We start from the raw sequence: 139,052 nt of genomic DNA on the forward strand, positions 1-139,052 counted from the left end.
CGCCCCCCGTTCTTACGGGGGTGCTGGGGACGTGTATTGACCTCGAGGAGAAGAGACGTGGGGAAAGCGGATCAGAAAAAGCCCAGGGCTCCACACAACCCCAGGCGCCATGCTTCCTCTGAGCCTTTGTTTATTTAAGTCCAAGGAAGCATCGATGGCCCATGAAGTTACCGAGTCCATGGGGTTGGGTTCTCTTCCCGGACACCGGGCTGACTGTCCTGGCTCGAAGCCAAGAGGCGATGGGACCAATGCAACCGACGAGGGGCTCGGGGCTGGGAGCAGAGGCCCTGCCCGCCCCGGGCTGCAGGCGAGGCGCAGAGCCGAGCAGGCAGGCCACGTCACGGCCAAGAAGCCGGACAACAGCAGCCCCGACACCTCCTGGAAGGAGCCGCCTGTGCTTTCTCGAGCTTTGGGTCCGAGTGCTCGGGCATCTCGTCCCGGCGTGTTCTGCGGGTGCTGCTGCTGCAAACCCACAAGGCCCTGAAGGGCCCCCCTGGCCTTGCCTCCTCGCCACACTGCCCACGGGACCACCCTGGCCCTGTCCGTGTTCTTTTCTGCGACCGGCCTGAATTGGTCCCACTCTCCCTTTCCTGGCTGTGTGGCTGGCCCGGCTTCTCCCACGGCTGCCCCATCCTCCCAAGGGTCCTTCAGGTGGTGGCTTGGATCACACCCCCCCTTCCTCGCCCTGCTCTACGGCCTCTGCGTTCCCAGACACGTGGCTGCACAGACCAGGCAAACCGGGGCAGAACAAGGTTCTAAGTTTACCTCCCAAATCACAGGTTGCTCTGCCCCCAGACTCAAACCACCACCGCGAACTCTCCGCCAGGTCCCGAGTGCCAGCTAGCTCGCTGCGGTCCCCGCCCACTCCTCCCCCATCCGGCTCCTGGCTCTGCCAGAGTCCCTGGGGATTGACCCGCCCCACCCCCAGGAGCCTCCAAGGTCACCTTCCCGCCTCAGGACTTCTGTCACCCTCTGAACCTCTCCAGTTATCACCGCTTTCCCGCTAGATGGCAATTCACGTGCGTGTCCACAGCTCTTCACTGGAGTGCAGGTCAAGGACGCTGCCTTATCTCATTACATAGCAAAGTGGGTACCGGGGCCAATACTCAGAGTGCTCAGCCCTCTACGGTAGTGTCCTGGCCGGAAAGAAGGTCTGGCTGTCGAATCACCATCTCCCCTGCCACAGTCGGCCCTTCATAAGTCCTTCATAAATATTAAGAAATATTTTATACAATTGAAATAAATTCCCAATTTTGTCTGAAGTCTTCCTTACACTTACTTATATAGTTGGCCAATTTAGTTCCCCTTCTAGCAAGTGCTCCTCAGCTCCCTGACCTCCAGGGAGAGTGGATTTTCCAAGCACGGTTCCTTCCCTTGTTCAAGAATTATCTGTGGGCACGGCTGTGCCCTGGCACCTGCTAGGCGGCAGGGACACACGAGGGGACTGGAAACCTGACATCTCCACTTTCGAGGAATTCGGGCTCAGACCGAAAAGAAGAAGAGCGACGAGCTGAGAAAAGTAGCCACAAAATTCACAGTGACCAGGAGGACACGTAGGGGCTGAGGAGGAGCCCGGGGCAGAGGGGGTGCAGTACGCAGGGGTCTGGGGCGACAGTGCAGCCAAAATCTAAAGCACACGGCTTGTCCCCGGCGGTGAGAACAGACCGCACTCCAGGCAGAGGGTAGACGATGTAGGAGGGAGGGTCCTCCAGTGGAAAAGAGTGGATCTGCATGGGGGGGGGGGTAAGGGAGGGCCCTCCGGGGAGGACCCGGGCAGCGATGGGATGAAACATCAGGTGGGGCAGGAAAGGCCGAGAGGTCCCCGGGCGCCCCAGAGCATCGCTGGCTGCGGGAAGACCCTGGGTGACAGAGGGTGTCTGGGAAGCCGCTGGAAGTCCAGCTGCCTTGAGACGGTTTTGAATGAGCCTCTGCCACCAGATGGACGACCTTCCTCATTCCTCGGCTTCCACGGAAGCCACAGACGACCATCCTTTCTCCTGGCCTGGGCCTGGGCCTCACGGAGAAGCTGCCCCAGGCCCTTGAGAACCTACCCAGGAACCCCAAGGAGGCCACGCAGACTGGAGGGCCCCCTGCTGCAGGGACCCGAGCTCCCAGTGCTCCCCTGGCTCGGGGTGCAGCAACCCTGGGCTTGGGAGCACAGGCCCGGCCCACTACCCAGTCCCTCCTCTTCCTCTGCATGGGGAGGGGAGCCCCGTGCCTTTTATCCTGGAGACCTGCCTCTGGGCTGCAGTGCCCTTCCGGCTCTCCTCCAACCGAGCTTGGAATCTGAGCTACTCCGGCCTGGGGCTCCTCCCAGCAGAGCCCGCCGCCAGGTCGCCCCCGCATCTCCTCCCGGGCTCTCTGGGCCTCAGCTCTTCGGTGGGTAATTGTCCCTCGGGCCCCCCAGTGGGTTCCTTGCCCTCCAGGCCTCACAGGGTTTCGCCCAAGCAGGGATGAGAGGAGACACGCTGATGACCTGTGGCGCCCCGGGAACTGTGGGCATGATCTTACACATTCATCTCACTGAAACGTAAAGGTCTTATGAGCGAGCCCCACTTTTCAGACGGGAAAGCAGACGAAGGGAGAGCCAGGTGTATGGAGCGTGCCCGGACCCCCGGGCCTGGCCCTGCCCGGGACTTCCCTGGGTTACCTGGGCAGCCACTGCTTTACCCGCTCTGTTTGCATTTCTGAGGCTCAGCCGTTTAGTTTGTCACATGTGTTGTGCACCGACAGTGCCCCAGGCCCTGTCCCGGGCCCTCCACACTCAGCGATGGCTGCCACCTGGCTGCGGCCGCGAGGGAAAAGCAAAAGAGAAAATGGATCAGCCCAGACCCGCTCCCGGCCTTGTGGTGCGGCATGGCGGCCGTGCGATTGAGCAAGTAACGAACCTTCTCCTTTCCCCAGTTTCATGGCCACAGCTGGGGCAGCAGTTGTACCCACTTCCCCTCTTTTTTTTAAAATATTTTATTTATTTATTTTTAGAATGAGAGGAAGGGAGGGAAGAAGAGAGGGAGAGAAACATTGATGATGTGTGAGAGATACACCAGTTGCCTCTCACACGCCCCCAGCTGGGGGACCAGCCCACAACCCAGGCAGGTGACCCGTCTGGGAAATGAACCAGCGAGGCTTTGGTTCACAGGCCGGTGCTCAATCCACTGAGCCACCCCAGCCAGGGCTACTTCCCCGCTTTTTGAAGACCTTATGGGGACTAGCTGAGATACTCAACAAGTGACTCCCCAGGACCTCCGCCTTAGAGGCCAGAGAGTGAGCCCAGACTTCCACCTTCACCTGGCAGCACAAGGCATCCCCCAGGGCTCACGGGAGTGACATCAGGGGAAAAAAAAGCAGAAGGTATAAACGAGATCCTGCATCTCCACAACATACTACCAAAGTGTGTCGGTTTCAGCTGAAAATCACATCATACCAAGAACCAGGCAATCCTTAGAGGGATCGAAAACAGATCGCCAGTGATGCCAACACCATGACGACGGAGGCGTTAGCATTATTGGGCAAAGGTTTTGGATCAGCAATCATAAAACTGCTTCAGTGAGTAATTATAAACATGCTTGAAAAATTAAAAAAGCAAGAAAGCAAGCAAGCAAGCAAGCCTCATCAAAGAACAGAAAGTCTCAGCAAAGAAATAGAAGACAGAAGAACACAATGGAACTTGGGAACTGAAAAATACCGTGAGTGAAATGAAAAGCCCAGCGGATTCTGGGCTCAGCAGCAGAATTAAGGCGTAGCCCTAAGTTTGGAAGGAACCTTCACCTCTTGCAATGCACCAAGGGCTCCTGCACACCGTGGGTCTAGGGTGGCCTCCTCTGCACCCCAAGGGCTCGGCCCTGGGCCGGGATCCGTGGAGGGGTGTGCTTACATGTTGGTGGGGTTTGGTTTTGGCTGTGAGCCCCAGGGGGGTAGATGAAGCCCCCAGGAGATTGGAATCTCCCCCCGGCTTGAGTTCTCCCAAACCCAAGGGCAGTGTGAACCCTGCGGTTTCCAGTTCCATCAAGCTGGCCCAGCACACCACCGGGAGGCCGCCAGATCCTGTCCTCCCTGCATTTCAGTGGCCTGTCTCCTGGGAGATCCCAGCTTGTAGGGGACAACCCGCAGGGTTGGGCGGGGGTTGGGGGGCGGGCACTGGAGAACATTAAAATGGGGCTCTTGCTTGTCATCCAGGAAAACCAAGTCACAAAAGGAAAAAGACTTAGCCAAGAACCACTCAAGTGATCGGCAAAGTCAGAGCAAAACCTAGACCTTCCAGGAAAACCTTCTCTCCACCCACTGGCGGGGGTCTCGACATTTCCAGTCAGGATCCCCGGGTCTGGAGGCCCAGCCTGAACCCGGCAGATGAGGCATAGCAGGGAAGGAAGCTGCTTTGCTCCTCTCCGCTCACTCAACAAATATTTACTGAGCTCCGCAACAAACCACTCCGCACTTGGTGGCTGGAACCAGTCAGCGTTTCTACTGTTGCTCACAGGCCGACGGGCGACGGTGGCTCTCTGGTCTGGCTGTGGCTGCTCCCGGCTGGGAGCACCGGCTGCAGGCTGGCTGGCTGGCATAAAAGGGCCTCACTCGTCTCCCCGGCAGTTGGCTTGCCGCGGGCTGAGGTGTCCCCCGTCTGCTGTCCCCCAGGAGGCTGCCCCAGGCTCATGGCGTGGGACTGTTGAGAAATGTTTTGCTTCTGTTTCCTTCGGAGCCTTCTTCTGAGCTGTGTGAGCCGCTCTGGTTGATGAAAGGAAGTGAATTGTGTCACTTCTGGACGAAACTTGAAATTCCAGGGTGATTCTTCACATTCTTCTGTAGGAAGCTAAAGGTCAGGACACGGCCTCCACTTGGTTCCCTGAGTCTGTGGGGGGTCAGTGGTGCGGCCCCAGCCCCCAGCCCCCAGCCCCCCCACAGTGTACACGTAGCCTGAGTGGGAGGGAAACCTTCATGGCGTTGAGCCGCTGAGATCCGGAGGAGACCTTGGTCCCTGCAGCAGGACCCATTTTAGCCTGGCCGGCACGCGCCTCTGCTACGTACCAGAAAGTATCCCCGGCCCATAAGCCGGTTCACAAGAGAGACACACTCCTTAGGCTTGGTGAGCTCACAGTGTTGCGCGGGCAAAAAGCAACGCACAAGTGGGCAAACCAACAAATGCACACGCATTCTCACGCTGCCATCCCGCGTGCCGTGAAGGGGAAGTGCGGGACCGAGGAGGGAGTGAGTAACGGGGTGGGAAGCCAGCTGGGACCATGTGGTTAAAGAGAAGCCGAGGCTTGGGGTGGGGGAGACCCTGGGTCGAGGGGGAGGGGGTGGCGACTCAGCACAGGAGCGGGCAGGGAGGAGGAGGCCTGAGCTGCTCAGAGGCAGTGAATGGGGCCAGGAAGTGGGTGAGGATTGAAACGGAGGGGCGGGGGCTAGACCCACAGGGCCTCAGCGCTGGTGGGGAGGGGTTGGGGTTCAGTCTGGGTACCTGGGAGCGCCCCCCAGCCCCGCTGCATCTGGGGAGACGGAGCTGAGCCATCTGGAAGCTGGCAGTGGGTAGCCTGGTTCTGAGCCCCGGTAGTGAGAGCATGCGTTCTGGAACCCCTGAGCTCAGCCCAGGCCTCAGCCGCCTGGGCGGAAGGGAAACGTCACTTCCCATGAAATATTTTTAACACGACACAGCGAGCAGGCTTCTCTTCCTGTCCAGCTGAGGCTCTGGGCCAGCGGGGGCCGCTTGACAGGGACTGGGCCAGGATGCCCACAGGTGCTCCGGCCGTGCCTGCCCAGCAGCTGGGCGGGACACAGATGTCCTCAGAGGGGACTCCAGGCCAGGCCAGACCTCTGGGAGCCACAGTGGTGTCCTCCCCTCAGGGCTGTGAGGGAGGCGGTGGGTGCCCACGGAGACAGGCCAGAGAGGCTCGGGGCCCATGACCGGGCTGGGGAGACTGAGTGTCCCCTGGCCCCCCACCCCAGGCTGTGCTTCTGCCCCGTGACAGCCGCTGACCTGAGCCAGCGCCAGGCCCTGGGGCTCCAGGGAGCGCTTGGTCCCCTGGGCAGGGCCTGCAGGAGCCCAGAAGGACAGCAGCTGGGCTCTCTCGGTGCCATACACACACCACACACCACACACGGATGTCACACGCTCCCCACACATCACACACATGCACACACAGGCCCTCCTCACACGTCACACACGTGCAGAGACACACACGCACACCACACATACAGTCCCCTCCTCTTTGACCTCAGGGCCGCAGCGGGGAAGGGGACTCGCCGGCGGCCTGCAGGCAGGGGTGGGAGATTTCTGGCGTTTGGTTTCCTGTATCACCCTAGGTATTGGAGAGCATGTTGTCAAATGCTTTGTTCTGATAAGAGGCCTGCATTCCGTTTCCTGTGTCTGCGGAACAAATCACCTGCGAACCGGGGGCTTAATGCAACAGTGCAGAGCCCTCTCCCAGCCCTGGGGCCGCCGGCAGTGAGCTCCCGGTGTGAGCAGGGCGGCTCGCTCTGGGGGCCTGGGGAGAGGGCCTGCCCCAACCTGCTGTTCCTGCGGAGGGGGGGAGGTACGCCCATGGCTCCAGCCTCTGCCTCATTCTCCGTGGGCTCTCCTCTGTGCCTCTGATCCCCCCTCTTTCTCTTATAAACACGCCTGACCTTGGATTTGGGGCGCTGCCTAACCCAGCACCATCTCATCGAGAGAGCCCTTGTTACACCTGCAGAGAACATTCCCAAACCGAGTAGCAGTCACAGGTCCCCAGTGGTTAAATATTTTGGAATGGGGGACATCATTCAACCCCCTGCAGGGTCACTGGGCTTCCCCAGTCCCCTAAGGGGGTCTCCCCTGTGACTTGGGCTCCGCTCCCTGCTCTCCCCACCTTCTCTCTGACATGAGGACGATGGTGGCTCTTTCTTGGGGCCCTGGGAGGCCCAAGCAGAAGGGGCGGTGACCCTTGGTGAACTCAGTGGGGTCATGAAGTTCTCCCCTTGGCCTCCTCGCCTTGGTAATGGGGGTCTTCCCACTTGAGAACGGAGGGGTCCTAGTGGCAGCAGCCCCAAGATCCCGGGGACAGGAGAGGAAGCCCCGTCTCACGGGGAGTCGCTGACCCAGCTGAGAGCCTGAGTCTTGTGTCGCCCGGGAGAGGCCCTGGGGTGGGAAGGGTCTCTGGTGGGAGAAACTGGAAGGAGGTCAGTGTGGCCCGGGCGCCGTGGGCGCTGGGTGAGGCCGACAGGCAGGCAGGGAAGAGCCCCGACGGGATGCACGGCTGTACCCGTCGGGAGGTGCTGGGTCAGGGGTCAAAAGATGCCCTGCTCCAGGAGCCTCGGTTGCCTTCCCCGTGGCCTGTCCTGACATGGGGAGCCCTGCCCGCCGCCTTCCCGGGTCAGAGCCTGCTTTCGAGGGAGGCGCCCCACCCCGGGCCTCGCCCCAGGGTCCTTGGGCAGATGCACCACAGGGCTGGGCAGGCTCTTGTTCGGCTCACGAGCTGCGACCGCCTGGCCCCTGGGGCTGAGGGTTCTGTGCAAGACGTTCCGGGTCGGAAGTCCAGGCCCCACCGGCCGGAGAGTGGAGGGCAATTCCCACCAGCCTCCCAAGAGCAGGACTTGGTTCAAGAGCCTCGACTCCAAGGTTACTTCGCTTTCAAGCTGTTTTGGGAGGATGGTCCCAGGGGCCCTGGGACCTGGCAGAGTCTGCTGGTACCCTGGCACCAGCCCTCCCTGCTGTGTGGCCTGAGGCGGGTAGCTTGACCTCTCTCTGCTCTGCGCCTCCCGCCGGCCCGGCTCGGGGATGCTGGGGAGTGAGGTCTGTCCTGCCCTCTGCCAGCGCTGGTACCTCCCTGCACTCTGACCTCCCTTTGCCAGGGGACAAACAGGAACTGAGCCGGCTGGACTGGCTGTTTAAAGAACTTTCCGGCCAAGAGGGTGTGTCTGCACAATTTGGTTCTCTGCCCCCAGGGCTCTGGGAAAACTTCCAGGCCTGAGAAAGTGTATCGGATTCCTTTCTGTACCCACCCAGCCTTGGATTTCATGGAAAACAAAACAAGAGAAGAGAAAAACAAAGCAGCCAAACCCTTGATTGGGTCAGTTACCGGGTGGGTTTTAAAGCCTTTTGAAGCCGGACTCCTGCATTCGACCACCTTAAACGGGTGCCCTTGGGCAAGGCATGTCCACCTCTCCGAGCCTCAGTTTCCTCCCTTCCTGCGGTTAGAATGGCAGCGAGTTCCAGGACAAGCCGTCAATCCCATCTGGTCCCAGGCGTGGCGCCCGTGGTCTCGGCGTGACCGAGATGGCAGGCGTGGTATGGCGCAGCGAGGTGCTGGGCAGCTGTTCTTCACGCTCAGCCATGCTGGGCCTTCTTGCAACAGTCCTTGACCCTTGTTCTAGTTCTTTGGTAATCTAGAAATTTCCCTTACTTCTCCCTGCGATCGCCCTGCCACCTCCTTGCCGGTGGTTTCAGACAGAAGGATGCTTTCTTCGGGCATTGGCGTTTTCCTCCCAACGAGGAGGAAGCTGGTGACCTCCGTCCAGCTGGGACAGGCTTGGCGTCGACACTCAGCGACAATGCCTTCCGTACAGGCTTGTCTCTTCGTCTCCGGCTTGAATGTTGCAAATGTGTGTGTGGCTGCCCAGCCGCCGAGTCCCGTTGAGTCTGATGAGGGTCCGTGAATTTCCATTTAAGTCTCACTCGTCCTCACCGTGGGCAGGCTGTGGGGTCACGGCAAGGTGGGCTGCACGGTCCTGGCTGAGCTGCGGGCTTGTGGCCAAAGCCAGGCCCCCTGGACCACCTCTCCCGACCGAGGTCCCCAGCAGAGCGGCCCGAGACAGAAGACAGACAGAGACCACCTGTCCCGGGACTTGGCCCAGCGGCCGGCCGAACACGGCCCCCTCACCCGACGATGTCCGAGCTCCTAATCCTGGAAGCCACGACTACGTCATTCTGCAGAAGGGACTTTGCAGACGTGAAGGTTAAGTGGAAGACCTTGAAATGCCTCGATGTGGGAATCATGAGCGCCCTCAGAGAGGGAGGCAGGAGGGTCAGAGTCGGAAACAGAAGGAGGTGCTAAGACCACAGGAAGTGGGGTGTGGGGGCCCCGAAGGTGATGTGTGATGGGCCCACTAGCCAAGGAGTGTGGGCGGCCCCCCGGACACCGGAAAAGGCAAAAGGCGGACTCTGCCCCGAAATCTCCAGAAGAAACACGGCGCAGCTGACGCGTTGGTGGTAGACTCCCGGCCCGCGCAGCCGTGAGCCTGCAGCTTAGACCCTGAGTCGCTCATAGGCTGTTACCGCGGCCACAGGGAACGAATGAGACACCGAAGCCGAGACCCCGGAGCCCCGGCTTCTGCCCCTCCAGGCTTCTCCTCGATTCCCAGGCCTCCTGACGGCCGCCCCGGCCTCCTTCCACCATGGGCCCGGCCCTCCGGGGCGCACCCAAGGTGCGTGCTCCCTGCCCGTGTCCTGTCCTTGACTCCACCGGGACGCTCTTCGGCTGCTTCTCTCCCCCGGGATCGGCGGTTCCGACTCACAACCGCTGACAAATGGTGCAGAGAGTGGTTTGTTTGGGCTTGTCGCAGATCCTCAAAGGAGGACCACTGTGCGGGACGTGACGGAAGCACGTGTTCAGGGTACTCGGGCTGCCTTTCGGGCTGCCTTTCAGGCGAACGCAAGAGAAGGATGAGCGGGTGATTCGGGTCTGGAATCTCCCTGCAGCCTGAGAGGGTGGCTCCCACTGGAAGATTCTGGTAGCCGGTGGGTCACAGGGGCCACCACGGTGGCGGTTTGGGGGCTTGAGGACAGCAAAGCAGACCACCCCCTCTAACGCGGATCTCGTTACTGCTCCGGTTTCCATAACGGTATTTCCGGTGCTAAGGGGCTGAGCCTCCCAGAGTCCCCAGGAGCTTCTCTAACTCTGCGTCGCTCTCACTGGTGGTCTGTGAGCCCCCGAGCTCAGGGCGGACCGAACTTCCTCTGCAGTCCCCCGCCCCTGGCACGCGGCACAGACCAGGCGGGAGGTGGGTCCCCACGGCACAGCTGCGGAAGGAAGCTCTCACTTCCCCGGCTTCCTCTCCTGAGCTAGACCACGGCAACCCTCCACATCGATGGCACTTCGCTTTTGCCAAAAGCTATCGGGGGGGCCCAGAGGAAAGAACACTGTGTCTGAGTTCAAGTTCCTGTGCTCCTCATGTTTTGACCTTGGGGAAGCCACTCCCACTTTGGCTCGCCCCCCACCGTGGAGTGGGGGTGGTGACGCCTTCATGGGGAGGTCATTTCTGTCCCCCCCAGGGCCAGCTCTCTGTGGGAGGGCCTCTCCGTGTCCACTCTGCCCTCGGCACCCAACACGGCCCCAGCACAGCTGAGGCATGAGTGTGCGCTGCTTGAACGAGGGAGGACTCTCTAGACGTCATGCTCCCTCTCTTTTCCCACCACCACCCCCACCTCTTACCTGCACCCAGTGTCCCCTCCCTGCTGAGGCAGCAGTGACCTGTCTGAAGGTGGACACTGAGCACTGACATCCTGCCCCCACCCCCACCCCCACCCCAGTGTGCGCCCTTGACGGCTCCCTGTCGATCTCGACCTAAAGGCCCAGCCCTCCAGCACAGCCGACAAGGCCCTCCTGTTCTGTCCCGCCCTCGCCCTCCACGGGCCCCTCGGCACCTCTCGCTCCTGCCACCTGGCGTGCCTTTAGCTCCCCGCCCACCTTGGGACATTCAGATACCTGTGCCTTTCCTCCCCGCCTCCCCTGATGGCATGCCGGACCCACACAGGTGGTGGACGGCGGTGGGCGAGCTCGGACAGGCCGTCAGTCCGGTTCTCCCACGCCCCAGCAGTGCGCCCTTGTGCACGGGACTTAACCTCTCTGGGCCTCCCTCTGAAGAGCATGCCTCCTTCCGAAACACCTGGAGCGATCTGATGCCATTTTGCAGGCAAAGCTTAGTACAGTGTCTCTATGACGAGAGACCCATTCGTTGACTGCTTAAGTGTTGATTCTGAGGGACAATCTAGAAGGATCCCAGTTCTTTCCCAATTTAGACCCCAGAGGCAGACACCTCTTCTTGCTCCTCTCTTTTACTTTTGATCTTCTCTTTCTCCGCTTGCCCAGGGGGCAGCCACAGCTCGGCCTCACCGGGAGCCACGTGAGCGGAGAGGCAGGTCTGGGAGGCAGCCAGGCCTCAGCCCTGCCTCTGCCCCATGCCCCATGCCCCGCCCCCCCCGCCCAGTCCTGCATCCCACTGAGAAGGGGGCACGTTAGGGTGCCAAGTAAGCCTCAGGCACCGACCAGGTGAGCTGTGGCTTTTCCCAGAAGACTTCGGGCTGTGCCAACCCTCCTGGAATCCGCACCGCCCCTGTGCCAGGGGAAGGGCTGGCTCTGCTTCTGTGACAGCCTCCATGACGGCAGGCAGCACCGGGCGGAGAGGAGAGCCGGCCGTGGGCCTGGGGGCTGGGGAGGCCACCGGGGCAGGGCCAGCGCCCCCTGCAGGGCCTGCACTAGAGGGCTGCGCTCCCAGCTCCCGCCCACACAGAGCAGGGCAGGAAGAAACGTGGCTGGCGCTCGACCACTGGAAATGCAGCGCTCCCCCCCTCGGGGCGCCCCACAAGCACACGTCGGTTATGTGGGGTCTGTGGAGGTGACAGTGCAAACGCACGTTGCTCCGGAAGGTCCTGGCACCCATTTTTAGGAACGTTAGCCTCATGCATGACTTTGAACCTCCTCCCTCCTGACCCACGAACCCCACTTGCAGGGACCCCGATGCAAAGGGGAAGCAGGAATAGAACAGACATCTGGACGAGGGTTTGTGTAGAAAAAGTCGCCAGCCCAGCGACACTGGTAAGAATAAAAAGCATAAATGTCCAAAATTGGGGATCAGTGAAATAAAATAAATTTCGGTAACTCTGCATGATAGTAGGCTAAGCAGACTATGAAACAACAATTTTTATAGGACTTCAACAGCATGTGAAATTGTTCTGATAAAGGATTTGGTAAAAATAACAAAATAGTGGAATATGAATGCATACGAACCATGTGATTTCGTAGGCACACACACAGACACACCTATTTTTAAAAAGAATACACCAGAATGATACACATGGCTTTCTCTGTGGCTGGGTTCTGGTTTTTATTTTCCTTCTTATAATTATCTGTGTTTTCCGAGATAACATCACACTAACTGTACGTCCCTTCCAAAGCAGAATAAACAGAGGCCACTTGTTGACCCCGCCCCGTGCTGACACACGCCTAATCCGCTCACACCACCTGCCAGGGGCCTCCTCAGCGGCAGACCTGATGGCGTGGGGATGCAGGCAGCCGACCGGGGCCTGTGGCAGCGCCGTGGTGGGGGGCTCTCAGCTCCACGGAGGAGCCGGCGGCGGGCCCAGTGACACAGAAGCCTCCAGGAACCACCTTTCCTACGAGAACCGACGGCCTACCTGCCGCTCCGCCGACAGCTGCACTCCCTGAAGCCGTCAGCCCCGAGGTGTGTCAGCTGACCGCACCTCCAATCGGCTGTAAACGTGCCCGGCCGGGAAGGACGCCAGGTCCCTCAGGTGGACGCTTATATTTTTGGAAACAAAACTGATCAACAACAGGCAGGAGCATTTTCTGCCTCCGCTTCTCGGGGGCCTGGTGTCCTGACTCTCAGAAACCCAGACGTGATCTCACAAACCCCTCCGCGCCTCAGTGGGCCCCTCCCCTCCTCTTCCCTGCAGTGGAGACCCCGGGGACCTGAGGCTGAATTCCAGCTTCCCCCCTACAAGCCGTCTGACCTTGAGCAAATGACAGAACTCAGCTAGCTCGGTTTCTCAGCTGAAAAATGGGCCTAGTGCGCACCTCTTTCACGGGCGGGGGAGATTTGTGTGTTCATCAGTTTGAGCCAGTGCTTACCCAGTTCTCATCGTGGGCGGGCCGGACACAGAGAGGAGGACGGGGTGCTGGTGGTTCTCACTCTGCTCCGGAAGGAAAAAGCCCTGGCCCGTGGCCTCTGCTGGTCTCTGTGGTATAAATGCTCCCACCACCATCGATTCTAAGCAACCAATCATTGGACTGGACGGCAACATTCCTGAGTATTTAAGACATGGTTTGAGCATCTGACCATCCGCCCACCATGTGTCCCAAGAGGCCAGACTGGGTCCTTGTCCCAAGAGGCCAGACTTGGGCTCACAGCATAATGAGAGGAAAGCAAGAGCTACTAAAACTCCTGCTTGCGCCCTGGCTGGTGTAGCTCAGTGGACTGAGCACGGGCTGCGAACCAAAGTGTTGCAGGTTCGATTCCCAGCCAGGGTACATGCCTGGGTTGCAGGCCATGACCCCCAGCAACCGCACATTGATGTTTCTCTCTCTCTGTCTCCCTCCCTTCCCTCTCTGAAAATAAATAAATAAAATCTTTAAAAAAAAAACTTTCGCTCGCCATGTTATCCTCAGTCCTGGCAGAGAGGAGGCACCTAATAATATATGTCAAATGGATAAATAAATGCCTTTAATAAAAAACAAAATGATGAAAAATTGAGCTCAGTGCTGAGCTGGAGAGTAATGGGGAATACCTCCTTCTGACAGGCGGCCTCTCTGAGCAACACGGGTTCGAGGATGAAATAAAACAGTATATTTAAAGGCTGCATCACGATGTCCACGGTATGGAAATCCCTTTCTTTATATTTATAGGGATCCCTTTGTTCTTCGAGGACAAACCTCCTGAATCCCCCAGCTCCAATGCTGTGTCACTTCCTGTCGCAGTGGCCTCCCACTTCCTGCTCTCCCCCATTGCCCGCTGTGGGAGCTTTGGGGGGGGGCCTGGGTCTTGCTCTGGGGCCTCTGCACACCCCCCGCCTGGGCTCTGGAACGACCTGGCTGTGGATGCCCAGCGTAGAGCGCTGGGTCTTCCTGCCGTCAGGCCCTGGAGCCTGGGGAACGTGGGGAGGGAACCCCGAAGGTTAGGACTGGCTCCTGCGAGGTCGAGGGTCTGTTCTGGGCACAGACACGGTTACGAAGATCTGTGTGGATTCCTGGCTGTCACCTTCATCAGGTCCCCCCTGGGGCCTCAGCTTCCTAAGCTATAGAATGAGGCATACCCCTTGCAGAGGCTCCGAGACGCTGGGTGGCCCACAGTGGGGTAAGAACTGGGTGCTGGACCGAAGACCAGCCACCCCCATCAGGGCCCAGCCCCCAGCCCCCCCAGGAGGAGGCCACAAGTTCTCAACCACGTGGGATGTGCCCCCCCCCCCCCACAAAGTCCCCGGGGAGGTCAGCTGTTTATCAAAGGCAGGTGTGGAGTCCTCAGGGCCCTGGTTACTCATTACACTTTATTAAACGCTGATATCGCAAACCCTCATAAGTAGGCCAAGGGGGTGCTAAGTCACCGAAAGGCCGACAAACAAGGGCCTACTGATTAACCGGCCCGGCTCCACAGGCCTGCCAGCTGCCCGGCAGCCTCAGGGAGGCCAAAACCGCCACCTCAGCCGCGGTGGCCAAGGGTCAAAGGCCGGGCTTGTTTTCCGGCCCAGCTGTCAGGGATCCTGAACGCTGGCGGTGGAAAGGGCCCTTGACTTTGGCGCCGACTCCCGGAGCCTCGGGGAAGCTCCACGACGACGGGTGTTTCTCAGGCAAGGCTGCCCCTTGAGTCCTGCCGAAGCCCACACTGTGGGGGAAAGGGGCCCCTCCAGCCCGCCCCGCCCCCCACACTCGGGGAGCTCGCTGCTGCCTCTTCCCCTGGACCCAGGGCCTCGGCTGCCGCCTCTCCTCCGGCCCGCAGGCTGGCCCGCAGTCAGGGACACGGGTCAACATCCTCTGGCAGCACCAAGACGAGCCCACAGGTCTTCGTGGCTTCAGCGCCGTCGTGAATAATACGTGTGGAGAGACAGAAAAGGGGAGGAAGGGGCCATCCAGAGAAGCAGCTAACAGCTAAAAAAAAAAGTTCTGGAACCTTCCGCGTCCCCATAGCGCTGTCTTGGGGCATGGTGTATGAGCGCCCTGTGGCTGCGGGGGCAAACGGCAGGGCTGACGGCTGCGTGGCTTTGGTGTCTGATCACTCTTGGGCGGGGGGGGGGGGGTGGCCAGAAGCCCCACATGGGTCTCCTGGGGCTACAGGCACGTGTGAGCAGGACTCGGTTCCTTTTGGGGGCACTGGGGAACTTGGTTTCCTCGCTCCTTCCAGGTTCTAGAAGCGGCTGCCATTGTTCCCCGGCGCAGGGCAGCGCACCACCCTGTCCTCACGCCTCCGTCCTGGACTCCGCGTTACGAGGGTCCCGTGACCACCTGGGGCCCGACCGGGCACTGAACACGGCCTTCCCACCTCAGGACCCTTCACGGAATCACACAGCCGCCAACTCCCCCTTGCCACGTAAGCAACGTACTCCGGGGGCACGTGGGTCGGGATGGGGGCATCATTGGAGAGGGGCCAGTATCTGGGGGCATCCAGTGGGTGTGAGCTTTCCTCAGACCCCCATGCACTGGCATTCGGAGTTTTCCTTCTTGTGAAACACACACACACGCGCACACACGCGCACACACGCACACACAGCCCCGGGCCTTTGTGCGGCCCTGGAGACACGTGACTAGAGTCTGGGGGAGGCACGGGAGGACACTCACACTGCAGCAGTGCGTGCGGCTCCCAAGCGAAGTGAGCCGCCCTCTGCCCGGGCACTTCTCACTGCCACTTCCCTCCCCAGAGTATCCTGACTGCGTTCCTTTGTCTTCTCCTTCCTTCTCCCTCTCCTCTCTCCGGGTCGGGGGATGGGGGGGGAATAGACTGTGCTTTTTTCCAGAGATGGTTGGAAACACGTCCCCCATCTCCAGTTCTCCGCCCATGTGATCGCACCACCCTCTGGTCAATAGGGGGCGCTGCTCTCCTCCCCCGTAGACGCTGGCAGGCCTGAGGCTCCTCCCAAACGCACGTGGAGGAAGGAACAGGTACAAGATTTCTGAGCCTGAGTCATAAAAGGCAACGAGGCTTCTGCTCCCTGTGCTGGGGTGCTTGCTTTCAGAAATCTGAGCGGACACGTCAGAACCACCGCTTCCCTGGGGCCTCCACACTGTGAGGAAGCGCAGACCACACAGAGGCCCTGCAGACGCTCTGGTCAGCGGCCTACACCCCCTGCAACCCCCCACCCCGGCCGAGGCGTCATCAGCCACCAGACTAGTGAATGCAGATGCCTTTATGGTGCCAGCCCCTGCGTTGACACGTTGACAAAAGCCACTCTGCGGAGGCCGAGGCCCAGGCCTCCTGAGGCCCACGTCAGACGCCCCGCCGCGTCCTGTCCCAGTTCCCCACCCAAGCGAGTCGTGAGCATAATAAACCTGCAGTGTCACGGCACGGCGTCTGGGGATGCTTTGCTATACAGTAAGGAGCAAGTGGAGCCCCCCTTCCCTGCTGTCTCAGAGGCTAAAAAGACCCCCCTCACTTTCTTTGGCCTGGCGGGCCGGCCAGTTCTTCCGTTGCCCTGGTCTCTGCCCCCGGGGCCTCCGCTCTCACCCCAGGGGGCTGGTTAAGGTATTTTCCTAAACCAGACTTCTCTCTGAGGGGTGTTTCGATGCCAGCAATTAAGACAGCAAACTGCTTTATCTCTGCCAAGTTTCTGAGAGCTTGGCCCGTGCAGATGCCCCGTTACTGTGCGTGCTGAATTCCACCTTTCTTCCCGGAACTCCCGGGGCTCTGGAGGGAGCACAGAAGGCAGGGGTGGAGGAGTAACTTCAGGATCCCAGGACTGTGCTGCTGGCTCCCGGCGCACCCAGCCCCGCAGCAGGCAGGACCCGGCTGCAGAAGGTCCCCGGGCAGGAAGTTCAATAGAGGACAGCTAATACAGAGAATTAGTACAACTGTGTCAGAAGGGTCGAGAAGCCTCACATGAGCAGGGTTGCCAGATAAAACACGGGACAGCCAGGGAAGTTTGTACTTCAGATAAACAACAAATATTTTTTTCACGTGTGTGCGTGCTGTGCAATATTTGGGAATACTTATACTGAAAAGCGATTTGCACCCTGGCTGGTATGGCTCAGTTGGTTGGAGCATGGTCCTGGACACGGAAAGGTCATGGGTTCAATCCCCGGTCAGGGCAGTGATGACACCCCAGGGGTCCTGCAAGCTGCTCTTGTCCCAGGCTGGACAGCTGGTGCGAAAGCACAGAAGGAGGCAACAGGTGACTGGCCTCAGCCAGGGGCACAGCAGAGCTGGAGGTCAGGGGCAGGGGCTGGAAGTTGGGGGTGGGGGGTGGGGGCTGGGGCTTGGTTTTTCATGGGGTGGGAGCCCTGGGAAGAATCTGAGGCATCTGCTGAAGCTCTGCTCCCGCTAACCCTCTGGCCCCCAGCCTGCGTGTGCCGGGGGGACAGGCTCCCCCTGCCTGCCCGCCAGTGACCCGGGGTGGTGGCACTGTGAATTTTCCACCTGTCCTCGGAAAGTTCAGCTGGTAAAGGGAAGCACGTGTATGTCACCGGAAGTCTGATTTCCAGGCCCCGCCACGCAGTCAGGGCTCTATTTCGGGAACAATTCCCTGGGCTGCGACTTCTTTAGAAAACGCGAGAGAGGCGCCCCTGCCGGCTGGCGGGCAGAGGGCGGGTCCAGCTCCTCTCCCTCCCTGTTCCCGGTCCTGATCCTGCCCCTCCCTTTCTCGAGTTCCCTCCCCCCTGTCCCCGGGGCCTGGCTGCCAGCAGGGACATGGAACCCGAGTCCCTTTGTCCAGGCTCCAGAAAGAATCCCTGCCTGCCGGACTCAGCACTCAGCCCCGAGGGGGTGCTCACGTCTCCCTCCCCGGCCACGGCCACGGCCACGGCCACAGGCCCAGCGAGGGAGGAAGCGGCTCTGCTCTCCCTCCTGCTCCGGACTCCCTGCGAGGCCCTGACCAAGCCCCTCACTGACTCAGCCCGCGTGTCCACGCCCCCCACACACACACATTCCGCCCACCTCCTGGGGCCCATCTCTTTCCATGAGAATACGTGTGAGCAACACGTCTTACTCATGACTATTTTAGAGTTATTTATTGTAACACTTTTTCAAATTCAGGTAAGATCCACTGACACATGACTCACCGTTCTCACGTGTACGAGTCGGTGTCACCTAGCGCTGTCATGATGGCGGGCAAACGCCGCCTCCCCCAGGTCCACGACGCCGGCAGCACCCCAGGGTGCAACCCCGCACCCGTTACTCCCCGCGCCCCTCCCAGCCTCCGCCAGTGCTGGGCCACCCATCCGCTCTCTGCCCGTGAGGACTCGCAGATTGCGGACAGGTCACATACACGGAATCGTGCAGTTCGGCTCCTTCGGGTCCGGCTCCGTTCACTCGGCAGGGTGTTTCGGGGGTTCGTGCACCCACCTTGCAGCGTGCACCAGTCCTCCGCTCCTTTAGACGGCGGAGTAATATTCCCCCGTCCCTCCTTCTGCGGCCGGACGCTCGGGGTGTCTCCGCCCCTGGCTGACGTGAGCAGCGTGGCAACGAGCATGCGCGTGTGTTTGAGCCCCTGCTCCCAGCCCTCCGGGCAGGCATGGGGGAGCAGGCTTGCTTGCTGACGCACACAGCGGTCCTCCGCCAGCCTTGGGGGGGACCTCCAGCCCGCCGGCCTCAGCGGCCGCACCACTCTCCCCTCCCCCACCAGCCCCGCCCGTTTCTCCGCATCCTCGCCGGCCTCCGCCGTTGCCATCTTTCTGATTGCAGCGTTCTCCTGGAGGCAATGAGCAAGCTCGTTGCGGGTCGCCGGGCGTCTCCCCGGGGGCCAGTGCTGCGGGGCCGGCTTCCGTGGGCGTGTCGTCCGTGCGTCTCTCTTCTCCGGGGAGATATCTGTTCAATCCTTTGCCCATTTTAAATCGGGTCGTTTGCCTTTTTGTTGAGGTGGGACAGTTCTTTAGGTATTCAGGAAACTGGACTCTTACCAGGTACATGATTCTGAAACATTTTCTCCTATTCCATAGATTTTTAAAAAGGATTTACTTTTAATACTGATTATAAATATTTTAATATTATATATTAGTAGCTTTAGCATTGCTTCTCCTTCCTTCCTTCCTTTCCTCCCTCCCTCCCTCTCTCTCTCCCTTTCTTCCTTCCTTCCTTTCTTTCTTTCTCTCTTCCCTCCCTTCTCTCCTTCTTTCCTTCCTCCCTCTCTCCCTCCTTCCCTCCCTCCTTCCCTCCCTCTTTCCTTCCTTCCTATCTCTTCCTTCCCCTCCCACCCCACCCGGCTTGCCTGTTCACTTGTGAGTTTTCCCCAACCAAAGACCCACAACCCCACACTCCTGCCCCGCCCCTGAGGAGGTGGCTCTCCTTTCCTGACGCCAGGCCCTGGGCCCAGTGGGTGCTCACTGAGGCATGTGGTCTCCGGGAGGGAGGTTCTTGCTGCTATGAAAATGGTGGTTAGGAAACAGCCTTTTGATGTGGAAAACACTGGTTACAAAATAACCATCCAATAAAATGTAAAAATAGGTCTCCCGGGGATGACGGCATCCCTTGAAACACACCTGGATAAACAAGGAGGGAAAGGGAGGGCACCCACTGGGTTCTTCTTTCTCCCTCCCTCCTGCCCCCCCTTGTCCCCTGCCCCTCGTTTCTCACGGGCTCCCTCCCTCTCGTCACGGGGAAAGGGGAATGACCTTCTGTTTCAGTAAGAGAGTCAGAACATCTCGACCCCTTCGGGGTGCCCGGGAGAGCAGAGCAGGCCTGATGAGCCCCTTGCCCTGAGAGAGCCCCCGCCTGCCCCGGTGCCTGGCCTTCCCCTGGGAATCCATCCCACTACCCTATCCAGTGCCTCACACGTGCGTTACGCCCCCAGGCAGGGCTCTCTGCTCGCCTCCAGGGGCCCGAGTGGTCCCAGTCACGGGGCACCCGCAGCCCAGCCAGGGCACCCGCCCCTCCCTGAACCCTGAGGCGGTAGACTGTCTGGAGAGCTGGCTGTGCGGGGCCTGGGTCCTGAGCCCTGGTGGCCCTGCTGTCACCACCCCGCTGGCTGCTCTGTCTCAGGCCGGAGACCCCATCCGAGTGCTCCCGTGCACAGAGCGGGGAGGAGGGGCTGCAGACGCCAGCGCGTGGGAACAGCTGCTGGAACAAGCTCTGTTGGATTCATGGGCAGGGCCCACCCCCTTCCCAAGGCATCTTCCCTGGCACCCAGAGTACTTACTCCCTAGCATCTCCCCAAAACAGCCCCCAGGACGAAGCTCACTCCCCCAGGCTGCCCCAGGAGGGTCTGCGCTGGGGGGACAGGCCCGCACAGAGGGGACAGGTGGTGGGGACGACAGCAGCCCCCTGTCCACACGCCGGCCCTTCGGGTAGCAGCAAGCATGCACAGGTAGGAGGTGGACCAGCCCCGATCCCAGCATACCCTGCCTCTGGGCCCTGCCCGGGGTCTGCCCTGGTCGGCCCGCAGCTCACGGAGCTGTGAACCCAAGCACTCTGCCCAAGGACCCTCTGAACTGACCGGCTGGGGCCAGGGGCCTCCCGCCCGCCAGCCCCGAGCCAGGGCCTGGGTCTGCAGCACCAAGAAAACACTTGAGAACAGGTGGTCAGTGCACCCGACTCTCCCAGCCCCCAGCCCCCTCTGTGGGTTTGTTCCGACCACGTGGGCCACTGTGGCCACGTGAGTGGACGAGATGCGTGGTGACTCCAAGTGGAGACAGTTCGGAGCTAGCGAGCCGTCCCCGCCCCACTTCCCCTAGCATGGTGACCTTGAAGCCCACGGGTTCAAGTTGAAGTCGGCCTTCTTGCGAGATGAAAGGAGCCAGGAAGCCCGAGTCGCCGCATGGAGGGACCACGTCAGAGACCCCACGAGACTCTGACGCGGCAGGAAACAGAGCTGGGCCGCCCGCTCTGAGTCACGGGTCGGGGGCTCCTCTGTTCCCGGGCATCAGCCGGTCCCGTCCGGCGGGTGGGACCAGGGCCGGGCTCCCGTCTCCCTGAGCCCTGGGGATAGTGCGGACACGCGCAAATGGCTTCCAGCGCCTGCGTCCGAGCGCCCCCTGGAGGAAGGACGCCGTCTTATCCGTCCCATTGCTGTAAGATGAAAATGAGATAATGCCTGGCCCAGACAGGACTCAGAAGAGGGGGCCTGTCCTGTCTGTTTCAAATGTACTCTGTCATCTAATACCCATCTTACAGATTAAGAAACCAAGGCTCCCAGGGGTCAGGCTTCCCCTTGAGGTTACAGAGCAAATGAGTCACGGAGAAGGGGTGGGAGTGAGAAGTCTCAGGTCTGGGGGTGCAGCCTGGGCCCGGGTCCAGCGGTGCTGGGTGACATTGCTTTCCAGAGGGTCTGCTTGCCTGGGGTTCTGACCTTTTCCGACTTGGTTGGGACTTTCCTCTTGACCCAGTTTTCTTGGCCCCGTGGCAGGTGTCTTCACCTCCTCATCTGGAGGGCGTGGGGCTTGATGATACCTAATGCCAAGGCTTTTTTAAGCTCTGACCTTATACACGGGCGTGTGTGTTTGCTCCGGGGGTTCGTTCCCAACCGAACCCCGTGTGGAAAGAAATCCACTGGCTGACCGTGGGTCCATTGCGCCCTCTGGTGGCCACCATCAGTAGTAAGCCCGCTCTCCACTCATGGCCAAGGTCAGAAGGAACGTTTTGGCAGTTCTGGGCATTCCCAGGGCAGGGCAGGCTCTGCAGCGACAGAACAGCCTGTGGGGGCTCCTCTCCAAAGTACTTGGTTTTGGAGCAAAGCTGAGAACCTAGTGTCCCCTGCTCCCGGGAGGAACAGAGGCTTATAATCCTCACCCAGCGCTCGGGAACTCCCCATCTTGCTTTTGAAGACTTGGCTGCACCTTCTCCTCCCTGGCAGTTGTTTCGCCTCCTCGAGGCTCAGCTTCTTCATCCTGCAGCAGGAACCATGCCTCTTGCCAGAGCTATTGCAGGACTGAGTGAGGTTAACGGAGGCAAGATGCTTAGTTCAAGTTCATGGCATGCAAAAGGGAGCCACGGCTGTTAATGGTCCCCTACAACTGTTCCTGGTGGTGCCACGGGCTGCCTGCCCCCCCCCCCACTAGTCTGTGACCCTCCGGCAGCAGAGATGTTGGCTCACCCATCTCCGCACCCTCAGCCCCCACTGCCCCCCTGGACGTACTTGTCCAAGGAAATGAAGGGATACATGACATAGATTAGTTTCCCCACAGTCCCGGGAGGCAGACATACCGGGACTCATCACTCCCACCTCACAGAGAATACCCGGATCTGGGCGTGTGACTCCCGGGACCTGTGGGCGCCCCGATCCAGCCGAGCCCCCTCCTTGGAGGACTTAGAAAGGGCAGGAGTCCTGCAGCAGTCCGCAAACCCATAACAATGATACCTCCCTGTTTCGGACAAAGTTTCAGGATGCCAGTCCAGCTGCTATAAAGCATGCAGGGGGGTGGGGGGAGTTCTCAGAATGTGTGGGGGCCACAGAAAGCTGAACCTGGACGTCTGTGGATCTGAAGGTGACTCGGGGCATCCAACCTTGGTGGCCAAAGTTACGCCTGAGCACTCCTGCCGGAAGGCTCCAGAAAGGAGACCCAGAGCTGACTGATAGCCATCGAGACCCTTTGCTTAAGGTCTTCTGTGCGCCGGGACCTACGCCAGGTGTGTGGCGTCCCAGGGGCAGCTGGCCCTGCAAAGAGGCAGGGTCCCCGCCCCGACTTCTGAGATGTACTAGGGGCGGGTTCTGGCCCAGCTCCCAGCCACGATGTTGGGGTGAGGACCGTGGCTCTGTGGGCACCCACTGATGCGTCTGGACCCCCCCCACCCCTAATTTTTCTTGGCTGTATCTGCCTACATAGTACTTAGCCTTTTCCTCCCAAGGGTACCCAGCACCTGGCTGCCTACTTTCCCTCCTTCCTGGCAGACGTTGTACATTAAGTGTGTTTACAGCCAACCAGCTTGTGCCCTTATCCTGGTGACCTGAGTGTCCTTGTGCAGCTCACACACAGGACCCGCCCTCCTGGGCCCCGGGAGTCTGCTCCCCGCCCTCCCTCCCCCCGCCTCCTCTCCATCACCTGGAACGACTCCGTCTTGAAGGCCACTCATTCAGACGCCTGTGCCCACAGCCTCCAGCTCTCACAGAGGCATCTGCAAGAGTCCCGAGCCCTGACACCTGCGGGTCCCCAGTCCCCTGCTCTGTGACCTGCCCCTCCCCCAGCTCCCACCTGCCTCTCCTCCTTCCCCAGTGGCTTCCATCACCTCGAGTTCCCCCACTGCAGCCGGTCCCATTCTATGCTCGTCCTCTCCGGCCTCCTGCTTCTTCCTCCCCCCAGACCTCACCTGCGTGGCAGCCAAGCAAGGCCATCCCACCCGGCTCCACAGTCGGGGAGGGGGGTCGGCCCCTCTAAGTTCGCCAGCTCCTCCCCTAGCCAGGCCCTCCGCAGAGCGGCTGGCACGAATCGGCCCTGAACGACGAGTTTCTTCTCGACCTCGCCCCCCTTCGGACAGCTGCTGCTGCTGCGGCTCCCCTGTCTCAGAGCAGACGGCGGGGGCGCTGAGAGGTCTGCCGGCGCCCCGCGGTCACACAGCAGGGAGAGGCGCAGGTCCCCCCGGGGACTTCACAGGGGCGGACGCTAGCTAACCCGGGAAGCCCAGGAGGTGAGGCCTCGGGTCCCCCCCTGGACTGAAAATCTCTCCCGAGGGGAAACCGGGAGGGGGAGGGGGGGCCTGAGGGCTCAGCCGTCCTAGAGAAATGACACCAACACCCGAACGATAAAATAGCTCTTTTTTTTAATCCACTTTGATTCAGATCATTGGAAATGCGTTCAACAATAAATAAAACACAGCAGAGGCCCAGGGAGGCGACTCTCGCGAACGCTCGGCTGCCCGAACACGAGGGCGAGGCCGGGGGGGGGGGGCGGGAAGGGGAGGGAAAAACCAAGGAACACCAACAACCAAGCAAACGAGATCGCCCAAAAGAAAAAGTGCTCGGGAGACTTTGGCTTTGACGTGAAATCGGGACATGCTAACGTGGTCGGGCACCGGGCTCACCCTGCGGGGCGGGGATTCCTGGCCCGGGGCGGGGTTTCAGCTGGCGTCCGGCTCGGGGCTGGGCCCCTGGGCCACAGACGGCAGATCCGTACTACTGTGGCCGACCCCAGACGCCACGAGGCCCGAGGGACGTCAGGAGGGCTGCCTGGAGGAAGCACAGCGGTCTTCGCCGAGAAAGAAAGTGCCAATGCCTGCTGCGGGGAAGACGGGCTCTGCCCCTCGCCGCTGCTCCCCGAGAGCCCCCTTCTTTTCCTCGCTCGGAGGTGTCACGCAGCACCCCTGGGTCACGAGCTGGTGTCCAGGACGAACGAGAGGAGGGAAGCTGACTCCACCTCAACGCTGGCCAGCCCGGGCGCCAGGGGAGGGGGACCAGCGGGCTGGCCACCTGTGGCCCGGTGGCTGCAGCCCAGATGTCCGAGGGAGAGGACAGCTGAGTCTGGATGGCACACGGCCAGCGTCCAGCCACCTTACACTAGACAGCGGCCACTCGGGCCTTGGGGTTCCTGGACAACCAGGCCAGGGACCATGCATGACGGGCGAGGCAGGGATGGCTCGGAGAGGGTAGGCGACTCTTTCCTGAGTTTCATTTTCTCTGGGTTTGGGCTGCCTGGAGGAGCACAGATAAAGCAAACAGCAGTCCCAATAGTCTGAATGGATTCCACCTTCGACCCAGAGGCCCAGTGCGTGTCGGGGCAGGGCCCGCCTCTCGCTGCCCCGTCGGCCGCAGCGGAGACCCAGACGCCACCGAGCCTCGGCACCCGCCCTCCCCACTGTGCCTGGCTTGCCTACTGCATATGTTTCCTTTCGACTGGTTTCTCCCGCCAACCCCAGTCCACGTGGCTTGCTGGGCAATAGCCAAGGGTGTCCACAGCATCAGTGTAAGCACTTTCTGCTCTGCCCCGGGTCACACTGGGAGCCAGAGGCTACACACCTGCCTCCTCTCGCCCTCAGCAGGTGGGAGAGGAGCGCACAGGTGTCTCCTGCTCCTGGCCCTCTGGGGGGTGGGAGGGAGGGGCGGGGGGCAGGGCTGAAGGCTGGGGTGCTGCTGGGCTCTCTCTGGTTCATGAGCCTCCCTCCTTACAGCTTCAGGCTCAGCGCTGCTTGCTGCAGGCAGGGGCACCTCTGCTCCCTGTCTGGGCCCTCGGCTGGTCTCCAAGGAGCTCTCTGCCCACCGCAGGGTGGATGATGGATGTGCCCTGGGCCCCAGGCAGCCCAACTGTGGGGAGGCGGTGGGCCTGCCAGAAAGCTCCCCAAGTGGCTGCACCGTGTGCTGCTGCCCACGGCGCCACCGAACACCTTGCGAGAAGCACTCGGGTCCGACCCTCAGCCGGTCCTACCCACAGTGTGGGTCCCACTGCTTTAAGCCGACCCATGCATTGACTTGTAATCCTGGCCACTGACTGGCGTTGGTTTCGTCAGTCCCCTTGGCTAAGGGAGTAGGACACAAGGCGGTGTCATGGCTGGGGCTACGGGAGCACACAGCTGTCCCCTCCCCGGGGCAGATGGCGTTGAGGAGGCAGGGACTACAGCCCCCCGGAGCCCCCCTGCAGCCCGAGGAGGCAGCCGGCGGCCAGAGGCTGGGCAGCCAGCAGCCTGCCCCCAGGGATGGTGCCTTGAGATGCGGGATGAACCTCGCAGGGGAAGCCCACCCCCGGATGTTTTAAACGTGGAGTCAGTGGTGCCCTGTTTTTTGCTCAAAATGTTCCTGTTGTGCTATTGGTCACCATCAGCTCACTTCTGCAAGTCGTGTCCCTCCCTGGGCCTTGCTGTTCTCATCTGTGAAATGGGAGAGCCAGATGCCTGGGGCTGGGAGAAACCCCAGGGCTGGAGCAGCCTGGCGGGAAGGAGGGAGACAGGGCAGGGAGCAGGCGGCAGACCCGAGCAGCTCGGCTGGGGGCACGTCCTCCCTTGGGGGGCCCGCTCTGGCTGCACAGCCCAAGGAAGCAGGCTCCTTGTCCTGGACGTGCCATGCTGGACAGGCTCGGCTTGCAGGAGAAGGGGAGAGGGGCTCAGGAGCCGGTCACACTGCCCCCCGTCCCCGTGGCCGTCTTCCCCAAGGTCTGTCCCTGGGACGGGTCGGCCAGCCACCCGCCGCTGGCCGAGTTCCTCACGTCTGGTGTCAAGTTCCGCCGTGGGCCTGCCCTGGGACAGCCATCCTCACAGCGATCTCTGAGCCCGTGTCCGTCCAGAGAGTCTTACGTGTAGGAGGACTTTACAGCTGGGAGAGGTTTTCTTGCTTGTTTGTTTCTAAAAAAACACTTTCTGGATTGTGAATCTTTAAGAATCTAATACAAGCTATAAAACCTTCCCCCAGGAAAATGCTCACACATACGGACTCAGAAAAAAAAATGTGGCACGCCATTTCTGGGGACTCCCTCGAGTTGCCTGGTGCCGGCGGTGGCCCCTGAGCTCCCACAGCTCCTCTCCCCTCACCGGCAGAGGAGACACCGAGGCCAGGAGAGCAGGGCTGGCCGGGGCGCCACGGGGAGCAGAGGTGGTAGGCCCTTTGGCTCCGAGACGGGCCTCCTGCGCACACCACTACGGAGGGCCCCGTCACACCTCCTCGGAGCAGCGGTGGCCTTTGGGGAAATGCCCTCAACGGGAGAAAAAATGGTTTTTCTATGAAATGTCAGTAACCGGAGCCCCCATCACTGCCCCCCCGTGCCTGGGAGGACTCCACTCCTCACCGGTCCCGAGGGTTCTGGAGGGCCCTGGCCCGAGGCTGGACCCGAGATCCCCAAGAGAAAAGAAAAGGCGGGGCCGGGAGAGAAGGAGGCACAGGGCACTCCACAAACCCACGGACCTGCCCCAAGGACCCCCCACTCCAGGCACCCCAATACACCCGAGTCTGAGGATCCCCACAGAGCACACAGTAAGCCCCCCACTGCCCGGCTGCTGCGTGGAGCAGGAGGAAGCGTCATTGAAACCCCAGGACCAGCGACAAAGTCAGAAAGTGCACGTGATGTCAGCTGAATACAACAACAACAACAAAATCAATAAATAATCAGGAAGGCTGACGAGGAAGAGAGTGAGAATGAGGTATGACTCCCCCCCCCACTCTGACGGTCGCATTCCTAGGGGCTCCCCCACCCCTGGGGGCACCACGCGGCGGGCCGGCAGGGACCCGGCCCAGAGCATGGGCCCTCGGGGGACACGCAGGTGGGGGAAGACCCTCTCCATGGGCTTCGAGGTGACGGCCCCTGGTCCAGCAGTCTGTGGAAAAGGGAAGGATGTCCCACGGCTTCTGAGCATTGGACCCATTCGGGGGCGGACTCAGGAAATGAGACGATGTCCCCAGCTAAGAGCCACGGGGGCGGTGGCCAGGGGTCCCCTTCCCCGAGTCGGGGCGCTTGCCTCGTTTCAGCCACCGCACGCACAGTCTCCCCAAAGACAAAGGCACATGGGGGCAGCCACATCTGCTCTCAGCCACAGCTTTAACGACAGACGGGTCGCCCGGGAGAGCACCGGCTTGGGGAGAGGGCGCCCGCTGGGGTCACAGGTGGCTCGCCACGACGCAGGCCTGCGGGGCGGGCACGCAGGGCCGTCCCCCCCAGGGAGGGGGAGGCCCGGCATCCGCCAGTAAGGTGTCATCCGGCCCCCAGTGGTGATGTGGCCCAGGCGGCCGTGTGCCGGAAGCCGTCCTCACTCACTCGGAAACATCCCAGCGAGAACCGGAGTCCGGGGGAGTCAGCCCAGGCCCCCCGGGCCGAGGAAGGTCTCTGCCCATGCCCCCTGGGAAACAGTCCTGCCCTTTCAAACACAGCAGTCTCCAGGAGACGGACTCGCCCACCTTCCGAAGCAGCGAGGGGTCTCCTCGCCCGGGCTGGCTGGGAGACGGGCTCGGCAGCCCCGGCAGTGCTCGGCGACCCTGCCGCGCAGGTGCTGAGCAGAACGGAACAGCTCCGGCCAGAAGCCGGGGCTGGCGAGGGAGGCGCGCTCTGGTGTGCCCGTCCGTGACCCTTCCCTGCCCGGGGTCATCTCCCCTTGAAGATCCGGATCTTGTCGATGGACGCCAAGGTGGCCGTGACGACGGACTCGAAGTCCCCGTCGTGCACCCCGGTCTTGCGGAAGGCCCCCGCCGACGGGTTGTTCTCCCAGTAGTGGTGCCAGTTGCCTTTGCTGTCTGCCCCGAAGCCGTACAAGTCCACCTGTGCGGGGCGGTGGCAAAGGTGAGGACCAGACGGGGGGGGCCAATGAAAGGACGCCCGCAGACCATCCCGAATCTGAGAACATCCACTCCGAGGACCACAGAAACCTTCTCTGGTTCCTAGCGCTCCCTGGGGTTCGGGGCCACAAAAGCGAGTTGGGTGAAATCAAGGTCAATGTGAGGGCCCATGAGGGACGGGGCTCTGGTGGCACGGAGCAGGTGTCACACTGGGGTTGGGTCGTGGAAAGTGCGTCGAAGAGGGTCAGGGAGGGACATGGGGGGGGCTCCCAGGGGGAGGAGCGCTTTCTGAGCTGCTGCAGTGTGGGTGACAGGTTTGAGGGGTGGGGACAGACGGGGCAGGGCAGGCAGGGGATGGCTCTGAGGCAAGGGTAGCTTTTTCAGTCAATGCCGGCGTGGGCCTGAGCCTGCCCCACAGCAGGACGGCAGAGACGGGAGTGGGGTTTCCGGGGCAGAGCCCCACGGGGTGTGTGACCCGCGGGCTGGAGGCGGGGCGGGAGATGGGAGCGACACCCAGTTGCTGGTTAAAGAGACTAGGACAGTGACAGACGGGTGAGGCAGGAACCGTGGGCGTGCCGGGCAGCCCCTCCACCCCTCCCTGGGGCTTCCAACCCTGAGCCAGGCAGGCTGGGGTGGGGACAGGCTACATGTGACAAGAAGGGACATCTCAGCGTCCTGCCTGAACCCAGGGCCAGGGAGAAAGTGGGGGCCGCTGTGTCCCCCTCCTGCTCCCCTGCCCCAGGTGGATGTCGAGGGAAGTCTGCGGTGGGGAACGCACTCTTCCCAGGACCTCTGGTTGTCAACCCCAGGGGACAGTAGGACCCCCGGGTGCCTGGTTCCCACCCTCAGAAGTTCCAGTGAATGTGGGCTTGGGGCGGCCCGGGTGCTGGGACTCGGCTCCGAGGCCAGAGGTGCAGACCGACAGATCTCTTACGGGGCAGCCTGCCCCCGTGGCCCCCGATCTGCCCTTCTGCCCGCTGGCCCTGGCTCTGCCTGGGGAAGCTCGGGCAGAACGAGCCAGAACTCACTCCGGAGAGCGTTCTCCCTCAAGCACCCCACGAGAGGCACCAGCAGGCCCCCTGGGGCCTGGGGTCAGGGAGCAGGCTCGAGGAGCCCCGGGCCCGCCCCCCCCCCCCCCGCCCCGCGTGCACAGCAGGCCCAGGGGAGGGTGGCGCACCTCGTCGCAGACGTGCAGGGAGAAGATGACGGAGAGGATGCCGGTGGACGGGTACCGCCCGTGGCCCTGCAGCCAGCTGTCGAAGACGTACTTGATGAAGGCCGGGTGGTATATCAGGATCTGCGGGAGGGGAGCACAGGCGTCAGCGGGGCGGCTGGGGAAGGGCGCCGCCACCTACAGGTGGGCCACACACTCTGGCGGCCGGGGGGGGTGGTGTGCACATGACAGGGACTGCTGCCGCCCCGGTGCTCGTGGGGTTTGCATGGTCCTAGTGGGAAGACACGGAAGGTGCTAGAGGAGAACCGTGGGAGCGGGGAGAGGGATAAAGCGGAGACAGGCGATGGAGCCCCACGGGGAGGCGGCTTGACCAGCTGGCGACATCGCACGACAATCCCACGAGGACAGAGACTGAGGGAGACAGTGGGGTGGGGGTGGGGGGGCGCAGGAGGAGGGCCCGGGGGACAACAGGAGGTGGGGAGGGACGAGGACACACCTGCCACGCCGCAGAAGAACTCGCGCACTGAGCTGCCCCGGCTACCTGGCCCGGGCCTGGATGAACGCTGGTCCCTAAAATGACCCCACGTGCGAGCTTCCCCTCTCCTCCTGTGACCGAGGGGGACGCCGAGACCCGGGAGGCTTCGAGACAAGCTCAGTGCCACACAGCCAGCGGTGACCCAGCAGGGGGTGTCCTGGCATCAGGTGTGGCCTTGGCCCCACCACCCAGGGCGGCCTTGAGGACAGTGAGGGGCACCCGTCGGGCAGCAGAGGGGGGAGCACGCACAAGCAGCCTCATGCAGCGCCCCCGGTGGGGGGAGGCCCGGAGCGGGCACTGGGCTCGAACCCGCTGACCTCTCGGCCTGGCCTCTCTGGGAGCCCCTGCCCCCGCTGTGCCCCACAGATTCACGCGTGGCTTCTCCGCCGCAGCACGGCAGCCCCACACGACAGGCACGTGCAAGAGGCATGTGCGGGAGGCCGGGGGGAGGGGCCTGAGGCTCCAGGTCACCACAGCCCCACCGCGCTCCCGGGCAAGCTGCCTGGCCTCCCTGACCTGACCTCCCCCCCAGATGAGAGCGCGTGGGCAAAGGGCCAGTGCGGTGGCTGCTCCCCTTCCTTCTGCCCTCTGCCCGGCCTTGGCCGACCCCACCCGGGGGAAGACGGAGACACAGGTACGGCCTGCAGACACAGGGGAGGCCTGGCTTGGAGAAGCTTGCACCATGGAGCGGTGGTTCTCAAACTGCAGCCTCCTGGGCACCCCCGGAGGCCTTCCAAAAACCCGGAGGGGCCTGGGGTGAGCCTGGGGATCGGCCTCAGGGACAGTCTCCCCGGTGAAACTGCTGGCCCTGGTCCCCCCACTTGGGGAAGCTTTCCCAGCGAGTCTCCCCAGCAGGGACCCCCGCCAGTGCACCCAGGGGCTCTGGCAGCCAGATGCTGGTGGGGGCAGGGGGCGGGGGTGGATGGTGCTGTCTCTCCCACGGGCAGAGCCGTGGGCTGATCTCAGGGCAGAAGAGCCCGAACCCCACTCACCTGGTCCTTCTTCACTTTGATCTTCGCGGGGACAGGCACGTAGGTGCTGTGCGGGGAGAGAGAGTATACGGTCAATGTGGGGAGCAGCCGGGCTGCCTGCGGGCAGCTCTGGGGGTGGCTGGGGAGGGAAGCCGGGCCAGGCTGCATCTCTGGGACAGCGCCTCCCCGCCGCAGCCCTGCAGTGGCCCGTGACAGACACCAGAGGGCGACCTTGGCTCACTCGAGGGCCTTCCGCAGCTTTCTGTGCCTTCTCCCAGGGAGGATGAAAAGGGGCACTTGCTCCAAGCCCCCCCTGCCCCGCACAGCCTGAGGGAGCACATGGAGGCCAGAGCACCTACCGCCCTGTTGGGGTGCTAGTCGGTGAGGCCTACGCCACCTCCCTCTCACCTGCGAAGGTCTGGGTGCCTCCAAGATGAAGGCCACTGGCTTCGCCCCAGACCTAACTCAGGTGCAACTTGGGCTCCGAGCCCCTGGGACCAGGAGCAACGACAGGGCCCTGACCCGAGGCCACCAGGCTTCTCCCCTGTCAGAACCCTTCTCCTGAAGGCACAGCCCCCTCCCGTGTCCTGCACCCCGGTCTTCACTGAGCCTCACGCCAGGAGGCTCTGGCCATCTGGACACTGAAGCCACTTTCCCCGGGCACGGCACAGCCTTAGGGAGCGGACCAGGTGCGGGCCATGCCCGGCCACCCCTCAGGGTCCTCCCTGGCAGAGGGAGGCGGATAACCACTAACCAAATAACCATTTGGCCAGACAGCACACAGCCATGCCTGGTGCGGAGTAGATGCCCGGAAGGCATGAGCTCCCCAGTCTCAAGGCAGCGCATGATGGGGGACTCACACCAGCGCCCACCCACTCACTCAGCACCCCATCTCCCCACCTGCTCCCCACCCCATCCAGGGCCACTTCTAGTTCGAGAAGCAGGTAGCACTGCAGAGATAGGGGCGGGAGTAAGGTGAGCTGAGCCCCTCCCGGCGGGCCCTTCCCCAGGAGTTGCTAGGGTTCCTGGGACGCACCCCAGGCTGGCCCACTCGCGGGTCAGGAGGAAGGAAAAGGATGAAATCCGGGGTGTGTTCAGAGTGATGGGAGGTGGGGGAGCAGGGAGCGTGGGGGGTCGGAGGCGCCCTGCGGGGCTGGTGCCGCCCAGGAGGACATGTGTGGAGGGACGCATTTCGGGGACAGGAGCAGCGTGAGCTGGGCTGTGGGGCAGGGAGCAGCGTGGTGGGGGGTGCTGGGGGCACCCACATGGTGAGGAGGGTCAGTGAGGGGCCAGGCAACGGACCCCCCCAACCCAGACAGCCCGAGGGAGCTTACTGGGAGATGGTGCCCGTGGTGGTGGCACTGACCACCCACTCCAGGTCGAGGATCTTGAAGGGGACCAGAACCATGCTGACGTTGTGGGCCAGCTCCCTGAAGCTCTCAGGGTACATGAGGTGGTGGGTGGTCTTGCTCCCCACGTCGACTTCAAACCCCGCGGTGGGGGCCTTGTTCATCCTGGGAGGAGAAGGGAGAGAAGACACCTGTCGTATCACACGGTCACCGACCCCAGGGGACAGCTGTGACCTCAGGCCAGGGCCCTCCTCCCACCAGTGTCCTCGCCTATCCAACGGAGACAGTTACCAAACAGCTCAAAAGATTTGTTGGTTCTTTTTCTCCTTTACGATCTCAAGTAAGCCTAACTGTCACCACCACTGATGACCTACTAAGCGCAAGCTCTGCCATGGCCAAGTGACACACTTCATTAAACTGTACGATGCCGTGCCCAGCAGGGGTTTCACCATCCAGGAGACCTGAGCACACAGAGTCTGTCCCAGGACACAGAGCTACCAGAGCTGTCAGCCTTGAACTTGCGTCTGTCTGACCCTGAACCTGACTCTGTCCCCCTCGCCGTGGACGTCCCCGTTGAGCTCCAGGTGTACGCCGAGGCTCCGAGAACAGCAATGACAAGAAACCAGAAGAGACGGGGGGCTCCTTCCTGGAATATCTGTTTCACTTGGTGGCAGGAAAATATATTTTACATTAAAAGCGTATAGTTATAGTGTTGGGAACTGTCCTGCCTGGTTTCAGAAGCTGTAACCCCCTGTAGCTAAGGCTGAATAAAGGACCTTGGGACCATAAGCCACTAAGGAGACAAAGTTTATCTTCCTTGTAGGGGCGCCACCTCTGCCCCCTTTCTCTTCACCCTCCTTGGCCCCAGGTGGATGACTGGTTAGCCAATGACGGGTAAGATTCCTCAAACGAGGGATGACCTAAGATAGGCACAGTCGCAAAGGGGCCCTCAGGGAAGGACTTGGGGGGCTATAGAAAAAGGGGGTGATGGACCTTTGCCCCTCAGCTTTGACACAGCCTGAGTCCTCATTCTGTCTGCAGGAAGTCTCCTAATCTCTTGGCTGCCTTACTTCCCCTGGCTGACTTAAGCCTGAAACAATGCTGGAGGTGGGTGTGGCCCTGTGCTGGAAAGGGCGGGTTCCCTAGGGCAATCAGGCCTAAGAAAGAACACATAAAATCCTATGAAACCTGCTTTGCCAATACACTCAATTAAAATGATGAGGGTCCAAACACGAAATGAGTTTGTTCCCCAAAGTTTTATGGCCCTTTCACTACCTGACCCTGACTCAGAATAAATGCTCAGCGTTCTGTGAATGTTATCTATTGTTGAATCGTCTCTGCCTGACAACGACTGATGAGCTTTACGTATACACCCTGTATTCCTGTGCAAATTGAACCTGACAAAAGCTTGTCAAGGCAAGGGTCAAGGCACTCTCCCCTTGAGAGAGGAGCCTTGCCGTCCCTTTCCCTCCACAGGACTCGGCAGTCCACGTGAATTCGTCTTGTCTCATCCCTAACGCCGAGGACCCCAGGAGCCGGGATCCGCGTCACTAGAGTATGGCCTACATTGCAAAATGGGAACCATTGTAAAGATCAAAGGAGAACCTTCACGCCAATCCTGCTGTCTCGCCAGAACTCTCGGGGCCAAGCCCCCGGCCCGCCGGTCCTCCCTGCCTCCAGAGGGGCCCCGTGAGTCCGCCTCCATCCTGCCGTGCACAGGGGATGGGGAGCCTGCGGCCCAGAGGGGGCCCCCGCGAGGGGCCGGGCGCTCACCTCAGCACGAAGTCGTGACCGTCTATCTGGGACCCGTACTCGGACCCCCGCAGGTTGCCCGAGTTGCCCACGACGGCGCAGCGCCGGCAGCCCTGCGACTTCTTCTCCAGCAGGGGGTCCACGTTCCCCGGCACCACTCGGAAAAGCATCTTGAGGGTGTCGTTCAAGTCACTGGGGCGCTTCTCCCGCTGGAGCTTCTGTGGGCGGAGGACCAAAGGACACGGGTCGGCCTGGCTGTGCTGCCCCTGGCCGGGGGGGGCGGGGGGAGGCAGGCGGGGGGGGCTCCACCACGTGTCCAGTGGCAGATGAGTAGATGGAACAATGCGGACTACACATACAGTGGAGTATCATTCCGTCCAAAAAAAAAAAAAGGAGGTTCTGATGCAAGCTACGGCATGAGTGGGCCTTGGAGACACGCTTAGTGCAGTAAGCCAGGCACCGAAGGACAGGGAGTGTGTGAGTCTACTCACAGGAGGTCCCTAGAGGAGTCAAGTTCATGGACAGGAAGTGGAACGGGGATTGCCGGGGGCTGGGGGAGGGGAGGAAGGGACAGGGCGTTGGGCGGTGAGGCCAGGTCTAGACAGTGGTGCTGCTTGCGTGGCCCTGTGAACGTACTCAAAGCCACTGACAAGTTCGCTGACAAACGGTGAAGGTGATAAATATGGTTGTATCACAACAGGAGAAAAGCGATAATCCGGGATTAAACACCTGCTTCTGATAAGACTTCCCGGGGCAGCTCCGAGCTCCGGAGTGGGTCACCGCCCAGGGTCGCCCCCCTGCCCGTGAGGATCCTGACCCAGCCAGGCTGGCCCGGGCCCCACAACCTGCCCGTCCAACAGGCTCCCAGGCCATGCGGCAGCCGCTGCTGGTGCGGGGACCACACTCCGAAAACCCCTGGGGTAGGGGCCCCAGCGGAGGTCCCCCCAGGAAGGGCCGCTGTGCACCCCAACATTGCAAAGTGCTCAGGCCATAAAGCCCTCACAGCGCCCTCTGCTCTGGCTTATCTATAGCGGATCCTCAGCGAGTAGTTTTGGAATGAACGAACGAGTGAAGGAATGATGGATATCGTGATTTTTGCAAAGAGCCCGGCAGGGCCCCGGGGGTGTGCCCAGGCGCCGGGGCCCCCGCTCACCCCCGGCCCCCGCGCTGCCCCAGCTCTCACCAGCCACCAGCTGTAGGTGCTGTCCTCCAAGAGCGCGTTCTGCGCCGTCAGCAGCGGCTGCACGGACCAGTTGAAGCGCTCGTCGAACCAGGGCGAGACCCCGCGCTGGCTGAGGCAGCGGGCGCAGGTGCAGGGCCTGTGCGAGTAGGTCATCAGCTTCTTGAAGTTCTCCGAGAGCTCGATGACGATCTGCTTGGGGAACCAGGTGGTGGTCACCGCGATGTGGGAGTAATTCAGGAGGAAGGAGGTGAGGAAGATGAAGAGGACCAGGAGGGTGAGCACTTTGAGGGTCCTTCTCCTTATGGCCGCCATGTCTGCTGTCCTGAGGAGGGCTCCCAGGGATGGGTGGGAGGAAATCGCGCCTAACTGAGGAGGGACCTAGAAGAAAAACCCCAGAGATGGGGGCTCGACCCCAAGGCCACGTGAGAACTCCCGGGGGGGGGGCCTCAAGCCCTGCTCCGGCCGACTTCCCTTCGTCTTGCTGACGGCCACCCCGGTGCACCGGACTTCACCCCGTGACACCCAAAGGCTACGTGGACCATTCAGGGTGGGATGACTCTTCTTGCACGAAACTGGTCTCTTCCGGAAACAAAGCCACCTGCTGGGCCAGCAAACCTCAGACCGCCGGTCCTGTCTCCTGATGCACCGTTCATCAAGCTCAACACCAGTGGTTCCCTTCCCCGTCCAAAGGGGTTGAGGAGTAAGTAATTAATCTTGGTGACGGTGTCGGGTCCCTCGGGGGCGAGGACCCGGAAGGGAGGTTCGCAGTGCAGGACGGAAGGAGGCTGTTTTTGTCACTGTCCCTCGGAAAGGATGGCGTGTGATGGTCCTTAATTAGAACTCCCTGCCCACGCTGGCTCCCAAGAGGTGGCGGTCAGGCAGTGGGCTGGAGGCAGGCACGGGGGGCTGTCTGTCATCTGCACAGAGAAGGAGGGAGAAAGCAGGATGAAATTCTATTCCCGTGCTATTAAAAAAAAAATTCTCTGTCCCCACCTCCTCCAGGATGAATTCTATTACCTTCTGCTCTGCGGTCAAGCCGGTGTGGCAGGTGACCACAAGGGATTTTTTTTATACACGGAGCCTTGGTGTGTGCACGTACACAACGAGATGTCAAGGCCCATTCTGCGAGGTCGGCGAGGGGCACCGGGGTGTCTCGCCCATCTTCCCTAGTGCAGTTCAGCGTTCAACCCGATTTCGGGACCTGAGTCAGTGCTGCAGTTGCAGGGGCTGCTGAGGACCCCCCCCAACCCCCCACTCTGTTTGGATCCCAGTGCCAACAGCATAAAAGGTGTGCTGAGGAGCTCGTCCTGGCTTCCGTGCACCTTGGCATTCAGGCTCCACCACGTATCCTTGGCCCCACAGAGTAGACTGTAGATGGCCCAAGTTCAAGTTCAAGTTCTGGTTCATAGCCCTTTCTGGCCCTCAGTTTCCTCTTCGGTAAAGTGGGGTAATGCCACATCCGCTTACAGAATGGTTAGGAAGATACGATAAAATGACAGCTGCTGAGCTTCTGGTATCTAATCAGGCAATTGATCGGCCTTAATTTTCCTTTTTCAATGAATGAATATTCTTGGATGACCCACTAAAAGCCAGACACGATGGCATATTCTTCACACAAATCTGTGCACTCAGATAATCCTAAGTCTACTGCCAGCTGTGAAGTGGGGGTTTCCCATGTTGTTGGGGGAAGGAGGAGCAGGTCTGAATCCAGACCCACAGTCCTCTGACTGCATGGACCTGGAGGGGCTGGGGGGCCAGGGTCAGGAGTGGGGCTCTGCTGACCCCGGTGCCCCGGGGAGGCACCCCTGTCTGTTAACCAGTCTCTGGAGGGCAGAGTGGGAGGGATATAAAGAAAGGGGAGCATCCGTAGTCAAAGGAAGCAACCACAGGCCCCCAGACCTCACTGGTGTTGTCCAGCTTCTGCAGAGAAAGCTGTGGCCACACCTTTGCCCTTGACCATGAAGGAGCCCTTTTGGCCTTTGCTTGGACTGTGCCCCCATCTCCACTTGTCTGATCAAGTCTCCCCCATGCTCAGCCTGTGGGTCATCAACAAGCGGGTACATGTCCTTCCAGGACAGCGACATTGGAAGGAACAGCGACCGCCTTCAGGGAGACAGAGAGGCCGCTCGGGAATGGTTACACACCCACAGTGCCCGCCTGGAGACACCCGGGGCCCCAGGTGCGCGGCGGCCCCTCCGGCTTCCTCGGCACCTCGGCTCGGCCGGCAGGGTCACCCTGATCTGCCTCCTGCTCCACTGTCACCGTCCTGACAATCTGGCTTGCATGTGGAACCTAAGGGTGACCACGGTCCTCCCTCCCCGGCCATCCCCCAGCCCCTCCACCCAGAAGCAGCCCTGGGGCGAGGTGAACCTTCCCAGGCCGGCGGCTCCTTCCGCTTCACCCCGGCTGGCAGAGGGCTCCCACCCCTCTTACCCTGGAAGTCGGTCCAGGCATGAGAATGCACCCTAACTCTGTCCAATCACAGTGAAACCCCTGACTTCTGTCCAACGGTCAGAATCTGTCCTTCGCTCTGGTCCGTCTGGTGTCTGGGTGTGGAAGTCGGGGCCGTGCCAGTCATTCTGCCTGCTCGTGGGCGGGGGGGTGGCCGGACGGGACCAGAGGGGCGCTGTTGAGTCCCTGCTCTAGCCGCCCCTGCAGCTGGCCCTCCATTTTGACCTCTCAGGGACATGAGATAATAAATCCCCTTTATTGTGTAAAGCAGGCTGCTTGCAACTGGAAGCAACACAACTGACCCACACAGGTCACAGTCGCTTTTGCCTCTGGGCTCCCGCCCAGGCTGACCCCGTGGGCGGAAAGGCCGTCCCGCCCGGCCGGGTGCTCGAGAGTCCTTCAGGGCCGAGCGGGCACTGACACCCCGAGAGAGGCCTGCCCACACCTGGCACGAGGAAGGGCCTCTCTGGATGTCCGCAGCACCCCGGCTCCCTCCTGCCTGCCCTGTTTACTTCTCTGTCTCCTTCCCCCTGGGCTGGGAGCTCCATGAGGATGGGCACTCAGTCTCACTCACCGTGTCCCTGTCACCGGGCACACGCACGGCATCAGGAAGGCAGGAGTGAGTGGGGGGAAAGGCAAGGGCTGACTCTTCGGACGCCCGAGCGAGAGCATAGACTCAGGGTCAGAGGACGCCGCGTCACCCATTCGCTGTGTGACTCTGAACAAGCTACCTAACCTCTCTGAGCCATTCCTTGAACTGCAAAATGGGACTGACGGTAGAGATTGGGCTCGCATCTGGGCGCTGCCCATCAAGCAAGATCTGTCCCTCCATCCGATTCACTCGCTGTTGTGTTTCTGCTGGGCCCTGGGCTGGGCCGGCACGGGGGTAGGGGGCTGAGATGCCTGATGAATGATTCCAAGGCGGCAGAAAGGAGGCTGGTGTGCCTGATCAGCGTGGAGGGGAGGAGCAGGCACGTGTGGGGAGGGGTGGCGGGTGAGAGCGTGCGCAGCTGCGGAAACCGTGCCCAAGACCAGGTTTTCTCCGAGTGACGCAGAGCCCGCTGCAGGGTCTCTGAGCGGAGCAGGGGCAGGGTCTCACCGCATTCGTCTTGGGGATGAGCGGGGCCCACGGTGTTCTTCCTGCCTTTGCATCCCAATGCCAGAGGCAGGGGCGAGTTCACTTCAATAAACGACACTGACCAAACAAGACTCTGGACGAGAGGCGAGGTTCCCCACCACGTCCCGGCTCCGTGTGAGATACAAACACGCTCAGCTGACGCTAGCGGTAGTGTGAGACCAAGGGCGAGGCTGAGCTGCAGAGCCCGGGCAGGGGGCGGCAACACCCTCCCCCCCCACCATCTGGCCCAGCCTAGGAGCCGCATTTCCTAGGTCACAGCACTCACTGGGCTCCCACTTACCAGCAGAGGCTCCTGGGCTGGTAACAATTAGTGCTTTTGAAAACGCTGGAGAAAAAACCACAGCAGAAAAGCAAGAAGGCCCCTCCACCCTCCCCAGGCCCCGGGGAAGAAAGCGGGTGTACGTGACGCCCCTGTCCTCTGTTCAGGAAAGCAGCCTGTGACACAGACGCAACCCCAGCCCTAGCTCCCCCAGACAGGACCTGGGCCAGGACGCCACAGGCCGAGGATCCCTGCCTGCCAAGTGGGCCGCACCTTCCCAAAACAAAGAGCCAGAGGAGAGGGCAGGGGAGGCCCCGGCTCCTTGTCCTGTCTGCAGGAGGGACGCAGAGAACATGTAACAGCCTAACGGGGTCACCAGCGACACCCATTCAAGGGCTCAGAAGGTGTGGATCTCCCTAAGGAGGGGCCCCAAGGAAGACAAACGTCCCTGGCAACAGAGAGACGGTGGCAAGGACTGGCCGCTGAGAGAGCTGTTCCAAGTACCTGGAACGCCCAGGGAACGAACAGCGTGGGTCTCTCAGCGTTTCCCCAACGCCTGCTGAACTGTGCGGCTGTTAGCGCGAGGCTGGGCGCGCCCCCTGCCCCTGGCGTGGCCCCCCCGGCATGTGGGGGCTGGTGGAATGAGGGGCGAACCCTGCGGGCTGGCAGGAAGATTCGCATTTCTAATGAAGAGCTGTCACAGCCGCCCTCCCTGTGGTCCTCACACCAACGGGGCAAAACGGCCATCACGTCTGTTTCCCTGAAATGGGGAACGGAGGTCCAGAGAAGGCGAGTGACTTGTCCAAGGCCACACAGTGAAACGGAGGCAGGGCCAGCACTACGCCCCGGGCGTCGGCGTCCTCTCGGACGCCTCCACGTCGCCACGGCCCGTCCTTCCGTCCCACCGACACCTGCTGTCTTTACTATTTGCTTTCTCGGCGTTTCTTCGGGTTTGGGCTCTGTCGTCTTCCCAGCTTCTTGAGGCGGACACTGCCTGGTTCTCCCTCTCTTCTGCTGCGCCTGCTGCGTCCGAATCACGCCTTACGTTGACTTTGCTTCTCGCACTTCTCGGGGCCGGCATCTCCATCGGAGCGGTCTCCGTGTGCGCTGCAGGTTTCCGGCGGAGTTCTCCCTCTGTCGCCTGTCTTCCTGCAGTCGGTCATCACAGTGACTCGAACGGCCACGTCCCAGCCTGTGGCATTGGGATCACATCTGGTCTCACGTGGGTCTGTTTCTATTGCCTGTTTTCTCCCTCGGGTCCTCCGGGCGGCCCTCCCTCGGCCTGGAGGACTGAGCGTACGTACTGTGTGCGGCACAAATGCAGAGGCGCCGCCGTCAGAGAGAAGGCTGTTTCATCCTGGGGGCGGGTACAGAGCAGGGGCCCATGACCTTGTCCCGCATGGGGACTGGGACCATGGGGGCCGCCCCTCGGTCGCCTGTGACGGTGGGTGTCCCTGGGGCGCCCTCACCGAGGAGGCGCAGCCCTTCTCCAACGAGAGCTGGGACGCCTACCGGGGTGCGTCCCCCTCGCAGGCTGCCACCTCTGAGTCCCGTCTCCCCTGCGCGGGGGAGACTGCCACAGCTCTGCCTCGCCTTCGAGCCTCGTGGCCGCTGTCCTTGGCTCGCTTTCTCGGGCTCCGGATCCCAGCACCTGCAGCCCTGGCAAAGGCCGTCAAACGGAAGGGGACTGCGGCATGGTGGCCGTCTTCTCCGCGCTTCCCTCCGGTCCGGGTCCTTGGCTCCTTAGTTTTGGCTGACTCGGTAGTCCTGCACGCGACTTTTTATTTGATTTGTTTTACCGCACCGTCCCACCCCACCGCCACCCCAGCCTTGGGAGACAGTCTGAGGCTTTGCCTCAGTTTCTCCATCTGCACGCACAGGGCTGTGCCAAGGAGGACACGAGTCGGTGCAGGTGAAGAAGCATCCGGGCACCTGGCAGGTCGCAAGTGCTCCGGAACGTTAGGTCCCACTACTGAATGCCCTTCCGGTGCACCGGCCTCCCCCTTCCTGCAGGGGGCAGAACGCACACCCCACCCGCATCCTTTCCGCCCCACTTTATTTGCCAGAGGTGGGGGCTGAGCTCAGAGAGGGGAAGAGGCTTTTCCAGTGCCACACAGCAAAGGGGTATCAGGGCTGAGAGGAGAACCAAGCCCCAAATGCCAAGACACACCAGCTCCCCTAGCGTGGCACCTCCCAGGGGAGGGAGCTAGGAAGGCAGCAGGGACTGGGACCCAACCGAGAAAGAGCAGGCAGGGCCACAGGTGCAGAGGGCTGGCAGCTGGCCTGTCTGCGCAGCTGGGGAGGGGGGACCCCCGCACGGGAAAACCTGCGAGGCACTGAGTGCTCGGTGGCTGGCCCTAGGGACGTGACGCGGCCTGAGCACAAGCCCCTCACTGTGCAGTGGAGGTGAAAAGCCATCCCCGCCTCTAAGGTGGCCACACACAGCACTGACTCGTCTGTTAACCTGGAGGGACGGACACCCTGGGGGGAGGGCCTCCTCTTCACCGCCCCTGCTCCCAGCACCACAGTGGGTCACACTGCCCGGGCCCGTGACGAGCACAGCTCTGGCGCTGGGTGGCAGCTCCGACTTTCAGAGGTGGCAGCAGAGGCCCAGGGTGGTCCAGCAACCTGCCAGGGAGCCAGCCTCCAGCCCAGGCAGAGCCCCAAGAAGGCGAGTGGTCGAAAACCCAGGGGCTGAAGGATTAGGGGGAGCTGGCTTCCTCTCGCTAATGCAAACCAGCCACGGCCTTCAGATCCCACTTGTCTTTGCGAGGCCTGCCCCCACCCCCGGTCCCGATGCAGTTTTCTCCCTGGTTTGCAGGTGGACAGGCGGGCTTGGGGGACCACAGCCTCCTGATGCGCCCGGTCCTGGACTCCGTCCCGACAACCTTCACTCCCTTCTATGTCCTGAGCTCAGCCTCCAGAAGTATGGACTGAGTCACCTCTTCCCTGAAACGTGAAGAGTTCACTCTGCGCTCAGGCTGAGGGCACAAGGATCCTCCCGGCAGCCCCTCGCCTCTGACCCGGGATCCACGACGCACTGACAGTCTGGGTTCTTGGTAACAGGAGGACAGAATCTCTTCCCAGACCTCACGCCTTTCCACACTGTTCTCGGCCCGTGCCTCTCACCTGCTCAAGTCCCCAGTGGGTTCTTGCCACACCTGGAATGAAATGCAAGGTCTTTACCGTAGTCTGCAGGGGCCTGCAAGAGCTGGGCTTTGCCTGCTGTCTGACTCCATTGTCTATGCTTTCCCTGGCCGAAAGCACGACGACCACAGGACCTTTGCACAGGCTATAAGCGTTGCCCAGAATGCTCTGCCCACAGATAGTAAGATATTCTTTACTTAACTCAGGATGCTGGGTCAAATGCCCATGCCTTGGAGGGACTTTCCTTGAACTGTTTGTTTTCCTGATTCATGATGGGGAACCCCCCACCTTTCCCCTGCCTTTGCTTCCCAGCACGATATACTGACATAGAGCAGAAAAGAATCTCCCTGCAACTCAGCTCCCTGAGCTCAGAGACTGTCTCTTGTTTCCCCATGGAGCTCCTAGAAGAGTTCCTACATATTCTTTACTCATCACCTGAAAGGTGGGTGTCACCCCCATTTTACAGATGAGGAAACTGAGGCTAAAAGAAGCCCAGATATTGCAATCCACCTAATCTCACAGGCAGTAGGCGCCAGACCTAGGATTCAAGTCCAGACTCCTTCCGTGCCGACTTAGGGTCAGAAGCCGCTCCTCCACGGGTCTCTCATGCATCCGTGTCTTCAGGATAAGCTAAGAATCAAGTGCCTGGCAGGCTCCTTTTGTCTGGATCATTTTTTAGGGTTGTGTGTGCAACCAGAAATCACGGAATACGAAGGAATAGCTTGCTTTCTCTTTGCTACACACGGCGGATTCCCCAAACTTGGTGTTCCTGGTCTATCCTGAAACCCATCACAGGTGCCAGCGTCGGTCCGGGCCCTGTGGCCGGCCTCTGAGGACTTAGGGGTGAAGTGGGAGCTAGTGCCAGCCCAGCACGCATGCTGCCGGCTGTGCCGTGAGTGACAAAGTCACTGGTCTCTGACCCTGGAGTCTCCTGTCTTCCGACAACATCCATGAAACACCGATAGGCTAACTTATTAGCTCGCAAGGGAAATCAGATTGAATCCCAGACTCAACATGGATGCTGTTCTATTTTCCACCTATTAGAGTATTTTATTACCAATAACATGTCCTCGCTGATGGAGCAACTTTCTGTCGCATGCCTCCTCCCAGCTGGTGAGGGTCACGTCTCCAGGGCCACCTGCCGGGGTATGCCCCTGACTCCCTCCCCTCCCCGCCCCCCAGGGAGATCCCTGGGAGACTCAGACGAGTTAGGTGCAATGGACCAGAAGAAAATGTGATCTGGTGTTAAGAGAGACATTAGCCTTAGTTAGTAAACACAGAGAACATTAAACCGATGAATTTGGGGGCAGACATGGGGCGAAACATAGCACAGAGAGGGGACAGTTTCTTAACGTTTGCATTTTCATGACCTGAGAGTGAGCTCAGTGCAAACTCTCTGGAATTCAACCGACTGGACCACGTGGCCAGGTTGAACCTGACAGTTGAGGGCACAGACTGTGTCTCCTTTAGCTCTGTATCTCTGGGACTGTACCCTTGGCCCTGGTCCCCCATGGGGGGCCGTTTCCTGGGAAAATGGACAGATGGGTAACCCAGTGCTGCTGATTGACGATGGGCTTGCTGGTCAACCTCCAGGCGGCCGCCCGCTCTTTGGGGAGGGGGCAGGCAGGGCCAGGCTCGGAGTTTCACGGCGCAGAAGCTCTCTGATCATCCCTTATGGGGAACTTGGAAGGAGTTCACAGGCCAGTGACCAGGCAGAGCTGCTGTCTGATTATTGCTTTTCCAGCTGAATGAGATTCAGTTAATGGAAGATTTAATAACTCCTTCTGGGCCCCGAGAACAGACAGGCGCTCCTCTGCTCCTGGATGAGTTTCTGGCTTGGCAGCCACGGGCCCCAGATCAGGGAGAAGTGAGAACTGCTTGAAGCTCTTATCTGAATGCCTGGGGCAGGACCCCAAGACCGTGTCCCCTTCATGGGGCCCAGCTCTGAGAAATCCAAGGGAAGCAGCCAGGAGGCTCTGTCCCCGGGCCTGGCTGCGGCCTGCCTCAGCGCCAGGTCCTGGGGCATTTCGGGGTCGGAGGAGCTGAGGGGGAGCCTCGCTTTTCTGCTCCCTGTGCCATTTACAAGGTCCGAGGCTCAGGGAGGAGGTGGGACTTGCCTAAGGTGGCAAATGCGTCTTTGGCGGGACCAAGATTAGAACCTGGAGACCTTAGCTCTCCAAGCATGTCCCTTCCAGCCCGCCCAGCCCGGGGGCCAGACAGGCCTCAATACCAGCACAGATGGCGGGGAGAACTGGCCCCCCCCAGATGGGATGGGTGTGCTCAGGACCACAGCCTGCTCCTGGCCACGGCCGGACCGAGGTCTGCACCCGCCCCTGCCCGCACCCCAGGCTCTGCTCGCTGGGGCCTCCTCCCCGGAGGTCAGCTGGAGGTCGGCAGTGAGCTCCAGCTCTCCAGACACAATCTCTTGTTCTCTTTCTGTGGTCTTGGAGTCCAAGTCCCTGCACTGTTTGGAAAGCAGGGCCTGAAACAGCGGGTTGCGGTGTGCTACAAACCCAGTCCTGGTTCGACCACGTGCTTCCCCCGAAGATACACAGGGACCGTTTCAAACGCCGCCCGCGTGGACTGGACCGAGAGGCCGGAGGGAGGAGACGGGCCGCCTCCTGTGGGAGACGCACCTCCTATCTGCCCCATTCGATGCTTTTCGATTTTTCTTGCCTCGTGACTGCTGCCCCCACCAGACAGACCCTTACAGACACTTAGAGGGGACAGATGGAGGGGACGATACAGAGCAGGAGCTGTCGGTGGGAGGGCGGGGAGGCAAACACAGAGAGAGTCAGAATCCAAGAGTGCGACGGTCCAGCAAGCATATTCCCTGCCCCAGGGCCTTTGCACATGCCATTCCTGCCGCCTCGAATGTTCTTGCTCTAGAATCCACGCGGCTGCTTGCTCCCAGCTGCACCCCTGGGTCTGCCCAAGTGTCCTTCCCCGAGGGGCCTTCCCTGATCACTCTGAAACATCATCATCATCATCACCACCATCATCACCATCATCATCATCATCGCCTTGCAGGGCTGCATTTTCCTTCACAGCCTTAAGCACAAAATGACACGCTGCTGTGTCTGGAATTCCTCGTGTGTTACCCCCCGACCAGGAAAGCAGGGACCTCCTCTGTGCCCCCCCCACTGAGAACAGTGGGGGACCCTCAACCAGTACGGGCATCAGCAAACGTAGGTTCACAGTCGTGAGAACGCGAATGAGGGTTTATTCTTGTATTATGATTAGGCATTATGTTATTTTCCACACGAACAGCTGAAAGCCTACTTTTGCCCACCTGGGACCTGTGCTCTGGAGGTAGAGTGAAAAACGCTCCCGACCCAGGAGCGGAGGTTCATTCTGGTCTGTGCATGGTCAAAGGTGGGGGGTCCCCTTTGTGGAAAATGGGGATGGTCGCAACAGCCATCTGCGATCAGCCCTGCCCAGGAAGAGCCCGGGACAGTGTCCAGCACAGCGCGGGTCGCCTCTGACCTTGGGACCTCGTGTCCGGAGGTTTCCTCTCCCAGCTGAGCTCTGCTTCTGCCCCAGCTGAGCAGCCCAGCCGTCCGCAGGGCGGGGAGCGTGGGGCTGGGCGTGCAGACTTCCTCTGGCCTTTGCAAAAACAACACACCAAAAATACTGCAGACCACACTGTGCATCTGTGCAGCCGCCCTGAGCCGCGGCAGGAAAGCGTGAATCCCGCGTGGCAGGCTCCTCTGTGTGTAGGCAGGATGTGGGGCGCACGGCACCTGACGGGGCACCCAGCCCCACCGCGGGACCCACGGGTCTGGCTCCCAGGCAGCCTGCAGCCACGGCGAGGCCTCCCTGGAAGGCTGGAGTGGGTCTGTCCGGACCAGGACACCCATGGAGGATGGGGGTGCTCGTGTCCAGTATGACACACTCCCTCCCCCTTCTCTGTTTCCATGGCTCTGCCCTGTCAACCAGAGAACCTGCAGGAGGCCCCGGCCGGCAAGCTCAGTGGGTCGGAGCATCGTCCCCATATGCCAAGGTTGTGGGTTTGATCCCTGGTCAGGGCACATACACAGTAACACAGAACTAAATGCATAAATTAGTGTAACAACACATCGATGTTTCTCTCCCTCCCTCTCTCTTTAAAAAAAAAAAAAATCTGCATGCGCATCCTGGAAGCTCACTGCTGCCCCAGCTGGTTGGGGGTTACAGAGCCACAGCCGCACTCGCTCCACCCATGGGCACACTGCGGCCCGGCGGAGGGACGGGGTGGGCACAGTCCACACGGTGCCAGACCTAGAACCTGCTTTCCGGATTTCTGGGCGACACCAGTTGCTGTTAGGTGGCGGTTTTCGAACGTCCTTGAAACTGGACGGCACACTCAGGCGGAGGGCAGCGGCTGAAACGGAGCTTTCCCAGCTGCAGCGGGGCTGGGGCCCCAAGCTCGGCTGTGGGGCCTCCTCACCACCCCCACGCTGGTTTGAAAACCAAAGCCCTTAGCAGGCCACACCCACCATCCACACCGGGGGCCCTCTTCCTGCCCCTGTCCCACAGGGCATCTCTGGAGACCTCAGAGGCCCGGCCAGGCAGCCCACCTGGGGCCGAGTCACTCAGCGGAGCCGGCTCATTCTCAGAGATTTCTCGGAAACAGCTTCTAAGAAACCTTCCGAAAAGAAGAGTGGGTCGCGAAGACGGGGAACAGCCGTTGGGCACCCCTGGTGGCGGGGGAGAGAGGACACGAGAGGCGGGAGGACCCAAGTGCCGTCAGAGGCACGCGGCGGGGTGCAGAAGAGCGGCTGAGGGGGGAGTTGGCCCCTGGCGGGTGCCTAACTGACAGGTGGGGACCCCTGTTGGACCCACCTGCTCCGCTCCCCTGCCCGCCTTCCTACCACGAAGTCAGGGCCCTGCTTTCTGAATCACCGAGAATGACCCAGCCTCTAAACTGCCTGTAGATGTACCCACGGGGCACATTCTCTTAATGGTTGGGGCGGCACGCATTTCCCGTGTTGTCCAAGTTGGCGACTCAGCGCGGTTGAACACGGTAAGACCTCCGTTACAGAGCGAGGAAGCCCTCCGACAACCAGAGCTTTCCGATGATTGGAGGAACCTCCATTCCCCGAGCGCTGCCCGAACACGTGGGGCTCCACGGGGTTTCCTTCTAAACCTCCTAGAAGTGCGGGCTGCCCACCGTGACCTGGGTGCCGTAGGAGGCCCAGGGAGACACACAGCAGTCACCACGTCACAGGTCCCCCACCTCGGGGTGGAAGGGGGACAATCGTTTCGACACAGTTTAAGGCACACAAAGCAAGGCAGTTAAAAGCACTGGGTCCGGAGCCAGAGAGAGCTGGGTTCGAATCCCAGCTCTGCCACTTACCTGCTGTGTGACCTCGGGGTGTGCCTTAACCTCTCTGAGCCTCCGTTTCTTCATCTGGAAAACAAGGAGAAAAAAACGCTCATTCTTACCGCAGGGCGAGGGCGCGGAGGTCTAACCAGGGCGTGCCTACAGCGTGCTCAGCTCGGGCACACAGAGCAAACACCCAGGGCTCGTGTGGAGTGACAGAGCTCTCGAGCCGCCGGGTGAGGAGGGAACAGCAGCCCCTGCAGGGTGCTGCTGGGGGTTCGGGGACCCCAACGCCAGGCTTTGTTTGCGCTGCCAACTGCTCGTGAAAGCCCTACCCTGCGTGATCTCTCCGACCACTTCCTGCTCGAGACAGAAGATCAGAGGTCAGGACGGTGCGCTCTAATTCTGAGATCTGTCCTGCGTCCGGCACGGGGTTCAGCCGTTAAACCTCACCGTAGTCCCCCAGGTAGCTCTGGCTTCCTGTGCAAACGGAGGAGGAAACCGAGTTCGGAAGATGGGGGAGCCTGGCCGGGCCCCAGGGGCGGTGAGCGCCAGGGGGCGGCTGGAAGCCCGCTGGTCAGAGCCCTTCTGCAGCCACCTGTGCAGGGGGGCCGGGGGCCAAGTCCGGAACCCCGGGGGGTGGGGGCTGGATCTGCCGCTGGAATATTCTAACTGGCAGGAAACAGCAGCTGGGAATTAGAGAGGTGCTTTTAGCCATCGTTGTTTTTTAGCCTTTTCCCAGAATGCTGAGTGGGGGCCCACCTTTAACAACAATGGTGGAAGACAACAATACCCTTGGTATTCCTGTCACCCCGTGGACACACAGAGGGTTCAGCCACACGCTGCCTTGGTCTCGTTACCTGTGAGGTGTGCAAAACGCCTTCCCCCGGGGGTGGGGGTGAAAGGAACTTTCTGAATGCTCAAGACACCTGGGCTTCCTCCCTCCCGCTCACCTGAGCACACTGCCCTCTGCGCGTCAATAATGGATGGTGACCCGAGGCCCGTGGACGCTAATATTACACTGGGGCCGCCCCGGGCAGCCGGAGGGAGCCCGTGCCCAGGATGGGCCAGGCCTGCCTCCAACTCTCTTGTGGAGATAACACGTCAGAAGGGCTTTAAGAAGTCATAGTACAGTTTAGTTCCAAGTAACCCCTTTCCCGAACAAGCAGCAGGTGTCATCTGCTCACTTTCTCCTGCCACCAACATCCGGCACACCTCCCAGCAGGTGAGCCTCATGTTCGCAGTGGTTAGCGGGTGGCCAGCCTGTCACTCAGGGCTGATGGTCCTTAGTGACTCACCCGCTGTAGCTCAGAGGGGCAGGGCTTGGTAACCAAGAGGTGCCAGGCTAGCCTTAGGTAGCAGGTTACCCTGGGCATCACCTCACCTGCAAAGACAGGGTTCAGGTGTTCCTGTCCACAGCCAGGCGGGGGTGGGGTGGGGTCAGGCTACCTGGAAGGGGCCAGTCCCTGTACAGGGGACGCTGTGGGATGGCCTTTCCTGGGCTAGGCCACCACCCCTCAGCCGCTATGGCTGTTTGCTGCTAGCAGCTCCCAGCTGCCCCAGCCAGACAGGAGAGGCCTCGCCTGGGAGGGGACCCCTCCTGCGACCATCTCCCCACCCCGGGCAGCCCCCAGACAGTGACCGGGAGGCCTGGGGCTACACGAGGACCCTTCCCCTCAATGTGGAACCAGCCTTGTGGCAGCTGTCCCAGGGTCCCCGTGGTCCAGCTGAGGACACGTCCTCGCACCGTGCCTGCCCCTGCCCTCCCCAGTCCCCTCCTCCGAGAGACTCCCCAGAGCTCCACACACCCCGGCCTCCGGCTCTGCAGCGAGGAAGGGAGAGCCCAGCCCAAGGCCGCTGGAGCCGAGGCTCTCAGGAAGGGAAGTGCACTCGAGCTCGCTCAGAGGAGCTGGGGGAGCTGTTCGAGAACGGAGAAGCTCCTTAGCCCCCCGGCCCAGACTCTCCGCTTCAGAACAAACAACCAGAAGCCGTTAGTCATCTAGCAAAGACTCGCTGGGTGGGGCCCAGGATGCGCCAGGCCCCGAGGGGGGTGCTGGTGATACTCGGTGGTCACGTCGCCCCGAGCAGTACACAGCCTGCAGGACAGGGGTGACAGCGAAGGCAGCACTAGGGAGGACGCGTCCGAGTGGCAGCCACGCCCAGCCAGGGCTGAGGGGCCAAGTTCAGGCAGAGGGGCGAGTCAGCGTCACACCGCCAGGAGGACAGTGGCTTGCCACCCAGCAGATTGGCAAGCGTGACAGGCCCCTCAGGATGTCCCTTTCTAGTCACTTCCTCCGGGCTAGGTCTGTCCTTGGGGAACCTGCCACACGCCTGTCCCCCCTGGAGCTCCCAGGCCGAGACCCCCTTTCCCATTGGCTGTTGCAGTGTCAGAGGTTAAACCAATCAGTGGCCTTCTGGACAGCAGCCCACTTCCCCGAGCGTTTCTCTGCGCGTCCACGGGAAGGTGCCACGTGTCAGGCGTGAGCCAGTGAAGACCCCACGGGCCTTCGCTGTGTCACACACCAAACGGCACGCAGGCTGCGGGAGGCGTGGGGAGGCCCCTGCCCGCCAGACGTAACGACAGGTGAGTGGGTGTAACGACCACTCTCCGGTGCCTTCTTCCCAAGTTCTCGCGCTGCGGGACTCGTGTGAATAACCGGCGACCTCCTTCGAAGTGATCCACAGCAGTGGCCGTGGCCGTGACCACCGCAGATCGAGGGCAAAGAAAGGAAAACGTCGTCGGTTCCTGTCTTTAAAACTCCGGCATCATCATCCAGCCCCCCCCGGATTCAGTCCCTTTGATATATACCTGCACATTTTGGCAGTGATATTCGTCTTGAGGGTTTTAAAAGCTCAGCATTTGGAAAATGCTCAGCAAGCCAAAGCGGACTAAGGGCGAGAACGAGAGGTTCTCTGGGCTTGGGGCTTTCCTTGTAGGTGCATGGGGAAGGAGACAAGCGTGAAATGCACGGTCCTCGTGAAAGGATCGAGGTGTGACGCACACAGAAGGGTGACTGTCCTCGCTGAACACCCACTACGTGCCCGGCCCGTTACAAACAAAAGCTAACATTTCCTAAGTACTTTCAGAGGCCCTGTTTCAAGCACTTCACGGGGATTAAGCCAGTCCAAACAACCTTGTACGAGACACCCTTCGTGCCAGCCCCGGTGCAGGTGAGCCCAGAGAGGTGAAGTCACCTGTCCAAGGTTGCACCGCAGGCAGAAGGCAGGGTCAGTGCCCGAATCCAGGTTGCCCGGCAACCTTCAGGGCTGGAAGTGTTAGCTCAGCAAACGCACCAGCAGATCTCCCCGGGCAGCCGTCGCTTCCTGCCCGCTGGTATGCGAGCCGTTTTCTGCAGATGGGCAGCGAGTCAGAACCCGGCCCACGCCAAGCTCTCGGTCACGCTTTCAGTGGAGCCGTTCCAGGGTCGTTTCTGGCAGCCCAGTGGCCGGAGCGCCCCAGAGCGGGGGGCCCGGGAGCCGCAGCCTGGCTGCACTCGGCCATCACGAGCCGTGTGACTCTGAGCAAGCCCCTTCCCCCTCCGGGCCTCCGTTCCTCCTTGGGAAAAGGTGGTGGTGAGGAGCCCTTCAGGCCGGCGGGCGACACGCCCAGACTCAGCCGCGAAGGACCACGCTTCATGTCCCCTGGGGTCACTACGTCCCTGGTGATTTTTGGCAAGTCTCCAAATCCCAAGCCTCAGTTTCCCAATCTGTCCAATGTTGCGCTAAATTGGAGGATATGGAAACCGTGGCCTCAGGAAACTGTTGCCTCATGGGATGTTTTGTCTCTGGCATACTGCAGTTGACAAAACTTTAAAGCAGCTATAGCTTTTATATACCAGAAAACTTCACCAAAAATCTGGACTCTAGCTTCCCTGCATAAAGGAAGGAATGGTCCAGGGACGTCAGGCTCACATTCCCCCGGGATTGAGCAGCAGTCACCTCCTTTCCTCAGAACCTAGTGAGATTTCCAGTTTGCCACAGGCCCCACTACTCCCTATTGCCTTACCCAGACCTCTTTTTTATCCATTGATATTCCTCCTGCGGCCCCTGCGGGCATAGGAAACTGTGACCCCTGCACTGGACGTTCTAAAGGTCTCCTCTGCTCCTGTTCCCCGTGACTTTCAAGGTGTTATCCACACGCCCCTAGAAGCTGGCCTGCCATCCCGGGGTAGACAGTGAAGAGCCGCCAGCTTGAGGCTGGGTCCTCCGGAGCTGCTCTGCACTGCCCAGCAGAAGGAAGAGGCCTCGCCTCCGCCAGGACTCTGACCGCCCGGACAGCGGAAAGATGATAGCCGCCAGAATGCACCCAGCAGCCACCAGGCCACGCAGAGCTCTCGGCCACCAAAGCCTGCTATAATTACCTGCAGTGTGTAATAAAGTCCCACGGAGAAACCTTAGAAAGGACCCGGCGAGGGGAGCTTTTTCCTGGGTAATTTCCTGATCATAGAATTTCAGGGCTGGAAGGCATCTAGGCCGACCCATCATTTGACACTTCACTCTCCTCCGGCGAGGCTAACACCATGCGTTCAAGGTCTGTAGGCCCAGCGCTGCCGGGAGCTGACAACAGAAGGAAGTGCGGCATGCGGCCCCACCCTGGGGTCCTCCCACACGGTGGAGGCCGGTCTGGCAAGCAGATAATGACAAAGCAGGACTGCAAGGGCCCAAACTCCCGACGGCCACCACCGCTCAGCCGTACCAACTGCCGACACTGCATAAACCATCTCGCTGAATCCTCAGGCTTCCTCCCTGACTGGCAGGTGAGACTCGGAGGCCCAGAGGGGTGAAGGCCCCCAGTGGAAGTGGCACAGCCTGCAGGTGCTGGAGCAGGCTGGTGTTCACCAGCGAGGTGAGATTTCACAGCCAGGTCTGCAGCCGCCACCTTGGCCTGCTATTCTAGACGGGCGGCCAGGGGCGCAGAGGAAGGCAAGCAAAAGAGAGTGAACCAGGAGGCGGAGGCGGGGCCAGGCGGAGGCTGGCGGGGACACAGAGGGCTGGGGCCTCATGGGCAATTGGGGAAATGCAAATGAAAACCGGATGAGATGTTGCTCGACACCCACGAGCCTGGCATAAACGCAGCGAGTGTCGGGTGTTTTTGCAGACAGGGAAGCTCACGCCCTGTTCATGGGACAGGGGACTCGTCAGCTGCTCTCGGGAAGCACCTGGCAGTAACGGGACAAGTTACACAGAGGCACACTCCATGCCTGCAGAGGGCAGGACCAATAAGATGGCGTTGGTCCGGTCAAGAGAGCACAAAGCATATAAAACAAAGTGGAGTCACTCGTGTCAACCAAGACGGCTGCCAGCCAGCCATGACACTTTGACTCAAGCGGAAAACTACCTAAGTGAGGGCAGACGCATCTGGCAAGGAGACACGCCTAAGACACCTGCACACGTGACCAGAACAGCCAGGCCCGCAGAGCAGGACCACCCACAGATAGGCTCCTGGGGAGATTCCCCACTTGGCGTCGGGGGGCCGAGACACTGATGGAGAGGCCCAGAAGGGTGGAGCCCACCACTGTCAAGGGCATGGCTGAGGCAGCTCCAGACCACCGCTGAGACAGCCGAGCCCCACAGCCCAGAGGGCTGCTCCACGCCAGGCTGATCTCCCCGGGCATCGACCTCGGGAGGCTCTGCCTGCTGGACTGAGGACTTCGCCTGCCCTGAGGCCCGCCTGGCTCCAGAGACCCTTCCTTGCAAGACGCCGATGGTTTCCTTGCCCTCCGTGCTGTCTCCCAGACCCGCAGACGCGAGACTCTGGGACTCGGGTTCATCACCCCCCATTGGTTGCTCTGTGTGTGTGTGTGTGTGTGTGTGTGTGTGTGTGTGCGCGTGTGTTATATTCCTCTTAGATCGTCAGAGTGTGAGCAGGACACTAATGTGTGCTGATGTTCTACTCTGAGTGGACCTGCGTTCAAGCACAGCTGAGTGAACAGCATGGTCACTGCGTGTGGCTCTGGTCCCTTCCCTGGCGCCGGGCTGCTCAGCGGGCAGCTTCCCGAGCAGCCGCCCGGCTGACTTGTCGGAAAGACTGTATCGTGAACAGACGCCCGTGACCATGGCCCAGCAGTTCCTCTCGCAGGCGGTCACCGCGGCCCTCCAAAGGGCCCAGGAGGGTGTCAGACACACCCCAGGATGCTCTTTTATATGTTAAAGATAGAGAAACATCCTGGGTCGCAAAGAGTTTCTTACAAAACACACGGGGAAACGTTCCTGTTACAGTGACAGGTGGCGGGGGCCAGGAAACACGCGGGACCCCAGGACAGCCCCCCTCGTCCGCAGGGTGGCCTGGGAAGTGGCCGGCATGACGTGCCAGGCGCACACCCAGAACGGAGCCAGCCGGTGTGGTCTGGTGCTGGCGCGTCTACCAGTCACGCGTTGGGGCCTCTGAGCAGGCCTTTACGTTTCACTGCCCCCTCTCCAGCCCCCAGCTCAGGACGTATGTGCTGGACGCCCGCCGTGGGCAGGGTCCTGCACCAGGAGGCAGGGCTGCGGCTGGGAGGGAAGCGGGGGGAGGCAGCTTCACCCCCAGGCTGCAGCGACGACGAGCACGGACGTTCGTGCACCACGGGTGGGGACGCCCACAGACGAAGCGCGGGGACGGTGGTGGGAGAGGGCCGCGCGTGGCTGGGCCCACTGCACGAGGAGCCGCCGGAGGTGGCCGAGGAGCCCTCTGCTAGATCACGGGGACTCCTCGAGCTCCTGCAACGGCGCCAAGAGAAGATGCGGAGAACAAAATAGCAACAGACTCCCAGACACTGAGGACAGACCGGCAGCTGCCAGAGGGGAGGGTGACTGTGGGGCTGGGTGGAAAGGGTGAAGGGGTTAACCCAAAAACAAGAACAAATAAAACCCTGGCAGACGGGAAGGGTGGCGGTTACCAGAGGGACGGGGGGCGGGGGGGGGGAGGCAGTCGAGGGGGGTACACGGTGATGGGAGGAGGCCGGATGGGGGTGGGGACCACACCGTGCGACATGCCAATCATGCATTACAGAGGGGGGCACGCGAAGCCTGCATAATTGTAGTCGCCAACGTCACCCCAATAAATTTAAAAAAATGTTTTAGCCCTGGCTGGCGTAGCTCAGTGGATTGAGCGTGGGCTGCGAACCAAAGTGTCGCAGGTTCTATTCCCAGTCAGGGCACATGCCTGGGTTGCAGGCCACGGCCCCCAGCAACCGCACATTGATCTCTCTCTCTCTCCCCCCACCCTTCCCTCTCTAAAAAAATAAATAAAATCTTTAAAAAAACGTTTAAGAAAAAAAAAGACGTGGAGCTCGACCCTCCTCGCCCCCTTCTTCGGAGTCTGACCCCCTCTGGGTGGAAACAGGAGCCAGAGCTGAGGAGGCTTTGCTCCAGCCAGGCCCGCCCCCACCCAGCCCCGCCCCACCCCCCAGCCCGCCACCCCCCTCCCGAGCCATCACAAAAGGCCAGTCCTGCACCCGAAGCCCCCACAAGGGCTCTGCCTCACCCCGCCGCCCCCCCAGGACTCCCTTCCAGAGCGGCCCAGCCAGCACGCAGACCAGTGGACAGAGTGTGCCGTCCAAGGGGTTTATCACGTTTTCTAGCAAAACACCAGAGGGCTCCCCCCCACACGCCCCTCCGTCGGGAAATTATTAAGTGCACCGGCATGTGTTTTGTGTGTTCAAACACCAGTTCCGTGTCAGAAAAGCCTACGCCGTGACTAAGGCTCAGGAAGAACAGTGACACGGGGAGACGCCTGCTGCACTGCGGCTCGGGAGACCACGGCGGCGGCGACACCGCGTCAGAAGCACGGTTCTGGCAAAATAGGAACCAAAGTGCAGCGGCAGGAAACACGCCAGCAGGCTACGATAAGTACTTCCTGGGAGGGGTGTGTGTGTGCGTGTGGGGGGGGCTCCACCGCCCCACCCCTCCGCCCTCCTCCCCCCTCCCGCCCTGGCGCTCTGCACTTTTCTGTCCCGTGGTCACGGGTGCTTTTATGATCAGAAAATAAAACTACCATGACAAAAAAACTGGAAACTGGCAGCGCCTCTCAAACCTCCTCCAGCCCTCTCCCAGGGGCTGTTTAAAGAGACAGCCTCTCGGGCCCGGGGCTCCCGTTTCTGGAGGCTCTGGCCCAGAGCAGAGAGGGAGCAGTGGACAGCTACCCAGAACACCCGCGAGGGGGCCAAGGAAGGGGACGTGTGAGGACGCAGACCCGGCTGAGTTTTTTTTTTTTTTAAAAAAAGAGAAAAATGGCTTCCCAGGGACAAGGGCTTGGGGACACAGTCCCCAGATTCGGGGGCTCCCTGGGGCTCCGCCCAGCCCTGCCTTTGCCTCCCCAGCCCCCAACGGAAAAGCCTATAGGACCACGGCGCTCTCGGCCAGGAGCCCAGCTAGGTCCTTGCTTGACTTCCAAAGCACTGTCGCCGGCTCGTTGTGGCTGGAGCTCCTCGCACTGTCCCTGCGGGGGACAGGCCACAGTGTCATATGCATTACAGGTCGCAGCTGAGAGAGGTTAACCAACCTGCCTGGGGCTTGGAGCAGTTAACCAACGTGTGTGAGGGCCGGCGCAGGAAATGGGACTCAGGCCTTCGGATCTGCCCCAGCCCCAACCCCGGGAGGGGTTCGCCCCACACCACAGCTGGGCCACCAGCCCGGCGCCGGCATGCAGGAGGCCCGGGTTCAAATCCCAGCAGAGTCACTGGGCGACTGTGGGTCTCGGTAGTTAACTCCAGCAGCCCGGGTTGCACCAGCAAACCGGTGACAAACCGAACACTGACCCAAGGGGTACAACAGGGAGCTCTGGCACCTTGCTAGCACATAGCGAATACTCTTACTGTCAGTGGCGGTCCCCTCTGTCCTCCCTGATGTGACCCCAAGGCACCATCTCCCTCCCCCCGTCCTCACAGGGCAAGGACAGGGTCTCCTTGTGCCTGTCCCCAGCCCAACGGTGTGGAGAAGGTGCTGGGAGGAGAGAGTCAGAGGGAAGGGACCAGGATGGAATCTCAAGAGGACCGTCAGCTACGAGTGGACATTTGGCAGTGTGTTTCCAAACTCTGCTTTCCGGCCAGCAGCGCCCCGTCGGGTCTAATTCCAGACAGATGGGTCTGCGCCCTGCCCCTGCCCCCCCCCTCCCCGCCTGCTTCAGGGGCCCCAGAAAGCAGCAGGGCCTCCTGGGTGCACCGGCCAGGCTAGAGGGAGGCTGCGAGGGGCTCCGACACCACAGAGCCCGGACTGTGAGGTCTGTGTTTGGCATTCGCCAAGAAAATAGGCGGACCCAGCCCCGCCCCGCCGCATGCCTCGGTCACAGTCCGTGGTCACGTGGAAACAGCCACACAGATGCCACTGCACCCGCCAGCAACAGTAAGCCCGGTGGTTGCACACACGGACTCAGAGCTAAGCTGCCCGAGTCTGAACCCTGGTCTGCCTAAAATCTTTGCTGGGCACCCCTGGGCAAGTCTCTTAACCTCTCTGAGCCCTTTTCCTCTCCTCTGTAAAGTGGGGATGGGGACAGGGATGGGACGGTGGCGCTAAAACTAGCACCGCCCTCGAAGGGGCACTGGGAGGTGGGTCAGGAGTTGATGTAAAATAAAGCATCAGAAGAGCCCTGTCCCGGGTGGAGAGCAGCATGGCCAGCCAGCTGCCCTGGCCTGGGCCGACTCCCAGGGCCTCCTCACAGGCCTGCCACGGGCTCAGCCCTCTCCCCACGCAAGCAGTCATGAGCACTCAGAAGATCTGTTTGCAATGAGGACCGAGTGCGTTAGTATCCTCCCAATTTGGCAGATGAGAATCTGAAACACAGAGAGGTCAGCTGGCCCAAAGCCGCCCAGCCTGGCAGTGGCCGCGCACCTCCAGCTGACCATGAGTCAGAACGTTGGCCCGGGCTCTGGGCAGCCTGCATCTCGGCAAATGCGGGAGCTGAGGACCCGATCCATCCCCCACTTTGCAGACTCGACGACTCTCCCGGCCCTGGAGTCTGCTGGGCACTACAACCCCCACCCCTCCTTCGCCGGCCCCTGTCCCACAACTCACTCCCCAGCCAGCACCCGAGATCGGGGCTCCTGCAGATGGTTCTGGACCCAGGGGCAGGGAGATGAAAAGAGCCGACGAAGACTTTTAAAGCTCCCCACCCACCCAGAGGCACCAAATCCAAGTGGAGGCCTCATTAAAGGGCTCGACTAATTGTACCGTTTGTTTCAACCAGCTAATGTCTTCCTTTCCCTCCAGACGTCTGTCTCCATACAAAAACGCACCCACGCAGGGGCCAGGGGCTAATTGCTGTGGGCTCCTGAGATACAATTATGTATCAGAGAGAAACAGAGAGAGTGCTGGGACTTCAGGGCAGCAGGGAAACCGCTGTCTAACCCTGCAATTACGGGGCAAGAATAAAAAAAAAAAGCGAGTTGCCCCGGCCCCCGGGGCGGAAACACCCCGGCCCGGCTTCCTGGACTCGCAGTGCCGCACAGGATGAGGTCAGAGCGGCCGCTCCCAAGAGGGACCGCTGGGCTGGACGGGGTTCGCTGCGGACAGGGGAGGGTGGGGTCCACTCGGGTTTCCTGGAGCAGAGCGGGGAGGGCGCCGGGTGGGGGGCAGGGAGTGCCTGAGGAAGCGGGGGACCGGAAGCCACAGTTTGCTGAGGGTCACGTGAAGGGGCCCACAGTTCGTCACTGTGCGGAGTCCTCACAACACACCGGGCAAAGCCATTCGGCCAAGTCAGGCCTCGCAGCCCGGCTGCCAGCGGAGACACCAGAGGATGGGGAGGTGGGACTCGCCCAAGCCCGCCTGGGGCCTGGCCCTGGTGCCCAGATCTGGCCGGCTGCAGGGCCCGGGCAGTCCCCCACACGCTGTCGCCGCCTCCTGGAGAAGGGGCTGCTGCTGAACACGGGGTGAGGTCAAAGGCCGGGTTTCCTCCGGGTGGGGGGCAGGGCCTCGCCTCTGTCCTCCTAGGGGCTCCACGTCAAAGCAGGGGTGTGGGCTTCCGGGCGAAGCGCTGGGTCAGGAACAGAACCACCCAGCTCCAAACCCTGCCCCTACTCCGGAATGCTGCGTGATCCTGGGCAAGTTACTGCCCTTCTCTGTGCAATGCCCTCAGCTGGGGAAGGGGCGCGGGGGCGGGGGGGGCGGCTTGATCCACCCGGGTCCCCTCCAGCTCCGAGTCCTGTCTGTTGCACGCCAGCTGGGCACGAGGTCACGAACGGGCCTGGTGTCGAACTGCTGGGTTCACAGGCCGACTGCCCAGAAATGACAGCCCCGGAGGAGGGGACTGGGGTGACTGCCCAGGGACCCCGGATAGCCCACCCAGCCCGCCCCCAGCACTGGGTGCTGGGAGGGGAAGGGCAGGGCCTTGCCCGGATCACGGGCTCAGGGGCTCACTAAGTCACCGCGTGTCCTGGCGGCCTCCCCGGCGGCGTCAGGCACGGTGCTAGTCACTGAGTTTTACTGCCACGTGATCACACCCTTTCACTGAGGAGTTTATGGCCAGTGGCTGCGTTTGTGCACAGTGGCAGGACTGACCCGTCACCCCAGAGAGAGACGACCTGGCCCACAGACTGGGGAAGGCCGACAGGAGGCCTTCACAGTGACAGCCGGCCGCCCTGCCCCAGGCTGCGAGGGCCCTGCGGGCAGAACCCCTCTGGCACATGGGACCCTCCTGGTCCGCTGTGGCGGGATGGGAACACGCCACGGAGAAAGGCGCCAGCGCTGAAGGGCACAGGGCCCAGGGACAGCCGCCCCAGGAGGTGGCCCCAGGGTCGGGTGTGTAAGGGCCAGCAGACGACTTGCTGGATAAAGAAACAGGGGGAGGGCACTCCCGGCCTAGGGACAGCCTGTGCAGTCCAGGCAGCAAAGGCTTCTGGGGTAAATGTCGTGGGGGCGGGGCTCCTCACCCTGACGGGGCCCAGCAGCCAGGGCGCTGCTGCTGCTGCTGCTGCTGCGGTGGAGAAAGGGACACACGTGCGCTCCCGGCTGCCGTGGCCCAGGGGACCCTGCCCTTGCCCTTGCCCCTGCCCTGTGGCATTCGGCATGTACCAAGGGAATCTGGCAGGCGAATGCCAGGCCCTGTGCTGAGTGCTAGGGACGGGCAGCGAGCACGGAGCGGTCCGATGAGGGCGGAAGGTCAGTCCCCGTGCAGACAGGACGAAAAGTGTCCTGCAGAAGAGCCCGTGTGGTGCTCCTGCAAGGGGAAGGAGGCCCCCCTGGGGAGGTGGGGGGATGGGGGGAGTGGAAGACCCAGACAGGTCTCAGCCTGGCAGGTGGGCCAAGTTCCCCCTGGAGTTGGGACTCTGAGGCCAGAGGTCACGGGGGGACATCAGGAGCTCCCAGAGGAGGCAGTCCAGGCCCAGGGGCGGGAGCAAGGGGGCTTACCCCGAGGGGCGAGGCTGAGGAACAGGAGCTCACGGCGGCAGCCGTACGGGTCCTGGAGGCTGCAGCGTCTCCCAAGGGCCAAGGAGACCCCGCCAGAGGCCCTGCCCTCCCTGCCCACCCGTCTGCCAGCCCCTCACTCTCTCCCTGGGCCCCTGAAGGGTCTGCTGCTCTGACCCCCAGGCTTGCTGCTCCCACGGGGGGGCTTGGCCATGGCTGTCACCACAGGCACCCACGAGGGTCATGCCCTCGAGTCCTCCAGGTCTCCGCAGGCCTGTCTTCTCAGGGGGGCTGGCCCCAGTTTCCCTCGTGGCACCCACAAATCCTGCCCCACCTCCCCAGCCCGTCTCTCGGCATCTCTCCGCGCTGCTTCTCCTCTTCCTATGCACGAGTCCTTGGATGGGCCCCTCACCTCTGAAGTTTATCAGAAGCCCCCACCACCACACAGCAGGGTTCACGAGGGGCCACCCTTTGTGCGTTAGGGAAGCCCCCCAGCTCTCTGAACCCTGGCCGGCACTGGGAGGCACCCCAATCTACGTCGGAATCAATGACTCAGCCCAGCGGGGAGTGGCACAGTGCATGGGGACCTCCTGTCCTCCAGGTGACTGTCCCAGGGAGGACCTGCTGCGCAGGAAGCAGGCGACAAAGGAGCCAGCAGTTTGGAAAGAGACCTCCCCGCCTCCCAGGCACCTCGCACCCTCCAGTGCTTTGGTGAGATCATGGGAGCCAACTTTGATCTTTTGTTTTTGAATGCGTGTGTATTTTCAAGGCCAAGGGAAAGCCAATGCCTTTGTGCAGCTCCCACGGAGAGCTTCCCGAGAAAAAGCATTTCAGGAAAGGCCCCCGCAGGGCGAGGTGGGCCCGTCCCAGGGCACAGGCCTGCATTCTGGAGCGGCCTGGGGTGGCGGCACCCCTGCCAACCGCACCCATGGCTCCTCCTCTGATTTCTGCCCGAGGCCAATGTTCTCAGTCGGGGGTTAAAGGAGGGCCGTCACCTCACCAGCAGACAGAGAAGGAGAAAAGGAGGTTCGCAGCCAGGAGGTGGCCCTGAGCCCTTGATGGGGCCCCAGGGAAGCAAGAGGCACAGAGGGTGGCGACCCCCCAGGCCTCCTCAGCGCTCTCTCTAGGCGCAGGTGTTTGATCGGGTCACGCCCCAGGAGGCGATCGGCCAGCGCAAACGTGGCAGGCCCTGCCGGCTGCCTGAAGAGGGGGGTGGGGGCTCCTGGAATCCCATGATCCTCGTCTGTGCTGGAGGAATAGATGTTTCCCCAGAGAATCGGTTCTTACGGTGTCAGGAGGGAAAGGATTTCCAGAGACCCGCACGGGAGGGTGGGGTCTGGTGGCGAACTTAGCTGACGATGTAAAGTTAAGGGGGCTCCCTCCCGACTTTCCCACGTCCCAGCTCCATCCACTCTGCCGTGGAGAAAGTCCACTCTGGTGGCCAACACGGGGGCCGCTGCCCAGAGTGTGTGCTCCCTGTGGAGGTGCGGCCCAGTCCAGCATGCAGCTCCCTCCTGGAGCGTGCATGTGGGGTCCCCGCGGCCGGGGGCCATGTGGCTACTGGGGTCACAGGGCTGTGGAGAGGGGGTGCAGATGAGAGAGAGGGAGAGAGAGAGAGCTTCTCTGTTCCCTTCGGATCACATTAGCTTGGAAAAGACCAGAAGCTTTTTCAAAATGACCAATCAACTATCCGAGTTTTTGTGGGCTTTGGATGAGTGTACCCCGCCCCCAGTTGGACTGACAGCCCTCTAGGGTCCGAGGTCCAGCCCCTCCTCCCGCACCCCCACCAATCGGGTACTGGAGAGGAAAAGGAAGAGTGTTCATCCCCCTGGCTGAGCGATGCGGTGGTCCCCGGCGGTGTGACGCTGTAGCTTCTTGGCTAGGCAAGCAGACTTAGGCCCCCCCGTTTATTAACTCGATGTCTAACTCCCTTCGCTCCTCGTTCTGTTATTACCAATTAGCTAAATGCCGACAGTAACAGACTTGAGGGGAGCCTCCGGCTCTGGTCCCGCCTGGGCCTGGTTGCTAGAGGCCCTTCCTGCACCTCAAGACATGCCATCCCCAAATCCACCTCTCCCGCCCCCCCGGGGCCTGCCCTCTTCCTCTCGTGCCGCGGGATGACCCCCCAGCGCAGAGGGAATTTTTACTGCCTGCGAGCCAGTGTCTGCACGCGGACCGTTGAGCAACACGGTGACCTGTGTCCTCCCAGCACAGCCCCTGACACTGTACCCAGGACTGTGTCTGCCCAGTGGACGTCCAATAAGGCGGCTTTGGCTCTCCCGTGTCCCCCCCCCCCGCCCCCCAGACCAGAAAGGGCGGCTGGCTGTTCGCAGGGCCTGCTCGCTCAGCCTAGCCTGAAGCACGCAGACCTACAGACAGCAGGTGCCCAGCAGCTCCCAGGCTGAGCTGCGAGCCGTGCCGAGGTGGCCTTGGACAGGGAAACCCCCCATTTTCGGTTCCCCAAAAGCTGGAGATAGAGCTCACAGGAAGCATGGGAGGCTGGCTGATGATGCCTGAGGGGGCCGAAAAAGGCAGACATGATCCCCAAGGGCCCCAGGCCTGTGTCCACCCAGCAGAGTGGTCAGCTAACTGCCCAACGTGTTCATCAACCCAGCCGCCGGGGCTGGCTCAGTGCAGCCAAGACGAGTGGACAAACAGTGTCCACCTTCTTATACTTCTCCCCCTGCCCCGCTTGGTCCTGGAGGTGCAAAGGTGCACCTGGCACAGGTGGGTTTTCACTAAGCCCCTGAAGAACGCATCACCCGCGCCTGTTCACCAGGGGGCTCCCAGTCTGACAGGGGGCACAGACCCCACACAGGCCCCCCAGGGCAAGCAGTGTGGCCGAGACACACGCACCGGGTGTGGGGGGGAGGCAGCCAGAGGGTGTGGGCGAGGAATTTCCGGAAGAGGTGACGCTGGAGTCCAGTCTGGAAGGACGGTTCAAGCCGGAAGGCAAGAAGCAGGGTATCCCTTGATTTAAAGTGAATGTTTCTGTATTCACAGGGAGCACGGGGCAGAGCCGTACCATGGTCACGGCCATGCCTCTACGTCTGCACGTCTGCGCGTCTGTGGCGCGAGCCCCTGACAGGGAGCTCTTCGGGGTGTGATGCAAGGGCCTGGAGTAGGCTTTGGGCGGCCACGGCGCCCACTGCAAAGACTCCCATCTGGAGTGAACACAGCGACGGCTACACAACGGGCCGGGCCGCCGGGCCGCCCCACCCAGGAAGTCCCCCCGCAGAAAGCCTTGTTTCGGTGACCATGAGAATGACTCCGCTTTTCCGCTCCCATGCCCTCCTCCCCCCGCTCCTGTTTTAAATTCACCAAAAGCAAAACCACATGGACCCCACTCTCTCTCTCTCTCTCTCTCTCTCTATTTGTGACCTCACTTGGGTAATAAATCTCAGGTTTTGTTTTTCTTCCAGCGTTCCCTGATGGTTATTTCTGAAGTGCAGCTTACAGTCCTACTAAGAACCACAGGGGCTGGCCTGGACACAGCACCGACTCTGGCCGGGGAACGCCAATGGGGTCGCCCCGTGGTCCCGGCCCAGCGCGGGGCCCGGGCAGCCCCAGCAGCGAGCTGCGTGGACAGCACCAGCCACGAGCGACTAAGCATTTCTGCGTCTATGAACGGACTGAACCCGCACAACGCCCCCTGCAGTGGGTGCATCGCCATCTATCGTGTCCGTCTGGCAGGGGAAGGGGCTGGAGCGGCTCGTCCAGGACGGCACAGAGTGTGACCTGAACTCAGACCGACTGTCCTCAGAGTCCTCGCTCTTGACGTTACTCTGAGAAGGACCCTGGGGATTTGCAGAAGGTGGGCTGGGGCCGGGAGAGCGGCAGCAGTGGGGCCCGGGTCATGGTGAGCCTTGCCCGTCCGGCTGTGGAATTTGGACTCTGTCCCAGAGCCATGAGTGACGTGACCCCGGAAGGTGGACAGACGCAACTGGGTGGGTCAGAAAGAGAGAGAGAGAGAGAGAGGGAAAATGGGGTCCCTATAGAACAAGAAGTTTAGTGGTAAAAGCCTGAATGTTTATCAGCCAGGTGTGAGCAAAAATTAGTGTTTTGAGGCTGACTCAACCTGGGGGCTTGGCTTCCAGGAGCACAAGGGAAATTTCCACGCACCTGGGGGCGCCCCTGTATCTGTGACACTAGTCTTGTCGAGGCCCCTGGGCCTGGTCGCGGCAGGTGCCCCCGAGTGTCCGTCCTTCGTGGAAGCAGCGTCTCTGCCGTAGGCAGACCTGCTCGCCGACCTAGCGGCAGCAGGGGGCAGTGTGGGGCGGGGTCCCCGCTGCTGTCCTCGCCCACGTCCCACCCGTGTCCCACCGCAGAGCGGCTCGGCCACAAATGGCACCACTGGGGTCACGTCGGCACTTTCGTCAGCGTTCACCGCGGACCTGGCACAGAGGCCCTGCTCCTCGAGTAGTCGTGTCATTCAAGCCTGACGAGCTCCGCAGGTGGCCGCGAGGCCCGTCTCCTTCCTTACAGATGGGGGAGCACCTGCCTCGGCCCCGAGAGCTGGAGAGAGGCAGCCAGGCACGTGCACCGGCCCGGCCACGCCAGGGCCCATCCTCTTGAACCCCCTACGGCCACTGTGGGATCCATCCCTCCTGGTGGGCGGGACGGGCCCCACGGTGTCAATGGGGCAAGGACACACGGGCAAGCAGGGAGCCACCTGGAAGCCTGTTCTGGAGGATCCGGGGCCCCCCGCTTCTCCCCCCGCAGCCCAGCTGCAAAGCTGGGCTGGGTCTCGGAACATCCTAGAGGGCCGAGCCTTCCGGCGCCGGACCCCTGCAGAAGGTGGTAACGATGCAGGTGCCCCTGTGGAGCCTACGGCTGACGGCTGTGAAGGGCCTGCACCCAAGGTCTGTGGGTCTCCTCGTCCGCTTTGCAAAGGGAGCCACAGGGACAGGGAGGGGCGGGATCTGAGGGCGCCGGGGCCACGCGGGGCTGAGGGAGGACACCTTAGAGCAATGCAGAGGGGGGAGGTGGGACTGTGAGCTGCAGGAGGACAGGGCCGGGTGCGGTTCACGGCCGTCGCCCCGGGGTCAGGCACGTCACCAGCACGCAGTGAAACCCTGCCGCACGGGTGCAGGCCCCGACGAGCCCGCCCTGACTCTCCGGGAGAGGGCTCGGAGGTGAGACCTGAGTTCGAGTACTGCTGACACCCCGGAACAGTGAACACTCGGTCTTATTTTTCATCGATTCCACCTTTGCACCTAATAACCAAAGCATTTCGGCATGCTGGTAAGAATGCTTGGTTACTCCAGGTGTTTCCAGTATGTTGCTACTAAAAAAAAAAAAAAAAAAGGCAGACAACACACTGTGGGAGCACAGCTGCTCTACTGACTATTAGCTGTGCACTGCGGGTCAGTTACTTAACCACTCTGTGCCTCAGCTCCGTCATCGTCAGCGAAACAGGGAGAGAGACAGCACAGCATGTCCCCAGGGTGGCTGCGGGGGTTCAACCCGCCTGCGGTTGGGGGCCGTTGGTGTCCGACGCAGTCAGCCCTCACAAGTGCTGGCAGGCACTCTGCCAGCACCCACCCTCGCGACACTCAGGTGCGTCCGTCCAAAGGAGCCCCGGAATTGGGGGTGTAAGGTCAGCCACCAATCCTATTAGACTAGGGCTAGGCGAATTAATAAACAAACAAACACACAAACAAATGCTAAGAAGAAAAAGGCCTTTAGTCCTAATTCATCCGCCAAGAACCAGGGCTCAGAGGACGCAGAAGGTAGGTCCACCCACGAAGGACTGACAGGAAGTGCCACTGCCAGGCTCTCCGCCCTCGGTCCGGTCCAGCGAGCCGGCCCTGGTGCGCGGCCAGCCCCCGGGGCTCGGGGTGCCCGGGGAGAGAAGGCATTCCCACCCACCCCGCAGCTCGCAAACCTGTTCAGGCCCATGGCAAGGAAGCTTTAGCTCCGGGGCCCCTCGGCGGCACCCCACTTATCGCGTGTATCTTACTTTACATCCGTAACTTCGATTATTTTTTCCTAAAGAGAACTCCCATCGCATCAGCTGCAGGCCCCAGCAAACCCAGACGTGCCTCTCTGTGCGAACCGTGGGCTTGCTCACTAGTCTGTGTCTGCCACTAGAGTTTTAACAGCTGGAGGACACGGCTCCTGTCTTACCCTGTTTTATCTCCAGCGTGTGGCCTGGTGTCAGGAACTTAGGGGTGTGTGTGGGAGGAAGGAAGGCAGGCAGGTCAGCCTGAAACGAAAGGTGCATTTCACTCATTCTGCATGGATTTCCCCCTTAAAATCCTGCAGTGTAAGTTAACCCTCTTCCTCTGACAGCCCTCCTGATATCTGGCTCCCTCCCAGGGCCCCTCCCCTCTCTTCCAGGGAAACAGCCCCAGTTCCAGCGACCGGAGTGACCAGAGCGCTGTCTCAAACGCTATCAGTGGCGGAAATTCCACCAGCTCTCCCTGGGGCGGGGTTGCACTCCCAACCGCCAGGATGTCCTCTTATCTCATCGGAATGCCTCGGCCTCCCACCCCCCCACCCCGGCTGCTTCTGGGCCAGCTGATAACGTGCATTTGGGGGAGGAAATGCCTGAGCTTTAAGGGAAAGGGCCCAGGCCTGTGGCTCTTCCAGCTTGGGAGGAAGCATGGGAGACCCAACCAGCCTGGCCCCCCTGCCTGTCCTGTGAGCGGCAAACCCCACTCCCCGCCCTGTTCCCCTGCACCCCTCACTGGTTCTCTCTTCTCGGCATGGTGACCGGGCTCCACGAACAGTCCCTGGGCCACCACACCGAAGCCGTGCTCCCCCAGCCCCCGCCTGCCCCCCCCCCGATGCCCACCTACGTCTGTTTTTCAGCTTCCCCCCTCCGTCTGGTCCCCTCCCCGACGCCTTGCTAGGGTGGGAACTCCAGGGGTCTTTGTCCGCCTGGAACAGGGCCGGGGGTGGGGGAGGGGAGCCGAGAAAGAGCTCAGAAGTATGAGCTGATGCGTGAAAGAGGTGTCGTGGGCTCACCCTCTGCGTCCGTCCCGCTGGGAGCTGGGGGTGCCGCCGAGGGTTCCAGGGGAGGCCCGTGCTGCATGGGGCCAGCTGTGCTCCCCATTCCCAAAGGGGACGAGGCCCGGTCATCGAGGCTGTGTTTTGGGGGCACTTTGAAAGGAAGGAAGGGAACCCTTCCCCTCTCCACCACCTCGCTGTCCCCCATTCCGCCTCCTTCCAAGCACGCTCCCCTTAGCTCGTTTTCTTTCGTCCGCTCCTGTTTCTCATCTCCCCGGCCGCCATCCCCCAGCCCCTGGGGACACTGCTGTGTGGAGTCTGCACCTTCGGGGAGGGCCCCCAGACCTCTGGCTGCGTGAGACTAGGGGGGGCTGAAGCTCCTAGCCACCCACGTTTACACATAACACCAAGGAACCCCAAGGCCCAAGTGCCTTTGTTTCTACACGACTCACGTACAGAGGCCACCGGTCGGCTGCCCAAAGACATTTTAAAAGTAAGTGCACATTTACAGAGGGGTGGGTGGGTGGGTGGAGGTCCTCGCCGATAATCACGTACGATAGAAACACACACGCACCCCCCACCCTCGTTCTCCCACAGTGGGTGCAGTCACGCCCACACGGAGCCAGGCACCCCAGCGTCTCCGCCGGCCCTGCCGTGGTCGCCACGGGCCACCTGTGGCTCCTTTCGCACTGGAGAACGGGGAAGTGTGACTGAGAACTCAGCGTTGAGTTTTATTCCACTTGCACAAGTCAGAACAGAAACAGCCCCATACGGCGTGGCCGCGACAGGTGGACGGCTCGGCCCCGGGCCCAGGGCTGGCCCACATTCTGTGTCGGGGCCAGACCGTGAGTGTTTCAGGCCTCGCGTGTGCACGGTCTCCGTCACACCCGCCGTAGTGTGCCGCTGTGCCACAGACAGGCCCGAACGGTGAGCCTGGCTGGGCGCCACGAGAGCTTTATTGACAAAAAATGTCCAGGCCACGTGTGTCCTGTGGGTCACAGCTGTCGGCTGCCTCTCCCTCCAGGGCACCCCGGGCCTCCTTGGGGAGGGGGGGGCCAGCAGGCCCTTGTCAGAGAGGGCTGCTCCCTATCCAGGGCTTTACTGACCAGTTTTCACGAGGGTCCCCACTTCCTTTTCAGAAAAGGAGAGAGAGGTGGCCTGATACTCGGAGAGGCCCGCATTCTGCCCCGAGGGAGAAAGCGTCCCCTCTTTGCAGGCCATCCCGGGAGAACGGGCCACATTACGGAGAGACCGGGCGGCGGGGGGGGGGGAAACACGACCGCATTCCCAGCCAGCATAATCCAAGGAAGGGACCAGAACAGGTAACACCCGTCACCCCTGCAGGGAAAGTCAGCGAGTCATTTACCTCAGTAGGTCGAGGGACTGTCCATCTCTGGTCCCCAACTGGAACTGTCCCGGCCGCGAAGCTCAAAGCCGCCACCTGCCGTGGCCCCTGGCGACGCGCATGACCCCTGTCGGCGGCTGTAGGTCAGAAAGGCTGAGGCTGAGGACGGTGCCAGCTGACAGGAGAGAGGAGGAGAGTGTCGTGAGCGAGGACGTGTGCTTGCCCTGCTGCCTTCTGAGGACGACTCGAGGTCATCAGCCGGGTGTGCAACCCCCTCCCCGCTTACGCACCACGTTCACAGCAAGTGTTTTCTCAGTAGGTACCCAATTTGTTCCATGCACAGAGCCAGTGCCAGACTCGGAACGGCGAGGAAGTCGGAATCCCTGCCCTCACCCTCAAGGAGCTCAGCCTGTGGCCGGAAACAGACCAGGAGCCGAATCCCCGGATCCCCGGGGGCGGGGGCGGGGGGGGCACGTGGGCCACGGGCCTGGGAGGGACATTTAGGAGAACCGGGGAAAAAATGACCAACTTGGGAAAAGAAGAACTTGAAAAGGAGTGGACATTTTTAGCAGCTTCTCCGTTTGCAGTACCAGCAAGAGGCTGTTTTGCAACAAAAACCCCAAAAGAACAAAAACAAAAACACCCTGGAGAGGAAAGTGTCTCCAGAACGAAAGTGTCTCCAGGTGAAGATGTGAAAGCGAAAGCACAGGCCCGGGCCGGGAGGAGCACCTCGGGGCCCGGCGGGACGCGGCTTCAGAAGGCCTCATCTGGGAGTGAAACCAGACTCCCGGCCGGGCCCCCGCCGGGCCCCAGACACCAGGCAGTGTGCAGGCCACGCGTTTCCTCCTGCGGCCTTCTCACGGAACCCCCGTGGGGCCACGCGGACTGTCCCCACATGACGAATGGGCAGCTGAGGCCTGGGCTGTGTACGTGAGTCAGCTCGCCCCGGACGCCGGAGGCAGCCAGTGGGGGAGAGCAGGACAGAACAGGACACCCCCGTTCTGTCCGGTTCCCAGGCTTCCTCTCAGCCGCCGGGACGGGAGACGGCGGCGAGGCCCCCCGGTTCGCTCACTCCACCCTCTACGCACACCCCTTTGTGATGGAGTTGATCTCGCCACCCTTGACTCTGAACTTGGTCATGTAACCTGCTGTGGCCAAGGAGCCAGTAACACACGGGACCGAATAAAGGCTCAAAAAGGGCTTCTGCTCAGAACTTCCTCTATCTTGCTGCTGGGAATGAATCATGCCGCCGCCGCATTAACACGCCTGGGCCGGCCCCCTCCCCCCAAAGGGATGAGACGTTACAAGAAGGGAGGCCCCGGGCTCGGCCCCCAGGCTGGTCTGGGAAGTCCCCGGCAAGCTGCCCAGACTCAAAGAAATGCCCCAGACTCAGGAGAAACAACACACGTTTGCTGTTTGAGGCGCCGAGGGTTGGGGCTCTTTGTTACCTAGAGAAAGCTAACGGATACAACCACCACGTTATCCTTACAGCCCTGGCAAGGATATCACACCATTACCACGCACGTCAGAAAGGAAGGGTGGCCCGTGTTGGGGGCAGTCAAGAGTGGGTGAGCACCAGGCAGGTCTGTGGGCCCACGAGGAGGGAGAGATCCCAAGCCGTTCCAGAAGCAAAGTCAGCAGGCGTCCCCCGCAGACTGACCCCAGCTCCGCCTGAAGACGCCGGTGTTGACTGTAAACAGATTCTGTTTGGAGCTGGCTGGCGGGGGTGGGGTGGGTGGGCAGAACACGCACACTGGGCCAGAGGGGGGGCGGTTAGGGCCGAGTGGCTGGGGAAGGGGGGCTGTGGGAATGGAACTCCCCTTTGGCCCCTGCTGTCTGAGAGAAGGAAGAAGGCGGGTGAGCCCTGTCCCGGCCTCCTGACCTGGCCGGCCGTGCTGCCTCCTCAACGCCAGCCCCCGCCCCCGGCAGGGGCCCGAGGAATCCTTGTAAACGGTCACCCAGATCCCCATCTCGGGCTCACACCATCCCCTTCCCCCTGCACCTTCGACTCAGCCTTCGATTTCCCAGGGACAGCTTCCCACCACACAGACAAGGCCAGGTACGGCCACTGCACGCTCCCGGAAAGTTCTCTGCCCCCACAAAGCGACAGTCACTAGCCTGACAGCTCCGGGGGGGGGGGGGCAAGCGTGTGTCTGTCCTACTCACCACTGCCCCATGGTCACCCAGCACACGGCTGGCCGCGAGGGAGAAGGTCAGTTACTGTTTCCCGAAAGAGAACGGACCCAAGAATTCGCCTGTCGCGGCTCCAAGATGACGTCCCCGAGAACGCTTTCAGGGACCTCGGCAGCCTGGGGACAGACAGCTTCCTGCACCCACTGGCTCGTCTCCCTTCCTCTGCCTGTCCCTTCGTGCTTGCGTTCACCGAAAACTTAGCAGGTGTCAGACAGCACCTCGGTCCTACTACCTGTCACTCTGACTAGGCTGAGTGCCTTGGGGGTCGGGGGAGAGGGCAGCATTCTACTCATCTCCAGGTTCCCCACCCCCACCCCCGCCCACACTGGACCGCCCATGAGTATAGGAAACACTCGGTAATGACCGATGAATGAATGAATGAATGAGTGCATGAATAATGAAGGAAGGAAGGAAGGAAGCGGATGAATCTCCGAGCATCATTAGGGAGTGCCTGATTTACCACGGGCAGGAACCTCTGGCTGAGTGTTACGTATGCTACATCTTACTGAATAATTGATGCTCACCACGACACGACAGCCCGCAGGCACAGCCGCGCACACGGGGAGGCCTGTTATCATTGGTCGGCACCACGGATGTGAGGGGGGCGTCTGCCAATGAAACGACACACGGAGCCCCCCCCTCCCAGCTGAGCCTCAGTGTCTGACTCCACGGCCAGGAGGCGCCTCTGACCCTCGGCTGGAGCCTACGACTCGCCTTGGAGCGGAACATCAACCAGAGGCAACTCTGTCACTTGTCTTCTCGGCCTTTAAACATGTATCTGGCGATGGCGTCTCCCCCGTCGGGGAGCTTGTAACCACGGGGCCTGGAAAGGCTGGACTGTCCCCAGGAGCAGCCTCTAGCAGGGCCTGGAGCGCAGAACACGCACAGAAGGTCGCTGCCCCACTGCCTTGCCTGCCGGTCCCAGGGGCACCTCAGCAGCTGCTCAGACTCTCCTTGCCCTTTGCTTTGCGACACGGGCCCTGAACGTTTTTCCTAAAACGCCACGTGGCGGCTCGGCTCGCCACGCCCTGCCCTCCTTGCTCTCCTCTGCTCCTCCCGTTCCCCCAGCCCTCCCACGATCACTTCCTACTCAGAACGACAACTCAGCTCTCAAAACCAGACGCGGGGCGTTGATACACACGCACAGCGGCCATCCGAGGAAGACACGTCAGACGTAGTCCCCACGCTCAGGAAGGCCCAGAAAGGGTCCTGTGACTCGCCCAAGGCCACAGAGGAGGACGCAGAGGCCCAGAGAGACGGGCTCGCAGGTCATGTGGCTGCAGGGCTGGGCTCCCGCTCGGTGCTAGCCACCACGATCGCTGCCTCTCCTCCCGCCCCAGGCCCCTCCGGCCTCTCCTAGGCACCCACCAAACTGGCCACTGCTGGGTGGCGACCCAGACCCTCCTCAGCGAGCTGCTGGGCTTAAACCAGGAGACTCGGAGGCCAGGAAAACGTCCGGCGGCTCTAGCCAGTGCACAGAAGACGCCAAACTCTAGGAAAAGTCGCCGTTCCACTCTCCCTTCTGCTATTCTGGATCTATAATTATCCTTCCTTCACCCCCATCAGTGCCTCCACCACTCACAGCCCACTCTTGCTGCCCACCTGACATGCGTCTCTCCCGTGCAACACAACACAACACGGTGAGTCACACGAGAGACGGCCTTCCCCAATCTCGTTTCTTCCCGGCGCACAGCGGAGGGCTGGAAATAAAACGCTCGCGCAGTCCTGGAGGGGAGCAGCCAGTGTGCTTAATAAATCGTCGCTCCCCCCTCCAAGTGCAGGGGTCATCTGAGTATGTGTTCACCCGGGGCCTGGCCGACTGTCGCCGCTGCGCTTTTAAATCACACGAATCTTTGCTCAGAGCCTGGGGTCAGGCGCGGCCTGCGGCTAGGTGTGCTGACCCAGGAGGCCGGCCAGGTCCAGCTGTGTGATTGTGGAAACACAGCCTTTCGCTGGGTGTGAGTTTGCTCCCCGGTAAAGCAGAAACCCTAGCGGCTTGGATACTGTGCAGGGTGGCACTCAACGCGAAGTGCCTAGGAAAACTTTAATAAAATAATAATCAGGCGAAGCTAGTGGTGATAAGCAGCAGCAGATCCCACTTCTAAGTGCTTACTAGCACCCTGCCAAACGAAGCTGTTTGTACTCACAACCCCAGCCCGTCCTCACAGTGCTCTGTGATGTGTGCACTATTCCGTGCATCCTTTTGCAGGTGTGTAAACTGAGGCCTGAAGAGATTACGTGACTTGCTCAAGGTCCAGGTAGAGGGTGGAGCCTGAACGATAAACTGATTCCTCACTGGGCTCTACAGTCAGGCCGGGACTGACCGATCCCCACCTGCGTTTACTGAGCCTTTCCTGCGCCGGGACGGCGCTCTGCCCTGGTGGGGACAGCAGTACATTCCTGGGCTGGCCTGAGAGGAACCCACCGCGTGGGGAGGGGGCATGGGCGCGCAGGCGAGGAACGAGGCCTCTCTCTGTGCCCAGCGGGAGGTGGTGAGTGAACAAGTGCGTGGTCCCGGAGTCTGCATTCCTGTCTAGAACACAGTGACCATGGAGAATGAGATCAAGACAGACACCGTCTAGCCAGACCAGGCTGCAAAGGGGACAGGGGACCCAGAATGGGGAGGCGCGAGGGCAGATCGGAAGCTGATGGAAAAATCTCGTGCGTGCTGGGATGCCAGGGCTGTGACGAGAGCAGGGTGCAGGGGAGGAGACTCCGGGTGTGGGGGCCGGGACAGCGGGGCTGCTGCGGAGGGCGGCTGGGTGGTCCCCGCGGCCGGGGGTAAGGGGGAGGCTGTGCGGCCTGGGGCTGAGGAAGCTAGGCTGGCGCGTCTGAAAATGAACCAGAACAAACAGAACTCGGGCAGGAAGGGCATGCTTGTTGGGCTGCAAAAGCCGTTCTCTGGCGTGTGCCGTCCCTCCCTGAAAAGGCTGAGCACGCCGGAGTCCTCAGACCCCACGGGGCTCCGAGTTCGGAGGCTAAGTGCTGAGGTCTGGCTGCGTTGCCAGGGGAGACGTGATGATTAATAATAGATACCGTGGAACGATTACGGACAATAAACCCAGCACTGTGCTAAGCATTTCCGGTGCCTGATTCACTCCATCTTCACAGCAGTCCTTGGAGGAGGGCGGTCCTGCCCCCACTGCACAGATGTGGAGACCGAGGCTCTGCAGAGTAACGGCATCTGCCCAGGGCCACGCAGTCCGAAACCGTCCAAGCCGGGGCATCCTGTGCTCCAGGCTTTCCCTGCACCACCCAGACCACCTGGGCTCGGAAAGGTGGCGCTCTCCCCTGCGCGTCCCATAGGTCGTCATGGGAGGGACAGCATGTGCCTCCGTGACTGGGCCGCCTGTGACTGAGTTCCATCGGTGACCAGGATGGACATCTCCACCTGGTTCTCAGTTTCCAGGTCCTCAGCCCCCCAATACACAATCAGTTCCACAGCCCCAGACAGAGGAACGCACCAGGTTCTCGCCCTGGAGCGAAGACGGCAAACACGACGCCCCAGAACGCCCCAGAACACGGACTACCCCCAGAGCGGCAGCCGGCTGGTTTTCCTAAAACGTGGGTCTCGCTAAACCTCCTCCCGCTTGCAAACCCTGGAAACCGCCCCGGACCACCCCTGATCACTGAAAGAACGCAGGTCACGTACGACCCGTGGTTACTCCGGTCACAAGACGGGGTCTGCGGGTTGCTCCCTGGGGCCCATCCCTGGGCACCGGCTCTCCCCACCCTTGGCCGCTGCCACCGGGAGACCGGCTGTGCCCTGGGGGCTCCCTCTACCCTGTCCTGTGTTTACCCCCACTCCCACTGGGTAGGCTGGGCAGGGTAAGGCCCAGAATGCGCAAGGCACTCACCCTAGACCCCACGGCTCATCAACAGTGGGCCCCTGCTCTCGCCCAGGCCCTCATTGTCCCCACGGCCCCCAAGCACCCCCACCCGGAACAGGAGGTGCCCCCGAGGCCGGCCGGCCGTCCTGTCGGGCAAACTGGGCTCGCTTCAGAGGGGTGTGCATGCGGGCGGGCGGGCTGGGCGGTCCCCTCTGCCCGACGAGCCCTCGCCGTGTCTGCTGGGACTGGGCTCCTTCCTCGGATCTGGGAGGGAGGGGGACGGGGGTCTGTTTCCTGGGCAACCGCGGCCTCACTCGGGGGGCCTAGCTGTGTGCTTCTGAGCACGAGCGTGTGGATCAGAGGAAAGAAAAAAGGAAGGGAGAAGGGAGCGAGGAAGGAAAGGAAGGGACGAAAGAAGAAGAAAAGAAAATTTCTATTGACCATGGAAACCCCGGACCAAAGGCCAGGGCCGCTGTCACACGGTCAGTGGCTGGAGCATGTGACCACCGTTCACTGTCCTATTTATAGCCCTTTGAACTGCGGTTCAGGAAGGGAGACTTTGTCCTCCCCGCCTCCCATCTGGCTCGCAGAGCAGAGCGAGGGGGGTGGGCGGGGCGTGGGCGCGGGTCAGGTGAGTGCAGGGGGCTCGGAGTGCACTCGGCCACTCCCCACCCGGGGGGCCTGACCTCGGGCGGCCAACGGCAACCAGCCTCAGTGGTCTCAACTGTCAAAATCCCTGTGACAACAGCGACCCTGTGACAACATCAAGCCTCTTTAGAAGGTTAAAGGAGCCTGGAATGACCACCACACGGTATTTCCTGGGCAGAGACTCCGGAAAGATCAAAGGACAGACCGATGCCAGAATTCGCGAAGACCATCAGACCTGTTCAGAGGAAATGGAGGCACAGAGAGGTTAAGCCGCTCACTCGAGGTTGCACAGCGAGGAAGCAGCCGAGCCAGTGTGTTCACTGAGTGACTCCGGAGACGAACAACCAAAGTCTTGCAGCAGGCGATGGTCGAACAAGGGCACGGCTCAGCCTCCTTGCGAACGCACCTCCCGCCTGCCCCCTCCAGGGATGGTCACGGTTCGTGACAACGTGGCTCACGTTCGGAGAAAGAGAGACCTCCTTCACTCCACCCCGGGGGGCAGGTTTCCGGCCACACAGACGTATTCCGAAAGTCGAAACTGTCGCCAGGGCCAGGCCACCTTGTCTCCTTGTCGGGAAGCTTGTCATTACACAGACACCAGTGTGAGGGACACAGCCCTGCAGCACACGGACCCCTCTGCCTTAGCTCAGGTTGGTCCCCGCCAAAGGCAGAGACGGAAAAGGGAGAGCTGGCTTCATGTTGGAGGCGATGCTTCAAACCCTTACCAAAGGCGCGGTTTCCACTTGAAATTTCTGTTAGGTGGCAGCGGACTATCTCGCTGTCTTCTAATCCGCTCCTTTCGTTTTAATTTTTTTTTTTTTTTGCCCAAAGACTGAAGTTTCATATTAAGATTGTGCTTCAGACACAACCGGGAATACCCCCCACAAAGACCTTCTTGTTTACAGTAGCTAACGTGGCTCCCAAGCAATGGTCTTTATTCATTAAACTCTCCACCAGGTGGTAGGATTAACAGCGTTTGCAAGAAGCAAGAAGAACAACAAATCTTTCTCTCCGTGGTGAAGATGTTAGTTAGCTATTAAAAGGGAATTTTCCAATGTTGCAACAGCAACTAACTTGTCATTTTCCCGGGTGCAGGTGCCCAAGGGGCACCTGGTTGGGGAGCTGGGTAGATTTCCACGTGTGCTGACAGCCTTCGTGCTCGGGGTCCTGTCTCCGACCCCCTGGCGGGCTCGCAGTCCTTCCTGACGCCCCGGGGAACCATGTGACTGTCCCAATTCCATCTGTGGCCGCAAGCCAAGGCTGCGTGCTTGCCGTCAGCCGTGCCAGGCACGACTCGGGGATCTGAAAATCCAGCCAGGTCATCGAGGGCTAAAGAAACCAGTCCAGCTCACCCCGAATGGCGAACCAGGGAAAAGGCTCGGACCCCCAGCCTGTGGGGGGATGAGGCTGCTGGAACAACACTGGGGAGACAGCACGTGCGGAGGAATCAGGACCTCCTTCCAAAAAGGCTGTCACAGAACTTGGGCCCATCTGCTACGCACATAGGGTGGGAGAGCGCACATCCTGGGCCGGGTTTGGGGGCAGACAACCAGTGCGGCGTGTTTCGCCAGCCCCTGGGGGGCTGCCCTCCCCCCACTGGCTCTTCTAGGCTCTCTGGGTCGGGAGACCCAGGATGGTTCAGGACCTACACAGTGTGGGGCCTGAGATCTTCAGCTTTGTGCAAAAAAGGGGAAGTTATGAACTATGGCTCTGTCACTTTTCAGCTTACATGATCTTGGGCAAGTGGCTTAACCTCTCTGAGCCTCAGTTTCCATGTCTGTAAAATGGGTTTAAAAAAGTACAGGTCCTTTATAGGGCTGTTGCAAAGACGAGGGATCTGATATAGATCAAGGCCAAGGGCAACACGGAGGAAGAAAGCAGGCATCCCGGCCCGGCCACAGCGGCGGCGCTGACGGCACGTGGGAACCAGGGGCAGCCCGTCCCATAGCCTCCACAGCTCGGCTCTTGTGGTTTTCTAGAAAACTCACCAACTACAATGATTTTCTCTGAAACCCCACTCAAGGAAAGCATGCGCACAGCAACCTCTCTGCTGGCTGACAGTTCGTCCGCTCACCCTCCCAAAAACGTGGGAGCCAGATTCCCGGTGCCCAGGCCGCCTGCCCATCCCGTCTCCCCTCTGCCTTATCAATCCTGCCCATGCCCGGGCTCCTGGCCTTTATTCCCTGTAGTTGCTGACTCCCTCCGCTATGGGAAAAAAACTGTTTCCATGCAGAACAATGCCAGAGCAGGAAACTCCCTCACTCACTGTCTGAGTTGCTCCCGGAAGCTCCTTTCTGGGGGTGCCGCTGTGGTCTGCCCAGCCGGGCCTCAGCAGCAGAACCTGGGGGCCTGACGCTGACACGGGTCTGGCCACGTCTGCTTCTGGTTCCGTTTTACCAGCAGCTATTTGACGTGGGCCGTCCACGGTGGCTGCGGCTGTCGTCTCAGATTACATGACATTATTTTGCGTTGTGTTCTGTCGTGTGGTCCTGTGATGTGTTGCACTGTGTGATGTGAGGCTGCGTCGTGTTGTGATGGGGGTTGGGGTGTGTTGTGTTGTGTCCCCTCGTTATGGGGATAAAGTGTCGGCCCCCTTAGTTGACTCTAGGATCTAATGGGGATGCTGGGAGGTGGATGCGTGTCTCTTTGCCCCGTTTCACACTCAGCCAAGTACAGGGAGGGGCTGCAGGGTGAGGCAGAGACGGGGCGCACCGGGTGAAGGGGCGGCTCCCCCGGTCAGAGGCCTGAATCTACCTGCCCTTTCCTCACCTCCCTGAGCGTCGGCGTCCTCACCTGCACAATTCAAGGTGGGCAGGGTGGGTGAGGGGGCCGAGAGGCGAGCTGAGGGGCACAGGTGAGGGGCGGCCAAGCCGGTGACCAAGTGGGCTCGTCCCTGCCCAGGGGTGACCCACTTCGAGAGAAGGTTATTTCTGACACTCGGAAGATCTGGGTGGAGAGGGAGGGGGTGTGACCTTGGGGAAGTCCCTTCACCTGCAGCACGAGCAGGGCCCTCACTCACCCCAGAGCTGACCTGAGGGCCGAGCAGTTGCAGGGCTGTGAATGCCAACGGCTGCAAAGGCAGGGGTCGGGGTTCGGGGGGTGCCTCAGCTCCCAGACCCCTGGGGGGTGCTGCGGTCTTTTGGCAAGAGTCCAGGCAACAGGAGAGAGAAGGCAGGTCTCCACAGGCTGCAAGGGGGTTTATTTTGGGCTGCGGTCAAGTCTTCCAAGAAAAGAGGTTATTTTGTGTGTGTGTTTTTTTTTCCTTTTTCTTGCCACTGAGCCTTTTATTTCCGAAAAGGTAAATGCCCAATTAGATGGATTTTTCGTCTTTCATGTGGAGTTGTTTTAGGCTTTCTGAGCATGAAACAACTTTGGAGCTATTCCACCCTCTCCGTCAGAGAAGCAGCCAGGTCTGCCGTGGTCGGGTTTGCTGGCTGGGTTTTTCTCCAGAGCCCTCCGCTCAGTAAATATGCATGAGGGGAATTTTTAGCCCGTTCCGGCTGTTAGTTCAATGTGGATTCAAATGGATTTTTTTTTTAATGTAGCAAAATCTATTACCATGACATCTATTTGGGTTTGATTTTCTTTAAAGTATCTGATGAAATTCGGAAAGAGTATTTTCTTGGACACCCCCAAAAAGTGAGCCTTCCAAAAGTCCTCTTTTACTTCTGCCAAGCAATCTGGAACTCACAATCTCTCCTCAGCCTCTCGGCGTCGCTGTAAGTAATCTTCGACGCGTATTTTATATTCCCTTCAGGGCTCCAGAATCAGATATTTTTGGAAGGAAAAAAAAAAAACTGTTCGTGTAAAAAGGCGTCTTGCATCTTTGAATAGTGAACAGGCCGAAAGGACGCCCCGTCCACGAGCCGTCTAGGGAATAAAAGCTAATATTTGCAGGGTGACTCCGGTTCATTCTCACCTCACATCATCTCCGGGGCCGACGAGGAAACTGAGACCCAGAAAAGGTGACTCATTTGGTCACAGAGTCGGAAGTGGTGAGTCTTGGACGGAAACCGTAATAATACTGAGGCCGCTCTGCTTTTCATTACGGCGCCATTGTGCTAAACAAAATAAGCCAGGCGGTAAAAGCCAAATACCATACGATCTCACCTTTAACAGGAACCTCAACCACAAACCAAAGGAACAAGCAAACTATAACCAAAGACACTGAAATAGAGAACAGACTGACAAGAGTTCAGAGGCGAGAGGAGAGGGAATTTCAGGGGCATTTCAGGGGAAAAGGGGAAGGGTTTACAGGAACAAGTATAAAGGACACGTGGATCAAAACTAGGGGTGGGTGGAAATGGGAGGGAGGAGGGGAGGTCTCTCGATGGGTGGGCTGGGATGGGAGTAAAAGATAGAAAACTGTACTGCAACAACAATTAACATTAAAAAAAAAGACGCTATTGAAAAAAACCTAAAGGTCTGACAATAACACTGTGCGCTCACGAGGGGAGACCAGCGCACTGGGGGAAAACTCGAGCCCCCCCCCCCCCCCCGTGTGGCCTTGGGCCAGTTCCTCTCCTGCCTCTGGTTTCTCCCCTGTCCTTTGGGGTTCCCGTGGCTACCCACCTGCCAGAGCGGGCTGAGGTCTCGGAGGCACAGGGGCTGTGGAGGGCAGGCAGGTCAGAGCGAGGCGGCAGAGTTGAGCTCCTGCTCCTCCCTGCCGGGTTGAGGAGGGAGGCCGTGTATCTCTTCCAGTGGCTTCTATCAGCTCCTCCAGACAGGCCCTTCCTCCGCTGGCAACCCTCGCCCCACCCTCCCTCCGCCTCTTTTGGGGAGACATAACTGGCCCCGGTGCTGCCACACCCCTTGTTGATTTCAGGGTGCATGTTTCCAACTGGGACCCAGGAGGATCTAACGTTTAAGATACCTGCCACCCTCCTGGGCACACACGAACATTCAACCAAAAGTAGAGAAACATATTATCTCTAAGGCAAGTTCACACCCCTCCTCCCGTGGGCTCCTCCCAACTCTCCAGGGATCGGCCTGGAGTGGGACTCCTACTGCCACCTGCTAGTGAGGAAATGGAGACTCAAGGAGGTTCAGTGACACATCCGAGGTCCCCAGCCAGAAGCAAATGGAAAGGAACTGGGACCAGGACTTTGGGGGTCTGAGTCCCGGGCTAGTGGGTCTCCTGCCTGAGCCCTCCAACTCTGTAGGAAATGTCCCTTGTCTGGCCCTCGTCCCGGTGTTAACCACAACAGACCGAGTCCCCTGCAGGTGCCTTCGCCACTGGCACATGTCACGCCTGTTGCTGAGTGGCCAGGCCACACAGGATGGGCTCAGGGTCCATCTCCCCAGTGCACTCCATCTCCCCGCCCCACCACCCAGGTGTACCTGTCCCCAGGGAAAGAAGAGTCCAAGGTGTCTGCGGCCCTGGGACCGGGGGTGAGAAAAGCATGCTGGTACTGCAGCCCGGTCAAGGGGCCTTGCTCCTTGGGGGGTGGGGGAGGGGTGGCATTAACAAACCATTCAGCTGAAAACCAGCCTGTACTTCAGATATTCTTCCAGGAGCTTTCCAGAACTTTCCACCTTTAGCCAACTCTTGCACAGAGACTATTAGCTGGGATATTGGAAGGTTCCAGGAGCTGGGCCTGGGGTGTGACGCTCTCCCACACATGATCTCGTTTAATCCTCACAGTACCCCGAAGCCCGGGGGGTAACTGCCCACGTGCGCCTCAACCCCGTCCTGCGGAGGTGCAGAGCTTGCCCCGTTCACACGGCGGGGTGTGGCGGCGTGCTCTCGAAACCTGGCTGCCCCCTCCCTCGCCAAGCTGCCTGCCATGCCCTTGAACCCGCTCTCCCAAGTCAGCTGCTTAAATCCGAGCTCAAATATAAGGATTAGCTTTCCAAAGCGAAGCAGCCACTCTCGCTCACACACGCCACACTCTGAGGCCCTCGGAGGGGCGCGTGGTTCAGGGGCCTGTGCTCTGGCTGAGCAGCAAGGCTGGACCCCACGGAGGCAAAAACGCGAGATCAGCACGTGCTTCAGGAGACTGGCCAAAGCACCGAACCCCAAAAACCCCCAGGTCCCTTCCCTCCGCAGAACCACACAGAACACACCCACGGCCAATCTACTGTTTTACCTTATCTTTCCTGTGCAAGCAGGGGGACAGCACCGTGACCTCGGGGTCAAGGGGCAAGGGCAGACCGACCGCGAGCCTTTCCATCTGTCTATCTCCGGCACCTGCGTGGTGCCTGGAACTGAAGTCCCTACCAAATGCTGGCTCAACGGAGATCAAAACAATCTCACCGACAACGAAACCCGAAGAGACACCAACACCGCAGGCCTCCCAGGGACCCGCTGGTTTCCGATGAGAAGAGAGAAGAGAGAGAGCGTGGCTTCAGGGAAGGGGACGCACTGAGGGCTTCGGAGCTTGTGAGGCCGGCCAGCGCCCCCCATGAGCTCCGTGACTTCCCCCCGGGCCTCCACATGTTTACACGGCCATGGAAGAGCTGAACAAAATGGTTTGTAAGCACATGTTCAGCTCTTAGGGTGGGGACCAGACGGGTCCTGGTGGAGTCACCGTGGTTCCTCTTTGCCGTAGGTATCATTTGGGAGTCCCCAAAAATGTCAGCTCCGCTGCCGGGTGTCAGGCCCCACGGCCGGGAACTGCTGGAGACGGACTAGCTCAGGTGCCCGGTGAATGCCAGCTGAGTGTGTACGGTGCCGGGACCCGGGGTGGCCCGGGGCCGGCTGTGACGCCCGCCATGCCCGAAGGGTTCTGAGGATGCGCTAGAGGCAAAAGCAAATGAGGCGGGGGCTGTCTGCACAAAGAAAGGCTTTCACGCCCCCCGAGTGACTGGAGCAGAACTCTGAGCCTCTCGTTTCGCGGAGAGTGAAACTGAGACCTAGAGCTTGGAACGGCTTGGCTGCCAAGTTTCGAATAACTGGCCCCGGGAATAGAACCGAGGCGCTTGCTGGGTTCCCGTGTTCCAATCAGAGCAGGAGAGTCTCAGGCCCTCAGATTTGGGGGGCGGGGGTGGGGGGGCGCTGCAGGCCCCACGTGGGTTCGGCAACGGAACAAAGTGTACGTAAGTCTTATTCCAGGATTCTCTGTGCCCGGGCCGGCTCCTCCTGTGCACACACGTGTACACGCTCCCTGGGAAGCAGTGTAAGGCCGAGACGACTGTGGATTTCATTTTCCAATTTCTCAGTTGCTTTTTATAGTGTGGGAGGGGCCTGGGGAGAGGGTTAAGGTTTTGATCTCATAAGGCAAAATCCTGTCCAAATATAACTCCTTTGAGTCAGCAGCTGCTACCCAGCAAAGGACTCAAGCAAGGTTAACTGACCAGGAGACTCAAAGAGGCCCCTTCCAGGGGTGCTGCCCACAGCTTGCTCCGGTCTGCGGGGTGGGGGGTGCACTGCTTGGTGGAGAGGGGAGGCAGAGACCTACCTGGCTGGCACAAAGCCCCACACAAACATGAGGCTCCATGAGTCCTTAATGCCACCCCCCCCCCCTATTCCTAGGGGACCAAAGGTTTCCACCAGCAACTCCATGGAGCTCCCTGACCTCAGGATTGCTCAGCAGTCTAGCCGGGAAATGCCCAGCCTGTGTCTCCAAGAGGAAGCACAGCCCTGAGGCCAGCAAGGACGCGGCTAGAAGCTAACTCTGACCTGCTGGTGCAGAGCTTCTAGAAGCACAATCCACACCCACTAAAGAAACCCTCTGCCATCACCGGGAACCCTTCCTGTTTCCCTCTTTGCCCCACGCTGGTGGCGGGTGCAGAGGCCTCCCCGTCAGTGATCTCGGGGGTGGGAGGGGGATGGTGCTCTGCCCAGGCCCTGGCCTTGCCCCAGAGGCAAAACCTAGACAGCAAATGCAGGTCTGGCAAAATGCAAGTACAGCTGTTTCCAGGCTTGTGAGATTGTTCAAAGGCCAGGGAAGAAGACCCCCACTCCTTCTGCCATGTATTTATTCAGCCGAAAGCTCTGTGCTAGAATTCCTTCCCCCCCCCCACACATATATTTACACACACATTCAGTTACATGCAACGTTTACTCTACACAATGTGATCTGCAAGGTAGTGGTGAGGATCCCATTTTACAGATACAGAAACTGAGACCCTGAGACATTAAGTCTCAAGCCCAAAGTCAGAGAGCGAGATGGGAGAGGGAGAGGGTGGGAGACTAGATGAGCCCCACCCCCCTCACTTTACTCCCAGATCTGGGCAGAGGCAGGGGACGTGCAATGGTGAACTCGGGTCCCTGTTTTCAGCCAACCACGGGTCTCAAAAATAGCCACGGTGCCCTGGTGCTTAGGGGCAGGAAGCGAAGGTGAAAGGAGGCACCATGAATAGAATGGCCCCAGACACCCCGCCATGGGCGCCCCTTCCCCAGCGGAGTCAGGCGCTAGTTTCCCCAGAAGCCAGCAGGGGGCAGTGCACCTTGCCTTTTCCTAACTTCCCAGGCGCTCTCCTTAAGATCCCGGAAAAGAAGACTGGGAGGCTCTGCCAGCAGCTTCTAGGAATGGACCGGCTTTGAGCCCAGCGTGTAGTAGGTGCTCAAGGCACGTCCAGAAGCTGAGTGCTTGACTAGGTAGACTAATGTGTATTCAACAGTTGAAATGGGCTAGAGAAAGCGAGGAGGGGATGTCCAGGCCCCTGCCAGCCCCTTCCATCTTAGAGGCTTTGCGAACAGCATTTGCACCTACTAGTGCCAGGCGGGGTGGTGACGACTGGACAACCACAATCCCTGCTTATCTCGCTTTTCCCTGTTGGAGAGAACCGGCCTTCCCGCCACGCTCACAAACGCACACAGCTGCAAAGCGAGGGTCGGCGCTCGCTGTCTCCCTGGGGGAACCATCTCGGCACAAATCCGTTGGGCGTGAGGACTCACAAGGAGGATGAGCCAGAAGAGGCAAGGGGTCCCCGGAGGTGGCCACGTGAAAGCCAGGAGGATGCCTGACACCGCGACCCGGTGAGGAGGTCACTGCCCTCAGGGCCAAGGCTGTCTCCGTCTGCGGGATAAGGGAACCCTGGAGACGCAGTGACTCGCCCAGCCCCCATCCACTCTCACACTCTGGGCGCGCACATGTGCACTCGCGGTGCGCCCCCACCCAGCCCGGCCCGTGGTGGGTGCTAGCAGAGACCCTCGGGTAGGAGGGAGAAGAGACTCGGGGCTCCAGACGAGAAACAGAGTCGGAAGGATCCTTACACGCTTCCGGGAGACCAGGCCACGGTGTTGGATAAAGACACTCTCCAACATCTCTGTGCCAAACCGGGGCGCAGCCTCTACACCCACCTCAAGTTCAGCGGCGCTTTCTCCCTCAAGGTCATGCTCAAACACACTGACGCTTAGTAAAAAGAGCTGAAAGTTGCGCCATCGTCCCAGTTCGGAATGTAGCTCTAGCCCCTTCCAGGGGCGCTCTGTCCCGGGGTCAGGGTTTCCCGCCCCCTTGCGTTCCGCGAAGGAGCGGTCCCTGCCCCGGGCGGGTCACACGTCAGGGAGACGCAAACAAGTTGTTAACTTTTGTCAAATTATTTCCCTGCAGCTGCGGCGCCTCATGGGGTTAGGGAGGATTCAGAGTTTCGAATTGCCACCAGCGCCACCCCCGCCACTGGCTCCACTTCGCCCACGCTAGCCCCTCAGTGCCTAACACCCCACATCCAGCTGCTTCCGCCCGGGCGCCAACTTCTCCGCCGTATCCAGTGAATCACCGGCCGTTGGAGCCCCCGGGGAACGACGGCCACCTCCCGGATCTGCGCCTGCTCCCAGCGGATTTGGAGGCTGGATCCGGATACCGTCCCGCGACCGCTGTACGGGATCACCGCCCGAGCCCCGCTGCTGGTGGGGTGTCCTTCCACCGCGGCCCCGATCCGGGATATTCCAGCCCGGCTCCGAGTGTGCAGTGTCACTAGGAGCACCCCAGAAACCGCTGCCCGGGATCTGGCGTAGGCTCGCCGCGGAGCTTCCTAGCATCTCTCGCAGTAAAAACTGAAGCCTCCTGCGCCCCAGCCTCCTCCCCAAGATCCCGGCGATGCCGGGGCGAAAGCAGGGTCACCCTACGCGTGTCTCTCTCCCGGCGCCTGAGGTCTCCGTTCTCACTTCCACTGTCACACCCTCCTAGGCCCCTCCCCACCACTCTGTCCCCGGGTCCGAGCAATCACCCCTCCACTCGAACACACACGAAACTGCCCGAGCCCCAACTCCACGGACGCAGTCCCTGCGCACCCCGGCAGCGGCCGGCTCCGCGCGCTCACTCACCGCGGCGGGGGACACGCTGGAATTTCCGGGGCTTTGGGGAAGAGGGGCTTCGGAGAGTGTCCCAAACACTCGCCCCCTTCCCAGCTCACATCTCCCCTTCCTTCTCTCTCTCCTCCTCTTCCTCCTCTTCCTCCTCCCTCTGGTCTTTGTCTTTGCAAAGTGTCGAAACTGTCTGGCATAGTGGAGCTCCGCCGGCGGGGGCTGGAGCCGAGGAGGCGGGGAGAGGCTGGGAGCGGTCTCGGGAACACCTTCCCCCGGGTGTAACGGGCGGGGCAGGCCGGACGGCCGGGACCCGGGGCCCGGGCGCCAGAGCGGGGCGGGCGCCTGGGCCGATCGGCCCTCCCCTTCCTCCGCCCAGTGCCCGCCCCTCGGTCCCCCGCTGCCCCTCCCCCGCAGCCCTTTCCCACCCGCGTTGTGCTCGGCTTTCCCCTGGCTCGGGGCTCCCCACGAGCCGAATATAGAGCTCTAGAGCCACGTGGGCCCAAGCCGGCTCGGCCGAGGCCCGGCCGGGGAAACGCCGGAGGCGGCACGGGCCGAGTGGCCTCCCCGAGAGGGGCGCTGCAGGGACAGCTCCGCTCCACCTCGCGCCGCGGCCTCCGCCCGCAAACTGGCAAGGCTAGGGAAGGGCGTCCAGTTTGCGCAGGGCCTCGTGGGGTCAGCCCCAGGGAGGAGGCGACGGGCGCCCACCACCAAGAGGACGTGGCGTGCCCTGAGGAGCCCCAGTCGGGTGCAAGGTAGCTAGAAGGGGGCGATCCCCCTACTGGCGAGTGTGCAGAGGCACCACTTGCTCGAGGCTGGGGGATCCGAGGTGGGATTTAAGGAGGGGAGGATCGCAGCGGGGCTGGGGTGCTGGTGAGGCCCAGTTGGCCCAGTTCAGGGCCACTGAGTGGCCACCGTGGCCGGTCCGCGCCCGGCTGGACTGCCTTCCTTCTTTACTTCCTCCGGGATTCGGAAGCTGCAAGATGGTGTAGAGAAGGGGGACCCCAGGTAGGGGCTGGCCCCAAGGTGGCCTGGGGCTGGGGCTTCTAGGACCAGGCCCTCTTAGGGGTAAGTTTGAGGATTTTTTTTTCCCTCCGCCCTTTCCAGGGAGGTGGGGAAATGGGAGACATCTTGCCGGATGGCAGAGTGCCAGGCTAAGAGGCTAAATGCTGGACACCAGGGTTAACAGGCATTAAAAAAAACCTGGTTGTGCAGGTCTAGTCCTCTTAATGGACTCCGCATCTTTCGCAAGTTTTCTGAGGAATGCCGGGGAAAGAAGCGCAGCTTGGCCTAAGGGTCCTTGAAGGCTTCCAGCTTCCCGGGCTCAGGGGAGAGTTGGTCTTGTGCAGTGGACACGGGAGAGGTCTCTAGGCCCTCACTCACCAGGGAGACGCTGGAGCCCCCGGCTTCAGGCCAGGGCAGCCGGATCAGACGTCTGGGTTCAAATGCTGCGCGGCCACTCGCCGCATGTGAGCTCCCAGGCGTTACAGAATCCCTACGCTTCCCCGGCTCTGTGCTCGAGCTCCCACGCCTGTGTGGGAATGCCCATTCCCTGGGGCTGTTGTGAGGTTACGGGAATTCCTGCGTGTCCGACCGTTAAAACTGCACCTAGGTTGTTGTAGGCGCTCAATAGAAGTGAGCCGAGTTCATGATGGACGGCTCCGTGCCGGGTCCCCGCCCGCAGTGTGTAAATGGCCCACCCTGGAGATGGGGTGGGCGTATCGGGGAACACTTAGGGGCCTTAGGGGGAGAAAAGGAGGGATACTCAGAGAAGAGAGAGGGGGAAGAGAGATGGATTTCAGAGGGGGTGGGGAGGACCAAAGCGGGCGGGGAGACAAAACAATAAAACAGAAAGCATGTGAATCTAAAAATTCCTCAGGGACCACGGCCAAGTGCCCAGGGGGCCTGGGAGCCTGCCAGGCCGGCCGCCCTCCGTGAGTTGGAGAGCAGCCTTTGGCGTGTTTCGTGAGCCCGATGGTTTCCATTTCAATTCCAGATGAGGGCGGGTGCCCTTTGGCCTCCCCGGAAGCATCTCCTGGACTTTGCTCTCAGCGAGGTGTGAGGCACGGTGTCCGGCAGCGCTCTCGGTGTCTCTCCGAAATGCTTCCGTGGGGGGGCGGAGGAGGGGAGCCGGGGAGTGTCCTAGGAGCTTCAACTACTGTCCTCTCCAGGCCGCCTCCTCCCACCTCTTCCAACTGGGAGTCCCAGGCTCAGCCCCTGGATGTGTGGCCCGGTGCATCTCCCAGCTCCGTGTCACCCTCGAAATGCACGAGTGGTCGTCCTGCTGTCCTCGGGGGCAAGGGCCTGCAGCGCCCTGTGGCTTTGCGTGATGAGATAGCCGGTGCTTTCGCCTTCCGATATGACTCAGCGTGCTGCGGGGACGAGGTCGCGTCTCGCTCCCCGCCGATGGCCGCACCCCTCACACGCCTGTCCCACGGTACATGCTCAGGAGAGGGCTCCTGGGTGAATTCATCAAGCAGTGGTGTTTATTGCAAGATCAAATTATATAATGTACAGGAAAGCACTTTGAAAAGTGCTGTAGAAAATGCTGTCGTAGCCTAAGACTGTACTGCTCTCCCGGGAGCATCTGGGGAGGACCAGACCAGGCAAGTCAGTGGCCCCAGGTCATCCGGCTGTGCTGCCTTGCAGCCAAGGGCCAGCCAGCCTCTTGCTTCAGCCCCCGAGGTTCTTGGCAGTTCCCCTCGGTGACTCCACGGCAAGACGGAGACCTTACTGAGTGACTCTGCGGTGAGACACGCATAAATCATCACCGTGTCTATATAAAGACACACACATCACACACATCTCCCAGATGGCTGATGATGGGCTTTCCCCACCCTCCTCCTTCCTGTTGCAGTGCGTGTCTCAGGAGGTGGCAGAGAGGGCCTGTCCCCTTCTCCCTTTTTTTCTGGAGTTGTGACATTCCAGAAAAGCAGTCCTTCTGCTGCCGCCCCTGGACCGTTTTCAGGAGCCCAGATCTGGGGGCTGTGTGTCAGCAATGTGTGCGCACACGAGCGTGCCTCCTCGTCCCCCTGAGTGCGTCCCCACACACGCCCCGCCGGAGGACAACTGGTGTTAGTCATTACTGGGGGTGTCTGCACACAGAGTTCCCTCGGGGAGCCCCGACATTGATTTAACGTTCACCTCCACCCCATGCTTGCAGAGCAACAGCAAAGCTCTCAGTAACAATGGTTAAGGAAATAGAGCTCCTCCTGCCCCCACCCCCACCCCTGGAACGTCCTAGTGGAAAGATCCTAATGGGTTCTGATGCCATCTGGGTGATTGTGCAGAAAAGCAACGGGCTGCTGTGCTTGTCAAAGGTGAGCTCCGAGCTGCTGGCGTGTGGTGCTTTGTGTTGTGGACAGTGTGTTACTTGGGGATCTCGGGGCTGTGAGGAGCTGGCCCAGCTCCGCTTCTATAAAAAGAGGTACGGCGGGAATGTGCAGACTCAAGCTGGAAGTGGGAAGCTGGAAGGAGACAGACAGTCCGCATCTGTGGCCACCTGTTCTGCACCCCACGCCCTGCCCCCGCCAGCTCAGTCCGCTCCCAGCCCATCAGCTTTCTCTGGCAAGTCCTGGGGTCAGCCCTAAAAGTTGCCGGCGTGTCTGTGGCCCCAGCCCCTTCACACCTGGGCCATCCTCTCAGCTCCACTCCCCACGGACCATCGTCCACTGTGGGTTTTAGTTGTTCTGGGGGAGGAATCCGATGGGCAGGGCTCCCCAGTGGTGGGCCAGCAAGCCCGGTCAGCAGGTGAGGGAGAGCCATGCAGGAGAGTTCACTTACAGAGGACGGAGGGCGTGACCCCGAAGCCCCCTTCCAACCCGGAGAATCTCAGGGGCGTCCGAGTCAGCAGAACTGTGCACACCACACTCACATACATCAGACCCCGCGGCCTGCCAAGCCAGCCGACCAGCAGTTGGTAAGTCCCGACCCCCTTGGTCTCTTTGCCAGAGTTTGGCTCAGGAGTGAGTAGATGTCATCTCCCTCGGGGCCAACAAGACAAGGAGAGAAATATGCTTGGGTTTTCTAGGAAAGAATTCCTTAGTCGTAAGCCCTGAGGAGCTGCTTCTTTCCAGCTGCACATGAAGCAGAAGGTTTGTTTCTTCTAACTCCTCGCCCTCCCACGCCTCGGTCTGTCTGCGGGCCTGTTTCTGTTTCGTTTTGTTTATTCGTGTGTGGGTTTTTTTTCCTGAGATTGCAGGTATGAGTGAAATCATACGGTATTTGTCTTTCTCTGACTTATTTCACGGGGCACGATATCCTCTAGGTCCGTCTCTGTTGTTGCAAATGGCAAGATTTCATTCTGTTTTACGGCTTAGTAATACTCCATTGTATAGGTGCACCACGTCTACTCTGTCCACTCGTCTGTCGATGGATGCCTAAGTTGCTTCCGTATCTTAGCTACTGTAGTTAATGCTGCAGTGAACATAGGGGCACCTCTATCTTTTTGAATTAGCATCTTTGTTATCTTCAGGCACAGACGCAGAAGTGGAGTCGACTCAGCCCAGACGCTCTGGTTAAATTACACGTTGTATGTCCTTGAAATCAACATACAGAGCCTGCCGCTGTTGGAGGCAGCCAGACCCATAAAGCACCACGGCTTCCCTGTCACAAGGTCCATCTTCCCAGGGGTGCCAGCTTACTAGGGCTGCGGTAGCAAACCACCACAAAGCGGTGGCCAGAAACAGCGAATGTGAGGAACAAGGGAATATATAGGGTGTTGGGAACCACCCTGCCTGGTTTCAGAAGCTGTAACCCCCGCCAAGGCTAAGGCTGAGGGAATGACCTTGGACCATAAGCCACCAAGGAGACAAAAGCTTATCTCCCTGGCAGGTGCACTGTTTCTGCTCCTTTTACTTCACCCTGCCTGGCCCCCAATGCTTGGTCGGTTAGCCAATGATGGGTAAGATTCCCCAAGGGAGGAACGATCTAAGACAGGCACGATCACGTGGGAGGCCCCCAAGGAAGGACTTTGGGGGCTACAGCAAAAGGGAGTGATAGACCCTCATCATTCGGCTTTGACAAAGCCTGAGTCCTCATTGTCTGCGAGATATCTCCTAATCTCTTGGTTGCCTTACTTCCCTTGCTCCACCTAAGCCTGAAACAATGACAGAGGGTGGTGCAGCCCTGTGCTGGGAAAGGCGGGTTCCCTGGGAGATCAGGCCTAAGGAAGAATGTGTAAACTCCTGTGAAACCTGCTTTGTTTGGAATGCTCTAAATTAAATAATAAGGGTCCAAACAAGAAGTAAGTTTGTTCCTCAAAGTTTTACAGCTCTTTAGCTATCTGATCCTGAGTCAAAATAGGCCCTGAGAGTTCCTTGTTATTTGACCCTTACTTCCTGGCAATGAGTAATGAGCTTTACCTGAATTCCTGTGTAAACGAACCCAGTAAAAGCCATTGAGGAAAAGGCTCTTGGCCCTTCTCCTGTGAGAGATCGGCCACCTTTCCTCCCCAAGCAGATCATGTCTTGGTAGACTTATTCTCATCCGTGGCAGCTGGGGAGGCCCTGCGGACGGAGCCCTCCCCCCCACCAGAATAGGGGCCAGAACCACAAACTCATATGTCAGTAGAGTGTCCTGCTACACCTGTCACACCTGTGTTCTGCACATGGCACAGATCCTTCGGGAAAGCACACACACCCAGGCTCACGCGAGAGGCAGCAGCCATCCCTGCTGGCAGGAGCAGGCTGAGCGTGATGGGGTTAAAAGACACAAATCTTTGGTTCTTGAAGCCATCCCTGAGACGTGGAATCAATGCCGGCAGTGTCTTACCTGGATCCCCTGTTGTGTGGGGGGAAAATATGCAGCAACACTCAACTCTTATTTGTTACATTCAACCCAATGCAACCCCAACCAACGGAGTGGAGGGCGCCTCCCAGGAAGGAGGAGGAGATGATTGCCATCTTCACTTGTCACGTATCGGTTTTTTGTGGGGCTGTCCATTGCAGCTGGTTCTGGTTACCGATGCTGCATGCTGCACCACACCCCCAAATTACTGGTGGGAAACAGCAGGTACGGCCTCATGCCCCTGCGTTCTGCGGGTCAGGAATGTGGACGGCAGGGAGCCCTTGTCTCTGCCCCGCCACGTCGAGGAGGACCTGGAGCTGAGGGAAACTTGAGTGGCTGAGAACTAGAGGTGTATCAGACCTCCTCACTCCCATGTCTGGGATCACGAGTGTTACAGGGTGCAGTCAAGAGGGGGGACCCCAAATGGGCATTTGAAATGGGGTCCAGAACTTAAGGTGTCCAGGAGATTCCCCCCCCCCCCCCAGGGTGTGGGTTGGGGGAAGGGACAAATGGAGCAGGACCATTGAGAGCTGTTTTGCAGCTAAGCTCTGGCGTGGTCATTTAACATATCTACAGCCTTTGGCTGGTCGCTTAGATACGTTAAATAGCTTTGATCATCTCTGGGCGGGGGGGGGAATGGAAGTAACTTCCCCACCAACACGTGACTGGGGGCAGATCCCCCAAGCTACAGCGCCTGCGTGGGAGCTCGGAGAAGATTGGCTCCAGGACATGGGGCCACACCTGCCCAGACTCAAGATGGCAATCCAGTAAACCTGGAAGGATATGAGTTCTGGCATGTGAAGCCGAGTGTGGGAGGAGTCGGAAATGAGGCTGCAGAGGAAGATTGGCCGAGGGGATTTAAAACCCAGACTTGGCGGCCATTAGGGAGGAGAACCATGTGGCTGTGGAGGTGCGGAGAGGATCACGGCCATTGAAGAGAGAACTATGCGCATCCCAGAAAGAGAGAGCCATGCGCATCCCTGAGAAGAGAGAACCACGCGGCTTTGGGAGAGTGGGGGCTCTCCCCTTCCCGCAGCCCTGAGAGAGAGAACCACGCGGCTTTGACGGAGTGGAGACTCCCGCATCCCAGAGAGAGAAAACCACGAGGCCTGGACGGAGTGGGGACCCCCGCAGCTTTAGAAGGAGGAACCACCACCTGGTTTTAGCAAAGATCCTGGGGACTCAGCCGAGGGTGCCGGGAACCCAGGGAGGTCTCCCAGTCGAGATGGAGGACTAACTAAGAACCAGAGGACTGTCTGAGCCATGGACTTCGTTTTCCTTTCCTGAGATACAGTACTCTGGACTGGGCAAAGGGGGAAGGAAGGAAGGACTGTGTGTTTGGGGGTGTTTTAAGGGACTTTGGGGTTTTTGATAAAGACATTAGGTCACTACTTGAAGTTTGTATAGCATTAAATAAACATTTCCTTTCCTTTTCACGAATCTCTGGCATTGAGAGATGTCTTTCCTCGGGCGGCGGACATGACGGACCTGGGGGCCTTTTAAATAATAGTATATCGTCCCAGGCCCCCCCTTGTTCTGTTCTGTAACACGAGGGGTGGACTTGTAGGCTGGACTCAGTGAGTTCTGTCCTCCAAAGCACAGCCCAGGCGAACCAGATTGGATACTTGCCTTTTATAACCCAGCTTCCAAAATTCACTGCGCTCTACGCTAGCAGTCACAAAGCCTGTCCAGATACTCAGAGGAGGGATCTAATGCCCCCTCTTGCAGGGAGCGGTGACAAAGAGTTTGCAGCCCCTCTTGGAAAGCTACACCGCTGCGGGTGGTTGCGTTTTTCAGGACGGGTAGACGCCGGAGATGCACAGGCAGCAGGTGGTGGTGGGGACCAGGTGTGCACGAGATCGCCCGGGGATGCTGTGGGAAACAAAAGAGGGACAAGGATGGAGCCCCGGCGGGGACACAGTGACTGACAGTAAATGCTTATGGAATCAATAATTCATGCAAGAACATGACTCTCTGTAGATAAAGTCTCAGGTCAGCAATTCTTGAGCAGGGCCCCCAACAGAAGAATGACCGCCGTTGACGGAGCCTCGGGTTACTCCTGGAGCCAGATAAGGGGGCATCAGAGTCCAGTCTCGAGGTCAGTGTGCACCTGGATGACGGCAGGAGACTTACTCTAAACAGGGCTCCCGCGTGCCACTCCCAGAGGTCGGGATGCAGGGGACCTGCAGCGGGGCCCAGGAACCTGCCTTTTACCACAGCCTCCTTCTGTCGCATGGCTGCAGGGGCTGAGGGGACAGCCCAGCACTCAGCCGCTCAGCCACTAACCCCCGCGGAGCCACGGGCAGTCTTGTCGATCGGATGTCCTGGCTCTGCGACTTTGTAGCCGCCTGACCTCTGACAGTTTTCTCACTCCGACGTCCGTTTTCTTGTCTGGACAGGGAGGGGGTTGAGTTAGAGCGGTGTGTTCGAAGTGTGCGCGAGGAGACCCACGGGGTGTCCCCATCGGGGGCCTGCGTTAGTCCATTCAGCAGACGGTCACTGGCTGCGTGCTCCGTGCGGGGCCCTGGGCTGGACACTGAAGACATTACCAAGCCAATGATTAATTGTCATCAGGAAAAGTAGTTCAAGAGAGAAACACAAGCAGGGACAAGAGGGGGAGCCCACAAAGATGGCTTAAGTTGTTGGGTGGGGCCGCCACTTGGGCCCACTGCTCCGGGGTTGATGCCACTGCCTTGGGTGGTCCCTAAGGGTCCTTGCAACTGGACACCTTCTGATCCATGATGTTTGTCCACTCCTCCTGAGTAAGGCAAAACGAGCAGAAGGCGATTGCTGGATCTGACATCTGCCCAAAGCCCCCAGGTTCATGCCTTCGTTCTTGAAAAGGCATTGCGAGGCTCTGTAGGGACAGAAGAGCTTCTGTGTTGTGGCTTCATGACGTTTAAAAACCGGCACCTCATCCTGGGACACGGAGGGAGCGAACGGAAAAGTCTGAACCGCGGTCCTGCTCCTCATCCCAGGAGACAGCCAGGCGCAGAGGCGCAGGGTGGGGCCCTGGATGCTCCCACGTGGGTGCCGGGGGCGGCTGTCAGGTCAGATAATTAGCACCTTCCGAGTCTTCCCATTTTTCATCTGCAGAATGCACACGTGGTACCTGCCTCTGGGGCTCATTTTAAGGAGAAAGATTATATATATATATTAAAAAATTACTTACGCAGTAAATTTTTTACTAAGTATCGTCAGGTACGTAGTACGCATTCAATAAATGATGGCCATTATTAATTTAAGGATCTTTCTTATGCGCATTATACTTAGCAGCATTCCTGCAAATGTTTTATAAATGAGAATGGAAAGTTACACAGTTCGGGAGTTGCCAAATCTCAAGAGTCTGAGAAGCAGCCAGCAGCATCTCTCTGGGGAAGAGAGTCTTGGAATTGTCTTTAAAAACAAAAAACAAAAAACAAAAAAAACTAGAAGCCCACAGTGGTGGCCTTAAAATTTTGAATTTTCTTTTCCTTTTTTTTTTACCCTAAGCGGGAGCAGGTGATTTTTTTTCAACCAGCCGAAACCAAGCCTCCATCTCCAACTTTGGCATATGTGTTCCAGCTTTTCAGAGCATGAAGATAACATCCATCTATGTTGTTGAGGAACAAAAAAGGAGCCCTGGATTGTTTCGTTTCGTTTCTCTGTATTCTCCTCTTTTAATAGGTTACCTTTCCTTGAGGCTAAACCTGCAAATCTCTCTTTTTCCCCCCCTCTCTTTAGGTAATTAAAACAACAAAGAGAAGGCGTGGGTGAGGGAGGACCTCTTGCTTCCACAGTTTGTGAAGCTGCAGAGATGAACTTGGGCCAAACAATTAGCTGCAGCTTATTTATGTCTACAAAGAGGACGACGATCGCGTCAGCCCTCCGTGACAACCGGGAGCGTTCAGCGATGATTAAGTAGAGCGTGTGCACGGAAGGCGCGCAGTAAGTCAGCTCTTGCTGTTTTTATGTGTGCTGATTTGCTCAGTATTTTGGTGTTGACATATATTTTGAACTGCAAGCTCATAAAATATAAATTAACGTTGGCTCCTTTCATGGAATGGTCTGCACTTCATCATCCTGGAGGCGGCCAAATCCACCTTGAGGTCGCGCTGGAAGCTGTGGCCTCAGTTTTAAAAGATATGACATCTGCTACTAATTCGGAGTGTCGATGTGGTAAAATCATGGAAGTCATCAGGATGCCCGAGGCCTGTGGGCCCCAGCCAGACACGGGGAAAGGCAGAGTTTCACAGGCAGTACAAGAGCTGACGCGGAAGGATTCAGAAGTTCATCTCTGCAAATCAGGTCACAGCATCCGCAGCCCTTAGGATTAGGGTCGGCTGCTGAAAACGCCAAACAGCAGTAATCAGGTAGAAGTTCATGTCTCCCTTGGACGGAGTCCTGGTGGGCTAGGCTGGTGTGGCATTCTGCGGTGTCAGGGACCCAGGCCGTCCACAGCAGTGCACACCATCCATTCCTAAGTTTACTTCCTTGTCTAACTTGGCTGCTCCTGCTCCAGCCATCAGATCTTTATTCCAGGCATTCAGAGGGAGGTAGAGCATGCCTGTGACGTTTAAGGACATGTCCTACAGATGACCCACAGCACTTCCTGCTTCCCTGTCATTCCCCAGACCACTCCCAGCTACTCCACGGGAAGGGACCCTGGTCAATGTAGTCTTTGTCCTGGGCACACGTGCCGAGGGAAGGGGGCATTTGGGGACAATTCGCAGCCTGTGCAGCAGGATTAAAAGGGGTTAGGTCACGCAACTTAGATCAGGGTGAGAGTGCAAAAACTAATCCCACGTGCAAAAAAGTGTGGACTTAGAGATGCTTGTTGCCATAGTAACTAGAAAAAAAAGACAGAACATGCCAACTGTCACAAAGGAAAGAAAATTGCCCTTGCACCTCAGACCCTGCGTTCTGGCCAGAAACCCCTGGTCGATAAACTCAGACATTGAGGATGATGCTTGCTTGCATTGGGAAGGAAAACTTATTCATTTCCCTAGTGCTGAACGCTGTTCCACCAGGAGAAGCAGCGATGGGCAAGGGATGTCACTTGTGGGGGACTCAGCACAAGTGTGGCATTTAACGTATGCGGTATAATAATAGAAAAGAAGTTTTGACAGATTAGAGACATTAGCTTGCTAACACTGATTTAACAACGTAACTGAGTAGTGGTTTCATTTAGGCTTGTAAGTATTCACTGAAAAATTTCAACAAAATACTCGGAAGTTTATCGTGTGTAATCGTTCAGGAGAATCTGAGCATCTCTAACACTAGTTACAAGTGTAAGTACTGCTTCACTGTGTGCCTTGAATACTGAGGAAGGCATCTGCCTATCGTGTCAGTTTAAATCTTGGAGGGGGTTTAATAAATGACTATCTGGGCCCATTGTTTCAGGCTATTCGAGTTTTGTTAAACATTGAAGAAGAGACTCCTCGAAAGTAATTGTTAAAATATAGTCTATGTTTAAAGAGATCTGAAAGTTCATTTCAAAGACCTAAAGAAAAATGGATTTTAAGTGATTTTTATATAAAAACTTTTTAAAAAATACCTTAACTAGTTTTCTATATGTAAAAGCTGCCTAATAATAACAATAAAAACTCACACTGACAACTACAACTTTTTTCTATTTTTATTTATTGATATTAAAACAAGGGGGCAGTGAGGATAATTCCTTTTTTCCTTTAGTAGTGGAACTGTCCATTTAGTTTTGTTTTGTTTTGTTTGTTGTTCCAAGTTAAATCTCAGAGGGGAGCCAATGTTGGCCTTTGTTTTGAGAAATGACTCCCCTCCTCCCAAGCAGCCTGGGGAGCCGGTGAGTGAAGGGACCGTCCTCTTCCTGGGTTACAACGTGGCAGGAGTCCCAACCTAGGCCCGTCCCACACACCAATTCCCTGAAAAGTCGGTGCTTTATTTCCTTCTACCTGCAGCACAGGATTGGACATTCCTGCTTCCTGGTTCTTAGCATTGCAGTAGAAGGATTCGGAGACCTGGTTTCAAGTTCAGATCACAGCCCGGAGGCTGCCCTGCCGTGTGAGCCTGGGGGCCTTACTCAACCTCTCTGAGCCTCCGTTTCCCAATCCATAAAATCAGCCTCATACGTGTGTCCTCTTTAATATTGTTGTAAACGTTAGGTAAATGCGTATTGGGAACAAAAAAGGAGCCACATTCTAAAGCTGACCAGCTCAGGGGAGGCCTGCGTGCTGGCCTTACAAACTCGGAGACAGAAAGTAACCACAGAGGATGGTCTGAAATGAAAACTTTCTGGCTAAAAGTGGGTCAGGGGGCAGGGGCGGTTACACCCTAGGTTCCTATCTTTCCTTACAAAGGTCAACCTATTGTCTTTTACCTTCAAGATAACCTACCTTCAGGATGTCAGGGTAATTTCTTTTTTTTTTTCCCAGACCCCCCTCAGGGCACACCCACCACAACCCCTTCTTGTTCATTGTTACCCTGTTCGTTGTTGCCTGTTAACTATCCTCTACTCGCCAGTGTCTAATAAGTGGTGTCTTTCTTTTACTTTTTATCCACTCCCAGAGATTGCCCCTCCGACGCTTTCTCCCAGCTTCTTTATCTGTCACCAGTGAATCTCCTGTGACCCCCTCACGTCTTGCTCCTTGATTCTGATGTGTAACCTAAGTGGTAAAATGGCCATTTTTCCGGAGTATTTTCCCCATCTGTTGAGATTTTGCTCCCTGGCAATTTGTCATCAGTTTGGCTCAAATAAACGCATACCAATTCTCTGCAGGTTTGAATGTTTCTTACGGCGACAATAGAACGCTCTTACATGGAGACTGACACATCGTAAGTAGGTGCTCGCTGTACGATGATGATGATTACCTGGCTGATGAGTTTTCCTTTCAATGATGTGACTGCACCTACATTTTCCCATCAGTTCCTTTCATCCTCCTTACTTTTTAAGTATGGCCTCTTTCGGTTCTGTTTCCCGGCTGAAGCAAGCCGGAATTTGAATTTAAAAAAAGATATCCTCAGTGCAGAGAGAAAGCGCCCCTTGGAACCCCTTCACCCGCTGCAGCAGCTTCAGGTCAGCGCAGGGGCCGGGGGCCACCACCAGCTGCAGCCGCGTTCCCGGCTTTTCCTGGCGTGCGCGCTGAGTTCCTTCTTCAGTGGCACCCATGGTCCCAGCCGTCGGGGTCATGGGCAAATATCCAAGGAGGGTCCATGATGTTCCCAAGAGTCTCCTCTTAAGACAGAGACATAAACTCATGTGTTTACAATGTTTTCAATAAGAGTTTAAGGAGGAGGGGCAGGACAGGGGGAGGAAACCACCACCATCATCTCAGGACCTGAGATAATGAGCCTGTCACCGCCTCTGCTATGACACCCTGTCATCATCTACAGGATGCAAGTGCCCCCCCCGCAGCCCCGCCCTCAGTGCGGCCTGCCGACCTTGACCTTCCGGGACTGCCCGTGGCCGACTCTCCACCCCGAGTCCCGCTCCCTCTTCTCTTCTCCTCGTGCCGTAGTTCACGTTTCCCAGGCACCAGCCTCTGCTCCACCCTGTTCACTCCCTGCTCTCCTTGTCTCCGTGTGTTTGTGCGTGTCCTTCCCTTCCTGCCGTCTGGTCCCCGGACGCACTGTCCACCTGCCAGCCTCAGCCCGCACCCTGCCCTCCCAACACAGGCCCTGACGTCCCTGCGCATGCGCGCACCGGCTTCCCCCGACCGCCGGCGGCCCCTACTCCTAGGCCCATTTCCGCACTAAGCGGAAGTGACGTCCTGGTGGGCAGGGCGTGTGTCCGTGCGTCCATCCCACGTGCCCACTGCCGCCAGCCTGGCCCAGAGCTGACCCTGAGCGCCTGCCGAGCGCCGTCTTCCCCAGACCGCGTGCCCCTCTCTGCCGCGCCATCCCTCCCTGCGCCCGGCTGTCAGCGCCCCGTCCCCGCTGGAAACAGGTCGCAGGGGGACCACCGGTCCGGGTGCTGCAGCCCCCCTTCCACGGTGCTCTGGGAGCACAGAGACTGTCTTCCTCGTCCCCTGCCGGGTCTGCAGTGTGTAACACGAGAAGCTTAAGAAAGTAATCCAATAACTCTGCGTTAAACAGAACAATAAACGCCTCCACTCATCTGTCTGCGTAGCTCCCTGAGTCCAAGTCCACCGCGCCTTAAATAAAGTGATCTCCGCCGACAGGTGGGCTGTCACGCTCTGTTTGCCCCGATGCCAGGGGCCGTCGGAGCTTCCCCGAGACGCAGAAGCGCGTTACTTGGAATCTGTAGATGTCAGGGTTTGGTGTCAAGATGAAGTGATTGTGATACCCAGGAGCGATGAATCCGGCCCTGTGAGGCCACAGGGAAAAGAAAGCATGTCAGTACCACTCCCTGGGGACAGTGTGACAATGTCAAAATAAACACAGCAAACGTCGCTGAGTTGGACTGCAGGGAAATGGTTGGGCTTCTGCAGACAGACGAGACCCAAGACAGGGAGACGACAGTGCGTGGGAAGGTGGCTGTCTTTCTTCCTCCCTCCCCCGACTCCGCACCCGCCACACTCTCTCAAGCTGGTCCCCTTTCCAACCTACCAAGGAAGCCTAAGGCTCTGCATTTCCCCCATTGCCCTTCTCCGATGAAAGTGAGAAAAGAAACCATATCTTGATGATTTTATGCAACAGTTTCCTTAATAAAATATGATGTGTTGTATGGTCACACACACAACAGCTTGCAAAATAAAAATTTATTTAAACCCGGACCAAACATTTGTCTGTCAAAAATCGTTGGGGAAGCCGAAGTAGCCACATGGAAACCTGAGCTGGGCACCTACCCTGTGCCAGATTCAACGCAGGGAGTGCCACCCCGGCTGGAGATGTCCTTCCGGAGTGGGGCCCTCATTCCTCACCCAGACCCTCCTGTCACACAGCCTGAGGGGGGGCACATTTCAGTCCATGCCCCCTCACACTGACACCTGAGACCACTGGGCAGCTGTCACCCTCTCTGTTATGACTCATCAAGCATGCAGGACATCCGTCAATAATCTACAAGTTGTCAGGAGGGCGGCCAGCCCACTACCCACACCCTGAGCACCAAAGTTCACATCTCTCAGTCGCACTCTGTCCGCGGGTCCTGAGACGGCTGCGTGGCGCAGTGGGGCTTGCAAGTCAGCCAGTTCCACGCTGGCATCCTCCCCTGCAGCTCGCTGTGCAACTATGCACAGGTTCCTTTCCCTCTCTGAGCCTTCTCTGTCTCATTTTTAAATACAAGGGATACGCTGCAGCCTCAGAGAGCTCTTGGAAAGATTCATTATAGCATAACTTATATAAATCTTAACACCATTTTTGTAGGACCTTAAGACCACCCATGACCCACAGCAGCGCTGGATTCGCAGCGCTGGATTCACATTGGTACCCGGGTTCTCATTAGGATATCAGGATCAGAACTGATCAGACACTCGATCATTCATTCAAACCCTTCCCTCTGTTGCTAAAGAAACTGCGGCCCAGAGTAACTCCCTGACTTCCTCAGAGCCCGGCACACAAATGCAAGGGGGAGGTATTTGTTGATTTGTATGTTTCATAAACTCATAAATAATGCTGATAATGTGTCAGACACTGTTCTAGCTGTTTGACACGTATCAGCCCAATTAACATTTGCAGAAAACCTGTGATGTAAGAATTGTCATCCTCTGAGCTTTACGGATGAGGAAACTGAGGCCCAGTGAGTCGCCGGACTGCGGGCTCGTATACTGAACGACAGAGGCTGCAGCCCCAGGCGGCTGCCGGAGCTGCCTGCGCACAGAGCCAGGCCCTGCTCGGGCTTCCAGTACTCTAACTCGCATCTTCCTGCTTTCACATCCACCTCGTAGCCAGTGTGTGTCTCCCTCCCTCTTCCTCTCCCCCTTCTGTCCTCCCTCTTGCCTTTTAGCTACCCTAATTAATAATAATGAGAGTGAAATTGCTTTCCCTCAGAATCCCGCTGAGCAAAGGCTAAGGGAAAGCTGGTGTGTGACTAGTCTGGCGGAGAGAAGAATTTCAAAGAGGCTGGGGAGAGAGAAAAGGAGAGACAGGAAGGGGGCGGGGGACATATCAGAGGGTGTGTTCCTGAGCTGCTCGCCACTGCCATTGTTTTTATGGCAGGGGACTGTCACAAGAGCTGTTGCGCCAGGGGACAGGCTGACTGTTCGTGGGGGGAGGAGGGAAGGAGAAGAGCCTGTTCAGTGGGTCCCCCCCCCCAGAGGTCAAAGGCTGATTGAGGTCAGCCTTTTCTGACCTCTGCCAGGGAGTGACCTGGCAGAGGTCAGACTCCCAGAGTCCCTGATTTGGCCCCTGGGGGTAAAGCGTAAGCTCTCTGCAGGAAGTGCTACTTGGCTGAGCCCCCAACCCCACACACCCCTTTCCACCCCATGCCCCTTGCTGGTGCATGCCATGCACTTTAAACCATGACCTGCCACCTGCTAGTTCTATGACCTTAACTGAGCCAGCTTCACCTCTCCAAGCCCTCTGTGTCCTGACCTGCAAAATGGGGGGTCCCCTTCCTTTACAGTGGTCTTGTGACGAGCAGCTCCCATGCGGAAAACGCAGAGTGTGGCAGAAGCAGGTCCACCGTTGTTCCAGTGGAAAATAATATAATACTAAGTAATGATGCAAGAATAAATTCTGTGTTTCTCCTACTCACAACTATAAGCCTGCTCTTGCCCACCCTGGGTACCGATGCTAGGAACACAGAAAAATAGTCCACACCCGTTTTCCTCCCCTTCCTCTGAACTCGTGAACTTCAACTGAGATTATTTTGCAACTAATCTGGACATCCCCCAAACAACAAGCCAAAATGCCCCTCCCACACTTTGTACCAGCCTTGGGTGTGAGCACACTGTTGTATTTATCACATCTGTCTGTCCGCTTCCTGAGTCATGGGAGTGTGAAGATTCTGGTTTGCCACTTTGTAGCTGCCCCAGAGACTAGCCCGGTTTCTGGCAAACCGAGGTGTTATAGACAAAAGCCCAGTGAATAACAAGGGAACAACTAACTGAACGCAGTGTTTTCCCGTCTCTAATAGGAGCTCGGTAATGACTTGGTGACTCGGAGTTTGACTAGCTGAGCTCTGCGTGTGCCTGGCTTGATCTCCAGGGGAACTCAGTTGAGACGGATTATTTATGTTTTAGCTTTTCCGTGCTCAGTTTCATTCAACCAGCATTTCACTAACATCCACAATGAGCCCGGAGTGGGGAAAGGCCAGGCCTGGTGCTCACGGAAAACTCACAGCCCTGCCCTCGCTTCTGTACGCCTTATGCCGGTTCCTCCAAACCCCTGCGCACATACGCCACTTGAGAAGCGTTGTTTTTAAGGATTTTATTTATTTCTTTTTAGAGAGGGGAAGGGAAGGAGAGAGGGAGAGAAGCATCAATGTGTGGTTGCCTCTCGCACGCCTCCTACTGGGGACCTGGCCTGCAACCCAGGTGTGTGCCCTGACTGGGAATCAAACCGGCGACCCTTTGGTTCACAGGCTGGTGCTCAATCCACTGAGCCAGAGTCTGGGAAGCATCTTTAATGAATACCCGTTAGTTTGCGTCCTCTGCTCAGATGAACACCTCGGCAGAAAAAGAAGCAAACGGGTTCCAAGAGAAAATACAGATATTTGGGGAGATAGATAAGTGTGGAGTGTGGCTGTCACTAAGGTGGTGGCCATTTATGAAGACACTCCCCACCCCAGGGGGCTGAGTTTCCAAGAAGCTGCAAAGACACGGCGTCATCCTGCAGCCCAGGACCCAGCTCCCTCGTCCTGACCCCTGCACTCTGACAGAACCCCTCAGACCCCTGCAGGGTCAGAGGGAAGAACGTGAGGGTCAGTCCTGTTCCGAGAACTGTGCCGCTAACAGGTCATGTGGCCCCAGACGCGTGGGTCCTCCTGCTGGAGCCCCCGCAGCTCTGGGACCTCAGGAGGGATATCGGCTTTGTCCTGCTCTGGGCTTTAGAGGTGAGCATGCGTCGGTCCCCCAGACTGCTGGGCCTGGCTCCCTCCAGTTCCTCAAGCAGAGCCGGGCATTGCTAGCTCATCCAGAGTCTCTGCAATGTCAAAAAGTGGCACCTGCTGGGTGGGCGCACCCACAGCTCGGGGAGTGGGTGGCCCTTTTGTGAGAAGAAATGCCCCCTGAGTTTGGAGAGGTGTAGTCCTGCACCAGAGCACACAGCTGGGCCGGAAGCCGGTGGGCTGGATTCTGGCCCTCACTCCCCTTTGTGCTGTGCGCGACCCGGAGAGCTGTCTGCACCACCAGCATGGGGTCTGCGACTTCCTCACTCCCGTGTGTTTTTCAGTCCTTGCTCTGACTGTGTTCTTATAAAATACAGACCAGGTGGGACCTTGTTGGTCACGACCTTTCCACTGTGCCTCACAAGCTCAGTTAGAGACCTCGCCATCAGCTGGCTCCACCCACCCGCCCAGTGCCAGCATGCACCTCCACCACCCTGCCCTGGAGCCTGCTTCAGGCCTTCTGGGGGTGGGGGAAGGGAAGGAAGGAAAGAAGGAGGGAGGGAGGGAGGAGGGAGGGGAGGGAGGAAGGAGGGAGGGAAGGATGGAGGAAGGGAGGAAGGAGGGAAGGAAGGAGGGAAGGAAGGAGGGAAGGAAGGAGGGAGGGAGGGAGGAAGGGAGGAAGGAAGGAAGGAAGGAAGGGGGGGAGGGAGGAAGGAAGGAGGGAAGGAGGGAAGCAGGGGAAAGAAGGAGGGAGGAAGGAGGGAGGGGAAGGATGGAGGGAGGGAGGGAGGAAGGGGAGGGAAGGAAGGAAGGAAGGGGGGAGGGGGGAGGGGAAGGGAGGAAAGGAAGGAGGGAAGGAAGGAGGAAGGGAAGGAGGGAGAGAGAGAGGGAGGAAGGAGGGAAGGAAGGAGAAAAGGAAAGAAGGAAGGAAGGGAGGAGGGAGGAAGGGAGGGAGGAAGGAAGGAAGGAAGGAAGGAAGGAAGGAAGGAAGGAGGGAAGGAAGGAGAGAAGGAAGGAAGGAGGGAAGGAAGGAAGGAGGGAGGGAGGGAGGGAAGAAGGGAGGGGAGGAAGGAAGGAAGGAAGGGGGGAGGGAGGGGGAAGGGAGGAAGGAAGGAGAGAAGGAAGGAAGGATGGAGGGAAGGAGGGAAGGAAGGAGAGAAGGAAGGAGGGAGGAAGGGAGGAAGGGAGGAAGGAAGGAGGGGAGGAAGGAAGGAGGGAGGGAAGGAGGGAAGGAAGGAGGGAGGAAGGGAGGAGGGGAGGAAGGGAGGAAGGGAGGAAGGAAGGGCCAGTGAGCCAGCCTGTGGGTCTCTCTCCCCACCTGCTCAGCAGGGCTTCCCCTCGCCCCCCCCCATCACGCCCCGTCTCACTATGCACACCCTCACCTCTTCAGTCTCCTCCCCCTGCTCACGGGGGTGACTTTCAGGGCCGGCGGCAGGTCCCCCGACCTTTCTGTTCTCCACGTACCAGGCATCCTGCCTTGCACACGGGTGGGGCCCCAGGTCTGGTGACTGAGTGGGGATAAACCTGATTGAGGAAATAACTCACAAAGCTTACGGGGTCTTTCCGCTCTTGGCTCCTGTGTGGACGCAGGCCTTTGACTCCAGACTCAGCTGCCTGGAGCTTCACTGGGGGACCTCGGGGCCTCGGGGCCTCGGGGCCTCGGGGGGGAGCTCCCCACAGCTGTGTTCGCTTCCCCGAGCTGCTGACCAGTGACTGGACCCCTCAGCTTTTGGGGGGTTTTCTTACTTGGTTTTGACTCTGTCAGATGGATTCAGAAGGTCCACACAAAAGTACTGTATTTTGCTGTGTATAATGCACACCCACATTTTGTGCATATTGCACACAGGCTTATTACACCCGTGCATAATGAGCATCCTTATTTTTTCTTCAAAAATTGGACCAAAAAGTGCACATTGCACACGGCAAATACGGTCGTTTGTTTAAGGCAATGGTGCTCAGTTCCATCTGGGCTCCCTGCGAGCTTTGTGGCCCTGGAGAAATTTTAAATGCTTTCTAGGCCTCAGTTTCCTCGTCTGTAAGATGGGGCGCGGTGGCATCCTCCTGGTTTATTGGGAGGACCAAGGCCGTGCACGGAGGTGACTCAACACGGAGTGTGTCCTCGACAGGGGACTGTTCTCGGGACAGTTCTCCAGATAGGCCAGCACACTCTTCTTCAACTTTCTTGAAAAATATAAAATTTAGTCGCGTCATAAAAAATTAGTCATAAAAAAATCTGCCGCTGGCGAATTTGACTCGTGGGCCACTAGCATTGCATTCAGTGTCTGAGGGAGTCATTTGCCTTTCAGCTTTGTCAGTTATTCTTTATTGAATGTTACTGAGGAAAATGTGTGTGTGCGTGTGTGTTTAAAGAATTAGGAGTTTCATGACATCACGACATTTGCCACCTCTTTCCCTGTGTGCCTTAGTCTAGAATCAACATACAACTCTATGGTCAAAAGATAAGCCCTCTCTTATTGATCATCTGTATGGCACAGGCCTGGCATGCAGTATTTTCCTTGTATTATCCAATTTAACCCCTGGTTCAGCGTCTTCCTCCCCCTTTTATAGATGAGGCCCGGGAAGCTCAGACTGGGTCAGTTGCTCAATGTCTCCCAGCAAATAAGAGACAGGGCGGGGTCCGATCTCCGTTCTGTCTGACCCGAGAGCCCTGGGTTTTCGAAGCTGTTTTCTCCCAATTTCTACCTGCCCTAGCTGATCCCTTGCGTCCCCTCCTGGACCCTGCACCCCCCCGCCCCCGATCATGGACAGGGGAGAAAGATTCTGCTTGGTATTATCTACACTATTCTGGGCCAAGTGCCTCTTCTGTCCTGGCAGTCTCGAGGCCCGAGGAGCTAAGAAAGAAGACCTAACGCACGCAGGCCGTAGGAGTCAGCCAGGGCTGCAGCCCAGTGTTGCAGCCCAGTGTTGCTGGGAGACGGGCTCAGAGCGGGGACGCTGCTGTCCTATCTGTGGATGGAGGCAGGAGCAAGGCCACCGCGGGGCTCCAGGGGGCTTCCTGGGAAAAACCTTTGAGCCGTGGTGTGAGCTTCGGTGTGTTCTGGGGTCAAGGTGAGTCAGCCATGCAAATAAACAAGTGATAACAGCAAGAACGGTTCTGCTTTGTTGTAGGTTATAAATGATAACTGGGTAAATACACCGCCATCTATAAGATCGACCTCATTGGGAAAGCACAACATTTTATCTAGCCAGAAGTTTTTAGGTCAGTCATTTGTGTAGGCAAGGCAGTTTACAGCTTTTTCATGGCCAGATATTTTGAAGAGTTTGCAACATTCTGTGGTTAACGCTGTGCTTAGTAATGATGGTATTTCTATCATAATCTTCGTTCCCAATGGTAAAAATGCTCCTGGTAAGTCTGAAAGGACACCCCACTGGCAGATGCTCCCCACACGGTTACGGGGGGCACAGCACCCCCAGCCGTCTTGTTAAATCACAGATGGTGAATCGGCAGGTCCAGGCGGAGGCCCGAGACCCTGCCCCGGGAACCAGCACGCAGGGGATGCACGCGGAGGGCCTCACGGTGAGGGGCCAGGCTCTCGGCACCACGTGCTGTGGCCCTGCTTCAAAGGACCCCCGGGATTCACGCACCTCCACTTTGTGGCCATCTGTAGGTGAGTGACAGCAAGAAAGAGCCCAAGGTTAGGCATCAGGACCCAAGAGCCCAAACTGCGTGGCCTGTCCCTGGGTCCCTGTCGTGGGGCCCCTGGCGAATTAGTGTGGCTCCCAGCGGCTCAGTCTTCCAGTGGCAGAGAAGACCGCGCACTTGTTCCGCTGCGGGCTCGGTGCGGGACGGGTGCACACGCGGCTGAGTCTGAGATTGTTCTCCAAGCCCAGTCCTCACTCCTGGTCCCTTCTGCAGCCCAGGAGGGCCCGGCGTCGCCCCTTTTCTTCCAGGCGGAGTGCTGACTCAGGGCTCGAGAGGTTGGAAAAGCGGCCTCTTTCCCGTCATCTGTCTCATCCCTGCCTCGGCCGGGATTTTCCCGGCTCCTTCTTCCTCCCGTGGTCCCTCCCATCTTCTCCTGTGCGGTCACCGACTCCCCACATCCTGGCCTCCAACTCCCTGGCCCCGAATGAGGTTCCGTGTGGAGGTCTGCAGCCCTGACAGCGCAGGGCCCTCCCACGGCCCTCCTGCGGCTCAGCGCCCCCCGCCCCCAGCACCCGTTCTACTCGCTGTCTCCCATACAGTCACCTAATTCACCGGCCCTGACATCTGTCCTTGAAGCAGTCACCCCAGCCCCGTGTCAGCTCTTCATGAGAACCCACAGGACAGGAGAGATCACATCCCCATCTCCAAGCTTCTCAGAGGCTGGCCCCCAGAAGTCAACCGAGGCCTGTCCACCCCTTGGTTCGGAGGGCAGCCCCGCTGTGGGCGCTGGCTCCCGGGCCCCACCCCAGCTCGGATGTGATCGGGGGAAGACGTCCAGGGACGGTGACCCGGGTACGGGCCTTTCTCCTGCGTCTGTTCTGCCGCAGCCATGTCGCCTTCGGCAGCACGTCGGTTGTTTCTTGGAGGCGCGGCTTCCTCCTCCGCGGAAGGAGAGCGGGTGCGAAGACTCCACAGAACAACGTGCCCAGCTCCGAGCGTGGGCCCCGCAGAGCGGGTCTTGGATGAGACGCGTCATTGACAGATGCTCGTTTCCTCCTTCCTCGTTGCATCAATCATTTTGCCAGAGGTATTTTCCACTTGACCTGGCAGTTTCAGACGTGTCCAATACCAACTAGTCACAGGCATCTCTGCGGCCCCAGAGAGGCCTTCTCCTTTCCCAGATCATCAACTTTTTAAAGAGAGTCTCCCTTTAAACAGATCCGAATGGCCCTGTGGCTGCTGCCTTTCCACCCGGCCTCTTGATTTTGTAAGGGGAGTGTGAGCAGGTGCTCGGGGCAACCCGGCATGGCCGGAATCCTGAGAAGCAGCAGGAACAGACACCAGAAAGTCGCACAGCAAACCCCACTGCTCCGTCGCGGGGCCTGGGGCCTGGGAACAAACAGGGCCTGCAGGACAACGCACAGGTTTGTGTCGTTGCTGCGTTTTGACAGCGGAGAACTTGGTACAGTAAGAGCAGAAAGTTTTAGGGGCTTGAGAGGGGCTGGAGAGGGACTCCGAATGAACTGTTTAGTTTTGCTACATCCCTGAGCCATCCCTGAGAACCTCCCCTGAGCTGAACCCTGGTCCAACCTTGGGGAGTCGGCGCTAGATTCAAAGGATGCTTTCCAAAGAAATCAGGGATCACCTGCTCACAATGCAGGCTCTGGGGTCTCCTCTAGAGGCCGTCGTGGCGAGGCCTGAGGACTTGCAGGAAAGCGGTGTGGAATTTGACGTCACCGCTGGTGGGCGAGACGGGCAAGGGCAGAGCTATCAGTGTGGAGTAGGTGACAGCCCTGTCTGCAGTCATGATGGGTCCCCTCCAGTCCACAGGACAGGTGCCTCCAACCCGGGCTCCGGGGCCTCCCCTGTGGGGTGACCCCAAGCTAACTAAGTCTTGAAGGTCAGCACGGAGAGCGCAGGTGATGACATGTGAGCATGTGACATGACGAGTGTGGACACGGTGTCCTGGGGGGAGGAGGAAGAGAGACGGGGACAGGAAGCCCTGAGCCCGGCAGAGACGGGCAGCTCAGCAGTGCCCTGTGTGGGGCCGGCTGGTGACAGGGGGCTGGACGTGGAGAGGGTGGCCAGATCGAGGTGCACCCTGGCGGCTCTGTGGGGGGCTGACACTTTGCGCTGCAGCGTTTGGGAGGTGCTGGCAGATGTTGGAAGGGGTGTGAGGATATCTGACACAGGTTTGGGACAAACCCCGTGGGGATAGTGGAGACCGTGTCTACAGCGCAGACCAGGAGCAGGGCAGTGGTGTGGGTGGAGGGGGGAGCCCACGAGGGTACTGAGAGGGAGCCAGTCCTCCCCGGGTGTGGGGGACAGGCTGTGGGGCTGGGCAACAGCAGGGGGCTCCTTGGATTTGGGTGGCAGGAGGGAGGCGTAGGATGGACCCTCAGGTAGCTGGGGGGAGCATGGGGCTGTTCTCAGGGAGACAGGAGGAGGGAACAGGCTGAGTTCTGCCTGTCCTTCCAAGCCCCTCTGGACTCGGGTGCAAACACAGAAATTGAATTCCCAGAACTTTGGCTTGCCACTTGCTGTCTTTGGAAGGCAAGGTAAGTTCCATCCGATATGTCAGGGACTGAGATTCAAACTCTGCTTGGACATCCGCTCCGAGTATGTCAAAGCTGACCTTCAGAACCGCCCCAACGCAAGAACCAGGAAGCGGGCGTTCAGGTGGTGAGACCTTGGACCCTGTTGGACTAGCTCCAGGGCCGTCTCTGCCACTTCACTCCCGGTGACAGTGGGCTGGCCGTTTATTCTCCCTCCTGTCAGGTCCTCTGCACCGTGGGGAGGCCTCCCAGCCCCCATCCGGGCCGCACATGTTGGCCGAGACGGTAACTAATTACTGTGGTGGATTTCTAACCCACCCTTCCCCCCTCTGTGGAACCCCAGTGGGAAAACAATGGCGGCTTGGCTGGAAGACCAACAGCCACTTCGTGGAGCAGCTGGGTCTGAGTCTCAGGCGGTCCCGCCCCAGTCCTGGGCCCCTGCCACTCACCTCGGGGCGGCCGGTGGCCTCCATCTCAGCCCTGGCTCTCTCCCTCCCGGTCTCGACAATCCGAAGGGCTCCAAAGCCTTCCTCCACTGAGACATGGGACACTCCCAGGCAGTTTCCAGGGTTCCTGCAATTGGGTTTCTTTGTGGGAGTTCAGGGCGGTAGATACAAGCCCACAACATGCACACCTGGCCCTACTGAGAGGCTGATGGAGCCAGTGTGAGGTCTCGTGGGATGAGGCCCCTGGGCCAACAGGGCCAGTTGAAGAAAAGCATGGCTGGGCTCTCAGTTGGTTAGCGCATTGTCCTGCTATGCAAGGTTGCGGGTTTGATCCCCGGTCAGGGTACATACAAGGTACATACCAATAAATGCATAAATAAGTGGAACAAAAATAGATGTTTCTCTCTCAGGCTCTAAAATCAGCACATACTTTTTTTTTTTAATGTTTAGCTGCTCGCCAGTACAGTGATCACAGCAACTTCAGCAGACGTTCCCTCGTTAGCGGACAAACCTCAGCGGCGCATCGGACTCAGCCAGTGCACGTCACTGGTGTTTCTTGAGCACCTGCTGTGGGCAGAGGGAGCCCCAGGTACTTCCCCATGGCTGTCCCCACCGAGGCCTCCCCACCTGCGGACAGGTGTTGGGGTGACGGCCACTGTAGAGTGGAGGGAGCAGAGTTCCAGGGCCGAGCAGACAGGTGGCGTGGCCAGGACCGGGAGCCGGGGGCTTTGCACTGCACCTGGCGCTCTTTCCGCCGTGGTCCACTCCCCCGTCGCCACGGACCTGGTTGGCGGCGTCCGAGCCGGGTTGATTTTCCTCTGACTCAGCGGCCCCTGAGGTCGTTTCCCTGATTGACACTGTACCCATTTAGCTGAACTGTGGTCAGACCGGTTGTTCCTGTGCGGACGGGGACAGGCTGGTGGCCTCATTTCTCCCAACAGCTTTGCCCAGGGGGCTGTAACCCCTGGCCCCCTATCTGAACCTTCAGGGCTCTCCTGCAGGGGAGAGAAGTCAAGATGAATCTGGAAACTTCACGGTGAGATTTTAGCGGACGCCAGGTCCTGGGGAGGGGGCACGAAGGCCCGGCATGTGCCGAGGGGCCGAGCTGGGTCAGGACCTGCCCCTGGCGCCGGCTGAGGGAGCGAGCTCCGGCGCCCGCATGGGCCCGCGTCTCCGAGTCGACATTCCCACCGCCGAGAGCGGGGCTGCTGACGACAGCTCTCCGAGTTCCATGAGGGTTAAAGATAATGTCTCCACTGGAAACGACATGCACACTCAGCTCTCGACCTTGGACACAGGCACAGAGTCCTACGGTGAAAAACGTGGCCTCCTGACCGGGGTCGCCTGGGGCCAAGCCCAGGCAGTGACCTTGAAGAACTTCAGGTCGTCTGTCCCAAAGTCCTAATCTAAAGGGAGGAATTGTAACGGCACTTCACAGGTTATTCCGAGAATTAAATGTATTCCAAACACCGCTCTTAGCTGGAGAGCAGAAGCCGAGGAAGCTGGTGGGAAGAGGGGCCAGTGCTGGATGGTGCAGAACTTCAGGACGAGAACCGAGTCCTGCTCATCGAAACACCGGCGTGACTCAGATCTGGCCCCTGGCACGGGGGGGCTGTGAGGGGGAGGAGGATGAGCGCAGGAGAGAGCCCTTCGACAAGCGAGTGCCAAAGGCTCTACAAAGATGAAGGCAAGGTCAGAGCTCCCGGGCGTTGCCACTGTCAGGGTCGCCCTCTCCTGGAGGGCTGGGTCCGTGTCTTCTGGCTTCCAAGACGACCCGGGCACCTGAGAGAAGCCACGGCATCCCCAGACCTTGGCTCAGTATGTGGCACGTTGATGGGCTCCCGGAGTGTTCGCTGCGTCACGTGTCTGCCAGGTGGGACTGAGACCCTAGGACCCTGCCCCCGCCCGCTCGACGTGGAGGGAAACTCGGGTACAGGGGAGCTGCCGCCTTCGGTGCCGACGTGCATGCACTGGTGGGTGGTGCTCTGCCGGCTTCCGCCTCTCCCCCCGCCGAGGGACTCCTGAACTCCTTCTACCCTAATCTGCGAAGGAAAAGAAGTGGTTACCTATTTGCAATATTCTTCAGCCAGCATTTTTAACACGCAGCTTGCCGTGTTTGCGAAGGGAAATGGAAATGAACCCTCTCCAGGAAATCTCCCCCCGGTCTCTCCCGCTTTCTGCACTTGCGCAGCGTCCTTCAATTACACCTGAAATCAAATCATGTTCCCCTTGAGTGGCCGTCTTAATATGAGCGAGTTTCCTGGGAAGGAAGATTAGAGGGGCAATTGCTTCTGGGAGATTCTTCTGCCTCCACGGGGACGCTCTTAAACCGAGAGCCTCTGGTTACAGGCCGGGAGCACGGCGTGCGCCCGCCGCCCTCGGTCCCTCCGCTGTGCCCTCCCTGTGGCGGCCCTGCCCCAGGCCCAGTCTCTCTCTCCCTGTCAATATGCTGGCCTGTGCGGCTGCTGCGCACCTCTGGGCTTGTCCCAGGCCCCACCCCCTGTGTGGGGGACAGTCTCCCCCACTCGCCCATTCACACCCCATCCTAGACTCTCCGCGAGACGTCTTGAGTCTGCTCTCCCAGGACCCACCCTCGGTTCTCTGATCTGAGCATCTTGATTCTCCCCGGGGCCCCACCTGGCCCGGGAGCTCAGCCCCCTGCAGCCCCCGCTGCCCTCGGCATGAATCCTGCCGTGCTCACTGCTGTTTCTCAGGTGTGCCTGCTCTGCTCGCCTCACCTCCCCGGACGCGCTCGCCTCCCCATCCCTCGCTATGGTCGAGCTGGGGGATGTCTGCTGCCCCCAAAGCTGTCAAGCCCTTTCCTGCCTCAGGGCCCCGGGGGGTGGGGGGCAGCCCTTCCCCTGCTGCAGTCCCTCGTGACCCAGAGACTCACTTGGCTCAGGCCTCTGCACCTGCAGCTTCTGCACAATGTTGTCCCCTTTTCCTGGGGAACATCTCTTCCCAAAAACTCTTTAACGGGGTGGCCACTGCCCCTTCATCGACCCCCCCATTCCTTGGCTCGCTTTGCCCCCTAGCATCTGCACTTCCTGCATGCGCCCTGCCATGTGACCCTCACGTGCAAGCCCGCCAGGGCAGGGGCTCTGTCCTTTCTGTCTTGCTGCAGTGTCCTCCCCCCCCCTCCCCGAGCAGTGCCTGGCCCCCAAGGACCCCCAGGGGAGTGTTCTGGAGTGCTGCCCTCCGCGAAGGGCTGGTGCGCCCCTTTTCTCCCTGCTCTGACTGCAGGGGTGGCCTCACTTCCCAGGCCAGCCTGGGCAGCCTCTTCCACGCCCCCGGGAGCCGGGGTTGGCCCAGGGAGGCCCAAGACCCAGGCCACGCCAGTGACAGCCCAGGAGCTGCTGCGGAAGAAGCTTGGATCGTCTGTGGATTCGTGGCAGGCCTGAGATGTGGGCTCCCAGCTGCAAGAGGCCGTTTCACCCCAATTCAGGGAACTGTGCCCCCGGGGAAACTTGAGAGAGGAAAGCAAGGCCCAGAGACACCGAGAAACCTGCTTCAAGGCCTTTAAACTGGCTTTTGGGTCTACTAGCTCTCCCAGAGCCTCCAGAGCCTGCATCATTACCTCTGTGCTTACTTGGGCCAATGACACTGCTCCTCTTTTTAAGCCGAGGGGGTGGGATTGAGCCCCTTGCAACAGAAGGAGCCATCACCAGTTTCTGCTACAATGCTGTCTCCCGAGGGAATCTCTCCTGCTCTTCCTGGAAGACCAGGTGTCAGTCCCTTCTCCGCCCTTGACCCGCACGCTGCATATTTCTCTCCTTGATGGCTGCCATGTGCCTGCTCCCCCACCAGTCTGGGCATTCCTGGGGAGGTGGGTGGGATCGCAGAGGACTTATTTTCAGGCATTCCGTCCCAAGCTAAAGTCAGGTACCTAGATAAATATTTGTTAAGGGAACAGCGGGGGGAAGGAAATCCGGTGGTTCCGTTCCCCTGCGTCTGTTTCAGGCGGGTGTCCGTCTGCTTACAGGCACACTCGCCCCGGGCCCCTGTCTTGGCAGCCCTTCCAGGGGCCTCCGATGACATCTCCGGTCCTGAGACTCATCCGTCCAAGTGTGAGTGGCTCCTGGAGAGCGGGCCTGGGACGGGCTGAGAGGGACGCTTTATTCTCCACCAGGCTCCAGCCCCTGCCGTTCAGGGAAGTGGCATTTCAAACAGATTAAGTTCAGCACACTGAGTGAGCCCTGCAGTGAATTAGAAATTCCTTTTGATTTAAAAAAAAAAATCCCTTTGGCAAAGGGCTGGAAGGAGCTGGGGATGGTGAGCCAGGCTTCTTGGGCTTCCTGACAAATATTTAGCAGGCAAGGAGGGTGAAGTGGGGGGAGAGTCAAGGGAGGGGTGAGGTGCGGGGTGGGGGGTCAGGCTCATTCTCACCTTTCTCAAGGACGCGTATTCCAGAAACCACTCACGCACTCAGAGTCGACCCGTTCGCATCCACGCTCTCTGAATATGCACACAGGAGTCATGCCTCTGTGCATGTTTCTGTACCGTATTTCTAAACTAGACACAGAGAGCATTTCCATCTACTGAAAATGCGTGAATTATCCGTTTCCTTAAAGTAGAGATGGCGGGTTTGTAACACGCACATGTAAATTGCGAGTGCGTGTTATGTTGCAAACAGAGGGTCCCGTCCGCTCACGGCTGCCAGCTGTGTGCTGCGTGCCCCGCTCTGCCCTCAGCGCTTTGCAGTCACCGTTTCACGGAGTTTCCAGAGCTGCCCCACGCAGCAGATCCACTGCAGTGATTTCCAGCTTGCTCTTTTTAAAACAGAACCTTTTGTTTAAGAAGTTAAACGTTCTGTGGGATCTCCGATATCTAGAGCAAATCAAAGCCTGGCTCTGTGGTCGCGGCCGACCTGGTAAACCGCTCGCCTCCCTGCCTCCCACAGCACCCCCTGCTCACGGGAGAGGCGGACACGGGGGCCCTGGGTGCTCAGCTGAGACCTGTCATTCCCCAGATGTGTGATTCGGGGTATGTGGCTTAAATCTCTTGGCCCCAGTTTTCTTACCTCTGATACTCCCCCCCGCAAAAGTGAATTGTGAGAATTAAATGAGATAATGTGTTGTTGTTGTTTTTTAAAGAACACCTAATCCAGTGCCTGGAACAGAGTAAGGGCTAAATATTTTGTACTTAGGATCTGAATTTGATTCTGTGTCGGGCTGGGTTTGCCAGAAGCAGACGCTGGAACAATACGTGGGCAAGTGTTTGCCTGGCAGCCTTGGTCGGTGTGGGTGTGGAGAAGAGGGCCTGGGGCCGGACGGGAGGAGGCCAGGCGAGGCTGTGACGGCAGGTGCGACCCCTCAGAGGGTGACTGCGCTCAGCCCTGCGGGGCAGCCGGTGGGGTGGAGCTGGTACGGCTTCAGAGCTGCCCTGCCTGCCCGCGGGCAATGGAGCTGGAGCATTGATCCTCCGGCTCCATCTGCTCAAGGCTGTTTCTAGGCGCTCTGCTGTCCGACAGAACAGCCAGTGGGCTCCTGCTGCCCCAGGCAGCCCTCCAAGCACCGGTGGGGCCAGAGCTGTGGGGAGTGCAAGCACCGCTAGGAGCCAGGTGCCTTGAAATGGTAATGTCTCCCTGGGGCGGGGGCTGTGGGTGGAGCCGGACTGTGGCTGCTGCGCAATCCTAAGAGGCGATGGTCTGTGATAGATCCTGGCGGAGCCCAGAAGCAGGCTTTACACACCGGCTGTGCCCCTGCTGGATCGGATCAAAGGGCAGGGGACCGTCAGTGCCGCATCCCTGGGCGAGTGGCCTTTCATTCCTGGGGGCTCGTTTTCCCAAAGCCTAGAACCCCAGCCCCAGGGCACTGGAGACACACCTGTGCCTTCTGCTGTGGTTGGGGACGGGGGCAGGGAGGTGGGGCAGGGGGACCCGTTTCCAAAGCAGGTGTGCCCAGGGGACAGTGAGGGCACCGCACTGGAGAGCTCTGCACATCGAGACGAGACTTCGGGGGGGGGGGGTCCCCCGGCATGCTAGTCCTCAGCTAGCACGCAGTCCACTGACCCGCACGCCAAGTCCGAGAGGCGCCTCCGTCTTCTCGTTCCCACTTCCACACGGGACCCCTCACGCTGGGACAGGCTGAATGGCTTCCCCGAGGCCTCAGAGCCCGGCCAGGCCAGGACAGAGACCCTAGGACTGAACTTTCAGAACTCACCTCGCCACCTTGCCCTTCAAGACCTGGGAGCCCCGAGGGAGTCTCCGGCCTTCCAAACTGGAAAGAGACCTTGGGACACTACGCAGTCTGCAGATCCCCAGGTGCTGCCCCAGACCTGGAAGCAAATGAGCCCTCAAGGAAGGACAGTCTCTCTTGTCCACGGAGTCAACCCGGGCGAACTCATTTCCCGTTCCGCGCCAGGTTGTGATCGAGAAGCTCTCATTAACACTCATCAGCCAGGACGTGTCCAATGGGAGTGTTCCAAGAGCGTGTGCACATCCACGTGTCCTCCAAACCCGCCGCTAATACTGATTAGCCCCGGAAGTTCTCCAAGGGGCTCGTCTGCCAGCTGAGAGCTGCCAAGGAGCTCCGGCTCCCCCTGGCCCCGGAGATCAAGGGCAGACGTCCACCCTAACGTCTCCCTCATTAACATCACGCCAGTGGCTGGAGGCGGGTGCAGGACCGCCCGTGGCTTCCCGTCGCCTGGCTGACCCCCAGCTCTGACAGGTTTACTCCGTCCCCCACATCCCACTCCGACCTCGAGGGGCTGGTTCTGGGGCCACAGAGACCCCGAATATAGATGACACTGCCACCACCTAGGGAGACCCCATGACCTCCTGTGTCCTGCATCACGGGGGGGTGGTCCAACCTGCATCCCGGGGCTGCATGCAGCCCAGGATGGCTATGAATGCAGCCCAACACAAAACTGTGCAATTACTTAAAACACGATGAGATGTTTTTGTGATTACGAGTCGCAATGTATTGAACGTGTGGCCCAGGACAGCTCTTCTTCCAGTGTAGCCCAGAGACGCCAAAAGGGTTGGACACCCCTGCGTAAGGCGTGAGAAAGAGAGTCTGGCATTCGGTAAGCATGAAAAGAAAAGTCCTGGTAGCCCCTGGGGGCACGATTCCTCTCCCCGACCCCTGCTGTGACTTCATCTGCACCCCCCCACCCCCCGAACTTCTGGCATCCACACACCAGGGAATGTTAGAAGGCCAAGCCCCCAGACCATGGCAGCCACCTTCTCAGTCCCCTACCGTGTCACCCTCGCCGCTTCCAGGATCCATTCTCGGCAGCCACTGCCGTGTGTCAAAGAGACAAATCGAATGATGTCGCTCCCATTACTCGGAGTCTCACCCCAGGTCCCTGTCTGCTGATGAGAGCTGCCTAGACTCACTGCTGCCCCCGCTCACCTCCTGACCACACCACCCTCGGTGCCTACTCTGCAGGGACCTGCAGCCCCCGCTGGTCCTCGAGCACAGAAGCGCACTGCCACCTCGGGGCCCCCCAGCCTGCCTCCTCCACCTCCAGAAGCTTCTCTGCTCGGTTCTTTCCACCGCCGGTTGAAAGCTCTCTTCACGAGAGAGGCCCGCCGAGGGGTTCACAGCAGGGGACAGCACCCGGAGATTCATAGCCACGCTCTAAAACGACGGTCGAAGAGCAGAGGTAGCTTCACCCAGGGGGGCCGGCAGCTGGGCAGGGGGAGGGGGCGTTGCCCTTGGGATCCTGGAGCTTTGGGGCTCTCACGCAGACGAGGAGACTGGCTTTGTGAGGCCGCCTGGGAGACCAGCACGAAGGCCCGGCCGCTGCCGGCAGACGCAGCAGCTTGCAGCGCTGCTTTGGGAAGAGCAGCGTTGCCTGAGCTGGCCTGTCCCTCCGCCTGGGAGCCTCTACCGGGTGCCCCAGAGGGGCCTGAGGCTTGGTTCCTATAGTTAGTAACGTGTTTCCCTCTCCCGAGTAGGGCTGGACATAATGAACCATGGTTGTGGTCTGTTGTCCTCAAGGTCTGTGGGCACCTTTTCTGAAAAGGGGGAAAGTCGTGTTCTTTCAGCAAGGGGAGCGTGCAAAGCTGGTGACGATTCTGTGAGATTCTCAGGGAAATTTCATGCCAACTTGCTGTTCCTGTGCCCTGGACAGGACGAGGGAGCCACCACACGCCCTGTCCCCTCGGTGAGGGCAGCGGGTACAGACCGGCTTCTCCAGGCCCACGTTCCAGAAGCCACTGGGGAACAAACGGCCAACAAATGGCCAGCGGTAGGCGAAACCTTCCAGGCCCTTCCTCCTCAAAGCAGGGCCCTCGCCACCGGACGTTTACCGGGACCGACGGGTGGGAAGGACTTCCCCAAGCGGAGGGCTGGACGCCGGGGGGTGGCCGCTGAGGGCTGTGTGGAGGGACCATCCACAACCACAGGGCAAACTCGCGTGATGCCCAGAGGCTCTTTCTGCTTCACTTTTTTTTCCCCCGCATGCGTACAACATTTTAATTGTGCTAAAATACACATAACATAAAGTTTCCCCTCTTAATCATGCTTCAGTGTACAGCTCAGGGGCGTTCGGTATGTTTACCACCGTCCGTCTCCGGAACTTTCTTCCTCCCCCCCAAGCTGACACTCTGTCCTCATTAAATGACGGCTCCCCCTCCCCTCCCCCCCAGCCCCCTGGCGACCACCCCTCCCCCTTCTGTCTCTGTGAATTTAGCTGCTTCACTGCACCCCGTGCAAGTGGAACCGAGCGACACATCTGCCCCTCTGTGCTTGGCCTCTGTCACTGGCCGTGATGTCCTCCAAGTTCCCCTGTGCAGTGACATGTGTCAGAGTTTCTTTCCCCCTGAGGACTAAACAACACCCCATTGTGTGTGAGTCCCACACGTAGTCTGTCCACTCATCAGTGGTGGGGGCCTGGACTGCTCCCCGCTTCAGCTCCTGTGACTGAGGCTGCGGTTACGTGGGAGCCCTCGATTCTTTATCTCCAAAGAACGAAGGGTGGGCCTTGCCCCCAGCGGGAGACACCTCTGACCCGGGCCTGTGTCTCAAGGGACTCCCGAGAGGGACTCACCCTGCGGGGCCGGGCTGGTTCTGACCGGCACAGAGCTGGTCCCGGGGCCTTGCTGCCCTCCTGGGGGGCCCCGTGTGTCTGGGGCAGGGCAGTTCTGGAGCTGCGGACCCCGAGGGCTGTAACTGCTCTGCGATGTGAGATGCCCGAGGCAGAGCGCAGGGTCCTGGAGCAGGTCCTTCTCGCTCCGTGTCTGGAGGGCCTGCTGCCCCCTCCGGGCCTCAGTGGGCCCCCTGGGGCTCCGAGCGCTGCACCAGGAGGCAGAGGGGGAGCCTGTGGCGGCCTGAGCAGGCTCCGGGTGGGAGACGGTGGAGGAGCCAGCCAGCCAGCCAGCCGGGCTGCAGGACAGCTCACTTTGTGTCTAACCTTTGGTTTCAGCACCTGACACACAGGGATTCTTGTCCCAGGAGCCAGCTCACCGGTAGCCATTAAGATGACATGTGGTGACATATGTAACGTAATTACAACGACGTTTGGCCCAGAGTGCCTTCTCAATAAAGTGTCACCATTGTTATTGTCATCGCTTCCTGCTCCTTTGAGACTGGAGAAGCCAGACTTGACTGAGCCCTTTGGAGGGATTAATCACCGTGGCTTGTTAGACACGGTTCAGGAGGCGGCGAGCAGAAGGGTGTGTTTGTTGCTTTGTTTTCCATGAACAGCTTAGAACCACAGAATGGCTAAGTGAACCCATTTTTTTCCCAAGTCTATGTCTTCTCCTGGACAATGGCCCCTGGGGGCAGGAACTGGACCTCACTCGCCTTGCACCCTCCCTGAGAGCTGGCCACGGCGCGGGTGTCCACCTGACCCATGCTGCAGGGCTCTGGGCCGGTGCCTTCCGCTTCCTGCGGGTCCCGCTCTCGCCTTGACCTTGGCCTCACCGGATGGACAGACAGGCCCCAGCAAAATTCAGCGGGGCTTGTTCCGGAGAGAAAATCCTCTCCTCGGGCCGCTCTCTGGGCTGAGGGACTGTGACTGGATGGGGCCGGCCATCTGGGGCCACCGCGATGACTTTGAGAAGACGGTGAAGTTTGCTGGGGGTCGAATCACCTGACAAACGTTCTTGGGGACAGGAATGCCTGGAACGCAGCCCAGGTCCCCGACACACGGTCAGGGAGGAGCCTCTCGCCCACCTGCCCCGCACCCAGCCCAGGGAGCTGGTGTCCCCAAGTCCAGAAGCAGGGCCAGCCGGGGCTGCTGTCCTGTGAGGCCACCCCTGACATGTCTGTGTTTCCGAGCAGTGGGGAGGGGCAGTTTTTGTTCTTCCGCACACAGAGGTGGGCACCGGGCGGAAGCTTCAGGCTGCCCTGAGGCCCAGCTGGCTTCCCAGGGCCCTCTCCGCCCCTGCCCACACACACGGAGGACGGCACGCGTGCCTCGGCGCCCGGCCAAACCCGGGTGCGGTTCCCAGCTTCGTGGTCGTTACACGTCAGTCAGTCTCTCCACATCTTACTCCTCGTCATCAAAAACAGTAATAATAAAGAAATCTGTTAATGCCCTCCCAGCCTCGCAGGGCTGCTGCGAGGACCAGGTGGGAAAGGGGCTCGAAGCAGTGGTCTTGGGGGCTGGACGGAGCAAAGGCTCAGACAATGGCTGTTCCCGCCTCTTTCTCGTGTTCCGAGACTGAGAAACGGGCCCCGATTTCCCTCCTGCTTCTCTTCCTGCACGAGAGCTGCTGGCCCAGTTGCCTCAGAGAAACCTTCCTGAGCCCCTCCTGTCCCTTTGTGCAGCCTTCCCACCCGCCCAGCTCCAGCAGAACCCCGGCTCCCTCTCTGTGGCCATCGGTCCATCTGTCTCTCCCACGGGGAACATTTCCTTGGAATGCCCGGGACCTGGCATTTTCCGTACCGCTGGGATTTCCCGAGCACAGGCGTTTTTAGCTGCAACACAACCCAGCGATACCAAAAGGTCCTTTAGCACATTACACAGATACTTGCACACCTGTCTGTGCACAAAGTCCGTCAACATTTTCAGCCAGTATTACCAGACAGATCTTGCACATGGGGAGTCACCGCTCTGCTGATGCGAGACCACCAGCAGCGTGGCTGGCACGGAGCGTGCCCGTCCTTCTGTCTGCAGGGGTCACCGGGCCGCTGCGGCATCATGGACCGTCCTGTAGCTCACAGCCCAACGCACCGTCCTGGGCCACTCATCAAAGCAGAGTCCCCGTCTCTCTCTTCCCCGGCACCATGGACATGCGATCGATAGCAGCAAAACAAGCTTTTTCCTGGTGTTTCAGAATTTGGGTGAGATCCAGGGTCGAGGATGAAGGATAATTGGGACCCTCGCCTTTCAGAAGAGAAGCGTGAGCCCCAGCCATGGAGGCAGGAGGGCGGGCCCTGTGACCCAGGGGTTCTCGGGGGAGGGCCAGCGGTGGGAGGGGCTTGGAGATGAAGGGTGGGTCTGGGGAGTGGGCTCCAGGAGGACTGTCCGTGGACGGAGGAGGCAGAGCGTCGGGAGAGAGGCAGCTCACCGTCTCATCGGCTCTCGGAGCTGGAGCGCCAGAGAACCTGACTCGGACCCCGGGTATTGGGGCAAACTGAGGCGAGGTGGACCCAGCCCCTCACCTCCAGGTGTGTGAAACCCCGGAGGAGAAGGAGGCCGCAGGGGACCGTCCAGGGCAAGGGCCTGAGGTGGTCCAGGCCGTGGTTTGGCGTGGGGTGCTCAGGGGGGTCCGAGGGAGCCGAGTCCACTTTTGGGGGCCCGGGGAGCAGAGACAGAGGCCAGACCCTGCAGATATGAAGACGGGGCCTCTCAATCTGTCATCCCCCCCACATCAGTGGCTGGCCCGCAGGGTCCAGCGCAGCAAGGGAGCTGGGGACATGGCTTGGAGCAGGCGATGGAGCTCACTAATGCCGCATTCTCACCGCTGGTTCCCAAGTCAGAGGGCGGCCAGACGGACCGGGGCCAGATGGAAGTTTCGATGCTATTCTGGGACGGCAGCCCTTTCTGAACGGACCTGAGCTGTCACACAGGGGTGGGCGAGAGAGAGGACAGACAGTGTCTGAGTCAGGCTACGTTGTAATTGGACCCTACCAAGTTTAGCCGCTCAGTAAACAATTACCTCCCCCCAAACGGAAGATTGTAAAAGCATCCGCCCAGAGGGATTCTGCTGTTCGTCTGCTTCCAGTTCCCGACTCCGGGATAGCCGAGCTCCTGGCCTGTGTCTGTGACGGCATGCATCCGTTGGCTAAGTACGGATTTTTCACTCCTCGCTGAACCGTGACTTCGGTGCTCACTGTTGCCATCGGCCGTGTCGGGCACCGGGGAGGCGGAGGTGTGAGAGGGACCCGCCTGTGCCAGTGAGCTCGGCCAGCGTGGGAGACCACCCTACAGTGGCAGGGGCACGGGACACCTGTGAGGGCAGACAGTCACAGGAGACAGGTGCTGGGGCAAACCTGGAGAGGCGGGGAGGCACCTTGAAAGAGTAGATTTCTAAGCTGCTTCTTCCTCCACTAGTAGGGATTAGGGAAGCGAGCAGAGCACGTGCATAGACCCAGAGGTTTGGGACAACTGTGCCGTGTGACTAGACAGGAAGTCTCAGGGAAAAGAAATAAGAAGACGCAGGATGATGAGCAGTGTGTAGACGCTGTGTCTTCACGGAGGTCTTGTTCAAGCTTCCGTTCTCGTGGAGGGAGGTTAGTCCCTTCGATTACAGACACGAATAGGAGGTGCTAGGCATGGTCAGATGGCATTGCTGAAGTGCCACTGTAGCAACGGCCTAGAGAATGGACGGTGTGGGCTGGAGGCGGGGCAGGGGTGGGGGGTGGCAGCCGTGATGCTGGGTCTCGAGGCTGGGAAACAGGACCGGCTGCAGCTGCCTTCCTCTGGGAGGGGGAACGGCCCAGCCCAGGCGGTGGCGACGGGTGGAGACAGATGGGTTGGGAAGCAGGCACGTCTCTCTCGCCCCGTGTGTCGAGGAGAAAGTGGTTTTCAGAGAAAGGAGGAAACGTACTTGTGGTCCCTAAATTAAATTAGGTCGTTTGAGCCTTGTTCCTGTGGTTTCGGGAAGGGTTCCCGAGGAGGCAGAGAAAAGGGACCCAAGGGGCACAAAGGAACAGAACTAAAAGGAAAATGAAATACAGTCTTATCAGCGCGAGCCTGCGTCCGTGAGTAATAATAACACGGGGGCGGGCCGAGGCCCCCCAGCCGGGCCCAGTCTCTGGCTATTCCACTCCGTGACTCAGCATTCTCAATTCTCCAAGTGACTGCGGGTTTCCCGTTATCAGCTTTCTGTTTTAATAAGGGTGGCAACAGGGTGTGTGCAGTTTCATGTGAATGTCTTTCCCCGCCCACACAGACCCTCCCCGCCCCCCCCATGGCCTTCCCACCACCCTGCACGGTAAGATCTTAACGAGAGTCCCTTGGCCCCAGAAACATGGGGGTTTTTTTGGTTTGTTTTTGTTTTTATTGTTTTGTCATACTTTCTTCTCCCCGTGAGAGTTAGATATTTGGAAACAAGGTCCGGGAACAGCGAGCTGGGTGTCAAGAGGGGAACTTCACGGTTGGCTGTGCTAGTCACTCCTCTTTAATCTCAGCACTCGCACTTCTAACTGGCATCATGGGATGTCTCTGGAGACAGAGGGCCCAAACGCTGGATAGCCACCATGGTCCTGGGTATAAATACTCAGCTGGAAAGAATTCTTGAGTTTAAAAAAAAAGATTTTCCTTACATGGTGAAATCTATTAGAAATACATGGACAAGAGCTCACATTTATTTCATACCTTTTACGGGCCAGATGCATCGCATACATCACGCTCAGAATAATTTCAAAACAGGAGTCTAAGGCAGACAACATTGTCCCACTTTGAACAGGGAGAGGTTGAAGCTCAAGAGATTTTTAGTGATGTGCCCGGGGTCACGCAGTTGTAAAGCAGGCCTGACTTCAAAGCAAATGCTCTTCCCATGACCTTGGACTTGTTCCAGACCAAGGCCATTGGCACAGGGCTGGGTGTCAGTTTATGGGTGCAGCTGCAGTGGGGAAACGCAGGCTGGACACAAGGAAGACCTTCCTGACCCTCACGTGGTGGAGTGGATGGACAGATTATAGATGGCTCTCACTTACTGTTCTGATTGTGCTGGGAGGGGTTTGCCCGAGCCTTGCCCAACGGTTTGCACCGTCGTGTTGTGGTGCCGGAATAGCTCTGTCATTACAGTAATTACTAATTATGTACCAGGCATTGTCGTGTTATTTGCAAAAATGATTGCTTTCGATGCACACAGACTCTATGAAGCAAATGTTATCGTTTCTGTTTACATAACACGGAGCCTAAGTCTCCGAAACACCACCAGACTCGCTGAGGATCACAGCCTGCGCAGGAACCCTGCTGGCCCTGAGAACTCGGGTCCCTCGTAATGCCAGGAAGGTCTGCTCATGCCCTTTTCTCCCTCGGGGGCAGGAGGCTGGATGGAATGGCTCCTCTGTGTCCACCCTGCCTTTGTTTTCTAAAAGCGAGATGGTGGGAGTTCGTGGACAGTTTCCAAATAATGAAAGAAAGTCTGAAGATTGGGTGTTGACCCACTAACCAGGCAAGAACCTGAGTAAGTTACCGGGGCTGTTAGGGAGAGTTCAAGGAGGCAGCTGCTTCTGACTTTCCTGCATCCGAGGAGGACACCTGTGGCCTTCTTATCAGGGGGTGTCCTGTCCTTCTATGGGTGGACGGGCCTCCACGTCCATCAGTGCTGGCCCAGGGGAGGCGATTGGTGGCGATTGGTGGGAGCCTTCATCTCAACCCCTTATCTCCGGTCCTATCAAGGTCAAGTGTGTACGACAGCTCTTCTTGGTCCCTACGGCCACTGCCTTGATTTAGCTGCACCCTAGTCCTCCCTGCCCCGTGTTTCCGTCTCTCCCTGGACTCCACCTTGCACTTCGCTGCCAGGCGCACCTTCTAATTTTTTAAAATATGTCCTTTTAGTTTCTTAAATATGTCTTTTATGTATTCAATAAATACATACTCATTCTAAAACAAAAAAAGCTGAAAGATTACAAAAAAAAATGATCACAGAGAAAACCAGCATCAGACTCTGGATTATTTTCTTCCAGTTTTTCTGATGTGAACATCATCGGTGCCGTCGCTGGAAGTGAACACGGCTGTTACGAGGGCGAGAGGCTCCCCGGGGTGTGGAGAGACGCGGCAGCAGAGGAGACACTGCGCTGTCCTCCTGCCGCCCCCACCCGGAGGGAATCAGGCCTGCAACCCTGAAGGTCAGTGTTCCCCTGCGTGTCCAGCCAGAGTCCCTGCGACCCATGGGGAACCTTCCGGGGGAAGACTGCTATTTGTCGAAGTATCTTCTTGAACTCATCTCTGCAAGACAAGTGTATTTCCCATTGACACGAGGCTTGGCCACGCGGTTTGCTTTGGCCAATGAAACAGAAGAGGCAGTGGGAGGCACCAACTCTGTGGGACGTTGTGACGTTTCCCTCTCCCCTCTCCCTCTGTCCTGAGAATGTCTGTGCTGGAGGGGGCTGCTCCTCGGTCCCAGAATGAGGGTGTGGAGCAGGGGCGCACCCGACTTGCAGCTTGAGATGAACACGATAGTGGGCAAGAAACAAACCTGAGTGGTAATCTGCCGAGACATTTTTTGGGGGGAGAGAGATGTGGGCTCCTGCAAGACAGGCACATGGACCCTGCGCAGACCTCTAAGCTGAAGGTCAGGAGAATCCTAACGAAACGTTCGAATCATGCAGCTCCAGGACACGTGTTGAGGGATCTAAGAGAGGAAGATGCTAAGAGGGAGCGTGATCTTCCTCAACTGGACGTTCCTCAAAGGGAGAAGCCGAGAAGGTGAGGTGAACACGTGAGCCGTTGTTTACCTAGAGCTTCTTGTGAGATCAGAGCAACATGTCCCGGAAGCCCCACTCCCCGCCCCCCTCAGGTTCTAGAAGGCAGGTGCCCTCTATCGGCAATGTCTTAAAGGTCAGGACACTGAGGGTGGGGATGTTAGTGACTTACACGCTCACGCAGCCTGCACACAGTAGAGCTGTGTCTCAGGCACAGCTCTGAGCTGGAAATCGCTCGCTCCAGCCTCTGCCCACTCTAACTCCTAAGGGTGGGCTCCTGGCCAGGGTACCTGCAGGGCTGGCCCTCAAAGGGGAGCTCCTGGCCTGGATGGCGTGGAGGGGCAGGTGACAGAGGCAAGAGTCACCAGAGCGAGTCACCAGAGCAAGTCACCCCTCTGCCAGACCCAGGAAGCGCTGGTCTTCCCTTGCACTCAAAGAAACGCCTGGTGGGATTGTCACAGATGCAAGTGTCTGGATCTAAAATCAGAGGCCGAGGAAGAGCGCACAGAGACACAAAGTATCTACACTCCTGTTCTCAAGATTTTTTCCTGACTGAAAAGTAAAGCAAATCCTGTTAACGATGACGAGTTGGGGTACCAATGGGAGGAATCCACTGCAACTAGCTGATGCCAGAAGGGGGATTGCTGGGCAGAGACCGGGGTCCTTCCCAGAACTGGGAGGCGGGCAGGAACACGCCGGGGCCTCAGGAATGCTGGAACCCGGAGCCTGAAATAGAGCAGGTCTCTCCCGCCGCTGCTGGCTCTGCTCCTCGTTAGAAAACGCCGCTTTCGCCTCTCTCCCAGCCCCATCCAGCTGCCATCTGCTCTCGAGCTCCCACACCTCATGTTCCAGCCACCTGGAGGGAGACGGCTGAGTTTCATTTCCAGGATCCCGGGGAAAGGCTTTGATTCGGGCGCCTCTTATGCAAATGTCCACATCCAAGCCACCAGCTGGAGCCCGGGGGTGCCGTCATGTGGCTCACACCCACCCGGCAGCGTCTCCCGTGTGGGAAGGTTCTAAGAGAAGGGTGGGGGGCAGGGCAACGACGCCATCAAGGCCCACCGGTGTGTGCCCTAGTGGAAATGTGGACAGAACACAAAGCGATAAAAAGCAAGATTGGAGACGACAAAGGACCCCCCACCGCCCAGCGGAAACCCACTGGAAAACCCTGGTCGACTTTTATTCCTTTTCCCGAATGCACGGTGCGCTACGAGGCGGAAACCATCTCGCAGACGCCGAGTTCACGCACAGTTAGCCGAGCCCGGTTCCAGGCCTTCGCTGGGAGACGGTGTGAGGAGGGGCTCACTGCCGCACCCTGAAAACCAAACCCGGAGCAGGACACGAACTCCAGGGCCTTGATGGTGACTTGGACAGTTGCAGCACACGTACCAGTGCGAGGGGAGTGTCTTTGCCACGCCCGACCTAGTGTGGGACACTCCTTAGTTTAGCCCGTGCTGCCTCTCGCATGAAACCCAAACTCTCTGACTCAGTGAGTGCGGCCTCTGTCGCCTGGCCCTTGACCTTCTGTCCTGGTTTCCACGGCAACGCTCCACAGACTCACCCGACGGAAGTTTGCTCAGTGATTCATGGTTTTACTGACTCCGCCGTGACACAATGACTGAGGTGGGCCCAGGAGACTGAGGCGGGAGTGGGAGCTTCCTTTCGCTCCGGGGGCTTCACAGACGGTCAGGGCCGGGCACGAGCAGCCAGGAGGTACCCACGGGGTGGTAGATGTCACCCTGGAGGGGAGCCTGCCGATGCACAAAACCTGGCTGACCCCGTGGGGTCAGGGCAGAAGCAGGGAGGGCCGGTCGTCACGCGATTTGGTTCACAGAGTTCTAGTTCATGTCAGGCTATTTCTGCCCCAACTTTCCCAGCACGTCGCCCCACCTCCGACTTTGTGCCACCTCCCTGCGGCTCTCTCTTCCTCTCCGCCGGCCCCTTCGGTGGCTTCCCCCCCAACCCCCCGTCCCCAGGAGAGGAAATGTCACGAAAGGGGTTAGTGCCTCTGCCTCACGGCCGTCCCGACCCAGCCCGTGCTGCCGCGGCATGGCCGGTGCCCGCTCTGCGTCCCCAGCCCGGCTCACCCACCCCGTTTCCCATGCCCACCACCAGCGCTCAGTTTAACGAGCGGGGCCTGCCTGCCATGCTCCGGGCCCTTGTGCCAGCGTCAACATTGACATTTCACTTTTCCCCTTGTTGACTTGTCTCCTGAGCGGGTCATTGCCAGAAGGATGGATCTCTTTTCTTTGGAGCCCACGGCTTATCTCTCTGATCATGGAGCCACAATAGGGAAATGTAAGATTAATTACAGGGAACACTTCAGGCCTCTGCTGACAGGTCTGCCCCCGGGCCGTTCCGGCTGCGAGGGCAAAGAGGGAGGCTCCTCCTGCTCCTCGGGTGGAGGAGGCCCAGGAGGTGGGGTCAGCCTGGAGCCAGGCAGGTCCCCAGATGCCCGCGTCCCCTGCGCGTCCCCGTGGCTGTGCACAGCTATGTTTACGGCGATGCTAGTGGGCCCTAGGCGTGTCTGCAGCCTGAAGGTGGCCGCCATGCATCACCCGTGTTTTAGGAAAGCACGAATTCATCCACACACACAGTATTCACCAACAGCAAGGCACACTGGACCTCTGTGCCGGGTTCTGAGCGGGGGCTGGGGATTTCAAAACGAGTGAGTTGCGATTTCCGCCCTTAAGCTACCCACGCGCTTGGGGGCAGGGTTTCCCAGCCTCCCCACGCCGGACGTCGGGGGCCAGCGCCGCCCTGGTGGTGGGGCAGGGCCGTCTGGACACGGGCAGCCGTGCAGCAGCGTGCCTGGCCCCCGCCCTCCAGACCAGCCACCTCCAACCCCTTTCGCCTCCTGGCGCACTGAGACTAATGACAGATTCTGTAGCACACCGAAAAAATATAATTTTTGCCGACCTGACCAGAGGAAATAGGTATAATTTTGATTCCTTCACACAGACTGGCTATTGTTGCGTTGGCTGTGGTCCTGTTCTTTTCACCTGACCCTCTAAGGGAAAAGAGAGGTCAGTGCCCCTGCCCAATCAGTCAGGCGTCGCATGTTTTAGACGTTCTTGTGGCGCACTGACCTCGAGGCTCCAGATGGAAGTGAAAACGCCCACTCCAGTGATAATCAACACTGTCCTCCAAAACATGCCAGAGGCCCAGAACGGGAGCAGGGAGGAGAGGGGGGGCGCTCTACCTGGTGAGGGGGGTCAGCAAGGGTGCGGGTTCGGCAGGAAAGCAGGTATTCGATCAGGGGACCTTTTTAACCCACGGGCAAGCCAAGCTCAGGCGTGAGCCCCTCCCTGTGAGAGCGCGCTGGGCGGCTCAGCGTGGGGAGCCTGGGTGCCTAGAAGCTAAGCGGGATTTGCCACCCCAGGCCATGCCTTATTAGGATATTGACTATTTTAGGCCGGTTATTGTAAAGAGATAACGGACAGGCAGGAGAGAAGTTCCAAAAACTGAGTCAAAGGTGCCCTTTGTAAGAAGACATTGACCATTCGTAAGGGAACTCTCTCCAGGGAACCGAAGTCTTGCCGCCCCCGAAACTGTGCCTTTAAGGGGATATTGATTTGAAGCCGGTTTTTAAGAAGCAAAAGACTCAGAAAGAACCTCGCCCTTTCCTGCCCGAGAGGTCTGCCGCAGGAGGGGAAGCTCAGCACCCCCTCGGCATTATCTAGGCTGGCTGCAGGGCGGGGGCCCCGGGAGCTCAGTGCCCAACCCCACGCCCCGCTGTTTCTGGGTCGCCTGGCAGGGGTGTGTCTGCCCCCCCCCCAGCTCTGTGCATCCTCGGCTACCTGTAAATCACCCTTTTCCTTCAAAAATCTCAGGCTCCTGCTCCCTTTCAACTTTGTCCGTAATGGCATGGAAACCTCAACTGCCCCGTGGGTTTTGGGCTGGCAAGAAGAAAAACCGACTTTTAGCCCCCACACCGCCATTGGTGAGGGCGTTTCCCTCACTGTCCGAGGCCTCTGTCTTCGCTCTCCAAGTCCTTGGTTAGCGTGGGGCAGCTGCTCCAGGGAACCGAGGGCTGGGGCCCGGGGCATCCCCCGAGGCCAGCGGGTGCTGGGGCCGGTAGGGGGTGAGGGAGGGTGTGTGTTAGTTCCCAGTGGCTGCTGGGACAAAGCACCACGGACTCAGCGGCTTAAACGAGCAAATGGATCCTCCTGTAGTTCTGGAGGCAGACACTCTAACCTCAAGGTGTCGATAGGGCTGCGTCCCTCCTGGAGGCTCTGGGGGAGAATTCGTCTCCTTCCCTGTTCCAGCTCCTCAGGCTGCCCGCCTTCACCGGCTCAGGGCCACGTCACTCGGGCCTTTGTTCGCCTCGTCCAATCGCCTTCGCTGACGCTGACCTTCCCGCCTCCCCCCTGTAAGGACCGTGTAACCCCAGGGGACCCACCTGGCTAATCTCGGATAATCTCCCCAGGTCCAGACCCTTAGTCACGGGTGCGAAGTCCCTTTTATCCTGCACAGTCACGGGGTCTGAGGATTAGACCGAAACCTCTCGGGGGAGCCTGACTCAGCCTACCTGGGAGGCCCTAATCTGAGGAGGTGGCGCCAAGTGGCCCGGCCAGGAGGACATTCTCTCCCTTTTGGAGGGAGCTCTTCTCCACTCCTGGCGGCCGCAGCGTGCATCACAGCGGCCGTCCATCCGTCCACCCGGGCCTCCAGGCTCTGGGGCCAGGTCTCAGGAACCAGACTCCCTGACCCCACCCACCTGGGTGGGGGTCACGCCCAGGCCCTGGGAGGAACCCTCTGAGAACTCTAATCTGGACCCTGGAGATTGGCTACTCTCATTCTCGACCCCCACCTGGCCCCGGCAATTCCCCACTTATTCGTTTATTCACAAATGTATTCAGTGACTGTTTCCTAGGTGTACCAGTCTGCGGCCCTGTTCTAGAGGCTGGGGACACGCCAGTGAACAAACAGGTGGATAATAAACGCCTGTGCTGGGAGCGCACACACGGGCGGCGGGCCACACTTCAAGTGTGCACACTTTATTGCTCATGGACTTCTCTCACATGGGGCCACGGACCTTTCCCTGTGCAAATCCCGCCCGTGTGTCCATCTGTCCTCCTCAGACCCAGCACAAGGCTCCGTCTAGCCCACGAACCCGGCCCTGCCAGGCTCACTCCCTGGGCTGAAATGCCCCTGCATGGAGAATGATAGAGAGTCCGCATTCCTGGGCGTGCATTCAAGGTCAACCACAGCTTGATCTCTGCCTCCCTCTGGGCAGCCTCCGCAGTGCTGGCCCCTTCCTCTGTGTTCTGGGGCAGCTCTTCTGTGTCTCTGTGACCAGGTCCCCCTTCCTGCAGACCAAGATTTCCAACCACCGATCTATAAAGAGGACTCCAGCCCTGATGCCAGCATCTTTGCTGGCTTCTGGTGGTAACTTTCTACAGCCAGGCTGCTGGGCTGTGGGAGGTGGGCCTGGCCCAGGTGCTGGGGTCCTGGTGCGACATCATGGGCTTGACTGTGCTGATGAGAAGCAACCAGTGGGGTCTGGAGGCAGCAAGACCCAATATGTAGAACAGATTCAATCATTAGCTAACTCTGGTATGACCACAAGCAAGCCACTTTAATGTCGTCACGTGCTGGAATGAACTTCTGGCACGTTGGGTCCAACAACCTTTCCAGCTGTGGGGAAAAGCGCTCAGTTTCTTCCTGTCTGCAATGGAGGGCATGACAGGGTCCCCGGGGTGAACGGAGCTACCATGTTCGTGCCACTGGCACCCCGGTGCGGGGAGGGGTGGCGGGCTCTCTAGATAGACAGGAGCCATTCCCACTGCAGACCTGCCAGCATTCTGCCATCCCTCTGAGCCTCTACAACCCCCGGGACCCTTTAAGCCAGTCCTTCCCACTCCCGTAGGGGTCTCCCAAGGCTCCCGACAGCCCTCGCAAGAGCTGCTCAGGTGGTGTCTGAAGTAGCAAGACCAGTCCTCCTGGGTCTGAGCTCGGGCCAGTCCGAGGCATGTTGGCATGCCTTCTGCAAACTCTGAGTGGAGGGGTGCATTCCTCTCCCGGGCTGCAGCTCAGCCGCCCCAGGGTGCCCTGAATTTGCCCCGTTGTGCTCGTTAAGTGAACATGGGATTCTCAGGTTCTGTTTGGGTTTGAATGCCACTGGCTGGGCTCCAGGCTCTCTGGTGGCCTTCACGTGCCTCGTGGGGCTAGTGATGAGAACCACCGTCGGGTCAGAGGTGGTGGGAGGAGGGGGCGGAGCTCAGGAGAGACGCTCCTTCGCCTCACCCAGGCCGTGCTCTTGGGTGGGCAAGCGTGCACAGGGCGTGGGGAGAGCACAGCCGGGAGGCGGCCCCTGCCCTGGCCCCGCCCATCCCCAGAAGGCTGGACCAGCAGCCCACGGGAGTGGGCTCTCTGGGTGGGAAAGATTTGGGTCTCCCCTCTTCTGTAACTTGAGAAAAAAAAATGCCTTTGTCTTCTCCCCCCAGTGAACACGGTTTTCATTTCTTTGAAAATGCGTCTGGAGCAAGAGCCATTAGAGAAGACGTATGGCTAAAACGAAAACCTCAGGAAGGCAAAATTGGAAAATGTCTACAGGGGAGAATACAGGTCTCTGCAGTGGAGCTGGCCTGCTGCTCAGGGACTCGGGGGTTGGACGGGTGAAGGTGGGGGACAGGGCAGGGGGAGGCCCCCACTCCAGCCCCCATGCTCGTCGGCAGGGTCCTTGTGCCCTCTGGGCCTCTAACCCGCCCCCCCCCCCCACACACACATACACTAAGAAGGTTCCATGCCTTCCTACCCCCGTCCTCGGGCTGCTGTTCTGAGCGTTGACACAAGACCACAGCTGCACGAGGAGAGCAGCGGCCCTGACAAGGGCACACGGGGTAATCCCTCGCAGAGAGACGGCGCTGGGCCTTCAGGAGAAAGGAAGAGGCACGAAGCTTCTGGAAGGTGGGCGGGCACTAGCCTTGCTGTGCCTCAGTCGACTCACCCGTAAAATGGGAAACTGAAAGCAGCACCGATTCGCCAAGTCATCACGAGGCTGTTTGGAAGATGTGGCCTGTTAGAACAATGCCTGGCACAGAGCAAGCGTTAGACAACTGTTAGCGATTGTCACAAGTGAAGTAAAATACGGAAGTGAGGTTGGCAAGGGTTAAGAACCCTTAAGCCCAGGATGGTTGGTCACTGGCATCCGGTCACAATCTGACTATTTAAAGAATATTGACCATGTGTCTTAAATGCTGGCGGGGGGGAGGGGGCAGGGGCAGGTCACAGGAGGATGTTTGAAATAAGAGATCCATTATACACCCTAGAAAGATAGAGTGTTATATTTCTTTAAAGTACCCTGAACTGACATAAAATGCCAAATCGTGGCATTTAGTAAAAGGATGTCATTTAAATAGAGCCAGGGAGAACTCTGCTAGCTTTTAACCCGCGCTCTCCCTTGCTTTCCATGTCGCCGCTGAAGAAATAGCCTCAGAGATGCCAAGAGACTGTGCCCCACGAGGCCGGCAGACTGTCAAGGCCCCCGGCATCTCCCCTCTGGGAGCACAGGGCCTTTGGAAAGCGGGCAGCCATTTCCCCCCGACTATGAATATCGTGGAAACGGACATGCAGCACCAACTACGCCATGAATGAACCTGTTCTCCAGGTGCCCCTGGGTGTTTAGCAACATGCACTCAGGTATTGAGCAAGAAAAAGACAAGCACAAGCACCCGCTCCTCTTCGATGAAGGCCTTTCCTGCTCCAACCCTGAACTTGGTCCCGAGTCACCAGCAGGCAGATTCTGAGAGCGGGCGTTTAAGTGGTCAGGTTGGAGAAGGAAGGACCAAGGGGGTGGGAGGATGATTCCGAGTGGCCTGGGCAACGGGGGGGGGGCACATGTCTGGGGTGGATTTCAGGGAGGCACCCTGGGCCTGAGCCCCTCCCCCCAGGCAGCACCCTCTGGCTTACCTGCCTGATGGGATTTATTCATTCCGTTGGATTCTGCCCCACCCCCACCCCAGCCCCACACACAGCACCATGGCCTTCGGCAGAAGGCCACCCACCTGAGCCTCAGTGCCACGTTCCTAGTTGACCGCTGGAAGAATTGGGGGCTTCCCAGGGCAGCCCCGAGTCCCCCCCAGGCTGCCTCGCCCTTCCATTTCCCCTCAGGCAGCACAAGTGCCAGTGGACCTTCCAGGCTGTTTCCTGTTTGAGCCCCAGTCCCTCCCGCAGTCTCTGCTCTGCCCCCGAGAAGCGATGCCCCACCATTCGGCCTCTGTCCCGGGCCCCGGAAGAGGAAGCTCCAGCGCGGTTTCCAGGGAACGGTGGCTAATACACGGACAGTAACTGTAGGAGTGATTGGTTTCCTTTACTATTTTCCACGAAATCCAATTCCACAGTCTCAGCCCCCTGACGCCTCCCGGCACCCACCCCAGACACTTGCCCCCAGAACTTCTGTGATGGAAAATACACTGGTCTTTTCCAAACACCAGAAAAGGGGTCAAAAGTTTACTCGTGAGAGGCAAATGTGTGATTTTAGAACAACAGGCTTTATAGGAAAAAAAACCAAACCCACAACTAAACTAAGGTGCCTGAAGTCTTAGAGTTAAAAGATGAATGCCTAGTAGGGTGGGGAGAAACAGTGCTTTTTCTTCTATCCCTCTGGTTTTCTGGCCGAACTGTTCATCCAGTGGACGAGAGACAGATTAAGAGGAGAAAATGATCACCTCGTTTACGTGTGTGCCTGCGGGGGTTCCGTAAGAACCTGGGGCTCAGCGCACTCGGGCGGCTGAGGCTTTCCTGCTGCTCTGGGCTGAGGAGCGGGAGGCAGGGGTCAGGCACTTGAATGTGAGAGTGGGCGGTTCCCGGGCAGATAGGGCAGACCTGGGGGAGACCCACTCTCACCAGCCACCCAGGAGCCAGGGAACACAGGGGAGAGTCCGGCAGACTTGGCTCGGCTTCTCCCCGTCTGCCCCGCTTAGTTCCCATTCAGCTGAGAGGACAGCTCTCTCGAAGCGAGTCTTTCTGTCTAAATTCCCTTTGGTGGCCCTGACTGGTGTGACTCGGTGGGTTGGGCCCCGTCCTGCAAACCAAAAGGTTCATATTCCTAGTCAGGGCACGTGCCTGGGTTTTGGGCCATGTCACCACCGCCTGGGGACATGCAACAAGCAGCCAATCAAGATTTTTCTCATGCATTGATGGTTCTCTCCCTTTCTCTCTCCCTCCCTCCCCATCTCTCTGAAAATAACTAAATACAATCTTAAAAATAAGTGAATAAATTCCATTAGGCAGGTAAGCAGGAGGGTCAAAGGTTCTGTCTTCGTCTTTTGCTTTTTAATAATAGCCAGCTTAAAATAATCAAGATCCCCACAAGGCATGGTTTGGTGTGGCAACATTTGTTTCCCCTTCATATCTAAGTTAAATTAATCAAATACAAATAAGTTTTAAATATTTATATCCATGCATATCTATAACTAAAGTATTACTGAATATTTAACATGCATATGTCTATATTAAAATATTAACAAGATAATAAAGTCCAGGCCACAAGTCACCAAAATATCAATACCACTTATTAAACCTGAAAATGGCAAAAAATGAATCGTACAATTAGCGTTCCTTCAGCACCCTGAGGAAAGAGTAGGGAATACATGAATGGGGTCGTTTTAAGCAAGCTGCTGGAACTATTAACATTGTGAAGGCTGAGGCGTGAGGATAGACTGTTCTCATTCTACTCAGCCTGGGAACTTGAACTTGGAACTCTCCGTCCACAGCGATGCCTGGATACCCGTCAGACCTCAGATAACCAACCGTCCGCTTCCCGGGAAGGGACTCCTGACCCAGATCGCCTGACCTTTGACACCCACGGTCTAGAACCCTGGGCCGGTCGCAGGGCTGCAGACGCAGGGCTGCCCCTTCTCGAGAGTGGACTTTCTACTCCACGAACTCTTTTCCTCCTCTTCCTTCTTCAGAACCCTCTGAGTTTGCCCCCACTCTGCTCCCGTGCAAAGTCAAAGCTCCCTGAATCAACCCTTATCACTCACTTCTAGCGAGGCCCCCAGACTCTTGGTGAGTTTGTCCCACAACCCCTGTGCCCTGGAAACTGTTCCAAAGCGTCTTCCTCCCAGGCTTGGAAGAGGGGTTTGCAAATGCCTTTTGTGTTAATTAGCATGCTTTGCAAATTATTTTCGGCTCTCTGCCCCCTGGTGAGATTGCACTCCTAAGTTCTGTAGGTGTCCACGCGACTGGTTTTGGCCAACGGTGTGGACGAAAGTGGCCATGTTACACCTGGGTGGGAGCTTTTGGCCCCCATGAGCAAACCCTCAAGTTTCCTCCTCCTGCCAGTCACAGGTCCTGAATCAGACGGAGGCTGTTCCGCCCGCCTCCCCCAGAGTGGAGACAGGGTGAAGCAGAGTTCACGGCCAGCCCCCCAGGGACACTTAGTAGAAGAGAGAAGTAAAGCTCAGCAGGCACTGCACCCCAGCATGACTCCTCCGTTCTGACTGCCACGGCTCTGCAGGCACACAGACCAGGAGTGTCCCTGCGGGAGCAGGGCCCCTACACAGTGCGGACACCGTGCTAGCCGGAAGCCAGATGCCTCAGGCACAGAGCGAGCCAAAACCCTGCCCCCTCTCACCGCCCCCCGCCCGAAATGGCCACCCCAGCTGTGGCTGGGACCTACGGCGAGGCTGAGAACGGAGTCAGAGTGATGATCGTTACAAAAAGAGAGTTAGCTATGCGCCTGCTTGCAATAAAAATATATGTGCTCAGTATGTTTGCACAGCTGTCTCCCTGGAAAGGCTAGTTGACTGGCAGCCCTCTCTCTGATGTGGGCGCGTGCGGGCGGGGTGGGGGAGGGGCAACGCCACCTCACACTGGCTTCCACAGGGAAATCGTCAGATCCCAACTGTTTCCCACGTCTGGGGAAACTGAGGCAATGCAGTTTTCAGGCACCGGCTTCCTAGCATTTTGCTAACCTTCATTCCAGCCCCATCAGGCCATTCCCCACTCCTGGTGTCACCTGGGTTTGGACCCACTTGGCCCTCGGTGGCTCCCACAACCCGAGTTCTCACTCAGCACAACCTGTACGTGCGACGCAGGTAGAAGGCGAGCCAGACGGTGCCGGCGCGGCTCCGCAGCAGAAGCCATCTGGCCCTGCAACGTGTGTGCTCCCACCTAACACGTGTCTCAGTGCACGGGCGCCGGTCGTCAGAATTGCCGCTGGCAGGGGTCCCGCTGTGTTCTTGTTTCTCTCGCAATATGCCATCTGCAGGAGAGAAATCGATTTCTAAACAGGCTTTGTAGGCACGGTGCCATTATTAGGCTCCGCAAACGCTTTGCTCCCTCCAAAGAGTCGTCAGAGCCGGCAGAGACGTAGGGGCCCAGGACTGCGGGGCCTCTGGACGGATGGGGCAGAAGTCCCGTTAAGCTGCTCTGGAACCTTCTCACCCCCTCCTCCTCAGGGAGGGCACGGCCCCGGGGGACCGTCCTCTGCCAAAGGCATTAAGGGGCTTTCCAGGCAGGGGGAGCTGGGGACGGCACTCTGCTCTTGGACAAAGACAGACATAACATGAGACATGCATATTGAAACGGGCATTTGTGGCTGGACCAGCACCGGGACCAGGCCCCCCAGGGGGAGGGGGGGGCTTGGCTGTGCACAGCCACACATGGGGGGTCGTTGATACGAGGCAGCTGCTCACCGAGGTGAGGGACAGAATTCGAGGGGGCCCCTGTGGATGAAAAGGGGCTCTGTGATGACTCCGCCCTGTCCAGTGGCCAAGAGTAACCTCACAGGGCGGTCTGGTCAGGAATTCCTCACCGGGCAGGTTGCTGGGCTGTCACGCCCCAGGCCTGTGGCTTCTTCAGTGAAAGGTTCATCTGTATGTGTGGTATGAAGCAAGTTGCTGTGCATCTAGGGTAACACACCTTTGAAATGCCGGAGCAATCCTCCCGTTCAGACCCCTGGAGGTGTAACCGCCCTCCAGGAAACGCGCACTCTAGTTAACCACCCTGCCGTCCCACAGAGATGTCCCCACCTTGCTTCCTCCCCACCTCGGCGTCCTCTTCCTTCTGTCCCCTCCTTAGCTCCAAATGCCTCCAAGCAACTGCAGAGCCTTCCTCCTCCAGCGCATTAGCATCTGGCTTTGCAGCCAGACCATCGGCTCAACTCAAACACGCGCCTATGAACAGGATGTTTCTTACGCCGCCCGCTGCGACGCGGGTTTTACGTCCACTCGGCTCAGCCGCTGGCCCCCGTTGCTGAATGGAACCTGGCCTCGGCGCTGCTGCCCACGTGTTCCGTAGACGGGGCGGGCATCTCCAGCCCATTGACTTGAAGTCAGAGACGTCACTCATGATAGTGTGGGGGGGGCCTCAAGCGGTCACGCCGTTCTCTGGCCCTCCGAGGGCCCTCCTAGTAGCAAACTTCAGGGACTTCCAGTTTCGGTTCGGACAGCCTAACTTCTGGGCCCGCTGTCTGAGGTCACCCTGCCCCGGCTCTTTCCGCCTCCTGCCCGCACGGCTCCCGCACAGCCTGCCGTCCCTTCCCCCTTCTCGTCTCCTGTTTGTTTTTTTCTGAAGGACATTGTGGATCTTGCAACTCTGACTACTAAATGCTTAAGACATCTCCTGCGGCCATCTGATAGCAGATATTTTGGGGCACGTAACTGGGTTTCCATCCAGTCGTCTTGTGTCTCTATAATGAAACCGGAAAAGCCAGGGCTCATGCTGCCTGTCACCAACCAGACCCAATAAGCAGAGACAGGGGTCGAATCTTTCCGGGTGCTTTATTCAGCCGGCTGGTGATCTGAGAAGACGATGGGTTTGAATCCTAACAAACCGTCTTACATTCCATTTTCAACGGACTCTTCTTATAAGGAGAAGAAAAGTGTAGGTAAGGGGCTTGGAATTCAAGGAAAGAATTAGTCAGACACAAGTGTCCGCAGTCTTCCCTCTGTGTCTGGGGCTGTGGTCTTTATCTGTGCCCTGGGCCGGCCGGAGCACGACGGCTCAGATACCATCTGGAGGGCTCGCAGTCCTCCTGAGGCTGGAAGGCGGAACTGTTTATGGTCTCCTGGAGTCGGGGCGGGTCACACCTCCAGTTCCTGAAACAATAGCTTTTTACGGGCATTGACTACTAAGCCTCTTAGCTATTACCTGAAACTAACAGTTTTCCAACATCCGAGTGCCCCATCAACAAGGCGCCTCAGCTCCTTTGGCAGTGAAAGGGTGCATGGGAACTAACGAGGACTGGCCCAGCAGAAGGGCCCTGGCGCCGCGCAAAGGCCGGGCTGGACATCGGAGGTCCGTGCCTGCCACACGTTGGGGGAAAACCGGACACGGCCTTTCACCGCTCTGGGCCCTGTGCACAGGGGGTGCCTGAAACGTCTCCCCCGCAGGTTCATCGGAGGACTGAAGACATGGCGAAGGGCCTGGCGGGGTCTGGCGTGTGGTTAGTTTTCCCTTTCCGTTTCACTTTGTTTTCCGTGAGCCTTCTCCCTCTGGAAAACCTCCGTGAGTCAAGGCAAAGGTTACGTTACTGAAATCACGAGGATCGTGGGTGGCACTTCCCCCACCCCACTGGGGCATCGGGGTGTCTCAACGTTGAGGGCACCCCGACTCGGAGCCGTGCCGGACGGAGGAGGAAGCAGCCCCGGTCCCTGCCCTGCCCAGCGGATTCCTTTCTGACATCAGACGGACAGACTAAATGAGCAATTAGCACCGGGCACCTCCGCGCGTGTGAGGACGGCTTTCAATTAGCAGGCAGCTGCTGACTCCCCTTCGTTAGTGTCACCTCCCTGCGTTTCCTCTGAGGGATAATTACAGTACGAACCAGTGCATATTTCCAAATGCTCCCCTCCCTTCCTCTTTTACATGGAAAGAATGTCGTTCTCTTTCTACAGACATTCAGCTGCAAACCTTGTGGCCCCTGTACCGGGAAAAGAACAAAAAACAAAGACTAAAACCTGGGACAACTGTCCCTAACAAGTGGCCACATGAAACCCCCAGGCTGCTGCCTGCCTGGAGAGAGAGGCTTATGTGTGTGGGAGCAGTTCCAGCAGCTTGTAGTGTGTGTGTGTGTGTGTGTGTGTGTGTGTGAGAGCACAGGGCGGGGGAGGGGCCGGGGCCAGAGCACAGGGTTCCAGGAATAACAGTTACAAGTCGTTCAGAGTAGTATTCTTCCAGACCCCTCTTTTTGGGGTAATTGGAAGTTAGAAGGGGATTTCCATGACAAGGGCAGCTTGGGTTTAGGAAAACTGTTTACTTTTCTATTTCCAACGT

General features: G+C 59.2%; 2 protein-coding genes across 10 annotated transcripts; one reads left to right on the plus strand and one right to left on the minus strand.

The window, feature by feature from the left end:
• Positions 1–23,575: 23,575 nt before the first annotated feature.
• Positions 23,576–85,074, minus strand: ST3GAL1 (ST3 beta-galactoside alpha-2,3-sialyltransferase 1). Of its 5 annotated transcripts, XM_045861185.1 has the most exons (9): positions 84,781–85,074; positions 67,921–68,074; positions 47,316–47,369; positions 34,983–35,899; positions 33,821–34,017; positions 32,033–32,212; positions 30,720–30,765; positions 29,196–29,315; positions 23,576–28,001 (listed from the first exon to the last, which is right to left on the minus strand). In XM_045861185.1, the coding sequence occupies exons 4-9, from the start codon at positions 35,292–35,294 to the stop codon at positions 27,828–27,830; spliced, it is 1,029 nt and encodes a 342-aa protein (XP_045717141.1). In that variant the 5' UTR covers positions 35,295–35,899; positions 47,316–47,369; positions 67,921–68,074; positions 84,781–85,074; the 3' UTR covers positions 23,576–27,827. The 5 variants fall into 5 exon arrangements, with proteins under 5 accessions (XP_045717141.1, XP_045717142.1, XP_045717143.1 ...); XM_045861186.1 differs by lacking the exon at positions 67,921–68,074; XM_045861187.1 differs by lacking the exon at positions 47,316–47,369.
• Positions 57,856–64,508, plus strand: LOC123833111. Of its 5 annotated transcripts, none has more exons than XR_006788171.1 (4): positions 57,856–58,126; positions 62,604–62,852; positions 63,023–63,414; positions 63,929–64,500. XR_006788171.1 is itself a non-coding variant. In XM_045861191.1 (4 exons), the coding sequence occupies exons 1-4, from the start codon at positions 59,288–59,290 to the stop codon at positions 63,335–63,337; spliced, it is 741 nt and encodes a 246-aa protein (XP_045717147.1). In that variant the 5' UTR covers positions 59,055–59,287; the 3' UTR covers positions 63,338–64,508. The 5 variants fall into 5 exon arrangements, 1 of the variants encoding a protein (XP_045717147.1); XM_045861191.1 differs by lacking the exon at positions 57,856–58,126 and adding exons at positions 59,055–59,354; positions 60,202–60,311 and having other exon boundaries at positions 63,023–64,508; XR_006788170.1 differs by lacking the exons at positions 63,023–63,414; positions 63,929–64,500 and adding an exon at positions 60,202–60,311 and having other exon boundaries at positions 62,604–63,016.
• Positions 85,075–139,052: the final 53,978 nt, after the last annotated feature.

Source organism: Phyllostomus hastatus, unplaced genomic scaffold (genome assembly GCF_019186645.2).
Source record: "Phyllostomus hastatus isolate PE091 unplaced genomic scaffold, TTU_PhHast_1.1 phas_scaffold_21, whole genome shotgun sequence".
NCBI lineage: Eukaryota > Metazoa > Chordata > Mammalia > Chiroptera > Phyllostomidae > Phyllostomus > Phyllostomus hastatus.

Coding starts and splice junctions, on each gene's coding strand:
- LOC123833111 (XM_045861191.1), top strand. CDS start 59,288: ATGCCAGGCCCTGTGCTGAGTGCTAGGGACGGGCAGCGAGCACGGAGC. Junction 60,312..62,603: donor TCGCACCCTCCAGTGCTTTG/GTGAGATCATGG, acceptor CTGTATTCACAG/GGAGCACGGGGCAGAGCCGT. Junction 62,853..63,022: donor CCGCAGAAAGCCTTGTTTCG/GTGACCATGAGA, acceptor TTTTTCTTCCAG/CGTTCCCTGATGGTTATTTC.
- ST3GAL1 (XM_045861186.1), bottom strand. CDS start 35,294: ATGGCGGCCATAAGGAGAAGGACCCTCAAAGTGCTCACCCTCCTGGTC. Junction 32,213..33,820: donor GGTCACGACTTCGTGCTGAG/GTGAGCGCCCGG, acceptor TTCTCCTCCCAG/GATGAACAAGGCCCCCACCG. Junction 29,316..30,719: donor TCAAAGTGAAGAAGGACCAG/GTGAGTGGGGTT, acceptor CCCCTCCCGCAG/ATCCTGATATACCACCCGGC.